General features: G+C 42.6%; 2 protein-coding genes, 3 long non-coding RNA genes and 1 other non-coding gene across 9 annotated transcripts in view; 4 read left to right on the top strand and 2 right to left on the bottom strand.

The window, feature by feature from the left end:
- The window catches only part of LOC134473320 (uncharacterized), a 5691-nt gene extending 4200 nt beyond the window's left edge, over window positions 1–1491 (top strand). For all 4 annotated transcript variants that reach the window (XR_010043535.1, XR_010043536.1, XR_010043534.1 and 1 more), the window contains 2 exons: window positions 1–693; window positions 771–1491. The exon at window positions 1–693 is cut by the window's left edge. This is a non-coding gene — a long non-coding RNA (uncharacterized LOC134473320). The remainder of the gene's footprint in view (window positions 694–770) is intronic.
- Window positions 1492–7336: 5845 nt separating this feature from the next.
- LOC134473386 (U2 spliceosomal RNA) lies at window positions 7337–7527 on the bottom strand. Its single transcript, XR_010043638.1, has one exon. It is a non-coding gene; the product is annotated as a U2 spliceosomal RNA (small nuclear RNA).
- A 2419-nt stretch (window positions 7528–9946) lies between these two features.
- LOC134473319 (igE-binding protein-like) lies at window positions 9947–14526 on the top strand. The gene is made up of 2 exons (XM_063237462.1): window positions 9947–10322; window positions 10503–14526. The coding sequence occupies exon 2, from the start codon at window positions 12261–12263 to the stop codon at window positions 13119–13121; it is 861 nt and encodes a 286-aa protein (XP_063093532.1). The 5' UTR covers window positions 9947–10322; window positions 10503–12260; the 3' UTR covers window positions 13122–14526.
- Window positions 14527–16975: 2449 nt separating this feature from the next.
- On the top strand, window positions 16976–23699 carry LOC134473318 (uncharacterized). The gene is made up of 2 exons (XR_010043531.1): window positions 16976–17330; window positions 22745–23699. It is a non-coding gene; the product is annotated as an uncharacterized LOC134473318 (long non-coding RNA).
- A 10851-nt stretch (window positions 23700–34550) lies between these two features.
- Window positions 34551–40883, bottom strand: LOC106028700 (uncharacterized). The gene is made up of 4 exons (XR_002792390.2): window positions 40691–40883; window positions 37235–37364; window positions 36888–37136; window positions 34551–35778 (listed from the first exon to the last, which is right to left on the bottom strand). It is a non-coding gene; the product is annotated as an uncharacterized LOC106028700 (long non-coding RNA).
- A 336-nt stretch (window positions 40884–41219) lies between these two features.
- On the top strand, window positions 41220–99575 carry Mreg (melanoregulin). The gene is made up of 5 exons (XM_003474208.5): window positions 41220–41399; window positions 60433–60592; window positions 95875–95965; window positions 97234–97397; window positions 98004–99575. Exons 1-5 carry the CDS (start codon window positions 41305–41307, stop codon window positions 98136–98138), a joined length of 645 nt encoding a protein of 214 aa, XP_003474256.1. The 5' UTR covers window positions 41220–41304; the 3' UTR covers window positions 98139–99575.
- The last annotated feature ends 44604 nt before the right edge of the window (window positions 99576–144179 follow it).

Here is a 144179-nt window from a genome sequence, read left to right as displayed (position 1 = left end):
CGCCCTCCGGTCCGGTCCGGTCCGGTCCGGTCCGGTCCGTTCTGGTTTGGTTCAGGACTCTGTGGAGGGGGACACGCACACCCACTCCCACACCCACACCCACACCCACACCCAGCAGCAGCCCCCGGGCGCTTTGGCTTCGCCCCTGGGCTCTGCTCCAGGACTTCAGTTTAGGGTAGGGCTTCTGTTGGCTGGAAAGGCTACCCGTGGCGCCCTTTCGCGTCCCCCCACTCCACGCCTTCGGAGCGGTATGTAGGTCGTCTCTCCGTTGGACTCAGGAACTGGGAGTTGAAAAGCGAACTCGTTTCCGAAGCTGTTTTTCCCAAGCCGCTCCTTGATGTCCCGTCCCCACTCCGGGGCCGCCTCCTGCAAAGCCCTTTCTGCATCCGCCCTCTCCTCTCCTCGGTAGGTAAGGTCCCGCGGGGACCGGGATGTTCTCGGCTGCCTTCTGCGTGGACGGAGTCCACTCGTCCCCCCCCCCTCCCGTCCTCACTGCACAGCAGGCGCTGTGGTAGACGAAAGACCCCCGAATCATGTAAAACCCTGGTGCCTTGTTAAGGAACCGATGCCACCACCAGCACCAGCACCAGCACCAGCACCAGCACCACCACCACCACCACCACCACCACCGTGTTCTCCCGGGGAGGCAGCGGCGGTGGTGCAGGGAGCCTCGCCAAGGCGCTCTAGTCACAGGTGAGGCTTTGGGCACCGCGGATGTTTGTGGTGGTTCGCTGCCTGCCGTTCACCCACTGTTATGGTTTGATAACTAGTGGTCAACTTAACGCCAGCTGGATTACATCAGCATGCATTGAGAGAAGATGCTCCACCTGAGAAGGGTTGCCAGGATAAATAAGTGGAGAAGAGAGGTGTGGAGAGGGATGGAGGCGTTATGGAGGCATTGTTAGTTCTCCTACAAGTTGCTGTCTGAGCTGTTGGTTCTCCTGGAGAAGCTTTGGTTTTCACATGGAGCATTGCTTCCTGGCTCCGGAGGGGAAGACATGTGCTGCCTGGTCTCCAGGATGAACTCGTCACGCTGCTTCCTGGCACGTACCCGACCCCGACTGTGCTTGTCGTCGGAGGAGCGAGCTCGGGGCCTCCGTGTCGCTGAGGACAGCTGTGGTTCCATTCAGGACAGCCCCACTCTTTGTTGTGAGTGTGACTTCTCGGCTCCAGCGTGGAACCCTCATCCCACTAGCACAGCTCCTTCATCCTGCTGGCATAGACTTTCTGGCTTCCACCGCTGACCCTTGGGTCTTCCCGGCACGAATCCGTAAAAGAGACTGGCATGAGTCCTTGTGGGCCCTGGACTTCCAGTTGGACTCGTGGAGGCGTTGTCCTGAGCTCTGGGTTTTTATCTGGACTCATGTGGGACATTGCCGTGGGGTTTAGGCTCTTGACTTATATAATCTATGTCGTTGGTGTTGCGGATAGATTTCCTGCATTCTCCTGTGTTAACTTCCGGTGACCATTATAAAAATATTATAAACTCCATGTCCTGATCTGAATTGTTCTCTGTGTACAACCCCTGACTACAACACCCACCATGAACTGTAGCCACGGAAGGCAGCGATCCTACTGCCACCTCACAGAGGAGAGAGCGGCTTGCAGCCTGCCGTGAAAAGTGCTCTTCCCCGCGCCACCCTCACCACCGCCGCCACCACCACCATCCCCTGACCCCCAGGGTGACCCAGCGGGCAACCGTGACCGGCAGCACATCTGGGGTCCTGTGCCCCGCGCACTGGGGGCCACAGTTCTTGGGCGGGAGCGTGGGGTGGGGGAGCGGGTATTAGAGGACGGAAGACTTGAGAACAACATGGGTGTGGCATACGAGCCCAACAGAGGCATTAAAAATCCTAGCGTGAAGCTGAACACGTCTTTCTCCCGGTCTACTCAGGAAGGGCTCGTCTTAAGCCTGTACCTTGGTGAGGGTCTCCAAGAATTCATTCATTTTCCAGGGGTCACTGGACTCCCAATCTGGGCGGAGCTTCAGAGGCCTGAGCTAAGTAACCCGCAAAGACCTCAGGCCCTTTGGCTTTCAAGAGAAGTAAGTGGTCATCGTCCCAACCACTGAATCTCTTTCTCTAGGCCACACAGAGAGTGACAGTGGGTCGAGGTACTTGGGCACTGCATTTAATTCTGTCCGTCCAGAGACTGGCAGGGCGGCGTGCCAGTCCAGGAACTTCACACCCGTGTGTGTGTGTGTGTGTGTGTGTGTGTGTGTGTGTGTGTGTGAAACCTGATAAGGTCTGGGGGTGGGGTGGGGGATCAGCCCAGCTGGCTGTGGCCATCTGGAATCGTGGCCACCAGGATGCCCCCGAGTTATCCTGGTCTATTGCCCCGTCTCACAGCATAGTTTCCCAACAGAGCACACAGAGACAAAAATCATCAGAGCTTTGCATTCCAGGGAGCCCTGCAACATGCCCCGCCACAAGCAGGTGGAGGAGGAGGGGGAGGAGGAGGAGGAGCAGGAGAGGAGGAGGAGGCGAGGGGGACGCAGAGGGGGACGCAGAGGTGGACGCAGGCTGAGACAGAGTGGGGGAGGGGGAGGTAGGGGGAGGGAGTGACTTCTTTTCCCGGGTCTCCCCACCCAGTCTGTTACCAGTGATGCCAGTGCCCTCCAGTCTGCATAGAAAGCCCCACAGGGCAGTGTTTGGGGGGCTTCCGGCTAGTTGAACACAGGGAGGTTTCAGGCGGCCGCTGCTCCCAAAGCAGGCATTCGAGTCCCGCACCCTTCCCTACACAGCTGACCCGGAGCTTCTCTTCCCCGTATCCTTTGTAATATCCTTAGTAATAAACTGGGTAGGTGTCGGTGAAGTGCTGTCCCCCAGGTAGAGTCAGTGTGCCCGCGGTGGGTGGGAACTGGGGCTTCTAGGGTGGTATTCTAGGGTTGCGCAAGGCGCAACCTGTGACACGCAGCTGGCATCTGCAGCCGGGTCTCGGGTCATCCTTGGGCACTTGGCCTCCCAACATGCGGGATCTCCAGGTCGATGGCGTCGCTACTGAACTCGAGGAGAGCCGCTGGTGTCACCGCAGAACTGACAGCTCGGTGTGTCCGTGCCAGGAGAACCTTGCCTGTGTTCGGGTCCCGGAGCTGATGTGTGTTGTGGGACTACAGAAAGAGGAGGCGCGCTTGGGGGAGAGGTTTGTTTCCATGGACCCAGAGCGTCCATCTAATTCCTCCTAGTGGTGGCAGGACTCGGGCTTCTGGACTTGCTCTTGACATATTCCCCTTAGGGTGGACACCCACCCCCACCCCCACCCCAGCCCCAGCCCCAGCCCCAGCCCCAGCCCCAGCCCCAGCCCCAGCCCCAAGATTCGCTCTCTTCCTGCCTGGGACCAAAGCGGGCCTTCTCTCTTCCCTCAGTCTCACGCGGGTTCTTGAGTATCTGCCCCGAACGCTTTGATGTGTGTGGAAGCGGTCCGGTTTCAGGCCAAGTCTGAGTTCAGGTGTCTCCGCTGCAACTGCTAAGGAGTGTGGAGGACCACCTGGAGGACTCTCCTCGAACAAAGAAGAACACTTATCTCCAGGTGGGCTAAAGCAGGCCAGGCCCTGTCTCCACGGGCTGATAAGGACAGAGCCCACCGAGCCATTACCTTTTTGCCTTCCATGGGCTCTAAGCCATGTAAATGGGGCTGGCCGAGGAGGTGCTGACGCGTGATCTTTGAAGCTCGGTGGCGGTCCCTGTTCCCCTGCCCCGTGACCCCCCAATCCAAACGTGGTTGAGCCGGGCGGGAAGCAGAGCCACCGCTCCAGGGCCGTCAACTGGGTTCCAGCCTCGAGGTGAGAGGCTACGGCTTCCCCGGGCATGAAGCTCTACACTACAGGTCAGAGCTGAAGCATCGCCCTCCGAACATGAAATGCTGCCTCAGTTGCCTTACGCAGATGGGTCTTTCTGCACGTTGGAGGGGTGGTTGCAGGTCTCGTGCGTGGCCCAGCTCACAGTACTCACGGCATTCCCGCCATTGTCGCAGTGGTTCATCCTCTAGCCACTGCCTTCTTCACGAATTAATAAAATCCGGGTTAGGCCCTGGGTCGAGGCCTTTGTTCCCGATGACCCTTCACCCTGGCCGGACTTAGGACCCCTCGGCGCGCCCGCACAGCCACCCCTCCCCGCCCCCGCCCCCGCCCCCAAGTATAAATGTGTCTCGGTGTCTTTAATTCTTGCCATGGGTTGCACCGGAAGTTGGTAGATCGGAAATCAACCTGCTAGAATTCCGATAACGTTTCCATGAGGTTACAAACATCAACTCCCCGCACGCTTGACGAAGAGCCCGGGGAAGGGATGTCTGCAAAGAAGGGTGTTTGTGGAAGCAGACATCAGACAGGAATCAGGTGGAGAGCTCTGAAATTCAGTCTCGGCCCTGCCCTACTGGGCCCCCCCACCAAGCCCCGACCCCATTGCTGCAATGTTAGGTGGGGCTGGGGCATCAGGTTAGGCCTCTGAGCCTCAGAGTCATCACCTGGTTGTTTGTTGGTTTGTGTGGTGTGGGTTCGTTGGTTGTTTCCTTTGCTGTTTTCTCAGTATTAGGATCGAACGCAGGGGCTCAGGCGTGCTCTCAAGCACTCTGCCACCGAGCTGCATTCCCAGCCCGTGTGCGCCTGTCCCCGTGGACGGGACGAGCTCTGCTAGCTCCGCCGTGGACACAGCCGAGCTCACTTTCCTTGACTGCGGCGGCAGGCCTTGGTAGACTTGGTTTCATGGGCCCGCCATTGGCTCTGGACTTTGGGGGGCCAGCAAAGAGAGTTCTCAGAGCTAGGTGCTGGAAGGTCTCCTTCGCTGGAAGGAGGTGGGGCTTCGGGAGTTATGAGAGAGTGGGGTGGGGTGGAGTGGGGTGGGGCGGGGCGGGGCGGAGCGCTCGGGGTGGGGGGGGCGGGAGAGAGCTGGTGCAGGGCTGAAACTCCGCCAGACTGAGAGAGGGTGGCGGCAGCATTATCCTTCCCAGGTCTGGTCCTCGAGAATAAACACACACACACACACACACACCCGGCGACCTGTTATGGCAGGTGCGCTCGAGGACCCACAAGGGGACAGTTCGGCAATGTGGGTCCCTCCCTTCTCTACAAAGGCCCAGCTGTAGGCCACGAGCCGCTTTCCTGAAAGCATAGAGTTCTCTGCTGGAATAGGCAGCGGCCCCAAAGACCCTGTGACTGAAACACCCACTGCAGAGGAAATAACATTGTCAAGAACCAATAGCGGGAGCCCCACAGGCACGTCCCGCATCCTAGCACAGGGAAGGCCATGGGCGGGCGGGCGAGAGGACCGCTGGGGCTTGGAGGCCTGCTTCGGCTAATAGTGAGTGTGAGTCCCCGTCAGGAGGAGGAGGAGGAGGAGGAGGAGGAGGAGGAGGAGGAGGAGGAGGAGGAGGAGGAGGAGGAGGAAGAGGAGGAGGAGGAGGAGGAGGACGACGACGACGACGACGACGACGACGACGACGACGACGACGACGATGGCGGCGACGCCAGGAAGGAACAAGAAACATCAACAGACGGGGTCACAGCATGTGGAAGAGCTTCTGCACAGTAGAAGAGGCGACCAACCGTGAAGAAACTGTCCACGCCATGGGAACACGTTTCCTCCCAATATCCTTCAGGCAGATATCCAGAACAGCGCAGGGGTTCCTTTTAGAGTTCCAGGGCCCAAACTGCAACCTCAAGCCCACTCGTTTCGTTTATCGCCAAGTGGTAACCCTGCCACGTGACTCGAGTGCGGAGGATTCAGTTGAGGAAAACCAACTCAGACGCGAGTGAACATCTTTGGTCTTCAAAGGAAGCCACCACCATATCTCCCTCATACACACACGCACAGGCACACTCGCACGCGCGTGCACGCACACACACACTCACACACACACACACACACACACACACACACACACGATCGGTCTGGCCACCAGCGTGGAAGTATGCATATATCAAGAACTCAAAACATGAGGACTCCCCGCAACAGTAGAAAAGACCCGATCGAAACATGGGGATCCTGAAAATAGTAAGATAGGCACGTGAAGGAGGAGGACAAATGCTGGATCCCTGAAAACGTGTTCAGCAGCTCTGGCCGGCAGAGCAAGAGCAATGAAAAGAGTACCGAGTCCACCTCCCTCCAGAAGGGAGGGCTCCCATCCGGCAATCAAAGCACAGCCAGCCAAGGGCGGAGGGTGAGTCTGCAGGGAGAAGTCTGCGGTTCTTCGTGGGTGGGCGGGAAGAAGCTCGAGTGGTAGGGGCACTACGTAGGGAAATCAGTGTGGGGAGGCCTGGAAAGACCAGGGGCAGAAATTCCGCTCCACCCCAGCTATCTGCTTTCTAGGCTCCTTGCCGAAGGAGCCAAGGACATCTCACGTCACAGGGCCTCCTTTCTCGGGAGGAGCACCTGCCCTTGGCGCTCGGGCGCGCCCCGGGTCTCTCCCTCTGATACAACCTGTCTGTCCCCTCTCTTTCCCCCAAAGAGACAGCACCAGCACGGTACAGTGATACACGTGTACCCGTGTTCACGGCAGCACGATTGGCAAGAGCCGAGTCACGGAAAGAGGCCGCGTGTGCACTGGCCGACGACTGACTGGGTGAGGCAAACGTGGTATGTGTGTGTGCACGATGGCGCCACTACGTTGCCACGCAGGATCAACTCGAGGAGCCATCAGCAGGGGAAACCCGGGGGTGCACGCTGCACCATAACAGCGGCAAGTGCGATCCATCCATCCATCCGACACGCAAGCCCAAAGAGCGCGTGGTTCGTCCGATAGTTGAAATGGAAAACTACAAACCAAAAGAGTTTTTGGAAAGACAGGGCATGCAAAACAGGGCAGGGAGCGAGGTCTTGTGCAAAAGTCAAGGAAGGAGACAGGAGACTGCTAGATTGAGGCAGAGAGGTTCGCGAAGGGCCACGCAGAAAGCGGAAGACGCGTGCTGAGGATGGCTTTGGCTTTTGGAACCGTGCTGTCTCCCGTGCGGTGATGTGGTTTTCCACAGAGACACGCAGCCCCGCACGTCCCGGAGAGGAGAGAAGCAGGCGTGAAAGCAGCAAAAGCACAGGCTAGAAAGCATGGCGAGCGTGCAAGGCGCCGCCCCTGCCCGTGAGGATAAGCGTGCAAGGAGAAAGCAGAGCAAGAGAGAAGCAGAGAAACAGAATAGGCCAAGGCAGACCAGGCACCAGGCGGGCGTGAAGCAGGGCCAAAGAGACAGCCAGCGCGCGACTCAACAGCAACGAGCCAGCTACCAGGCAAGGGCTGGTGAAGCAATGCTGCGCTGATGGCTGCTGATGGCGGTGACAGCAGAGCCGACCCTCGCATACAAAGGCGAGCGGACACAAGGGCTTCCTTTTGCACAGGCGGTCGTTTCCCCGGGGAGGGGTGCACCGTTCCTGGAGGTACTGCAATACCAGGTCGATGCGTGGAGTGGACGAAGCAAGCTCCTATTCCATCTCCCAGCTCCAAAAATCCATTTAATATATTGTCCTCGGATAGAGGACGTATCAGATATTAAACTGATAAGAACAGATACTACACTTGATCTTAGCCAAAAGGCCGAGAAGCGATGCCGCCCGGCTCCCCCGCACTTCTTGCCGTCCTCCCGCGCTCCACATTTCACGCCCGGTGACAAAAACAACCCTCACTCCGCCTCTCTCGGCCTCTTGCTCCTGCACACCCATGCGCACACCGTCCTACTCGTCCTACTCGGGTGCACGCTTCTCATTTCACGCAGTTTTCCGGGCCAGCTTCTCGCCCCTCTTACGCCCTCCCGGCGTCGCCGGCACTCGGTCCCGCCGCTCATCTGCATGACCCGCCCTTCCTTCCCCGAGGAGGCGTCGCTGCGCCCGCCGACCCCGCCCTCCCGACCGGCTCTGCGCCTGACCGGCGGGGGGCGGGGCGCTGGGAGCCGCTTCCTGCTTGCTGTCCCCGCCCAGTCAGGACAGCCGACCAGACGCCGCGAGACGGGAGGAGGCGGGACGTGGCGGGGGGCGGGGGCGGGCAGGGGGGCCCCCGGAGGCGTGCAGAGGGCTCGCCGCGGGAGGGGACGACGTGGGGGGGAGGCTGCGGGGGGGGGGGGGGCGTGGCCAGGCGGCGCCAGCGTGCGGGCCTTCCCGCAGAGAAAGCGGGTGGCGAGACACGTGGCGCCACTAGCGCCGCCAACTGTGTGCTCATCCCGGGCCTCCTTCGTTCCTGGGCCCGGCTGGGGAGCGGGTGAACCGAGCGAGGACGGTCCTCCCCTCCCCGCTCGCGGTGCGCTGACTGACTCAGAGGAGAGAGCCCCTGGGGGTGGGGGTGGGGGTGGGGGTGGGGGTGGGGGGGGCACCGTCTCGACTGCGGGCGTGGAGGCAGAAGATCTGGCTGGATAGAGGCGGCAGGACACCCGGTGGCTGCGGGCGCACGCCCTGGGAAGAAGCCCGAGGTCAAGGCCCCGGGGAAGGGGAAGGCGGGGATGGAGTGTCCCTTGGAGAGGGACACCCTCCGGAGTAGCCCTCCTGCCATCCCTCGGCACTCGGGGGTGGGGGCGGGGGTTCAAGCGGCGGGAGGGTCGGCTCCCAAGTTGGACCCCACTCGGGAAATGGAACGCAAGTTAGGAGACCTTGTCCCACACGAGGATGTTTTTTTTCAGTGTGGCTAACTCAAAAGTGTAAACGTGCCCTTATTGTCCACCCCCCGCTGTGGACCGAAACGCAGAGAGACCAGTCAGTTTTCCAGGGTGACACAGCTAAACTGCATCACGGTCCAGGCCCAGACTTCCACCCAAGCAATCCCTCGAAACCCCCTGGCGTCTCGTGGCTTCAGAGCAGACTGGGGAGCACGGGTCGAGTCGAGTACCAGGAATAAGCGAGAGAGGAGTTAGCATTTTCTTAGGCTTGGAGCACAGTGGCCCTCAGATGGAGTCGGGAAGGCCCCCGACAGCCTGCCCAGTCAAGACCCTCCAGGGACCCCAGGGGGAAACCAAAAATGCGGCAGGTGTCTTTGGGCTGTCTGGGACACACACCGGAGCACTATCCAGACAGGATAGTCGAGGGCGGGCACACGGGCCCTGCAGGGGACACTGCGTGAGCACTGGATAGACCAGATCCTGACAGAAAAGAAAAAGAACCAACACATGGATACATATCCATATCCATCCAGCCAGCCAGCCAGCCAGGCATCCATCCATCCATCCAAATATACATACACTCAGATACACACACACACACACACACACACACACACACACACACACAGCGCTCAGTTCAGCAGCACATATACTAAAATTGGCATGATACAGACATCAGCCAGGCCCCTGCGCAAGTGAAGCGTCCCATAGTTTTAAAAACCAAACCAAAGAACCAACTGAACTATATACAGTCTCCATGTAAGGCGGGGATCGTGTTCTTCTGTGTCTTCCACAAGGGCCCGGGCCCTTCCACAAGCTCCCTCGTGAGTCCCTTCAGAACCCCTAGGCCAAGAGCTCTGGTTAGGTATCCTACTCAGAACACCCTCCCGGCTAGGCTAGTGGAGGCTCCCTTCCCTTTACTGCGTGCACTTTCTTGCCTTTCTCACTGTGGAAGAAACAGGCTCATACCCTGCCTCCTCCTGCGTTGTCCAGTTTCATTCTTTGTCAGCATGGGACAGGGCTCCAGCGCTCCTCTCACTGCAACACCTCTGGAGGGAAAGAGGTCACTTAGGAAGAAGCTACATGGGGAAACGTCAAGCACTCAGGAATGCCTTCAGTGTGCGCCAGAGAGAGCCAGCTCTCATCTGTCACGTCACGTGTACAGTGTTGTGAAGGGCTCCCCTCACCGCAGCCCACCCCCCCTCCCCTCCGCCCACCCTGGGCCTTCCTAATTTCATGGCCGCTTCGCCCCGCTGGCTTTCCCTGCCTACCGGGGAGCGTCTGGCATGGGGATATAGATACGTGGCCACCTCTTCGCACAGGTTCCGGGGTTTGTTTTCCACCTGTTTGGGGTGGGGGTGGGGGTGGGGGTGGGGGTGGGGTGGGGGTGGGGCGAGGGGTTACCAGAAATGGAACTCGGGACCTCACGCTTCTCGGGGAAGGCGCCCCACCACTGAGTTAAATCCCCGGGCCCTGTTTTCCATCGTGATGAGGTTGTTGGATGCTCTCTCCTCAGCGCCAGTGACATACACACTCTGGCACGTACTTTGTGGCGAGTGTGTATGTGCAGAAGAGCTGAGGGGTCAGATGGGACCACGCGTACTGGGTGCTGAGTCCCCTGAGTCCGCGTGCCCTGACCTCCACCTCCACTCCCCCCACCCCCAGCTCTTGATCTCTGCACTGTGTTTACTGGTCCGCCTCCTGCCCATCTGGTTTCCCTGAGCAGGGGCTGTTCTGCAGCGCAGGGCCGAGGGCACCGGTTAGTGGAAAGCAATCTTTGTCCCCCTCTCCCAGGGAACACACATCTTTTCAGGCCGAACTCATCTTTGATCCTCTCTCTGCCTGTGTCTTCTGTCTGTCTGTCCGTCCGTCTGTCTGTATCTGTGTCTGTGTGTCTGTGTGTCTGTGTGTCTCTCTGCCCTTTCCATCCGTCTTGCAGGTGAGCCACACCAAGAGCTGACCTGCTTTCCCTTGTTTTCAAACGCGGTGAAATCACTTCCTGTTTTTCCCTTTTCGGGCTTCTAAGCTTGGCCACAGAAGCCCAACAAATGTGTCCACGTGAGCCCAGAGCAGGGTAATCTGCAGCCGCTCTGGCCCTCATCTGGCATCCAGTCCACCACCTCTGTGTCAGGATCCCTGGAGGGCCACAGGCACCTCTCGTGGCCGAAGGCACAGGCCTCCCAGACCCTCGTTCCCTGACCTCCTGGGCTGTCTCGGACCTCGGGGTGGGCCCCCCTGGGATTGCAGGAGGGATGGAAGGGCCGGAGAGTCACCAGGAGGTGCTGTGCCCGGTTGCTAGTCCTCAGTGGTGGTATGTCTGGCAAAGGCGCAGTTGGGGGCAAGCAGCGGGGTGTGGTTGCCCTCACGGTGCCCTAGGGCAGGGGCCGTGAGGGCCCAAGTGGGGGCCCAGTGTCTTTCGGGTCCCGAGACCCGTCAGCCCGAAGAAACCTCATGCCGCAACGCAAGGCCCGGCCCTGCTCCGCTCCGCTCCGCTCCGCTCTGCGGCAGGCTGCTGGACCCTAGGCCTCGGAGCTGCTCCGTGGCCTCCATACCCTTCTCAGAGCAGGGTGCCATGCCTTCTCCCGTCCCCCCACCCCCGGAGGCCGGAGGCCGGAGGCTTCCCCTGGTGCTCTGCATGGGCTTTGGCCGGGAGAGCTGCTTTGCCAGGTCTCAGGAGGACGGCCTCTTCGTCCTCCCCCGAGGGCTGCCTGGGCTCCAGCGAGTCCTCCCGTGCCTCTCAGTCCTCAGCGTCCCCTCTGTTGAGGTGACCGTGTTCCTGGTCTCCGGCCAGTCCGGACGTTGCTGGGGCCCACCTGGACGCAGCCCCAGCCCCAGCCCCAGCCTATCTACCCTAATCCCCGCCGGCCTCTGGGCCTTTGGCCACTGAGGGCCACTCGCTTTGCCTTGCTGGAGGACCCACTTTCCCTGGCTTCAGCCACTTGTGGTTTTGTGGTCTTTCGGGTGCAGGCGTGTTGGTCGCCCCCTACCTCTGCTGCCTGCTTCTCGCCGCCCCTCTGTTGGGAGCCGCGTCTGTGATAGCTCGCCTTGCGCGGCGGACGTGCGGCCTGTGGTAAAGAGCGGAGCCTGGGGTAGATTACCCCTCCCATCAAATATGTTAGTTTCCTGCTTACCGCGTAAACAACCCGCTCAACAATATAGTCTGCCTGGCAACTGATGATGTTAGCCAATCAGCTTGCCTTGCTTACTTTAACATGATTGGACACTGTACCCGTATATATACCGGTGCCACCCCTGGGCGGAAGAAGAAGCCAGATAGAAGCCCGGAAGTAGAAGCCCAAAAGGAGCCGCGGAGAGCGGACCGGTAGAGGCTTTGGGGCAGACTGAAGCACAAAAGGAGCCGCGGGGAGCGGACCAGAGGAGGCTTCAGCTGGGAGAACCCAGGGCAGGCTGTACGGAGAAGGAAAATAAAAAGAAAAGGTTGTCCACTACCAGACTTTGTCGTGTGTCCTTCCTGCCGGCCGGGAGCGGACATCGACATTTGGAGGCCCGCCCGGGGACTGATCACCCCCGAGACGTGGAAGTGGACAACGCTCCAGTACAGAGCTGCGAGACAGGTGAGTTGGGGATAAGCCTGGGCTCTGGGTGGCGCGCACCTACAGGGCTTTTAGACTCCCCTCAGGCTCACGCGTAAGTGGCGGATTCCTTGGGCCTCACGCGGTGAGTAACATATTAAAAAATGGGAAACATGCTAGGTAGCGGCACTAAGAGCGAGGGTGGTTGTGGAGAAAGCTCTCAAGAGCTTACAAAAGTACGCAGGGTATCTGAGCAGGCCCAGTCAGGGAGCTCCCGAGAGGTGTCTGTCAAGGGGAACAAGGATGCTAAGGAGGAGGACGGGGCTCTAGCCTCGGAGTCGTCTGACTCCGAGGACGAGGGAAAGTTGAATGGCAAGGAGGCCAAAGAGACCAGCTGTCAGGAGCCTAAATCGCTCAATAAGGAGTCGCAGGGTTCTTTTCCAGCGTTGCCCCGCGAATTGCGCTCTGCTCAACCTGGTCTGCGGAGGAGTAGAGAGCTCCTGAGTGCGCCCCGGCGCGAGAGGGAGGCGGTCCCTCGCCACGAGGCGGCCGCCTGGGAGCTCCCTCCCCTTTCGCCAGAACAGGAAGTGATGCACGGGCCCCCATTTTCCGCCCAATCACGGCCGCCGTCTTATGCTCCGCCACCGGCGGGTCGGTATTTTTACAGGCGGCTTTGGCAGGGGGGACGCTTGTCTCATGAGGTACATCCACCTGGGATAGATAGTGGCCCCTACGGGATATTTCCTGTACAAGTAGCTATGGGCCAGGGACGCAATGTATGGGAGCCTTTTGAGATAAAGCAGATTAGAGAACTTAAAAATGCAGTTACAACCTTTGGGCCGACTGCGCCTTACACCATTGCCATGCTGGAGAACCTGTCTTCTGGGCCCCTCACCCCCGCGGACTGGATTCAGCTGGCAAAGGCGTGTCTGCCCTCGGGTAGTTACCTGGATTGGCGAGCCTGGTACACAGAGTTCTCTGCCGAGCAGGCTGAGAAAAACGCTGGTCGAGGAAATGGGGGCTAGGGATTTAGCTCAGTGGCATAAGCGCCTGCCTTGGAAGCAGGCAATCGCCAGTTCGATCCCTGGTACCAATAAAAAAAAAAAAAAAAAAAAAAAAAGATAAAAATAAAAAATAAAAAACAAAAAGGGGGAGTAAGCCAAGGCCTGCCTCCAAAGGCACGATTATCCATGGCACTATTCACACACAATTTTTTAAATTTAAATAATGATAATCGCTCCCCAGCTGTGGAGCACTGCAACCCTTCCCCCAACCATAAAGGGTGGGTGAAGTGGAAAGATGTCCTGACAGGACAATGGATGGGCCCGGATCCAGTGGTCAGCTGGAACCGAGGCGCGGTTTGTGTTTTCCCACAGGAACCGGGACGAGAACCACTGTGGATACCGGAGAGACTGACACGGGCAACAAAGCCCTCGACTGAAGATCAGACCTGCCCTACTGGAGATCCATCACAGACCAACCAATAAGATGAATAGAAATAGCGGTAGCCCGAAATGGACAAGAAGATCCTCAGGCATATGCATGGCTTGCTCAATTGGCCCACGACCGAGTCTAGATATGGCGGGCATCCCTCATTCTCCTCCATAAGGTGACAATACACAGCAGGGTAGGTGAGTCAATGACGGGTAAGAGCGTGCCTCCCCAGCACGACTCGACCTAAGCCAGGCCCTACCCCATCCTGCACGTAAGCCGCTGGACTGTTAGATGCTGCCCAGGTCTAAATTTCTCTCCGAGGGGATTTCTTTACGGAGAGGAAATGAGTGCAAGCTTGTGTGCATCCAGGTTCCGTCCAGTTTGTGCCTGGCCCTAGAAAAAGGACGAGGGCCTCAGGGTCTTGGCAGACCATGGCATGGCCAACCAGGGTCTAAGCCAAGGACCTACGGTGGGCCTACACATAGGGCATAAGCCTCTGCACCCAGTCCAGGAAGGGCTACGATGCGCACATTCATAAAAAATAAAATAGGGGGAGATGTTGGGAGCCGCGTCTGTGATAGCTCGCCTTGCGCGGCGGACGTGCGGCCTGTGGTAAAGAGCGGAGCCTGGGGTAGATTACCCCTCCCATCAAATATGTTAGTTTCCTGCTTACCGCGTAAACAACCCGCTCAACAATATAGTCTGCCTGGCAACTGATGATGTTAGCCAATCAGCTTGCCTTGCTTACTTTAACATGATTGGACACTGTACCCGTATATATACCGGTGCCACCCCTGGGCGGAAGAAGAAGCCAGATAGAAGCCCGGAAGTAGAAGCCCAAAAGGAGCCGCGGAGAGCGGACCGGTAGAGGCTTTGGGGCAGACTGAAGCACAAAAGGAGCCGCGGGGAGCGGACCAGAGGAGGCTTCAGCTGGGAGAACCCAGGGCAGGCTGTACGGAGAAGGAAAATAAAAAGAAAAGGTTGTCCACTACCAGACTTTGTCGTGTGTCCTTCCTGCCGGCCGGGAGCGGACATCGACACCCCTCCACCCAACCCCGTTTCCCACTTGGCCACCGTGGTGCTCCTGCCCGTCTCACACAGAGCCCTTGCCTCCTCCCTCCACGGGGCTCCCCATGCACCCTCAGCCTCCGGAACCTGCTGCCTCCTCCGCTTCTGCTTTCTTCTTGCTCACCCCCAAATGCAGGCCTCCCCAAGCACCAGGCTCCCGTGCCAAGGCACTTGGCACTGGACGCTTGTGGCCACGCGGACGTTGCGCAGACACCGCCACGTAGCTGCGGCTGAGCCCTTCATCCACTTTCACCCTGCAGCCTCCTGCCGCCTCAGCATGCCCTGCGCTTTACATTAGAGACCCTCAGTCCACGTGCGGGAAGCCAGACTCAATGTGGATCTTCTGGGGAAATAACGTTTTTTCTAATCTCATCCCCCTCCTCCAACATGGAGGGCATAATTTCTGTCTCCATTGTCAAACCGGAAAAATGGCCATGTCAGAAAGAAATAAGATTGCTAAAAAGGGAGATGGAAATGGAAATGGAAAGAATGGAGAGACACAGTCAAAGAGGAAAAGCAAAAAATTGTTTTCTGTTTAAAGAGGTGTAAACTATTTGGGGGTGTTGGAAGTACATGATTTTTAGTAAATGTAGTGATATGCGGAAAAAAAAGATATGTTTTACAAGTACAAAACACTTATGATGAATTTTGTGATTTTATATATGTACAATGTACTAATAAAAGGAAAATTTTAAACGTCCATTTGTATAGTATATATACATGTATAAAATGAGGTCCTCTGAAAATATCAAAGTAGTGTGAATAACTTGAATCTGCATTTCAGTTTTGTTTAGGTATCTGAGTGACCAAAATATCTTCTGGGGCAGGATGTGTTCCTTACTGATCTTGTCTGTAGGGAGCCATTGAAGCTGGAGATTGATCACATGTGTGAGGCTAAAGCAAGGCTAGTCCAGGAAAATTAGACCAAAACAAGCTATATAAAGAAGTTGTAACCGCACCAAGAAGGCAAGGGGCCCAGGTCTGCCAAGCAATGGGTTGCTAGTCAGAAGGGCTGAAGTTGACATCATCTTTCCCAGTATATCAATAAAGGTGCTTAGTGGTTGAGCAGTTTCTTTCCTCCCATTAGGAGGATTAGGGCTCCAACCGACCCCAGGTTTGTCTTTTATTTTTCTCATCCTCTCGAGGTCCTTAACCCCAAGAACCTCAGGAGCTTCATTGGATTGTGGCACTTGGCTGTGTCCCAGGGACTAAATTTAGGATGTTTTCTGGTACAGGACTTTTATTTGATAAGAAGGATAGGTAGTGTGCCTCAAAGGGTTTTGGTCCAGACAGGACACTGTAGCTGGTAAAGCCAAGGAGCTCCTATCTCCACCTCCCCTAGGAATCTACCTCTGGTGCCAAACAAAGACCAATGGGCTACCTGTGCATTCCTAATGCCCCCTTAGTTTCCACCCCAAACCGAGGCTACTTATGTACCTCACTCCATGTGTTCTATGGAGGGATCGCCGACCCCGGGGTGGAGAAGCCGCAGGGGTGTCTCTCCCCGCATTCTGGAAATAAAGGTCAGCCACTGCTGGTCCCCCACAGTTCTATCATATGGTTCCCTGACCAGGAACGGCAGATGAGAAACTCCTGGGGCTGGTTCCCAGTTTTGAGTCCCCTGCTGTTCAGGACCAGGACCGGACTGCATCCTGCATTGATTCCTCACTTCTACACTCGGGAGCTATAAGCTTGTCACTGCTGGTTCGAAAACAACACCGACCCAATTTACCACAGGTGAGCAACTCCCAGAGACTGCCACTGGGCCAGGCCCCAGGTGGGTTTTCTCCCCGTTGGCTTGGGTTTGTGATGCTCTCACATCCTTAACACAGCCCAGGGCAGGGGTCTTTCTGGGCAACCTGTGTCCACACTCGAAAACCCTCAGTTTTCTGGACCCCCCCACACTGAGAGACTCTCATGTTCTTCAGAGCTTTTTAAGTTCTCACAGCAGAGCTGTTACTCAACCCACGTAAAGTCCACTCATCATATTGGTGACGGCCAATTATTAAGAGTTTTGGAGCCATGTAATAACCGATCAGTCTGCTGTAAAAAAGTGATGACTTTAAGCTTGGCAGACCATGGTCTGTTGCCTCATCTGGTTCTAACCCCGTGGGCTAGACCCCACACCAGATTTCATCTCGGGACCACTTCCTGTCCCCCCCCTCCAAAAACCATACCTATGTATGGCTTATTGTAGGGAGCTGAGTGACAGCCCATTGCTGTCTCCCTGCCTCTCTCTCCTATGGGCACTGCGTCTGCTTACATTAACAATAATCCTCTCCTGCTTACGTCATGTATCCAGATGTGACGGTGACCCTGTTGTATTCACCCCTTAACCTCTTCCTGTCCCACCTCCCGCCCTTGGCCTATAAAAGATGTGATCATTTCCTGAATAAATGGAAGCTTGATCAGATTATTTCAACTTGCTTTCATCTCTCTTTGTCTCCCCCATGTCTTTTATTTAGTCCCTGTTCCCCCTTCAGGAATTTCCCACGGATTGATCTGCAGGCCGGATCAAGTGGCACCCAACATGGGGCTCCTGGCACAGAGGAGTTAACGAGGGAGCCGTTCGAGAGACAGCCGGCTTAAACTGAAAGTGAAAGCAAATTGAACCAAAGACCGCGGCAACGAGTGAGCAAACTGAATCAAGAATTAAAGCTTAAAGCAACAGGACATTAAATTAAGTACCGAGGCCTGCACAGACAACTACCCAACGTCCTGCCCGAGTCACGGTGAGTGAACGGCGACCCCATTTGCTTTCCCGGACATGGGTCAAGTATTGAGCGAACACGAATTGTTCATGGGAGGCCTTATAAAGGCATTAAAGACAAGAGGGGTAAGGGTTAGAACAAAAGAATTATTTTTTCAGTATTTTCAGAAAAGCAGTATTTTCAATTTATTCATAAGGTTTGCCCTTAGCTCCCCCTAGAGGGTTCTATAGATACCAAGAGGTGGAATAGAGTAAGAGATGCTTTAAAAGATTATTATAGAGTTTTCGGTCCGGAAAAGGTTCCTGTGACCACCTTTACATATTGGAATTTAATCTCTGAGCTGCTTGCCCAGCGGCATGCAGATCCTCAGGTTGAGGAGACAGTTGCACTAGGTGAGGCTGTCCTGCACAACTCCATTAATTCTACCTCAAAACCATCCTCAGAAAAATCTGAAGCCTCTGATTTCTCAGATGCAGAGGATGATGGCCTGTTAGAGGTCCTCCTACATGGTGATCTGCCACCACTTCCTCCTGTTGACATGATCAACAGGTTCCAGGATGGTGGCCCACCACTCCCTGTGCCTCCATGGCCAATTGGGAATTCATATAAGCCTTTATACCCCAGCCTTTCTGATTCTCAGGAGGTCAACTGGGAACAACCAACACAGCAAGCCTCTACATATCACCCTGACCCTGTTGCAGCACCGGTCGCTATTAGGCCATCCCCTGACTATGATGATGCACTCAGCATCTGCTCTCAACCTTCTAGCACATTAGCGGAATTAGAGCAAAGAAAAATGGATCTTTTAAAACAGATACAGCTAGAAAAAGAATGCCAAAATCTTTCAATTTGCTGGCCCTTCGAGCTACACAGTTTCATAGTGTCCCTGAGATGGAGCCTGCCTCCAACACGCCTTGTAGTGCGCTTAAAATGGTGCCTGCCTCTGGCAGCCAGCCTAAAATGGCTTTCCCAGTCACAGAGGCCTTTACTCCCCCACGGGATGTTGAAGAGGGCACTGAACCACAAGCTGTTAGGATACACACACCTCTCACCGTGGCAGCCTTAAAAGAGTTAAAGGCCACAGTCTCTCAATATGGCCCGACTGCTGCCTACACCATTGTGGTTCTAGATTCTTTGACTCAGGGTTGGATTATTCCTAATGAGTGGAAAGAATTAGCAAAAGCCACCCTCTCCGGAGGCAATTATCTATTATGGAGATCTGAATTTTTTGATCAATGCGAGGGCATAGCCAGAGATAACGCCGCATGGCCAAACCCCTGGACCCTCGCTATGCTTACAGGAACAGGAGATTTTGTCACAAAAGAGACCCAAATGCGGTTCGATTTGGGCCTCTTTGCCCAGATTATATGGCAGCCATTAGAGCATGGAAATGGCTCCCCTCAGGAGGCGAGCCTACCTTATCTCTCACCCAAATAAAACAAAAGCCTGAGGAGCCCTTTTTGGACTTTGTCGATCACCTCTTACAGGCAGCAGAGCGTCTTTTCAGCTCCACAGAAACAAACTCTGCCCTAGTTAAACAATTGGCTTATGAAAATGCAACCTCAGATTGTCAGGATGCAATTCGACCACATCACAAGAGGACCTATTGGCTTATATCTGCTTATGTACAGATATTGGGCTGGTTTATCAAGGCCTAGCCATGGCTATGACACAACAAGGTTGCATAGTTACACAACCCTTCTCTCGTTCTAAAAAAGATGCCGCTTGTTTCAAATGTGGCCAAAGTGGCCACACGGCTCATGATTGCAAAGAAAAAAATCAAAATCAGTTCTCTACAAAAAAACTAGGGCTATGTCCTAGATATAAGCGAGAAGACCACTGGGCTAATGAGTGCAGATCCAAAAGAGATGTTCACAGTAACCCTCTTCCCCCGCAGGGAAACGGGTTACGGGGCCAGCCCCAGGCCCCCAATTTCGGACAAACCCCTGGGGCTCCAAGGTTTGTCCCAGCACAAAACAATCCATTTCAGGCCTCTTCAGGGCAACCCCAGGGAGTGCAGGGTTGGACCTCTATTCCACCTCCAACACAGTATTAACCCCTGACATGGGTGTCCAGATCATGCCCTCAGGAATCTATGCCTCCCCGCCCCCTGGGACTTTTGGACTTATTATTAGACGTAGTAGCACTATGCTTAAAGGATTACAAGTTCTGTCCGGGATAGTAGATAGTGATTACACAGGAGAAACAAAAGTCATGGTTTCTCCCCTTGTTGGCGTCATACCAGTTAGGACAGGGCAAAGCCTTGCTCAATTGCTGCTACTGCCGTTGGCTCAAATGTCTAACAAATCCATAACTCCCTATAGGGGGAACTCCTTTCCTGGAGTTTTGAATGTATATTGGGCCCAACGTATCTCCAAAGAAAAGCCCCTCATGACTCTATATTTAGATGGAAAAAGTTTCTCAGGCCTCATTGATACGGGCGCAGATGTTACCATTATCAAAAAGGAGGAGTGGCCTACTGCCTGGCCTTTAGAAACAACCTTAACACACCTCCAAGGAATTGGACACTCAAAAAATCCACAACGCAGTTCCAAACAACTGGTTTGGAGAGATCAAGAAGGTAATCAGGGACACTTACAACCTTATGTCATAGAGAGTCTGCCTCTCAATTTATGGGGAAGAGACCTACTCTCCCAAATGGGATTAATTATGGGAAGCCCTAATAATGTTGTCACAATGCAAATGTTTAATAAGGGCTACCTGCCAAAACAGGGCTTAGGAAAAAATAACATGGGCATTACTGATCCCATCATTCCCACCCCTAACAATGCCAAAGCTGGGTTAGGCCATTTTTCATAGGGGCCATTGACACTCCTTCGATCCATGCTAAACAAATTATGTGGCTATCAGAAGAGCCGGTATGGGTCAATGAGTGGCCCCTTACCTCTGAAAAGCTTGCAGCTGCACAACAACTGGTGCAGGGCCAGTTAGATGCAGGCTACATTGTCCCTAGTAATTCCCCTTGGAACACACCTATCTTTGTTATTCGAAAAAAGTCCGGGAAATGGAGGCTGCTACAAGACCTTAAGGCGATAAATAAGACAATGGTCTTAATGGGGCCCCTACAGCCAGGCCTCCCCTCACCCAGTGCCATTCCCCTGGGATTTTTTAAAATTGTCATAGATCTTAAAGATTGCTTTTTCTCTATTCCTTTACATCCAAATGACCAAAAGTGTTTTGCCTCCAGTCTCCCATCAATTAATTTTAAAGTCCCTATGCAGAGATTTCAATGGCGCATCTTGCCGCAAGGGATGGCTAACTCCCCCACGCTATGCCAGTCTTTTGTAGCCACTGCAATACAGCCAGTCAGAGATCATTGGCCACATATCTATATTATTCATTATATGGACAATATCCTCTTGCCAGGAGATGACCAAAACCAAACCCTAAGGTGCTACCAAGACTTACAGGTTGCCTTACAAGAGGCTGGACTTCAAATAGCCCCTGATAAAGTACAGCTTACTGATCCATATACATACTTGGGTTTTCAATTACGTGGCACTCAAATACTCTCTCCAAGGCCCCAACTGAGGCTTGATGGCCTCAGAACACTTCATGACTTCCAAAAACTATTGGGACACATTAATTGGCTCATACCATTTTTAAAACTAACTAAACATAATTTACAGCCCCTTTATGCACTGCTTCGGGGAGACATAGATCCAACCTCCCCCCGAGAGCTTACACCTGATGCCAGGAGAGCACTCAGTAAAGTAGAAGAGGCTATTGCTCAACAAACTGTTTCCTTTATGGACTGCAATGAGCCTTTACAGTTTCTCATTTTTAATACAAAGCTTTGTCCCACAGCAGTGTTCTGGCAACAAGCTCCCCTCATGTGGGTCCATTTATCAGTCTCCCCAAAAAGAACACTCCTGCCTTATTTCCAGGCTGTCTCAGACCTAATAATTCAGGGTAGAAAGCAAGGAAAATGTTACTTTGGCAAAGAACCAGACATTATCATTCAACCTTTTACAAAAGACCAAATAGATTGGCTACTTCAGACTACGGAAGTGTGGCCTATTGCCTTAGCTTCCTTTTCAGGGACTATTGACAATCATTACCCTCCAAATAAGCTAGTTGACTTTGCCAATCGTCACCCATTTATATTCCCTAAGATCACAGCTTCACAACCCCTTCCAGGCGCCCTGGTGTTATTCACTGATGGCTCATCCTCCGGAAGGGCCGCTTATGTATCCCAAGACAATGTTTCTACCCTCCAGGCAGACACTTCCTCTGCCCAATTAGCAGAGTTACAAGCTATTCTTGCAGCCTTTGCTGACCCTTTAATTTGTATACTGACAGTGCTTACTTTGCTCAGTCTGTTCCATTATTGGAGACTGTTGCTACCATCTGTCATGCTTACCCGGCTGCAAATCTGTTCAAACGATTACAATGCTTCATACGGCTTTGCCTCCGTCATAAGTTCTTTATTGGTCATCTGCGGGCCCATTCCAACCTCCCTGGGCCCCTTGCCTGAGGAAATCATTTGGCTGATGTTGCTGTACGAGCACAGATTTTTATGACTCATGACTCCAAGGTGTCTGAGGCCCAACAGGCCCATCAGCTACACCACCTCAATGCTCACACCCTCCGCCTCCTCTACAAAATTACCCATGAGCAAGCCAGACAAATTGTAAAAAGTTGCCCCTCTTGTGCTACCCACTTACCTGTTCAACACCTAGGAGTCAACCCTAGAGGTTTAATTCCTAACGCCTTATGGCAAATGGATGTTACTCATTTCAATGAGTTCGGCAATCTAAAATATGTACATGTCATTATTGACACGTATAGTGGCTTCATTTTCGCCACTCTCCAGACTGGAGAAGCTGCTAGACACATTATAGCCCATATGCTGTCAGCCTTCTCAGTTCTGGGATGTCCTCAACAGCTCAAGACCGATAATGGCCCTGGCTATACCAGTACCTCCTTTGCTCAATTTTGCAAGCGCCTTAATATCCTCCACACCACAGGTATACCTTATAATCCTCAGGGACAAGGCATTGTTGAACGTGTGCATCGTTCCCTTAAATTCACCATAGATAAAATAAAAAGGGAGACATGGTACCCCACCCAGGGGTCCCCTAGAAATGTCCTTTCACATGCTCTTTTTATTTTAAATTTTCTGACCCTTGATGCTTCAGCCTGCTCCGCAGCATCTTGATTTTGGCATACTCAAACTCAAACATGGTTTGCGTCTGTTTTATGGAGAGACCCACTAACCAATATGTGGAATGGCCCCAACCCAGTCCTTATCTGGGGACTCGGTTCAGAGTGTGTTTACTCTCAACAAGATAGAGAAGCTAGATGGCTACCTGAATGCCTTGTAAAACAAGTAGACAGTTCTTCAAAGACCCCATGCAACTCCCAGGAATAATGTCATTTCCTGAGGCACAATCCCCTGTGTTCTCTTACAGGTGACACAACTCCCTGGAGCCTTATGCTGCCTAGTCAGCCTTCTCCTTGAGCCATACCACACCCATGGTGGATTTTGACCCCTGCCAAACAGACTACAACTGCTGACAGCCATGCACAGAACCCCGTGACTGCGGAAGAGGCTTTTCTCGGTCTGGAGGAACATACACCAGCCAAATAGACTGCATCCAATGTTATGCGAGGCATGCTCCAAGACACAGGAGAATGACTTCATACAGAGACACTGACAAATGGCTGTCAACCCCTTCTCCTCAATATGTAGGGGGGGGAGTTTTTTCCTTACCTAGTACCCCTTTTGGGTCCCCTAGCTGCCCTATTGCTTCTCCTTTCTGTGAGTCCTTGTATTTTTCAGAGGATTATGATGTTCATTAATAACCAGATAGACGCGTTTATGGCAAAGCCCATTTAGGTACACTATCATCAGCTGGAGATGGCAGATCAACAAACCTACCGGGAAGGAATTCCCACGAGTGGCCCATATGACGATGCAGCCTAATTGCCCTGGGGCAATGGATAGGCAGTCAGAGATGGGCAACTAGGACATGCATGTTAATTCCAACAGCCACCTAAGACAGGCACAGGACCAACTGCAGTTCTGCAAGCCCATGATGGGTAAGGCCTGGTTGGGTTCATGCAATGAGGTCCTTGACCTAAGACAGACACTGTCCTACAGGGCCTGCCATACTCTTGATTAAATAATATAAAAAGGGAGGAGATGTAGGGAGCCGAGTGACAGCCCATTGCTGCCTCCCTGCCTCTCTCTCCTATGGGCACTGCGTCTGCCTACATTAACCATAATCCTCTCCTGCTTACATCACGTATCCGGATATGATGATGACCCTGTTGTATTCACCCCTTAACCTCTTCCTGTCCCACCTCCCACCCTTGGCCTATAAAAGATTGATCATTTCCTGAATAAATGGAAGCTTGATCGGATTATTTCAACTTGCTTTCATCTCTCTTTGTCTCCCCCATGTCTTTTATTTAATCCCCATTCCCCCTTCAGGAATTTCCCACGGATTGATCTACAGGCCGGATCAGCTTATCACACTGCAGACAAGCTTACAAAACTATCTTTAAGCCTTTGTTTTGAAAATGTGTGTCCTTTCCCACTCCTCCAGGATCCCTCCCTCTCCCCACACTTAAAGAGATAACAGGGTCTTCCCTTGCAGCCTTTCAGAGCTTTCTCAGTGTCTCCTTTCCTCCCTGCTTCCCCTCCTCCCGCGGAGCTGTCAGCATCCCTTGTTTCCCATGCATGCCAACCCATTCCCCACAGAGATGAGAAATGAGCCCGGACAGTGTTGAGAGATATGCACGGGACTACTTTAAGCTGCTTTGGGCTCTTGTGCCACCTCCCAACTCTGCACGCGGTGTCTCGGCTCTCATGCGGCCAGGTCCACACACGCATTTGGCTTTAATGCCACACCTTAATCTGTGCGCCCTGTGCAGTTACAGCTTCACGTAGTGCCCAGTGGACAGGGGCCCAGCGTGTAAGGTCCCAGCTTCATGCTGTGTCCCAACTCTGCCTCCTAGTGCCATGCTACTGCTGTCCCTCCCCCGTGCACTGTCGTCACCTCCACCTTGCTTGTTTCTGGGGGCAGTCCAGCCCCCCCTGCATGCTGCGTCCTGATGCTCACCCCACCCACTCTGTGTGTTCCACCTATGTGCTGCATGCCAGAGAGATCCTAGCCCCTGCCCCCAAGCGTGGGTGCAGCTCTCTACAGGCGCACTCTGTCTGCCTCAGAGTTCCATCCTGCCTTGGGCACTGCGCGTCTCCCAAGCAGGCATGTTTCCCAGGCAGACTTCTGCCAAACACAAGCACTGCTTTAAACACAGGCACAGATAGGCAGCAGCTCGGCGGCTCCACTCAGACATGCTATTTTTTTACAATTCGGCTCCACTCAGACTATGTTGTCGCTGATCTCCTGTTTAACAACTAAGGTTATAAATTCCTTTTTGCTGAAAACCACTAGCTCTGTTCCAAGACAAGGGTTTTGTTGAAAGTTTTAATGTTGTCTGAGAAGTGAAAAAAAGGTAATTGACTGGTAACTTGAGGGTATATAGTAAGTTGTAATGTGAAAGAAGATAGGAAGTTGTAAAAAAGCTTGAGAAGAAAGAAGATAGGAAAGAAAGGGCAACTTGAGGGTATATTTGTCTTGGTTAATGTAGAAGAAGACTTGAGGTATATAGAAAGTTGTAGAAAGCGCAAGAGGATGTAAGTTTTATTTGCCCTGGTTCATAGTACTGCAAATAACAGGTTTCAAAAGAAGTAAATTTGTTCAAAATTTGACAATATTAAATCAGTTTTGATAGATTTATTCATTTTTTTGTCTTTTTCGTTTTTATCAGTACCAGGGATCGAACTCACGACTGCCTGCTTGCAAGGCAGGTGCTTATGCCACTGAGCTAAATCCCCAGCCCTGATAGATTTATTCATAAGACTGGTAAACCTTTACTGCAAAATGTTTCCATTAAAATGAGATTATACTCCAAAATGGGGAGGGCAGACTAAAGCCTTTTCAGGCAGACTAAAGCCTTTTTTGTTAATTCCATGTGGCACCCTAGAAAAAAGCGGTGTGCCATCCAAATAAAGCCTACTTCTGATCTAAACTCCTGCATACTTACTTAATTCTACTGTAGTCCAAATCCCCCCCAAAAGGCAAAATTTGACCTTCAAACCTTATAGATATCTTAATATGGCTTTTTATGTTTTCAACAACAGAGATAACCATAACACTTATGACACTTGGAGTTCTGAGACAGGTAAACCTACACAAGGTGGAGCTGCCTGGCTGCCCCCCATGGACCACGCTCAAATGCAGCAGAAGACATTGGACAAGAGAGTACCCCATCCTGGTGTTCTTTGAGACCTTACTCCAGGGCTGCTGGGCTGTCCTGGCCACCAGAGAGTGGGTGGGCCATCCTAACTTCTAGCCCTCACAAGAAAAATGCCAGCACTGCCAGATTTGTTGCCGACAGATAAAATTGCTGCAGAAGACTGAGGGGGCTCAGGGCCAACAGCCCTCTTTGTGGGTGTCTGTCTCGGAGTCCAAGTCCCACTAAAACTCTCAGGTAAGACATTCTCTATATTTGTGGACATAGAGGCCATATATACAGAGTTCTTCCTGAGTTTTCAGGCTGCTATATTAAGTCCTCAATCTCTATGACAGGGTATTGATGGTCAACCCATGCCATTTATAAACAGGGGCTATTTCATGCAGGACCCAGTCCTAAATCTTAAAATGCTTTTTATACAGGCTGACTTAGACACACTGAGGCCTCAACAGCTTACGCCTGTTATCGCTAGTAAACCTCTCCTCAGTGATATAAGACCACCTCCTTCCTTTCTTATTCACCAATTTCTCAGGCAACCCTGGTCAAGGCTGACAGATACATTTTGTCTTCTCACTTTGTTTATACTCTTTTCAGGATACATAAAAGCCTTTCCCACAACCAGGGAAACTGCTGATATACTTGCTAAAGTTCTGTTACAGCAAATCATTCCAAGGACTACAACCAGGTTACAGCAACCCATACCTACCTGATATTCTTGGCAACCTCAACAGTGATCGGAGTTGCTAGACTGCCATTCTGGTTTCACATCACTCAGGCTAGATCTAACCATCCTGTTGCCTACTCATCTCTGCCTTACCAAGGCCCCACAGCCACGACTCTCAGGCTGTCATGTTTTGTTATCCGCTTTGGTTCCTAATTTCTTACTTTCTATTAATGATCATTTTTTTTTGTCTTTTTTCATTTTTATCGGTACCAGGGATCGAACTCACGACCGCCTGCTAGCAAGGCAGGTACTTATGCCGCTGAGCTAAATCCCCAGCCCCTAATGATCATTTTTACAGCAGGACTCTTAACAGTATTTCCTACAGACCCCAATGCCTTTGCATACCAGAGACAAACCTTACCTACCTACCGTTTTAACTTTTACCCTTTCAGATGGGGGAGTAATCACCTCTCAAATTCACTCCTTCTAACCCCACATTTATTTTTCAGAATTTTGCCTTACAGTGCAAATGTTTCTACCTCAACATGGTCCTGATATAATAACATGTCTAAATCAAAGACACCTTTCCTTCTACTTCACCTGGGTTCTTAAATATGACAGTGCCATGCCTCCTCACAACATCTTGTCTCTTTGTTTTTCTAGTCTAACATATGTACATTCACCAGTGAAGTTGTCCTGGCTAAAACACCTGACACCAGCTTCTACCTGGGCATCAACTGTTATCCTATTGACTCCCCTAGCCCCCAGTAGAGCGCCCTCTGCCAGCAGGAAGCAGTTAAAGAGAGAAATCTTCACCCCTTTTCATAATAATAATCATAAGACGGCATATGAAAGGGTTTTGGCCCAGACAGGACACTGTAGCCAGTAAAGCCAAGGAGCTCCTATCTCCCCCTCCCCTAGGAATCTACCTCTGGCACCAAACACAGACCAATGGGCTACCTGTACATTCCTAATGCCCCCTTAGGTTCCACCCCAAACCCAGGTTACTTATGTGCCTCACTCCACGTGTTCCACGGAGAGATCACCAACCCCAGGGTGGAGATGCCATGCCCTAGGGGATTGGGGGTGTCTCTCCCCGCATTCTCAAAATAAAGGTCATTTATATTTCATACTTCTTATCTTTTCAGCTGCCACCGGTCCCCCACAGTTCTATCAGTGCCCTCAACTTCTCTCCCCCCAACCCCCACTGTGAGATTTAGGTGTATTTTCTCCCCTTGATTCAAGAATTTGGATTTGAGAACTGCGATTTGGGGATTCTTAGCTGGAGTCCCAGGCAGTTCCTTGGCATTCCTTCCCCACTGCATCCCTCTTCCTGCAAGCTCCATCCTTTGTCTATTCCCTCAGACTTGTACCTCATAAGATGTTGCAGAGACCAGCTTGCTCTTAAACATGTCCTAGAAGGCCTGCATCCCACCCTCTTACTCTGTGCATGCATTGGCATAGCATAAAGCATGTGGTTCATGAAAACACATTACTTGCTGAGGAAATGATGTTCATATTGGGGAAGTGACCTTACCAAGGTGAACTAGTAGTGAGGGATGGAAGCACACTGACTGTCAGCCCAGCGGGTTAACATACCAACCCCGACCCCAGGGCTTCCCCTCCACTGGTTTTATACTGCTTTTGTTTTCCAGGAAGTTCCACCTCCCCCACTGAAGACCTGAGAAGTCAATACTACACAGGGTTTTCTAGATTTCTTGGCCATCCCCTTATCAACAGAATTTCTAAGAGCTCAAGCATCCAGATGGAGGAGACTCTCAGGCTGAGGGTAGCACTCCCCCCCCCCCAGGGAACCCTCTGAGTGCATTCAGTAATCTCTCTTCTTTTCCTTGATGGTATGTGTACCTATGCGCAGAGATATTCATTGCCACTTATCCCCACCTCTGCATTGTAATGTGTACTTCATGAGAGTGGATTCTTAGCCATGTAAATCAGAACCAAGAATGGTGCCCAGCATTTAGTAGGTGCTCTCCATGTGATTTTTCAGCGTGCACAGTCTGCATGTTCTCTGCAGTAAAATTCCCCAGGGCCCCACATCTTGGGCTGTGACTGTGAGAGGACCAGCTGCAGAGCTGAGGGTGCAGGGAGGAATTAATCGCTGATGGTGATCAGTCACCTGGGCATGTAGGGGTGAGGATGGAGTGAGGGAGTTTGCAGAGAAAGGAGGCAGGGACTGGGCTAGCCCACTGCTTTGTGCTATCTGGACAAGTGAAGTCTGTATCTTCACCCCCTCTGCCCCACCTTTTCCTCCCATTTATTCAATCTACACTGTCCCTGGTTAACATCAAAGATAAGAGTGTGGTGTGAGATAGTTTAGCTTCATTTCCTTAATCAGTGAATGACAGTTTCTACCTTGGGTGTGACCCTGGGAGGGACCATACAGAAGACTGTTAAAGAAGTTCAATGATTGCAGAAGAAACAAGACAGGCTGTGAGTGCTGCCATATAGTGGCCCTTGTTAGTTTCAGCCTTGTTCTGGTCCTGCTTAATGATCTTTTAAAATTACACATTCTGGGGTCCCATCTCCAGACTTTACAATTCAGTGGCATCCAGAAATCTGGAATTTCAGGAAGCATTAGGCATTCTAAGGCAGGTATGTAGTACCATCACACTTGGAGACCCTCTGCCTCTGCCAACAGCCTCCTAGGAGAGTTGCTCTGTACTTGGTAATTTCTTCAGTTTGCTTTTGGGAATAGGTATCATTGGATTCATCAATTAGCTATCTGACTTTTTAAGGGAATGTGATGGAATTTTGAAGTTATTTTTTTACAATACCCCTGTAGTCTGTGGTCTGGCTATTCTTTGTGAGGTTCTTTGTGACCTTTCCAGATGGCCGAAGCTCCTTGGACTCTCAGAGATGTCTCTATGCCAGTGCATGCACAGCTGTGAGAGAATGGCATTATAGTTATGGCATTATAGTTAGATACAGAGTCCAGTTTAATATAGCAATATAGTTGTGCCTTATCAATACCATCCTCCTCTTTCTTTTGGTACCAGGGATTGAACTCATGACCTCATGTTTGCCAAGCAGGTACTTACACTGCTGAGCTAAACCCCTGGCCACCATTGCCCTTTTAATGCTTGAGGTTAATTTTCCTTAGGAAACTATTCTTCTCCTGCTATTAGTCTTAGAGACTTACTGTTCCTGTATCTCCAGTTCCTTCCACTCAAGCACTGTAGGAGTATGCAGGAGACTACAGCCTGGTGGGTAGGTGTATTCCATTGCTGTCGGTTGTGACCCAATGTGGCTCCTGAGGTGCCTGGGGTTAAGGACCACAAGATGATGAGAAAAAGAAAGAAGAGATAAAGCTGGGGTGAGGTGGAACCCTTATTCTCCTGATGGGAAGAAAGGTACTGCTCAACCAAATGCAGCATGTTTATATACTGGGAAAGATATGTCAATTTCAGCCCCTTTGTCTAGCAACCCATTGTTTGGATTGTTTAGGAGCTTGGTGTTTTTCTGGGCTGTAGCAACTTCTTCACTAGCACTCTTTGTTTTCTGGTAGGGTTACCTCTGGTTCATGCCCTAGGTCAATTTCCAGCTTCCACAGCTCCCAACATATCCATCTCTTTTTGTTTTGTTGTTGCACAGGATGGTCTGTTGAAGCTAGAGGAGCTGTGTTGAACTCTATAGAAGATCTTATTTTAAGTGCATTTTAAGGCCCTGCATTCTGCATTTGAAACCCTGTGCAGTCCATTAACCTGTAACAGTAGTCAGCTACCCATGTAGCTGGCAATTGTCCAAAGGTATTAGTGATTTGGGTTTCTTTTGTAACATTATTTTAGCATTGTTTTATATACCTTTAGTAGTTATACATTTTCTGCTGGATGTTCAAGACCAAGTTAAGGTGAGACCTGTTTAAAAACAATCAGTTTTTGATATCTATCAAGCTTAGTTAAGTCTCCTCAGGAATACCTTGGAACCAACGATAGCACCTCTTTCCATCAGTGTTAGCTGTTCAGATGAATCACGGTCATTGCCTGACCAAGTTGCTTTCTGTGAAAGCCTGGGAGACTTTTGCTCCTGCTGACTCTCCTTAGGCACACTACACACCGATGATTATTGTCCTCAGTTTGTCTTACAGACTTCTTGATCAGAAGACCAGGGACTCAATATATCAATCAATCAATCGCTCAATATAGAATGATGCATCAGATGTTCTCTAATGCCCTGGGTCCTCATTGACCTTGGAGGGCTGGGGCCAAAATATTGGCTATCCACTTAGCCCATCTGTCTCTCTCATTGTTGGTCTCTAAACCTCAGTTGTTGAACATTCAGAAGAAAAGACTGATAACAGTACAATGTAGTAGAGGCATTATCATCTTATCTAAATATCAAACATCTTACAACCTAAAGTAGAACCATTATTGTTTAATAACCATGGATGTTTTAACATTTGAATACCTGTAGGATATTAACAAACAGTTACATATTTTACATAGAAAATTAAAAATCAAGACAATATACAACATTTTAGCATAAAAACCATGATGACATTTTGTAACACACTTGAACTTTGCATTTTTTATAAAAACATAAGATAGCCCCTTTTGGGCTGAGGGTTTAGCTCAGTGGCATAAGTGCCTGCCTGGCAAGCACAAGGTCGTGAGTTCAATTCCTGGTACCAAAAAAAAAAAAAAAAAAAAAAAAAAAAAAAAAAAAGAAAGAAAAAGATATCTCCTTTCTGGTCAATCACCCCTATCTAATATATAAAAACTTTACTTAACTTGTTGACCTTCAGTGTGATGTACATCTCTTAAGTTTTTGTTACAGGCAGAGGTCTGAATATGAACCAAAATTTGTTACCATCAACAATCCCTGTTTTACATTTTGGAAAACTTGTATATCTGGATACATGAATATACATGAATACACTGTGAGGTTAACAACAATCATTTGTCATAACATATGAAAACCTTTGTATGGGCATTTGAAAATCAAAATCCTTACTGTATTATTTCTTTTGATGATGTCCAATGTGAACATATTACAATAATATTTATATAACTTTAGTTGGGGTGTCTCCTATAAGGCTATGGAAATCATTGGGGCCTCCAATTAATGAACAAGAGCTGGTAAAATGTTACTAGGTGGTCACTTTCTTATTCATCAATTGAAATCCTGTCCAATAATCCCAACCCCAAGGGAATTTTAATTATTTTAATATAATTTTTGATGACTAATTTTGATTTTATTTTAATATAATTTTTAAACAATGAGAGACTCTCAACTCAATAATAAACAACAATACATATTACATTTATACAACTAATTTTAGCATCATTTTGACTAACTGGGAACATGGGTGGAAGCATGCTTTTTAAGTCTATTATCCAAATTAACCTGATTAAATGATCCAAAAATGTAAAGAAAAACAGAAAATTGTTGAATAAAAAAAAACAGCTGTTTAGAGAATGGACAAATGGACAAACAAGGACAGATGATCTGTACAGATTCAAACAGACAATAGAAACAAACATAGAACCTTCTAAATTGCTGGGGGCTATTTCTTTCTTCTCTGTTGAACTACCTTGCTTCTTATACCCCATGTCCTTGGGGTTGAAACATCTGTCACTCTAGCACCCCATACCCTCAGGGCATTTCTCAGGCACTTCTTGCCTCTCGGGCATTCCTATATGGGCACTTGTGCTATTGGCTCCATAAGTGTGAGCGATCATTAGCTCAGTGACTTCCAGCAACAGCTTCACAGACTGGAAAAACAGACAGACTGAGTCACAGGCAGACTGACAAACTTCTTACACAAACAAAGTGCACTCAAATATATGTTAGCCAAATTGAATTATACTAATTTTTTCACAATTGTAGAATTTTAAATTTTAAATAAGACGGGTCATATTTGTTGTAGACCAATTAGCAGAGATCTCTTATCAAAGAATTTGAAAAAGATAAAATCTTATTTATAATTAACATATTTTTATCATGACAACATACACTCCTATCATCTATTTGGACCTTTAAAAATTGTTTTTGGGAGAGGGAGAACATGGCGGACAGACAACAGCCACTACTGAAGGCTCTCTGAAAGGCTCGGCTCAGAGGCCAGGAATGATGCGGACTAAGGAGATACGAACCAGTAGAGATATGCTCTGCTGACTCAGGAACGAACTGGGCTGAGAGAATCCAACTTAGAATACAGTCCTGGCGCTAAAATAGGAACAGAAAAGTCTCGGTGTGGAGGCTCGACCCCGCGCCATTGGAAACCGCGATTTGGGTTTCCCGCCGCCCGGCGGCTGGCTGCCTCCACAGCGGCTCGGCAAGGAGAGACGCGCCGAGCTCTGGGAACGGGAGTCTGCGAACGGAGTCGGAAACAGGATGGACAAGGAGGAAAACTGACTGGTGGCGAGGTGAGCGAGAAACTGACTCCCTACCACAGTTTGACTCCAGCGGAGGTTTTTCTGGGCTCGGGCAGTCCTGTAAGAGCAGGGCGCGGTGGCAACTCCAGCCACACATTCCCCTCTCGGACGGGATTGGTGAAAAGTGCCTGGCCTGAGTGACGCTGCTGGCGGACTCCCTAGGCTGGCCTAACCCAGATCCCAGAGCCTGACGGTGGCCCGGAGGAGCGACCGACTCCTGCGTAGGCTGCCTCCTCCGCAACTCCCTGGTGCGCAGCGGTGGGCGGGAACAACTAGCCAGCGCAATTTGATCAGGCTGTGGCTGACAGGCAGAGAAGCCAGGCCTCCTATGTAAGATTGCATTTTATAAGGAACAGAAAATATAGGGAAGGGAAGCAACAAAAAAGGCTCCTCGGCCCCCAATCCTGAGAATCAGGCAATAGTGGACACCGCACCAATATACATTAAGCGCCATATAGAGAGCCTCATAGACCAATTCAGGAATGAAGTTATCAATGACCTGAAGCTAGAAGTATGCAGAATAGTTAGAGAAATGCTAAGCACCACCCAGGAAAAAGCAGATGGTGGAATGGAAGAACAGAAAAAGAGGGGAGAATTGCTTGATGGAGAAAACAGAGAAAGCATTGAGTATGTGAAGCAGGTTCAAAGGGACTATCAAGAAATTAAGAAGTCTATCCAAGACTGGCATAACAGCTTGAAAGAAACTAAGGACAGACTATCTGAATTGGAGGGCAGACTTGAAACATGGGAGAATGAAATGAAAAACTTCTTAAAAATAACAAAGAAACACACAGCAATAATACAAAGACAAGAAGATGATAAGAGGAGCCATAACTTAAGGATTAAGAACATAAAAGAAGGAGTAGGGACACAAACAAGTGAACTACAAAAGCTACTCACAGAAATAATCCAGGAGAATTTTCCTAATTTAGCAAAAGGTAAAGATACTCAGATGTATGAGGCATACAGGACCCCAGCTACCTACAACCCTAACAGAGAAACACCCAGGCATATAATAATAAAAATTCCAGAAATTCAATACAAGAACAGAATATTAAAAGCTGTAAGAGACAAGAAACAGATCACTTACAAGGGAATACCCATCAGAATTACAGCAGATTTCTCTTCACAAACCATCAAATCACGAAGAGCGTGGGGAGAAATAATTCAAGCTTTGAAAGATAATAATCTCCAGCCAAGATTGAGATATCCTGCACAACTGTCCCTGGAAATTGATGGAAAAACGAGGTGCTTCCAGGATAAAGAGGAACTGGGGGAATTTGCAACCACCAATTCAACCCTACAGAAAGTATTGCAGGATATTCTAAAAAAAGAAAAATACAAAGAACCCAGAAATAGTGGCGGGGAGGCCACAACGAATGGAGCAGAGAACAAAATGAAGAAGACAAACTGACAGCTACTGACAGAAAAAGAGCTCAACAGAAATGAGACAGAGAAGATTGGATGATAAGAACAGCTTTTTTTGGAGAAAATGACATCTTAATAGGTAATGCTGATTTAGTACCATCTTGTTTTGAAGTCTCATCTAGCTTTTGTTCTTCTGTCTCTAATGGTCTAAATAGGTTGTATCTTATTGGATTTTGTTATGTCTGATAGTATAAGCAAAAACCTTTTAAAGACAAGGAGATTATACAGAGACCATTGTTCATTTTCTGTTAGTCGATTCTAAATACTCTATAATGCTGTCATTCTCTTAAATGGTTTTACATTGTTTTGATATACTTAATGCTACAGTATATGAAGTTGTACTCAAGGACTTCAGGGAGGGAGTCAATATGGTAACTATTTTTGGGTCAGGATTATCTGGTGGTGAAACACTATTCTGCTTAAATGGTTATGTTTTGATCTGCCCTGTTTTGCTGTTATGCCCTCTTTTTTCTCAATCTCCACTCCATTATTTACTTTTTTATTTTTATCCATTTAATTAAAGGGAAAAATATAGCAGGATATAATATAGTAACCCACTTTGACTTTCTATTATCTCGATTTGAAGCCCTGTGTTACTCTCACCATCTTGTTTTTGACTGAGGTTCCTCTATTCTGTTTTGCTGGATAGTATCAGGTTCGAAAGTTTAGGCATCAGCTGAGAAGATAATGAGATTCATTATAACGCCCATTCTCGTTGACTTTTATCTACTTTTGAAGACCTACAATATCTCCAATGTTTTGGTTTTGTCGGTTTTATTCTTTACGGTTTTGTTCAATTGTATTACAACTAATGATATAGGCAATTCTATTAGAAATAGCGGGAGGCATTATGGTAACCATTGTTGATCACCTTGTATTATGTTTTTATATTATCTATTATGTCCACCCTTTTGACTTGACCGATTCTGTTCTGTTATGTCACATTTGGTTTTACTCTCTTCCAAAAAAGCAATAAGAACCGTGGGAGCAATGAAACCCAAAATGTGTAATAGTCACTGTACAAAAGAGAGGAAAAGAAAGTGCTCTAAACTATATAACTGCATGTATATTTAAATGTATAAGATAGAAAATGATATCACAGAGTTTTATTGGATCATTGAACAGAACTGTTTGCAGTATCATTGTTGGAATGCCCACTCTACAAGCTTTAATTTTGTGACTGGAACAATTATTTCTAAGATGGCAATATGTAATCCATTAACTAGTGATTTCCTACTGCGCATTTTTTTCTTCTGTAAATCTGTATAACTTGTACCCCTTCACTGTTTTTTTTTCTTTCTTTTCTTTTCTCCTTAAATAAAAAAAAAAACAAACTGAAGAATGAGCAAAAACTATGATTATTGTTTTTCTTAGAGTATATATTTGAGAGGAGTAGGGGAGTGAAAGTCACCAGCAGGCAGCACTGAATAAAAATGGTGTGAAAATGTAGAAGCTATTTTGCATCGTGGAAACCACAGAGTGATGGATGTTGAGACGGCAGATATTGTCTGTTTCTCTTCAGAGTGGAGAAGTCAAGCAGAAAAGGAAATAAAAGTCTCACCTGGATAAATCTAATGGTGCGGTATTGTTTGTGGCCCAGAAGCAAGTGCAGCTTTTTCATGACTAGCTTCCTACCAGTCACAACGATTCTCTTCCTGCCTGTTTACTTCAGTGGAGCTGTGAGAGGTACATTCTGAAAGCAACAGAAACCGACTGTGGTTAACTTAAAGAAAAAAGAAAAAAGGTAAGTGACTCACAGTAATCCTGTAACCCACAGAATGAGGGAGAACTAGAGAACTAGAACCTCTTGACCTTGGGAGACATGGGAGCAGGAAAGCTCCAGGCAGTGACTTCATCAAGGTGCTCAAAATAACTCATCCCCAAAATAACTCATGTGTCAATTGCAATCGTTTTTTATCTTTAGATCCTTGTCATCAAGATGCAAAATGGTGGACAGAGTGTTTAATTGGCCCTATTGGTCAGTGTCTGACCCTTAGAGGCAGGCTGGGGGTGATGGATGTGATTATCTTCCTTGTTAGGCTCAACTCATGGCTTTGGGGGGTGTTCTTCAAAGGGAAACAAAAATGCTGCCAGAAGGAGGAGTGAGAGACATTGTAGAAACAGAAATAAGAGATCCTATGAGGACCTTGGGTGGCTTCTGCTTTGGGGACATCATCATGCCACTCTCCAGTGTGACTCTACAGCTATGAGGCATGTTGATTCTCCATTGTGGGTGGCTTGCGGTGAGTGACAGTGCGGAAGTTGGTTCAGATCTTTGTTTTCTTTGAGGAAAACAGTATTTTTTAGCTTTTCTCTACTGGACTTGGACAGATCCTAAAGAAATTTAACATAATTTCTAAACAAACACTAAATAGCTCTTTTTTGTTTCTTATACTTATCAAACTCATTTCTGGGCTAGGGATTTAGCTCAGTGGTGTAAACACCTGCCTGGCATGAGTTCGATCCCGGTACCACACACACACACACACACACACACACACACACACACACACACACAACCCCCCCCCCAAAAAAAAAAAGAAAGAAAGAAAAGAAAACCCATTTCTTATGTGTTTTAGGTGTCACTGTACAGCATGTCTTTCTGTTTATTGAGTCTTTACTATGGGTGCTGGGGACACTGCAAAGAAGACAAAGTCTCTGCTTTCATGAATGGGACCCACATTCTGTTCTATCCCCAGTACCTGTCTCAATATATAATTGTTGAGCGAGTAATTATGTGACACCAGCTTGTAATGGGAGGAAAAGAAATGTCCCCATCACTATAGGGGCATGTATTTATACCTTTTAGGAACTTAATGTCGTATGACAACCCGTCCTAGCAAACCACTGTTCAGGATTGTCTTGAGGTTAGGTGTTCTCTGGCCTGAAGCAGCTTCTTCACATGGCTTGTCTTTGTTCTTGGGACGGGCATGCTTCAGTCTTGCATGTGTGGTCAATTTCCAGCTTCAACAGCTCTCAGCAGTGGTGGTGTTCCAAGGTACACTAGTTATTTTCAAAGTAAGACTGTAGTTTTTCTTGGCCTGGAGAAATCTAAAAATAGAGGTCAATCTATTTCCTAGTTCTGTCTTGAAAACAAGCAGTTGAGGAGTCAATGAGTCACCAGTTGCCCCAGAGGACTGCCGCCTCACCTGACATCAAGTACCCAGGGGCTTCTGAAAAATGTCAGATGCTGCTGTGTGCGGTTGCTGGTGCTGGTGTCAACTGAGGCAGCAGAAGCATTCCAGTACCATTCTAAAAATGGAGAAGTTCACTGCTTTCCTGTGAAATAGAAAATAGGGGAGCTAAAATATGATCTCAGCTACCTAGGAAACTGAAGCTAGAGGATCTGGTATCCTTATCAAAGGCGGGCTTTATAAAAACAGGAAGATAAGGAAGGGATTCAACAACTGGGAAGAACAACAATATGAAAAACTCTGATAAGACAGTCCTTTGAAAATTAATAGTATAATACTTACATCAGTTGAAAAGAATGAGATGGTATTATGTGTACTAACAAGAATTTGTTCAGTAATACATTATTAAGTGGAATAAGCTTGAATAATTTTTATTAAAAAAACTCGCTAGTAATAATAACCCATGCAGAGATGCTATATCACAGGGCCATATATGTATACATGTCCCGAAAAAGGTTTGTACCAACCTGGAGCAAATGATTATCCTGGGAGCGTAGAAAATAAATCAGGACTGTACAGAGGGATCAAAGAGAACTTGACCTGTAGTATTTCAGGTTTTTTTGGGGGGGGGAAGGGAAGGATTTCATTTATAGATTTTTTTTGTACCAAGAACCAAACTTAGGACCTTGTGCTTGCCAGGCAGGTGCTGTACCACTGAGCTATAACCCCAGCAATATCTCACCTATAAAATTCATCTTAAACTCAAACTAATGTAGAAAGAAACAGTAATTGTTAATGTAAGATACACTACACAGGATCCTTAGGCATTAATCTCTGAATCAGATTTTCTTTCTTTCTCTCTTTCTTGCTGTTTTGCTTTCTTCCTCTCTTTCTCTCTTACATTGCTGTTGTTTTTGAGACAAGGTCTTGCTCTGCAGTCCAGACGGGCTTTGAACTGCAGGTGATCCTCCTGCCTCACTCTGCCAAGTGCTGGGATTATAGGCATGCACCTTATCTGGCTGGATCAGTTTTATTAAACAGACATGGTTCTGTGGCTTTCTGTAAATATCTTGTTAAAACAGAACACATAGAAGATGCCCACAGGTTACAAAGGTGCAAGTGTGGGAGGAAATGCTGTCCTATGCAAGCTAAGCACAGACTCCCCCAGCAGGCCTATATTATTTGGATTTGATAAATATTGTTGGGTTCTGATATTTCTGAGGCTTTGTGGTTTTTAAATGATTTCATTTGAGTCTCAGAACTGTGTCTGGAAGGAACAAATCTGTCCTTTCCACTTCCAGATTAGAAAGCTCCATTTCAGAAAAACTGACATCTCTGAAGCAAAGTTAGTAAAGAGGAAAAGCATCGTATTTCCCAGGAGCTGAATGCTTTTCTAATTTCTCCATTCTCAACAGATCTAACTCTAGACGTTAACAGTAGTTGTCAGACCTTAGATTTCATCTTTTTCCTAGCTGAGCTCACAGTTTGGCAGCATCTTTCACCCACTGTCTACTTGAACTAAGTAGTGTCACTCAAAATCTAATTTCAGAACATAGTTGTTTCTATTAAGGGATTTTCTGGCCACTAGGAAGTTTGCTTTTGACAACACTCAGCTTCCAATCCAGCACCAGTTCTGAGGGGTAAGAGACGGTTTTGGATTTGGTACCACAGTCCGCTGTCTGGTGACAGCTGGTATCCTTTCTTGTTAATATTTAGTGATGGGATCAAGATCCTGTCTCTCTAAGTAAGAGACCAAAGAGCTCTGATATTATTTTTTCTTGTCCTTTAGCGGCTTGTAAATGAAAATGCACTTGGTAAGTCCCTTAGCTTCATACAGTTATCAGAGTAAGACAGACCTATGGTGTAGTAACTTTTAAAAATAACAAGTCTCCCATTAGCTCGGAGGCTTCTAAAAATAAACTCTCATCTTTCTGCCTCACTCCTTCAAACCTGCTCCTCCCACACTCCTTTTCAGTCAACTGTAGCCTTCACAGTTTATAAACTCCAAACCTTAAAGTCACTCGTATTATTTTTGCACACTTTACTTGCAATCTTTTAGCAAATCTTGTTAGCTTGATGTTCAGATTTCATCCAGAGTTCAACCATTGCTTACTGGGGCAACTGTAATGATTGTGTTGTAAGCCACTCTGTGTGTCATTGAGATTATTAGCACAGCCTGCATTGGCACCTGCCTACTACACATCTTGGCACCCAGTTTCTTCTTAAGACAGCAGGAAAAGGAACCTATTTCTAAGTCAGTCCATGTCACTCATTCGAAAACCTCCAAAGGTTTGAGCAGCTGACAAGGAGCAAACTCCAGTCTTTTTGATGCCCTACAAGATCCCCTCTTCCACCATCTCCTGCTAGTATCTCTGAAACCCCGTGTCTCCAGGGTCTCTGGATCTATATTCTTTCTCAGAAACCTTGTAGTTTATTCTGTCTCCTCTCGATTGTAACCCATTGCCTTCACTCTGCCTAAAGGTACTTTTTTTTGAGTCATGAGTAGTGCGCTCATCATCAAGTCTTTGCTGAAATGTCCAGGCTCAGAGAGGCCTTCTCTGACCACCTCATTTAAAACTGTGTACTCCCTCTTCAACACACATGCATGTGCACATGCCCTCCTTGGCATTTTTATCGCTCTTGTCTTAGTTTTTTCCATAGTATATGTCATTTTCTGAATACTAAATAATTTACTTATTTATCTACCTCCCCTTCTAGAATGTTTACTTCTTCAGAGCAATGGTTGTTTGTTTCCTTTATTGTTATATTCCTGCCTTCAAAATATGCCTGGGACATAACAGATACTCAATAAACATTTTTTGGCTAAATCAAATTGGCAAAGGCAAAATACTAAGTTGCACTTTGCATTAATGGGTGGAGTTTAGGGCAACGTTTTTGTATTTCAGAGTGTACATTGGGATTATTAATTGGAGAGCAATTTGAGAAGATTAATCAATATTAAAAGGGCCTTTTACTCTGCACATCAATGTCCAAACATTTATTCAATAGATACTCTTACAGATGTGCCTACCTACACTGGTTCAAGAATATTTCCTAAATCCTTACCTTAATAACAAAAGGCTGGAAATAATTTGAATGCCCATCAGTAAGGGTCTGATTAAATAATACTTGGGTATCCATAAGAACTCATAGTATGGGGCTGTTAAAAGTGTAGAAATGTGCACTGATCCTGTGGTTCCCAGGATTTAGTGAACAAAACAAGCCAGAGGCAGAAACGTGTAGAGCGTGCTGCGGTCTGGGTAAAAAAGGAGGAAGCTATGTGTTAAATATACTGTATGTACAATGCGTACCAGCGTAGAAAACGCCCTTATGCCTAACCCCATCAATACATGCACATAGCACAAACAGCTCTGGAAACTCACACATTGTTGCCATTTTGAGGTGGCTATTTCAGGACTGGCTGTTTGAAAAATATTTTTCTTTTCGAATCCTATATTATGTACATTTTACCTCAAAAGACATGCTGTCTGTGATGCATCAATCCATAATCTTGTCCTAATTTGTACTCAGCGTGGAGCTGGCAGGTCAAAAATATGTCTAAACTCTGCTTTGAAGGCGGAAGGATGAGTGGGTGGCGAAGAAGATCGTCTACTTCCTCCTGCGGTGAAGCCAATAAAAAGTATGCACAGATTCAGCCGGCCTCGTGCTCCGGGCTCCGGGCTTCCCCTCGCCGCCCACCTCCAGACCCCGCGGCCGCCAGGGGCTGACCTCGGATTTCGCGCTGCGCCTGGAGTCCCAGTTTTCTCCTTAGAGGGCAGCAGCGGAGCGTCTTGGGGCGCATGCGCTCCTGTCTGCGCCCCGGGGAATTAAAAGAAAGGGAGAAAAGAAGCTCCCCACAAACACACGCTCCAAACAAAATCTGAGTGGCGGGGAGGCGCGCGGCCTGCACCTCTGGGCCGTGGAGCGCCTCCGCCTGGTCCGCCTCCCTGGCCTCGGCGTGATGCGCACGGACTGGCCCGACCCGCAGTGGCCGCAACTGTCCCCGCACCTGGACGCCGGGGTGGCCGCGTCCCAGGCGCGATCGCGCGCTCAGACTCCCGCGCCCACGGGGACCCGCGCTCTCCATGGGGCTGAGGGCCTGGCTGCGGACCGCCTGCTGCTTCTGCCACTGCCGGTGCCTGGAGGAGCCCTCGCTGCCCGAGAAGGAGCCCTTGGTCAGGTGGGTGCGCCGCGATCTGGGGTCACTTGGCCGCAGCCAGGCACCGCGGTTGTGGATCCCTCCGTGCCCCTCTGCACTGGGACGGTGGGCTTGCCGTAAAGGTCACACTGAGATGGGCTCAGAGCCTTGGTCCTTTGCCAGGTGTCTTGGGAAAGATTTTTGTAGACTTACAGGTTCTTTGGGTAAGATTGTTTCGCCTGAAAGTACAAATCCTTGGAGACAGCTGAGACTCAGGTAGATGCCTGTGTAAAGTGCCAAGAAATCGGGGACAGTGCTTGGACAGGGATGATCGAGAGAGACGTTTCCCTCGGGGTTTCATAGAACAAGTGCGACTGGGTATTCGGGAGGTTTATTACAGCGAAGTTGGCAACTATGGGTATCTGTGACGCTCAGCAGAATAGTTGGATGCTTGCTCATTCAATTTTATTACCAAAAGAAAACAATTTCAGGACTTCAGCTCGAGGAAATCTTTTTCATGAGGAAATGCATACTGTGTCAGGGACAGCTCATTCAGTAGGATGTTGATTCATTAAGGTTAAACTATGAAATGTGACAAGATGTAATGCTTATTAGCTACATGCTTTGTGAACAAATCTTACAGTATAGTTTGTTTAGGCCTGTGATTTTTAAGCAGTGATTTTTATACCTCGACTTCCCTGAAATTAAGACTCCACTAGATCATTTCTTGGAGGTAGATAACAGAGGTAGAAACAGAATATTTAAAATGAAATTAGGAGAGTTGACAAGGTGAAATTTGAGATTTGGGTAAGTAAATACTAAAGCCAGAGTTTCTTTCTGATGAAATGTTCAGCTAATGTAGTAACACTTTCACAACTTTTTTTACTCTATCAGGTCCACACACTTCCCCTGATTTTAGAGATCTTACATAACTCCTTCCTGCCTGTCCACTCGTATTTTCCAATACGTTAAGCAGCCTGCTCCTTGCACTGGAGGGACAATCCACTCTTCAGCCGCTCCAAGCTCGCCTCCAGAAGTGACCTTTTGCCTTACTGCCTTTTCCTAATCTTTCAAGGTCTTCTCAGGCAGTCTTCTTTGAATACATTGCCCTTTGTTCCTCTTGCTCTCTGTGGTTTAGGACTTAGAATTGATTATCTCTTCTGTTTATTCTTTAGTGGGCACACAGGAATGTCATGTGTAATATATATACATATGATACACCATTTTTTACTGCTTTTTTCTGATAGTGCTTACTTAGATTTCAAGATTACTGTGGGTAGGGAGAACATAAGTCATCTACCCTTAGCTTAAAAGGTGGTGAGTAAGAATCTAGAACTTCATGCTTTGAGTTATAGACTCAACTTGCAAGCTTTAGTTACCTTGACATTCATTCAGCCTTTCTCTTGGTCTCCTCCTCAGAGCCTTGGGTACTTCTAGTGTTCTGTCCAGGATTGTTATTTCAGTTAACAATTGTGGCTCTTTTACAGTCTAGACCCTCTTGTATCTTGGCTATATCCAGTAGATGCAAATCAGTGAGTTGTGCAAGTGATTTTAAGGCGACAGGGCCGGTTGGAGCAGCATAGCATAGTATAATGAATCAGATTGCCTTGTTTGCATCACCTAACTGGGCGAGTAGCATAAATTATTAAACTTATTTGTGCTTTAATTTCCTCACCTGTAAAATGGAGATGATAATAGTATATATCTCAAAGGACTGCAGTGAGAAATGAAAGGAGATAATGTGTGTCAAGTGCTGAATGTAGTGTCTGGCACATTATAAACAATAAATTTTAGTTATTATTAATTATCATTGTTATTCTTCTGAGCATGTGAATATGAGTGAACTGGCCTCATGTGGGTTAGTGCCCATATGGCACCATTTCAGTATACCTATTTCATAAGAGCAGCTTATTAATGGGCAGGTGGAACAATGCTATTGTGTGTGTGTGTGTGATACCACTAATCTATTTTCTGGCACTCTAGAGTTTTCTATTCTGAACATTTGGTATAAATGGAATCACACAATATGTGGCCTTTGATGTCTGGTTTCTTACACTTAGTGTAATATTCTCAAAAAATCATGCTGTAGCACATATCAGCATGTCACTTGTTCATGGCTGAATGATATTCTGTTGTATATCACATTTTATATATTTGTTTATTTTCTGATGGATATTTTGGTTATTTCACTTCTTGGCCATTCTGAATAATGCTGCTGTGAATGTGTCTACATGTTTCTGTGTGGCCTGATCTGGTTTCCCATGGATAAAGCCCTGGGAGTAGAATTGATGGGCCATATTAATGCCAGTAGGTTTAACTTCTGAGGATTTTCCATTTAGTTTCTCTCTTAGTTTCCCAAAGAGACTGGTTTTGAAATAGCCATATGGTGAATTCAGATGGTCTGAGTTATTTTATCGAGCGCTTCATTCTTTGTGTCTTTTTCCCCCACATCTAAAAAATATTTTGTGCGGACATTTTTTTCTTTTCTTCTTCTTCATCTTCATCTTTTTGAGACAGGGTCTCATTGTGCAGTTCAGGTTGGCCTTGAGGTCATTTTGTAGCCCAGCCTGGTCTTGAACTTGCAAGGATCCTCCTGCCTCAGCCTCTCGATTGCTGGGAATACAGGCATGTGCTATCATGCCTGGTGGTCAGGCATCTTTTTTTTTTTTGGTACTGAGGATCAAACTCATGACCTTGTGCTTACCAGGCAAGCACTTGAGCTGCTGAGCTAAATCCTCACCCCTCTTTTTTGTTTTCTTAACGTATGCTTTGCTGTCTACAAGAATGGTTTTCAAGTTTTATTATATTCCCAAAGGCCTAGAAGAGGTGGTGTCAGGGGAAACAATACTTATCATCTATGTGTAGTCACCTCCAGTCCTTTCTTAAACATGAGGGACTCTGTTAAATTGTGAAAAGCAATGCTTGATCTTAGCTTGTTCCCCGGTCTGACAGTACAACTTACATTTTTTTGGTTTTTTTTTTGTCTTTTTCGTTTTTATCGGTACCAGGGATCGAACTCACGACTGTCTGCTTGCAAGGCAAGGTGCTTATGCCGCTGAGCTAAATCCCCAGCCCCACAACTTACATTTTTGACCTGGGTCCTTTTGTTTTTTTCTGGAACCTTGAACCTTTAGGGGAAAGCTTGTACCCTCTGTGTTGTACATCTGTGCTTCCTTCACCCGCTAGTTTGTTTTCCTTTTCCCTTTTTTTAAGAAATATTCTAAAGAGTCCTTGACTAACAATTCGTTTTAATGTCACCATGGCCTTCAAAGAACATTCTCTGCTGTCCTTTGTATTTTATATATATATACTTGAGACAGGGTCTCACTCTAAAATTCAGACTGGCCTTGACCTCATTTTGTAGTCCAGGCTGGTCTTGAACTCGCAACAATTCTTCTGCCTCAGCCTCTAGACTGCTGGGAAAACAGGCATGTGACCTCAAACGTGCCGGGCAGGCGCTTACACCTCTGAGCTAAACCCCCAGATGTTGTCCTTTGTATTGCACAAATGTCTTTAAAGATTTGTCAACTGCATCCTCCATCTCCTTCTACACTACTATTAATTTTTTCTGTAATCACCCGGTCAGCTTGCTACAACTGCAGCTTTGGGGACCCATCCCAAAGGTCTAGGGTAGAGCCTGGGAATCTGCATTTTAATAAAAATTCCAGTTGGCTTGGCCGTTAAGTGGTCTGGTGGCTGCTCTTGAAGGGCACAGCTGTAGAAGCTTATACTTGAGATGGGATTGAGGGATTAGCTGGCCTTCATGGGCAAGCTCATTTAGGTAGTTTCTGTCATTTACTAAATCCTGAAATCTGATTTCTCCTCCTGTATGATTCCAGGAAAATTGCTCCGAGAGGAAGAAATTGGGTGTTGTTTTCTCAGTGTACATGAAGTGTACTGTGCTGACCATTTATCACTTCTTTTACATCACTTCTTCCTTGGGGTCTTCTGTGTTTGCGTTCTCTGTCTCTTTGCCTGTGATCGGTCTCATCAAACTGTGATATCTTTGCCCATGCCATCATTGTTAGTGGAAGCACATTTTACAAAACTCTCCTCAGAGCTGAGAGTTGTAATCCTAGTTACTCAGAAAGCTGAGGCAGGCTGATTCCCAGGTTCAAGGCCAGACTGGGCAATCTAGTGGGACCTCTGTCTCAAACAAAACAAAACAAAACAAAACAAAACAAAACAAAACAAAACAACAAAACAAAACTGAGGATGTAGCTCAATGATTCTCTAGGTTCAATCCCTAGTATCACAAAAACAGCCAATTTTCTCCCTAAAAAGTTACAGTGTAGGGCAGGGGATTTAACTCAGTGGCACAAGTACCTGCCTGGCAGATGTGAGGTTGTGAGTTTGATCCCCAGTGTCTCTTTTCCTGGTTTTTACTCTTTGGGCTCCTTCTCCCTTCTGCCTCATATCACAGTTATGAGGTAGGTGCTGCAACAGTGGCAAGATCAGACCTCTTTGCTGGGATCGGAGAGGCTGAATTTCCTCACCTTCACATCCCCTCTAACATCCAGACCATGTGCCCCGCGAGCAAGAACAGAATACTTTCTGATGAATAATAATTACCATAAAAACTGTCACTTATTTATTCTTACTATGTGTGTATATTGAAAATTATTTAAAGCCAAATACTATGACAAATATAAGAGAAACTCACAAGCCTGGCAACCACCTTAAAAAGAAAATATTAATGACAGAGTTGGAATTTCCCACATATTCCCCAGTGCTATCCTCGTCCTACCCCCAAAGGGAAATTTTAACGTCCATCTGTTCATCATTCTTAAACTTTATATGCGTGCTGCATACTGCATGCAGGTTCTTGCACAAGTGTCCTCCCTCGCTCCCTCCTTCCCACTCTTCTGCCCGCTCCTTCTCCTTTCTTCCTTTTTTTGTAGTGCTTGGAATTGAACCTACCATGCTTTGCTTGTGCTAGTCAAGTGCTCTAACACTAAGCTACACTCCGAGTCTTTTAATTTTTGATTTTTGAGACCGTCTCTAAATGTTGCTCAGGTTGGCCATGAATTTGCAATTCTCCTGCTTCAGTCTTCCCAGTAGCTGGGATTACAAGCGTGTACCAACACATCTGGCTCAAAATTTCTTTACATATGTACATTGTAGTTTACTTCCCACAATGACCAAATTAGACAGGAGTTAGTTTTTTTCATTTATGGATGAGTAACCTAGGATTTAGAGAATGTACTTATTTATATTGGTACATTTTAGATGTATACAGTGATAACATTCATCATATGGAATTTGCACCTGTACACAATATATCTTTTTTTTTCCCTTTGGTTTTCTTTTTGAGACAGGGTTTCATTATTTGCCCAGGCTGGCCTTGAACTCACCGTGATCTTCCTGCCTCTGCCTCTGCCTCCTGAGTGCTGGGATTACAGATGTGCGCCACCACGCCCAGCCAGTACCCATGCGCAATATATCTTGCTTCTTTTTTTGCTGTTCTTGTCCCTGCCCTTCAACTCTTCTTCCCTTTTTATTTACAAGTCATGTTTTCACTTTTTCTTCTGTTCTTTTTTCATGTCCCTTTTTTCCTTTCTCTGTCTCCCCTTCCTTGTTTCCCTTCTCATTTGAACATTTTCTTCCTATTTCTCAGTATCTTTTTTTCTTTCTTTCTTTCTTTTTCTTTTTGCAGGGCTGGGGATTGAACCTAGGGTCTTGCACACAGGCAAGTGCTTTACCACAGAGCTACATCTCTAGTCCTTTTTTTTTTTTGACTTTTCTGAGATATGGTCTTGTTTTGTAGTCCAGGCTGGCCTTGAATTTGCAGCAGTCCTCCTGCCTCAGCCTCTCGAGTTCTGGGATTACAGGTGTGCACCAGCATGCCTAACCAAGAGGGTGGGCTTAAAGGGTGTGTTGAATCATGTGTCATTACCAGTGAAGTAACATGAAATTTTATCAGGTTCGTTGGAGTGTTGTGATCATGCTGCTTCAGAGTCCAGCTTTTAAATTAGTATCACGGGAGATGAAATTTGAATCTGTGGTTATGATCCCTAGACCAGAGTTTAGAGTTTTCAGTGGAAATCTCCCAGTTCTTCTCCTATGAAACAAGTGTGTGAGTCACAATTTGACATTGAGGTGATATTGTTTTTTGACTTGATGGAATTGTGTGAGCTGAGTTTGTACTCAGGAACACTATAGTAGACTCTGCATATTATAAGAGCTTCTTAGTGAGCTTAAGAAATGATGTGTATAAGAAATGGTCAGAGAAATGGGTCAATGTTGTCATCCTCTGCCATGTTAGTTGCTTCCAGTGTGGCAACTTCTATCAAATAAAAATTTTACAGTGTGTCCTCATCTACCATGTTCACGGGAACTGGCACTGTGTGACCTCTGGCTGTCCCCAATGTCATGATGGCCATGAAATGTAAGTGTTTTGAATTGGTTTCAGACACAAGGCAGCCGTGATGGCACAACTGAAGACCCTCATGGAAGTGGACTCCCAGACTGCTTCAGAGAGTAGCAAAAATCAATGTGTTCAATGTGAGAAGAATTATTTTGAGAGAGATTAATGGCAGTGTGTCTTTCGTTATAGTGCGTTTTAAATATTTAAATCTAAATATTCACTAGTAGTTATTGATCATACTTTTAGACATAGTCTCACTATGTTGCCCATGCTGATCTTGAATTTGCAAGCCTCCTGTCTCAGCCATTCACAAAGCTGGGGTTATAGGCATGTGTCACCATGCCCGATGTGAACCATTTTTTGTTGATGCCACCTTTTGCGGGGCGGGGGGTGGAGGTGGGGGGAAGGTCCTGTCGTACCATGGCTAGTGTCGCTATAGCTTTAGTCTTTGTCTCTGTCTTCTGTGTGTTTCTTGTCTTTTGAGTTTCAAATCTCTCTTTCTCCTTATGAAGTCATCAATGATTGGAATTAGTATCTACCTAAAATCCAGGATGATCTCATCCCAAGGCCCTTCATTTAATTACATATGCAGAGCTTCACTTGCTAACTAAGGCCACATTCATAGGTACCAGGGATTAGCAGTTGGGTATCTGTTTCGGGTACACTATTCAAACCAGTACAGAATCCTTTTGGAGGAGCTCAAAGCACTAGTCTTTATTGCGCTTTTGTAGCATGGGTTTCTTCCATCATTGATAAAAGCGTGCCCTATAAAAATCTACCTGAGCATGAGTTGTGACCTGGATTCCCAGTTGCATTTACCTGTAAGCAGAGAGAAGGCTAAGTCCTCTGACACCATAGAACCTACTGCCACATAGCATCTAGGACAGACATCAGAGGGCTGCAGGAGGTTGAAATGGAGCATATGGGAGCTGGCTGCAGTGTAAATGTCATGTACTGCCAAGTTACTTTGAGCCTTTTAGTATGTCAGTACCACACTTATAAGGACATTCTAAATAGTGAAATCACCAATGAGAAGTATAAAAATATAAAATATACCACTAACTATACCACAAAAAAGATTTGGTTATAGTATGAGAGCTGAAACAGGAAGGCAGAGTATTGCCTGTCCAACTGAAGATGGGAATATTTACCTTGGTTTATTACTGCCCAGAACATGTCCACCAGGGTCCTTGAAACTGTTGCTAGCATTGATTTTAGGTTTACAGGTGAATTTTAGTGAGTAGTGGAATCTGCAAAGATGAGGATGGACTGTCATGATATCTGTGATTTCTACCTCATAGTTGAAGAAATTGAGGCACAGAGAGCTTCAGTAGCTGGTTCAAAGGCATATCTGGCTTAGCTGGGATTCATGTCCTGTTACATTTCAATGCCATAGAAAGAGCAGAGCCCTTCCAAAATGCAGGGAGGTGTGCCACTAGCTGCTTATGTGGTAGGTGCTAGAAAATATATGGTTGGAATATCACGTTCCCTGAATTGTGCTTGTTAGGGGGTCCAGAAGCATGGGGCCCATTTTCCTCTACTGAGGCTAGATATCAGGTGTCAGTAGGAAGGAAGGGAGGGGTAAGGGAGGTCTCAAGACATTTGAAAGGGAATTTTAGAAGTACAGTCATCTCTCATGTGGAGGTTTTCATTTTACTATGTGCTCTCATATGCCTTTTGAGCTGACCAGATCATCTTCTACTCTTAGAAGGGCTTTCAAAAAGTGTTGGCAAATGTACTAGTGTCAGCAAGATCTCTTCAGTCAGGGTCCAGATGGGCTGATTTCTTTACCTCACAACATGTTGCCAGATTGCTGGAGCCTGGCCTCTCAGCAGATTGTGAAAAGTTGACACATTTCATCCCTGGCTTCCTGCAGCAACCTGCAGTTTACAACCGGTAGCCCTGGGGCCAGGTAATGATTCACAGGAGGTGCCTACAAAGGCTTGAAGAACCCTACTGCAGAACCTGTGCCTGCTCTAAGAATCCCACGCCAAAGTTGGCACTTTAACTTTCTTGAGAGACAAAGGAGATCTCGGGCTGTTCCTGGAGCAGGGCCTCAGGCTCAGTAAATAGGAGGTTGACCCTTTATAGGAAGTCAGCTGCTCACAGTTCACGAGGATGACTTTTAAAGGTATTATTTCCTGTCAACACATAGCATCCCTCTTCTGCTTTTTGTAACTTGTATTCGTCAGTCTTACTGACATTGGAAGTTCCCCAGAAGATGAATTTCTTTTTCTTACACATCATGTGATCCAGGTTTCCTAGAATTTTTAGATACTTTTTAAAATTTGTATTAGTTATACACAATGATACGTTTCATTTTCGTATGTTTGTACATAAATATCTTGAAGTGATTTATGCTTTGTTTAAAAAGTACATTCTGCTTAGCCAAGAAAGGTGGTACATGCTATAATCTCAGCTGTTGGGGAGGCTGAGGCAGAAGGGTTCTAAATTTAACACCAGCCTGGGCAACTTAGGGAGACCATATCTTAAAATAAAAAAATCAAAAGAACTGGGTTATTGTTCATTGGTAGACTGCTCCTGGGTTCAAATCCCCAGTACCAAAACACTATTACCATCACCATCACCACCACCAACATATATACACATTTACAGAAGCAAAAAAGTACATTCTGCTTAAAATAGTATATTTTATTGGAGAGTGAAATCCTTTTTAATTTGACTTATATTTGTGTCATTTATTTACTATGCACTCTATTCTTTTGTGCCTGTTTAATACATACATACATACATATATGTGTATATATATATACATATATACATATATGTGTATATATATATATACATATATACATATATGTGTATATATATATATATATACATATATGTTTTTTTTTTTGCATCAGGGGTTGAACTCATGACCTTGTACTTGCCAGGCAAACACTTATGCTGCTGAACTAAATCCCTGGTTTTTATTTTAAAATAAAACCCAGCAAAACAAAACAGAATGAAGCCAGTCAAAACAAACCAGTGTAAATGACACAGGACTTCAAAGCAATAGGAAATCAACCATGGTTACCATAATGCTTCTTGCTGTCTTCAGAATAGCTGCAGATACCTTCAGACATAGTAAAAATCAAGCAAAACAGGACAGAATAGAATCAATCAAAATAAAACAATGAATGCAATATAGGACTTCAAAACAAGATAATAGTAAATCCAAAATGGTTTACATAATATATCTTGTTAAATCAAGGGGCTGGCATGTGGCTCCCTCCATAGTGGCCTGCTCATGGCACCAGTTTGCAGGAAGGGCTTGCTTCTTGGTGACTTCTTGTTCACGTCTGACATATTTTTTAATGAGACAGTGTATATTCAAAGATGGTATGTGTTTTGTATTGTTTGATTTGTCCCGAATTACCTCAGCTTTTTAAATTTAATTTTAAAATTTAATTTAATTTAAAAAATTCAAGTTTATTGGTACATTTTAGGTATACATAATGATTACCTTTTTAAATTTTTGAAGACTTGTGTCTGTGATATAAAAAAAACCACACAAGAGTCTGTGCAGCGTGAGCAGTCGTTACAGAGTGTGCGCTCCACGGCCATCACCCAGGCAAGAGACACTGTTGGCAGTCCTGCATTGCTGCTTCGATATCATCTAGACTTTTATGAGAGTAATTTCCTCATTTTCTTTACAGCTTTATCAGCTCCATATGCACCTTAAAGATGTGCTCTAGTTTTACCTGCTTTTAAACTTTACAGAACTGAGGGATGGGTGTAGCTCAGTGGTAGAGTGCGTGTCCACCCTGTGCAATCTCTGAGTTCAATCCCCATTGTCACAAAACAGCACCCCCCAGTTCTTTACAGAAATGGGTGACCCATGAGGGTTCCGGTACACCTCACTTTGCTTGCTCATTTGTGAGATTTATCCATGTCATGGTAGCTTACTTTTATTTCTTACTGCTTTGTAGTGTATTCCGTTATGTGCACTTACTCTTTTTAGTTAGTTAATTTGTTTGCTTTTTTGAGACAGGGTCTTGCTCTGTAGCTCAAGGTAGCCTTGAACTTGCTATGTAGCCAAGGCTGGCCTTGAACTTGTGGTGATCCTCGTGTCTCAGCCTCCAAAGTGCTGGGATTACAGGCATGCACCACTCTGCACAGCCGTGTGGACCTATTCTTCTCATCAGCTTCAGGGTAGTTTCCAGTTTGGGGCTATCAAGCATGCGTTTAGATTTTACAGTTAACACAGAAGATGAAATTATTCATCCTTCAGCCATACTGGCCTCCCTCTGGTTCTTTACATATCACAAGCATACTCGTATCTCAGGGACTTGGTATTTTTTACCCTTACTACTTCTGTATGTTTTCTCTAGTTACCTGCATGGATACCTCCTTTGTTTTATTCAGATCTCTGCTCAACGCCATTTTATCAGGAAGTTCTTCCTTGACCACGTCTTTACAACAGTGCCCATCCCCTCTGGCTGAACTACATTGTGGTGTATTGCTTCATAGTCCAGCCATCATCTGACATAAACATATGTGCTTATCATCTGCCTCTTCCCACAAGACCATAGGCCTGACCTCCCTGATTGAAACAGCTAAACAATGCTAAGAGTGTCTGCGAGCCAAAAGACACACATTCCAACCCCATCCCTGCTGGTAGAGTTCCATGAACTTGGGATATTTGAGTTTATTCATTCATCAGATATGTATTGAGCTTCTACTAGGTGCCAGCACTTGAGAAACATCACCATGGAGAAAATACAGACAGATCTGTGTCCTCATGGGGATTTTATTCCAGTAGTGATAGAGAAAGGATACAAAGAACAGTAAACAGAATAAATGAATTAGGGAATAAATAAGCGTGCAGGAAAGAAAAGAGGCAAGGGGGGGCATGTTTGCAGTTTTAAATTGATCTGTTGGGGCAGGCCTTGTGGAGAAGGTGGTTTGCAGAAGATGGGGGAGGAAGGCAGGGGGCTATCCGGAGGAAAACAGTAAAGGCAGATGGATCAGCCAAGGTAAGGGCCCTGAGGTAGGAGTGTGACTGATGAGTTCAGAGAAAACCAAAGAGGCCGGAGTGGTTGGTGATGTTTCAGCCTATGGACCACCGTCGGACTTCGGCTTGGACTCTAAGCTAAAGGAGATTTCTGAAGGGTTTTGAGCAGAGCGCTGACATAATGTTATTTACATACTTACAGAGTCATGTTGACTGTTAGGAACAGAGTTTGTGTGAGGCAATGGTAGGACCTCAGTGAAAAAACTGCTGTGGGAAGTCTTATGCAAGATGTAAGAAGCCTTGGCTGAGGGCGTAGTGGTAGACATCTTCTGCAGGTAGAGCAGTAAGATTTTGTGAGGGGTCACAGGGCTGTGGAGGGTGAGAAGGCTGGATGACTTTGAGGGTCGTGGCTTGAGCAAGGGGAAGGATGGAGCTACCATCTCCAGAGTGAGGAGCCGAGCCTACTGGTGCTGCCTGCTGCCCAACCTTGATAGCAGGATTCGTACGCATGGAACACAATCTTGAAAGCAAGGTGCATGGATCCAAGACACACTATAAAGGGCTATGCCACAGCTGTGAGAATGGAAAGCCTACGAGGAAGGAGCACTTAGGGAGGAGCCATGAAACGTGCTGGGCGAGGTGGGTGGGGGGGAGATGGTTTAGTACTGAGAAAGCTGCAGAATGCATGGAATAAGGGTTAAACTTGGGGTGAAAGACCCATTTAAACATTGGATCAAGTGGGTAAAAAAGGAGCCAGTATGTCTACCTGCAAGCAGTAAAGTAAGAACAAAAGAATGAACTAAGGAAGGAAGGAGAGGGAGAAAGAGAGAAGACGAAGAAGGAGAAAAAGAAGAAAAAGAGGAGGAGGAGGAGGAGGAAGAGAAACAAGATGGAGGGGAAGGGAGAAGGAGGAGAGGAGGACAGGGTGGAGGGGGAAGAAAAGCCTTGCAGATGCACTTGCTCTTCCCTGGGCACAGAAGGAAGCACACAAGAGGTCAAAAGCCAGGGGCCTCTAGACTGTCACTTGCTCACAGGGATCAGAGGAGGAGGCCTGGAGTAGCAGATGTGAGCCTCTTCTGGGCGCTGGAGTTTGCGTCTTGTGACTGTTTTCAGCACTCAGGCTTCTGTCTGTGATCAGTGACACGCTGCCCTTGGGAAGAGCAGTCAGGTCACTGGAGTTGCTGTCCAGCAGCCAGCCTGTATGTGTAGTATTTTGTGTAGTCTTCCAAAAATCTCTTACACACAGATTTTTGTGCAGTAGAATAATCCCGGCAGTAGAGTAGAAGCAGAGAGGAATCCTGGCTTTCCTGGCAAACACCTTTCCGGCAGAGTAGCACTTTGCAGCCTGATCCCCTGTTGAGAGTTTAGCACTTATTAAGTTCACCTCTCCCTTTTGCCACAGACCCTGGTGAAAGAAGACTCCAGATCTTTGGGTCTTATGCCCCCAGGTGGGATTAGGGTGAAATCTGAGACTCCTTTTCCTGCCTTCTGGGAGTGAAAGTGGCCTCTTCTTTTAATATCAGCAGCCTCTCAAATGGGCCAAGTTAATAAAATATTGATCATCAGCAGATGGTGGCCAGGGGCAAAGCAACTGCTCTCACTTTCCCCAAGACCCTTTAGAAATCATTATGTGGAGGAGAGAGAGAAATGAGCTCATGCCTAGCAGCACTTCCTTCTTGCTTCTGTCCTCTCAGAGCTTCTGGGGCCCAGACTTCAGGTGCTTTGCACTGAGTTCTGTTTACATACACCTAGAGCTCTTCTAGCTCTCAGATTCACAGAGGCTCCTGAGCTGCTGCTGCTCTGCCTGTCTGCCCTGATCTCTCTGCCCCGTGTTCCACAGATTAGAACAGAATGGTTTGATGCCTTAACTGGGTGGCAGTGAAGCAGTAAAAGCAGCACCTGGCACAACTGAACATGCTGATCCAAGAGCCAGTTCTGATGCTGCCAAGGGAGCTTGTAGCCCTGCTTCATTTTTATCTTGACCCCTCTTTTGAAAGAAACTATTGTGTACGTAGAGATAGAACCTCACCTTCCCTAGGCCCCCAGGAACCTGCTTCTTGTTACTGGATAAGGAGAACGTGTTGGAATTGATATAGGGGGATGAAACTCTCAGCCTTCTATATGTCTGGTATGAGTTTGTGTTTTCTAAAATTGGAGAATGAATTTTAGGAATAACAGAGGTTAAGAGCAGAATATATTTATTGAGAGAAAAAAGCTTCTGTCTGAGGGGCAGAAAGGGTCCTGAGTGGGTTGCCAAAGACTGATTTATTTTGGGGACTTTTATAGAGTAAAATCATGAGGTGAGATGGCTCCAAGGTGGGGAAAAATGGGAACTTTCAAGGTGGGCATAAAGTGGGACAGACTGTGGCCAGCCAATAAGGTTAATTGCTCAACTAAAATTGATTAAATCAGGGACAAATGGGGAAGCCAGTCACATGGTAAGCAGTCCATGCTTAACAGTAGTGACTCTTCCTGTTGGGGGTTGGAATGGTGCCTTCTGACTTCCTCAGGGTGATAGAGAACTATTTGGATTGTCAATCCTTAGGATGTGGGTGTATTTGCTTTGTCTTTTGTCTTGAGATCTGGCCCACAGCAGGAGGTGCCTGTCTCCTCAGAGGTCACAAGTTATCTAAACTTCTGTACTTGCTCCTTTGAGGGCTCAGCCCTGTTTGAGTGCCTTTAATATTTTTAACTAACTCAGCTGGCTGTAACAGAATGAGGTCTCCATGGAGGAGGCCATGCAAGGAGCCACTCAGGAGGGCAGCTGGAGTTCTCTCCTTAACCCCACTGGAGAGGCCCTGTGTTTCCTGGGCAGCAGCTGCTGCTTCTTATCCGGCTTGCTTTGTCTCCTGAATATTGGTAACTAGGCAGGGTTAGAGGCTCCTCAGGAGACTTCAGGGGACATTGTTTCTAATTAGGGCTGGGTTGGATGTGCAGAGGATTCAGGAAGTGCGTTTTGGAACAGAAGCTCTTCTACACAATCTGGGTGTTAACCTTCCTTGTCCCCGTAGTCTGAGAATAAGAATGAATGGCTAGTGTTAGACAATGGCTACACACACACACACACACACACACACACACACACACGCGCGCGCGCGCGCGCGCGCGCGCGCGCGCGCGCGCCCGCACTAGGGTTAGGGTTGAGAGAGAGAGAGAGAGAATGAGGCATACATCGAAACAGGAAAAGAAATTGTGGCTTAGTAAAGCAAAAGTGGGGTAGACCGTATGCATGGTTGAATGTTGTTTTTACGGATTATTCAGACAGATGTAACCCAATTTCTAAACTCCCCTCTGTGGAAGGTTTTAAAAAAGTGGTCACAGTGAGTGATGCCTGGTTGGAATCAAGGCTCAGTTTGTTCCACTCAACAGATACTTTTAAAGCAATCACTCTGTGCTGGACAGTGCTAGGTGACATGGGGGCATAGAAGGATTACTGGATGCAATCCTGGATCTTGAGGAACCAATCCCCTTGTTGGGAGATAAAGACTGAAATGAATTTGGGGAAAATCCGTGGCTGGTGTCTGCAGAGTACAAGGGTTTTATTGCCCTCCATGTGTTTTCTGTTCTGTGGTGGTTTCCCCTGCAGAAGCTGTGTGCCGGGTCTGTGTGACTTTAGGACCATGCCCCTGGGGAGAAGCTCAAGACTGGGAACTCTGGCACATATGGGTGTTATTTGAGCTTCTCTGTTTGGGAGTGCACCCCAGCATGTGGATGTCCAGTCATGTGACTCACAGCTGCTCAGGGATACCCTAAAGGGCCTCATCCTGGAAGGACTGTCAGCTTCTCCCAGGAGAAGTCAGGCAACTTTGTATTCCTGACCTGATCTACAAAGTGGGATGCAGCCTGTCACCCTTCCTACCCAGACGGCTGTACATGAGGGCTGGAATATGGAGCCTTTGGCACCGAGGCTGAATCTTTAATACAGTGGTGGCTTATCATCAGCCACAAGAGCCAGGTAGGCAGAAAGGAGGTCAGTGCCTTCTGTGTATGACGCCTCTCCTGTCTACCTGTTCTTTTGAACCCCTCTTTGCCCTTCTTTGTCTGTCTTCTTTGGCTTCCCCATTCTCTCCATTGACTCATTCTTCACTCCTACTGCTTCTCTGATCCCACAGCTTCCATGGTGACGTGGTGTACATGTGCGTTTGTCCTATCTTATGGCTTGAATATAAAATGTCCCCTACAGCCCCATGCATTTGGATTATGATATTATTTGGGGCTGGGGAGTTAGCTCAGCAGCATAAGTGCCTGCCTGGCAAGCGCGAGGTTGTGAGTTTGATCCCCAGTACCAGAAAAAAGCAAAAAAAAAAGCAAAGAAAAAAAGGATTATGAGGTGGGGCCTGATCAGAAGAGGCAGATAGTTGAGGGTGTGACCCAGAAAGGGGTGCATCTCCTTCCCAGGCTTCTCCTTTCTCTCTCTGCTTCCTGGTGTACCCCGTGATGTGAGCAGTGTTCCTCAGCTAGATCCTCCAACATGTGTTTCTGCCTTGGAGCCAGCTGACAAAAGTCTGTAACTATGTACCAAAACAAACCCCTCCTCCTTTCTGTCATGGATATTGGATATTGTGTCCCACAATGAGAAAGTGACTAAGACATTCTACATCTAGAAGTCTGGTCTACCCTTGATTCTAAACCCAGATCCTTGACACCTCCCTGAGTGTCCTGTGGCTCACCAGCTTCACTGGCTTACACCCAGAGTACCAGCTAAAGGTGTCATCCTCACACAGTGGTCACTGTGACAGCATTTGTGTGGCTCCTCATGGGCAGCCAGTGTCCTCGTCAGGTGATAAATAACCTGTCCTCTCATTTCCTGTCCGACTGGTGTTTTCCTGGCTATTCATTTTCATCTCAACCATTATTTCAAAACATTTAAAATTACATATGTATTTGTCTAGCAACAGAACACCATCTTTATGTTGCCTAAAAGAGTTTTCTTTGTAATTTACAGAAGAAGATTTGAATAGAATGACTGCTCTAGTGATTGGTTTGCACAGTTCACATTGTCTTCAGTCGGAGTTCAGATTACTTTTTTATCTTCATGTTTCTAGATTCCCTGCCTCTGTGCACCACTGTAGTGGGCATACTGGAGCGCTTCTAATGCTCCAGCGGGGTACATGAAGGCTCTGCAGGCTGCTCCTGCTCCAGCCCTGCCTTCTGCTGGCCTGACCTCCAACCGTATTCAGAGTCCAACAAGCTCACTAAAGCCTGTATGTATAGAGCACTGGGCATTATCTGTCATTCCTTTCACTGGCTCATCGTCTGTAAGAAGACACAAGATGTGAGGGCTCTCTCTGTTTTAGAACAAAGTGGCTCTGAGAACAGTGTGGGTCTTTCTCTCCCCATAGTGTAGATAAGTCTGTCCAGTCTCAGACTCTGAGCCACATGTACAGCTAAAGGGATCTTAGGAAGACTGTTCAGCACCCAGCTCTGAATCCTGTGCTGGTTAGGTGGCTGACCTCCTGCTGGCCTTGGGTCCAACATCCTGTCCCCACCTCTGCACAGTCTTTCCACGTAGGCCCTGAGTGTTTTTTCCAAGTCAAAGGCCTTGATTGGCAGCCTAGTCTGCACTCCATCACTCCAGGCCTGGAGCCTCTGCTTGCTGGGTAGTTCCTGTGTTGAACTCCAATCTGATGACTGGTACTTGGGAGAGTTCCTTGGTGCTGACTTAGGAGTACATCACATGGATGGACATCTAGATGTTTACCTTTGCCTGTCTGTCAGTTACTCTTTTTTTAAAAATTTTATTTTAAAGATAATAAAACCCAACAAAACAAAACAAAACAAAACAAAACAGAGAAAAGCCAATCAAAACAAAGCAGTGAAAGTGGTACAGAACTTCAGAGCAGGAAATAGGAAATCAACAGTGCCTACCATAGTATATCTTATTATCATCACAGTAGTTGTGCATTCCATCAGACATACTAAAGTCAAATAAAACAAAACACAGTAAAACAAAACAAAATAAAACCAATCAAAACAAAACATTGAATGAAGCAAAACAGTAAATTGGAACAAAACAAAATAGTGAGAATAGTATTGGATTTCAAAAACAAGACAGAAGGAAATCCCCCATATTTTCTATATTGCATACTGTTACCCTTCTAATAGATGCTCAGACTGTTGGCCCCAGGCCTGAAAAGTTAATCAAACAGTACAAGCATTTAGTTGGTTTGGTACCTCAGTTGCTATCAACTCAGCTTGTGCTCCACACCAGCTGGTGCTTACGGTGTGTGTGTGTGTTCTCAGCCTATGCTCCAGTTAGCTCACAGGAGGGGCGATCTGGCTTCTCTCTTCCTGGCTGTCAGTCTGGATGTCTTCTGTCTGTCTTCATTTGTCCTTCCTTCATGTCACAACCTGCAGATATATTTGCCAGTCCATTGCCCTGGGGGGATCTTAGCTCTGCTTCAGAGAATGGCATCACTCAGCACTGTGGTCCTGAAGAGCGCACTGTCCTCTGGTTTCACACTATGTGGTTCTCATGCTAATTCTGATCCTTGTCATCTCTCACCTGATTTACTGCAGTTGCATCTTCAGGATTCTCCTCAGTCCTCATCTGACGTCTCTCAAGCAGTCCTCATATTTTTCCTGGAAAGAAAACGTGTTTAAGTAGCATCACAATCCTGCTTAAATCTTTCAGATTTGTCTTGCTTTTAGGAATAAAGACCACAATGGAAGAATGTTAGAAATAGGCCCTACAAACCTTACACTAATTCCTAGCATCCTCTTATTCTCTGACCAAGGCCCCCTTTCTTCCAGTGCACCCACTCTGTTTTCTCCCACCTGTTTGAACAAGTCACCTCCTTTCTTGCAGCTCTGTTTTCACCTGTCATCTTGCAGCCCAGGCATGCCTGTCTGTGCCTACCTCCACTGGGCTTTTTTGTTAGCATCTTTCGTTGCTCTTGCGTTCCCTGACACCTTCTTTCTAGGGCTTAGCACAGGTTTAAATTACAGTCATGCGATCTTTCATTACTGTGTTTCCCGTACTTTGCTCCAGTGATGAACCATGTCTGTTTTGCTCCCAGTTTTATGGAGCCCCATGATTAGCATGTAGTCAGTGCTTCATATATATTATTAGACAAAGTGAGTAACCTCAGTGTGATCTGTTCTGTCTCACAGAAGTTAACCAAGGTTATGTACAGGCATGTCCGAGATGGGATACTCTATCACTAATCTTTGCTCTAAATCCAAACACAGGAACCACTTTATCCAGAAAAAATCATGAAACAAATGTACAAAATGAAGAAACTGAAATTCTTGGTCTATATCTCACATTTTTTGGAAAGTATTTGGTATTCACGTTTATTGCTTGATTTTCTTGGTGTAAGCATTTTCATAGATATTGTATATTATTATACTCTTAAGTTTACTGCATTTCTTTGAACTCAGAGCCAGCAAAATTTACATTTCTTCCTGTTAATTGCTTGCTTCTTTTAATCACACATGAGTTCTATTTCACATGGGATTCCTTTTTGACCTTAACTGCTGGGATACTTGGTGCAGAATTTCATGTTTAACTGTGGTGAATACCTCTGCCCAGGTCTCCAGTTGTATTTATTTTTCGCTCTCTTTAAATTATTTTTTGTTTTTAATTGTTGTATTGTTATACATAATCACTAAAGGCAATGTAGACTTTTTTTGTTATAAAACATATATTACATTATCTATTTTTATCTGTCTGTCTGTCTATATCTATCTACCTACCTACCTATGGCAAAACCCTTATTCTTTTTTTTTTTTTTTTTGTACCATAGAAGTAATAGTCCATATTCTTCATTTGGAGCAACTCTGGTGAGGGATGATGAAAAGAATTTGTGGAGTCTACCTCACGATGTGTCCCACACAGAGGCAGATGATGACAGAATTTTGTACAATTTGATAATCGTTCGTAATCAGCAGGCCAAAGACTCAGAGGTAAGTACTTTCTGATATCTTACAGATGATACTAGACAGCAAAATATAGCAGTTACAAGAAGACCAGCTTGAAATAAAGAATGAATTGTTCAATGGATTTTTTGTTGTTGTTTTAAAAAAAATTACTTTTTTGGGGCACACTTGTGATATACACAATGATCACATTCATTGTGTAGAATTTGTACCTGTACTTGATATATCTCGAATCTTCTTTTTCCCCCATTCTGTTGTTGTTTTTTTTTGGGAGTGGATCTCCCTGTGTTGCTTAGGCTGTCAAAAATTCCTGGGGTCAAGACATCCACTTAGGCTTCTAAATATCCAGGACTTCAGATATGTACCACAGTACCTGGCTTATAATTGAGATACTAGAGCTGAAGGGCAGGGATAGCAGACATTATCACTAGTTGCTAATTATTGCTCGTGTTGATAGACCTGTTTGATACTGCAGATAAGATTCATTTCTAATTATTACCTTTCTGGTACAAATTATACGCAAGGCAGTGCTGGTGAAGAATGAGAAGATAGATGATCTTAAGTAGTCCGTCTCTAATCTTTCCAGCCCTTTAACAAGCCTCAGTTAAATGGTTCACCCTGAAATTTGAAGGGTACTTTGAATTTTTACTAATTCTGAATTAATGGGGCCTGAATTAATGTTATTTTTCCTGCTCAAACTTCTTAAATTATGCACATTGTTTGAACAGTAATAAATATGCCATAAGTGGGGTGGTTTTTGTAATAAGGTTTAAAACCACACTCAATGGCTGTAAATTCAAAGAACTTGTAAGTTAAAACAGCAACAAGGATTCTGCTTTTTTTCAAAATTAGTATTAGAAGAAAGACCAAAAAGAACCATAATTAATATTAGAGTTGGCAGTAGTGGCACACATCTGTAATCCCAGCACTCAGGATGCTGATGCAGGAGAATTACTGCAAGTTTGAAGCCAGCTTGAACTACATAGTGAGTTCAGGGACAGTCTGAACTACACAGTGAGAGCCCATCTCAAAAAACCCAAAAAAAAAAAATAGTATTAGGGTACTGTACAGAATATTATATAAAATCCTTTTCCAATTAATGCTATCTGCATGTAACTCAAGCAGCAGAGTGCCTGCCTGGCAAGAATGAGGTCCTGAGTTTGGTTCCCAGTACAAAAACAAAAAATAAAACGAACAAACAACCCAATCTGTGTTGTTAGCTCTAAGTAGATATCTGTATTAATAAACACTACCTGCTTCTTTGTGTCTTGCAGAAGTTGAGAAAAGTAGCTCTGCAGAAATGCCCTAGAGTGTGTAGTGGGGGTGGGAGCTGGAGGTGTTATTTATTCCTTATCGAGATTTCTCTATTTTTGCTAATCAACTGCTATTTTACCAAAAACGGCATTTTGTCAAAAGGCAATAACAAAAGTGCCATGTGTTTTGGTCCTGTGACTCTGGTGTGGCTTGGATACTTTTGGGGGTTCGAGGTGTAATGGGAGAAACCTGACAGTTGCCTGGCTATGGAGGCTGGGGGAAGGGAGTGTTGGAATATCCTATGGTGGCTGTTGACAACTGAGCATCCCACAGGTGGCCGAACACCACGCAGTCTCTAACTTCCCAGTTTCCCAGAAACTTCCCCTCTTTGGCTGGTAGTGTTGACAGCGGGTCACAAGGGCTGCTGCCACCACAAATAGCACTGTCTGTCCTTTCTGAACTATGAAGGGATGTGTGGCGTTGTTCCTCTTTAAAGGGGAGGAAGAGTAAATCCTTACACCACTGTATTGGGTTGACCAGTTAGGGGTTTGCTGGTAACAATGGAACCAGTGCTTCTCTTTCCTTCCTCCTCTTCTCTGATCCTGCCCAAACAGCAACAGCACAAGGGATGTATGTGTACAGGTAATTTACCCCTTACCATCACCACCACCACCACACACAGGTGGAGCAGGTTATAAAGGGTGTTTGGAGCCCCGCCTGACTGCTGACTCTGGAAGAGCGCCAGTTTCTATTTTGTTTCCCCTTGTTTTTAAAGACAAATAGAGAGGCAACGTGAGAGCTCTTGGTGAGCATAGCTTCCTAAGTGGCCGCTGTGTGTTTTCTGTGCTGGCCATGGGTCTGGGGTGAAGAGCCATCCAAGAGACTTTTTCTTCTTGCCAAAGAAGTGAAGTCAAGCTTGACTCTGGAGAGACTCTGTTAACCAAGAACTTAGACAGCCCGAGACATGACATGAAGGTGTGATAATGATTCATGAAATGATTTGAAATATTCCTGTTCATAGTGCTTCCTTTGAAAAAGCATAAAAGTGATGTGATTAATAAAAAGATGCTTATATTGTCTTCCAAAATTATGAAATTCAGGCATATATTAGTATATATGTATTCATATTCTTCATATATCTCACATATTGTTCTATACCTTTTTTTCCCCCGCTTAATACATTTTCACCTCAGTGTGCTCAGATTTACAATATTGCTTCTGGGCACTCTGGTAGTTTCTTCCATGGATTTGCCATCATTTACTGAACCAGTCTCCACTGATACTCAGTTTTTTTGCTACTAGAAGCCGTTCTGCGGGGCTGTCCATATGCTTGTGTGATTTCCATATATTTTCTTGGGAGAAAGTTGCTGGGTCACAGTATGTACATTTAAAATGTTGGAATTGTGATACTGCTTCCTTCTTGGAGGAAACTAGGAGAACACTTCATGGTGTGGAACAGTGGTTGCAATCGTAGTTTCTTGCAGGGACGAGGTATCAGTATCAGTGAATGAGGTGGGCACTTTGCTCCCCCCCAGCATAGTGAATGGTGCTAACACCTTGGCTCATACTGTTTATGGGGAGTGGTTGCTAAGCTTCAGGTAGCTGCTAGATCAGTTGAGGACGTGCATCTGCAAAGGCTGAAAATTTTGATTCTTTAAAGAGAACCTGAGAAATCCAAATTTTTCATACAAAAGGGTCAGACTTAAAAATAACTCAAATTAAATATGTAAGGAAAAATATGCTAATGGACTCCTGATACATAAGGATGGTACAGTGAATAATTCTACCACTTATTGTTATTTTATCAGCATGGCTGAAAAATGAACTTAACATTGAATTAGAAGATGAAGATAGAAAGCTGGTGGGGATGTTTATGTTTGAACAAGTTTTAAGTCTGCTACACAGGATAACATTGATACATATTTTAATAAAACAGAGGGTTTTAGCTTTGAAAGAAAATCAGATTCAACCTACTAAGGAGCAAGGAACCCTACCAAGTTTTGCATGTTACAATTTAGAAGCTTAAGCAAGGTAGACAGAACAATTTTTTTTCTTCTTGACTAGGAACAACACAAAATCATAGAACTGTCCATTCTTAGAATCCTTTGAATAATGAAAAATAATTTCAAAGCAGTCTGTGTTCTACATACATCCTCCATCGAATCTGAAGTGGGTAGAAGAAGCAATACAAATCACTAAGATTAAATTCACAGTGTTTCAAACTGAAAAACGGTGAGGAAAGAAGATATATAGAGAAACAAATAATGAAGAATAGGCATGAACTTAAAGTAAGGTGCAGTGCCAAAAAGTATAAAAGTAGCATTATTTAAACTTTATGACCTTCAAGCTGATGGAAAACAGGCTCTCAGCAGAAGAAATGATGCACTGGCAGCTCTTGAAGTAGTGGAAAATTGGCTTTTGAATTATATCATATTTTGCTTTTGAATAATGGTAAACAACTTGGAAATCATGCCTCTGATTGATTTTCCTCATGTTCTTTCTCATTAAACTGGTTGCACTTTACATAACACATTCGTTTCTAAGGAGCTTAGTAACCCCTAATGTTGATACCCCTAACGTATTTATTGTAGAATCGTGAGTATACTGAGTATTCTTTCCTCTATGGTATGAATAATAATAAAAATAATGCCAGGCGTCCCCCCCCATTTACATATATATCAGTGATGCCCTGCCTTCTTAGCATAACTCAGAGATGCTGTAGATATCATTACTATTTCCAGTTTAAGCAACTTATCCAAGCCCACACAGCTCTTAGGTTGGAAGTTGGGGTCTAAATTTGAGCTTTGTGACATAATGTATAATGAGTCTCGTGGTGGGAATTGTGAGAGAGGAATAGGTACTCTCATTAAATATAGATTTTAAAACACGTGTGAAGTCTGCTCAAAGCCTATGCCTGTGACTTGCTGAAGCCAGTGAGTATGAAGGGCATTTTCATGTGAAGGAGAGGAGAACCTTGTTTGGTTAGAGGCTGGAGTCTGTCTTCGAGAAGTGGTTCTGGGTGTACATTTCCCACATTATGCTTATCTATGGTGATTGAAGTTGGTTAAAAATCATTTACTGAGCTTCTGTTTGGTAAGATCATGGAGTCTGATTCTTTTTATTTCCATCCTTCTTCACTTTATTTAGTGTGTACTCTGACTTGTGCTATTTGGTGCCCCTTCTGTTGGTTTAGTAACAGTTCTCACAAGAGTTTGAACATTATTTTCACTCTAAAAAAGCATGTACTCGTGTTTTTTGGATATGTGTAATACTGTGGATTGAACCCAGATCACTGAACCTTCCCCCAGGCCAGCTTTGCTATTTGTAAGAAAATACAAGTTTAATATCAGGTAATTCTCATAAACATCTTTAAGCACTGTTTTGTTTAAAAAATAGGTGATGTTCATTATACATGAAAGGTGATAGAAATTCTGTGCTTATCTTTTAAAGGTTTTAAGTATCTGCTCAAAAAAGTCTGTGGTTCTCACAAGTGGTACCTGCCTTCTCATCACTGAATGATGCAATATTTACACATCAGCAGAGCCACATGATAGCCAGATGCTTGTGTTTCTAGAGTGACTGCCTGGAAACCACACTCTGTTGAATCCTGAGGGAGTGGCTGAATATGACTTTTTTTTTTTTTAATTACAAAAGCAAAAGCATAGCATGCTGCTTGCTGGTTTACAAGGTGTTTGCTCGTCTGGTGGTCCCAGAGTGTTGCCAGCCTTTGTAAAAAGGTCCAGCAGCATGTTTCCTATAGGACCAGGCCTTCCCAGAGGCTGTTTTCTAAAATCAACTTGTCATATCCCAAATCAAAAAGAAGTGGCCAAGCAGAGTGGATTGGAATATGTGGTGGGAGCATGTGAGCTGATCATGAACCAGCCACATAACTCTGAGGCCCCCAGACATGCAGGTATTTCAGTTTGGCTGCATTACTGAAGAGGTCGCCAGAATTGAAAAGAACCTCTCTTTCAGAGACATCTGATTTCTCTAAGAATGGGTGAACGTTTGCTGGTGTCAGAGATAGGACTATAAGGTATATCAACCACGGAGGCGCAAAATAACTGGAAAATTGAAGAGTTATCTAGATAATCCTGAGTTCTTCCAAAGGCTTCTTTTTTGGAAGTTCAAATTATCCGGGTTATTGAATGACTCTATTCCTTATTTTACTTTGCTGGTGATCATTTGGATTTAAAGAGTTTTTGAGGGTGGGGGAGTAAAAAGGCTATACAATTTGCGGATCCATAGTGCTTGTCCTCTATATTCTAGGTAGCAGTAGTTATTAGGTATTATACTGTAAGCTAAGTAGCATCTGCATGCTTGCCTGAAGAGCACTGAGCCCTCCTGGGAGCTGTAGGAGAGGCATCACAGCAGGTATGATTAGAGACTGCATCTTCTATATAGGAGGTAGGGGGAATGAGAGAAGAACTGGGATCTCAGTACAGATTTGTATGACCCAGAAGGCTGCATGTTTAAAAACACTCCTTTTGACTCTTTAGTGAGTTTAGAAAGTTTCCAGGTTACTTTCTTGGTCAGAGTTACAAAATGAATATTGACTTTCTGCTTCAAAAAGCCACTCAGGTCTGTGTGTTTATTGACCATGACTTACCCTGTACCCACTAGATCACTTCACATACCATTTTTGGCCAACTTCAGTGTTTGTTTAGCTGTACGGGGCTCTGCATGTAAGGTACCTGGTGCTGTGGCACTTTTCTGGATAGTGAAACCCATTGATTTGTACCACAATACAGTCTTTTTATACGTTGGTGATGTTTCCCTTCTATCCTTTGTTCACCAGTGGCTCATCACTATAAAAATGTATCTAGCCATTTATGGAGATTAGTATTAGAATAACCAATATTTTATATTAAGTGGATAGCAGAGTTCTGACAAATTTGATGTGGGGCAGGGAACATTATTAAGCACTTACAAGGAAACGTAGTAGTAAAGACCATGGGTTTCAGAATCAGACAGATTTGAGGATGAGTTAAATCTTTGGCTTATTCTAGCTGAGTAACACTGAAGCATTGTTTAAACTTAGGATGAATATACTATTTGTTGTCTAGTTCGAAGACATAGTTGTAAGTTTTAACTAAGAGGAAAGGAGGATACTAGTATCAAGTATGCCAGTCCAAAAATACAGTTGGGGATATCTTAGACAAAGTGGGATATGTAACCCCTCTTTTCATATTTTTATTATTGTGGTTAACTATACATAGCACTTACTATTTTAACTGTTTTTGAATGTATAGTTTAGTGGCATTAAGTACGTTCATATTGTGGACCAACTATCACCACTATCAGTCTCCAGAACTTAATCTTTTCCTACTAAATGTCCATATCCATTAATCAATAACTCCTGGCTTAGTATATGTGCGGCTCAAGTGAGCACAAGTAATAACTCCTGATTCCCTCCTCTCTGTAGCCCCTGACAACTGCTTTCCTATTTCCTGTCTTTATGAACTCGACAGCTTTATGTAAGTGGGATCATATAGTATTTACCCTTTTGTAATTAGCTCTTTTTCAGGTAGCATGAAGTCTTCAAAGGTTGTCCATGTTGTAAACACACATCAGTATTTTCTTCCTTTTAAAAGCTGAGTAGTCCACTGTGCGTACATACTATGTTTGGTTTATTCATTCGTTTATGGGTGGGCACGCTGGTTGCTTCTACCTTCTGGCTTTTTGTGAGTAATGCTTCAGTAAGCATGGGTATACATATGTCTGTTGGAGTTCTTACTTTCAGTTCTCTGGGAACTTAAACCTAGAGGGGGAAATCACGTGGTAATTCTGTGTTTAATTTTTGGAAGGACCATCACACTGTTTTTTGTAGCAGCTGTACTGTTTTGCATTCCCACCGGCTGTGTGCAAAAGCTCCAGTTTCTCTACATGCTCACCAACAGTTGTTATTTCAATCACCTTTCTTAACTTCCATATTAACCACAGTAAAGCAGCAGATGGCTCCAAATGGGTCAGTTTTCACATCTGTGTTGGATAGATGCTGTTGAAGCTGTGGGCCACTCATAACCATTCCATGTTGGCCTGAAAGATGAAAAACCCAAAAGAGGCCAATTTCTGGCAGAATTTCCTTCATCCGCTTTGCCATAGAAAGGAAATGGAAATGGGCATTTATACTGCGATGCGATGACCAGACCCTTTTCTTCTGCTGTCCTAGCGATTCTGTTGTCACCGGTCTCCTCCTCCTGGAGTCCAGCAAGATGTGTGAAGCCAGTGGATAGGGAACTTGTGAGTAGCGATAGGTCAGTGGACAGAATAAGTTGGGCACCCCCAGAAGAGTGCAGTGCCCATGGGGAAAGGCGGGGAGCCAGTCAACTCTGTCCATTTCCAGTGCTTCACTGTTGCTACATTTCTGTGTTATTGGGTTTGGGATGGTTGAAATGTAACTCCGTTAGTCTTTTTTTTTTTTTTCCCAACTTGCATAAACCAGCTGGGCCTGAGAAGGAACTAAAACCATAAAGTTGCCTCAAAAGTTATTTTTAAAATTACAGCTAGGTATTTATAAATTTGAGGAATTAATACCAAGATAAACTCCCAGTAATCTACTCAGTGTTGGTGTTGGTGTCCCCTAGGACACTGGAGGCCATCAGCAGTGAGCACCTGTCATACAGTCCAGGTACCTCCTGCAGGCACAACCTGCCACTGTGTATGTCAAAAAGGTACCAGTACAATTAATTTAAAAAGTTGGAGTAAAATTCCAATCCTTTTTATTTTTAAAAATTATTTTCATATTTTTTGTCTATGTAAATTTTGGTTAAGCTTGTCAATTTCTACAAAATTCCTGGAGGGAGTTTGGTTGGAATTTTGCTGTAGCTTAGAGTTTAGGGAAGGACCACATCATCAAAATGTTGAGTTTCCTACTCCATGAACCTAGTATAACTCTTTGCTTATTAGGGTCACCTTTGGTCTTAGACATGTTTGTTAAATGTATCTTAAAATATTTCACTTTGTGCAGTGGATTTGTCTCAGCAGTATAAGTGCCTATCTGGCAAGTGCTTGGTCATGAGTTCAATCCCTGGTAGCAAAAACAAAAACAAATAAACAAACAAAAGATAATGTATAAAAAATGTAAATACGTTTAGCCGAGTATGGTGGCTCACGCCTGTAATCCCAGCACTAGGGAGGTTGAGGCAGGAGGATTGTTGCGAGTTCGAGACCAGCCTGGACTACAAAGTGAGCTCAAGGCCAGTCTGAACTGCATTGTGAGACCCTGTCTCAAAAAAGACAAAAAAAATTTTTTTTCATTTTTTTTCCCACTTCTCTGGATGTTATAATACAATCAGTTCTTTATGTTATCTTTTATCCTGTGACCTGGAAAAATTACTTATTTGTTTGGAAGTCATGTTTTTAAAAGAATTTTAAGATTTTAAAATGTTGTTATCTGTGCTTAAATACAGTTTTGTTTTGTTTTTTGGTACCAGGGATTGCTTGCACTCACCAGGCAGGCACTTATGCCACTGAGTTAAATCCCCAGCCCCTTAAATACAGTTTTACTTGCCGTCTAAAACAAACAAAAATACGTAGTGCTCAAATTCTTATGATGTGTCTCTTAATTTGTTCATTTTGTTAAAAATGATGTGTCACATGTTGAATTGGTCAGGTTTTATTTGGAGTTAGAGTGTTGTAGTTCTTCATACATTCAAAAGATGAATATTTTTTGGGTTTTGTATTAACAAGTTAGGAAAATCTTTTGTTTTCCTAGATCTTCTTCCTTTCAGCTCAATTTGTGAACTAGCTGGTTGGCTTTGCCAGAAGTTAAAATGTTTGCTTTCATCCCAGTGTGGACTCATTAATGGTTTTGCAAGCATTTTTAGCTCAGTGTGATAGATGAATCAGTGAGGAAGTCTGGTTAGTTGTTTATGCCAAGCTCCGAGGCTTGCAGTCCCATGGATGGTGTTACCTCTGCCTGAGATATGGGGATTAGCTTTGTAGGTCTCTGAATTTGATTTTTCAGGACTAGAGCTATTTGAGTTTAGTGAATGTATTAGGGTTTTCTGGAGAAACAGAGTAAACAGGATGTACAGGTAGATAGATAGATGAGTAGACTGATTTACATACTGTAGATATATAGATAGAGGTTGACTTTAAGGAATTGGCTCATGTGATTGTAGAGGCTTGGCAAATTAAAACTCTGATGGGGAATGCTGTCAGGCTGAGGACTTTAGAGAAGAGTTCCAAGTGGAGTCCAAAGGTAGAGAGCTGGCAGAATTCCTTGTTGTTTTTTGTTCTAATTAGGGCCTTCAACTGATTGGATGAGGCCCGTGTAATTCCTGGAAGAGTCTCTGCTTTATGCAGAGTCCTGTGATTTAACCTGATGTGGCAGTGCACTTCTATAATCCCAGCTATATCAGAGGTGGAGGCAGAAGGATTGCAAATTGAAGGCTGACCTGGGCAATTCAGTGAGATACTGTCTTAAAATAAAAAATGGGGCTGAGGATGTAGTTCAGTGGTAGTGCGTTTGCCTAGCCTGTACAAGGTCTTGGGTTCCATCTCAGTATTTGAAGAAAAATCTTTCCATTTATATATGAATTCATCTAAAAGGTACCATCACAAAAAGCATTTCAAATAATATTTGACCAAATGTATGAACACTGTAGCCTAGTCAAGTTGACACATAAAATTAACCATCATAGTGAGTTTTACTAACACTGTCCAAATTCTCAAGAGACTGCCATATAAACCCACATAAACTTGGTGAGGTATAAACCTTACAGACCAGTGCAGCCTCTACCTTGTAATACAATCTACAAGGAGAACCAGTGACCATACAAGAAGGCAGCTTTTTAAAAATGATTCTGACTGCAAGAACAATGTGTTGGGCTGGGGATATAGCTCAGTGGCACAGCACCTGCCTGGTAAGTGTGAGGTCCTGAGTTTAATTGCTGGTGAAAAAAAAAAAGAGTGAGAGAGAGAACAATGTGTGTGCATCCACTAACTATATTCTATATCCTTCCCTAAGTAATTTCTGTATACTGCACAAACTACCCTTGTCCTTACGATGGTGCTTGGGGCTCCTATTTCCAGAATAAAGTTGTTTGTATTATTTGGTGAAGACTTCCTGTCCCTTTATGGTGGTAGATGGAGATGTTGGAACATCCTGTTCTGATGAACAGTAGCCTATGGCATTGTGTACAGGAGGAATTTGGGATGGTAGACAGCAGAATGTGGAATCAAGTGAAATCTAGAGTCCTATAATATTGGATGAATTTGGGGCTGAGACTTAGGGAGGTTTTTCAAGTAAAGGCTCAGCTTGGCAGTGCCAATAGATAGAGATGAGAGACAAGAAGCATGGGACAGAAAAAAGGGCAGCAATTTCAGAAATGGAAGTTTACTGAAACACACAAATTAATGAAAATGGAACTTAATGTACTCCAAAGGCATAGGAAGGAAATGGTGTCCTACTATCCTAGTTTTTCTGTCATAAGTCCTCTTAACTATCTTCTCAATCAAGTAACTAGGTCATTTTTTGTTGCCCACAGATAATTATATTTTTTTCAGTGGAAGGGTTAGTCATTATCTTTATTCATTACATAATATGTTGTAAGGCTGACCGAGGACACAGAAACCTGTGAGGTTAGTAAACTTGGTGGCAGCCTTCAGAAAAGATGTACATTTTTCTCTTGGCTGAGCCTGCTAGCAGTGGCTATCCCATAATAGTGTTTCTTGTGGTCAAAATAGCTTCTTTGCTTTCAACATCAGTCATTGAGGTGGTGCTCATCAATTTGAGGCTTTTTAAAAAATTTTTATTTAAAGAAAGACAAAACAAAATGGAAAACGGGTAGAAATAATACATACTTTCAAAGAAAAAAATAAACAGTAATAAATCACTTGTTGATTTTACATATTGTCCTCTTACAAATAGTTGTTTAAGATACAAAAGTGGAACATATATATGGGAATTCAAACAGCGAGACTGTAAATAGTTCTGTTCAGCTATCTAATAAAAACTTAGTAGTATGGTTATCAATCCTATACTCTTAAACATACATGCATTTATCCATATCTTCATTTATGCTGAGATTAAACAAACCAAAGCAGACTAAAATCACTCTGAACAAAGAATTATAATAGTATTGTGGATTTCCTATCATTACACTTGGGAGTCAGCACTGGGTGCTGTAGTGCCTTTTTTTCCCTTCAAAGTATTTGTTCATTTCATCATGTGTCGTAAGATCAGTTCTCATAAATTGTTTATAGGTTTTACACAAGCATGAGTCTTAACATGTATTTCTATCCTTTCTATATTAGAGGGAGAAACGGAACAAAGCAGGACAGAACAAAACATATTCCTATAGACACATAAACTAAAAGACATATAAAACTGCTGTACAAGGAGTTCTATCATGTTACTGTGTTGTCTCTTGTTATCATCAGTAGAATTGGCTATATCAATTTGAGGCTTTTTGTAAGGTGAAGTAGCCTAAACATTGAATTCAAATTAAGTCACCTCATCTGGAAGTTTTGTTGTTATCAGTGCATCCTATGGATAGTCTCATACTGTTAAACAATATATATATATATATATATATATAATTTTCGCAGTGTTGTTTTGAAAAGTAAAAATCTGGAAATATCCTTGTCCAGTGAATGTACTGTTAAATATATCATAAATAGCTATTACAATAAATTAGTTTGACAAGTAACAAGGTAGGATTTATAGGTACTGACTTGGAAAGATAGTTATGATCTATTGCTAGGTGTAGATGTATAGTATTATTCTATTTGTGTAAAAGCATATAGATCTCATATACATATAAGTTTTATAGAGAGTTGCCTATGAACTTACTAGAAGTGGTTAGAGGGAGGAAGACTTTTGCATGCCCTTTACTTTGCAGTTTTCTGTACTATTTGAACACATTCAGATGTATTATTTTGCATACATATGCTTTATATAAAATTGTTTCCATTATTTCACAAGTATTTTGTAGTGGCTTTCTCTTTAGGTGTTTCTAAAATCTTTTGCTCTATTTTATTGTGAGTATGCTGGAAAAAAGGATGAGAGTGGGGAAGTGTGTGTGTGTGTGTGTGTGTGTAGAAGGAGCTGGCTCAGGCTCTGAGGAATCCCTCAAAATACGCTGACACAGAGAGAGCTCACGCTTTATAGCTGTGAGTCAGCATTTGTTTTTCAGTGTTGTAAGATTCTTCCTATACGTCAGGCTCTTACCTGAAGCTCTCTTTGCTGCCGACAGAGCTTTATTTGTTGTCTCTTTCCGCACTCTGCCCTTGCAGCCATTTCCTGATCTGCCCTTTCTCATGGTCTTGATCCTCTTAGAAAAACAAAAATGGCTCTAAATTGCGTAGAGTCCTCAAGAGCCTTTGATGCTGACCCGTGAGCATGGTTCACTGTGGGATGGCAGGTTGGTTTTGAGGAGTATTCTCTAACAATAAGGGGGTTGGCTTGCTTTTTGTTTTTGGTTGAGGATGTGAGGGAAATAGGAGCACCTGCTTGTTTCTGATGGGGGCCTCGGTCTGCTGCTTCTCAGACTTGAATTGATCTGGAAGGAAACTGTATTTTTCTGGACATGAAACAACCCCTTCTTGAGGTTCCAGATACCTGAGATTCCATAGTTGTTATACATGATTGAGCTGCTTACACCACAGAGCGGAGCTGTGCCATTTTATGGCTGTGCAGTCTAGAAGGCAGGCTGCATAGCTAATGAATACCAGCTGGCACACCCCTCGAAGTAATTACTTTGTTTAATTATGAATTCACACCAAGCCCCTTAACCCTTTTGCTGTTGTCATAAATTGGACAATTTTCTGTGGACCTGAACCAAAACTAACTTAGTTGCTTCTTTTCTAAATAATATCTTTTGCTGTAGGAAGTGTGCACCGGGCCACAGATTGACAGTCTTGGCTGTGCAATCACGTTTTTGAACTAAGAACTGGAAGATTCAGGTGCCCTTGAGCTGATCAGCCTTTCATAGCACAACCAAAATTTATTTATTTTTTCCAATAGTAGTAACTGAACCTGGGATCTCCACATTCATTTACATCCCCTGCAATTTTTAAATATTTTTATTTTGAGACAGGGTTACACTAAATAGCCTAGGTGGGATTTGAACTTAGAATTCTCCTGCATCAACCTCCCACTCTGCTGGGATTACAGGTGTGCAACCCCATACCTACCAACAACCCAAACATTTTGTTCAGTTGTAAAATGGAATATCTTTCAATCTATTCTCTCTGTTTTTTTTTTGTTTTTTTTTTTTTTTTTGCCAGCATCATTTGGGCTTACCAGAAAGTTTTGAAAACAGGAAGAAGTGATAGAGATACAAATCCACTGCAGTTTGGTTTGTGGGTAAGCCCAGACTGGGCTTCAGGGATGTGTATAAATATATATTTTTGTACCAGGGATCAAACTCACAACCTCGTGCTTAGCAGGCAGGTGCTTGTGCTGCTGAGCTAAGCCCCCAGCTCCCGGGATGTGATATTTTATCTATTTGTTCTGGTCTCTTTCCCAGCCATCACTTAAAATTTGGGAGGATTTTGATGAGAGCTAAGAGTTGGAACAGCAACAGCTTGTCAACAGGAAGAGACTGCTAGATGATGAGATGGTCAAGGTGTCTGCTCTTTCAATCTAACCTTGGCTCATTTGCAGAATTAAATTTAAAAATGGTTTTTGTCATTTTATGGTGCATACACTATTATCTGTCTAAAGTGGGCAAGGTTTCAGTATTTTTTCTAGTACGGAAGGCATTATTTCTTCACTTGTTCAGTCAGAAGTTTGGAGGGGATAGATAGTGTGTTAGAATGAAGCAGACTCTTTGGAGTAGAATGAGCTACCCAGAGTTGTATTTGTGACCAGCAAGATGGGGACCCTTGCATAGGTGGCCACTCCCTATGCTGCTCCAAGCCCCATTCCTAGCTTTGGAGGCCCTTTCCACATCACCAGTGCTCTTGTCACATTACCCTCTAGTTACTTATTTTTTGTTGACTTGTTACCAATCTTGCCTTTTTCCAAAGCACACTAACCCTACTTTTTTTTTCTCCATCCTTCCACCCAGTTAAATGTTCATTTACTCTGTGTAGTTTCAGCTCAGCTGGGAGTTTAAAAAAGTTTTAAGAGATGACCAGAGGAATTCAGTGAGGGATATGATGGCTGATTAGTTAACTTGCTTTGCAGCTATTAAAAAGGAAACTGAACCCATATTCATGATAATTGGTGAAATATAAGGGAGAGAGAAGGGTTCTCTGAGCAGTGGCCAGCATGGCTTCCTTGCTGGGCTTCCATCCTTGGATAAGTGTTGCAGGTTTTGGTCTTTCCTGAACAAGGATTGGAGCAATCTCATCAGCTTGGAAATACTTCCAAACATTTGGGATGCAGGGATCTCAGAATGGAGACAGGATCCTGAGAATTGAGGCCAAGGCACTGAATAAGGTAGATTGTTTCTTGTCCCAAGTGATCTTGTGGCACTGGCCGAAGAGCTGAATTGTTTTGAAGGGTGAACCCCAGCATCAGATACATCTTGTGTGACAATAGGAAAATGTGGACCCCTAGTCGGGAATGTCCAGGACGTCTGTCCCATCCAGTGACTAGGTAAGAGGACATTTGAGAAATGATGCCCCTTCTCAGGGGCATATCCTTGGCTAATGTTGAAACACTGGCTGTCCTTCATTCCATTCACTCTGCCTGCTCCTCTGCCCTAGTTTCAAAAGGTCTTTCCTTGTTCTCGAGTTTCTACTGCTTCCAATTCCTTTTGACTCTTCTTCTAGTTATAAAAGTGAAACCTGGTCATCAGGAGGGATTGGCTTAGGTTCATATGTATCCAGGCTTTTGACTGCAGAGTCCAAAAACAGCATTTCACTGACTTCTCAGTTCTTATGCTTAGTTTTTTTTTTTTTTTTTTTTTTTAAGTGCTGAGGTTCAACTCCAGAGTTTTGTGCATGGAATACGTCTTAATAAAATATTATTAATAAAACACTAATGTCTTGGTATTTATATTAGTATTTATCTCATGCCTGATTGCAGTGATGTTTGGGGTCTATAGAAAGTGGAAGAACCACATCCTGAAACATTTCAACATGGACAACAATTGACATTATTGCTTTTTAATTAGTTGTGGCAGTTGGTAAATTGGTTGGGAAATACTCATTTTATTTAGAATTGTTAAAGTGAGAAAAATTATACTTCATGAATGAATTTATTTAGCTCATTTTTGCGAGTTTATTCATTTGCTATGGCTGCTGTAGCAAATTGCCAGGCACCAGTTGGCTTTAATAACAGATGTATATTCTACAGTTCTGCAGGCCAGGAGCCAGAGATCAAGGGTTGGTTTGAAGGAAGGACTTGTTTGCGGGCTCTCTCTTAGGCTTGCAGATAGTCATCTCCCTTCACGTCACCTTGTCTTCATGTCATCTTCCTTCTTTGTGTCCAGACTTCCCCTTCTTACGAGGACAGCAGACAGATTGGATTGTGGCTCACCTTAATGACATCATTCATTCGATTACTTCTGTAAAGACACTGTTTCCAAATAAGGTCACATTCTGTGGGTTAAGATTTCAACATATGAATGCTTAGGGAGCACTATTCAACTTAGAGTAGTAGGCATGCCATTGATTAATACAAAACAGCTATTTCTTTTCATAGTGAGACATAGTGTGGGTATAGCACTAAACACAGCGTCTGCCCAGGCAGCAAACATTCTACTGAGGGGAGACTGGCAGTAAATACACAGTAAATATAATGTAATGTCTGGTGGTTACAAGCACTTCGAAAAAATTCAGGGGGCGTAAAGTTGCCCTAGGCTGGAGTGGAGACTTGAATGAGGCCAAGGAGTGAGCCTTGCGAGGGGCATTCTGGGGAGAAGGAATAGCGATACAAAGGCTCTGGAACAAGGATAAGTCCAGTGTGTGCCAGGCAGGCACGGCTGCAGCAGAGAGAGCAAAGGGAAGAGCAGTTCCGGAGACAGCAGAGACCAGTGTGGGAGGGCTCGTCGGTCACGGTGAGGATTTTTAACTTTGTCCTTGGCAGGATGAGGAATACTTTTGAACTAAACAAGTAGAAATGCTTATTTGTCCCTTTGCCAGGTTTTTTGTTTTCCTTTGGGCCATAACACACTCATTCTGGGAAGTCCACATTTCTTGGGAGCCCTGAGCAAGCTTAGACTTAGCCACACCTTGTAGCTCTTACATCCCATCCCTGTTGGAAGACAGTCTTTCATAGGTCTGTCAGATCACACATCCTATGAGCAGAGGCACTGTCTGCCCCTTTTTCCATCTGGACTTTCTTTTAAAGAATATATATAGGGGCCAGAGGTTTAGCTCAGGGGCTTAAGTGCCTGCTTGGCAAACGTGGGGTCATGAGTTTGATCCCCGGCACCAAAAAATAAATAAGTAAAATGAAAAAAAAAATAAAGGATATTTATAATATCCAGTCTTGGGAGGTGGAGAGAGTCTTTCTGGTTGCAAAGAGCAGACAGGCTTATTACCCATTATAAAAGACTCTGGTCAGCGTTTCTGTCCTGTAAAATGGCCTACTGCGTATACAGGCATCTTTCTCTTCACATCACTATGTGGAAACCGAGGATTAGCGGAATGGCATAAAAATGCTGATCCAGGACACTTGTATTTTTCATCCATGAAACTGGCAGGAGGACTTGTTAGCTTTAAAGAGGAGTAAAATCTCAGATGCTTCACAATTCTTCACAGCTTTAAACTCGCTTCTGTATTAGCAGTGTAAGTGAGGTCATGATCATGGGTCATTATTTTGGAATATGTCAGTGTTTTTCAGCCTTTTTCCTGTTCTCTCTAGAACTTTTTTCCCAAAATGAAATCTACTGGAAAACTTAGTTACTTTTTACTTGTCATGGAGACAAAATACCTGATGACCAAAGTTGGGAAAGGAAAGGTTTGTTTCTTATAGTTTTTGGAGGTTTCAGTCCATACTCAGTTGGCTCCAAGGCAGGGTGGCATGGTGGGGCGTAGTTCATGACAGCTACAAACAGCAAGCTGAAACTGGCACCTTCTTCCTGCCATTACATTGTATCCTGGCCCCACCCCTAGGCACTTACACCCCCAATCCAAGTGCTAGACAATGAACCAATCACAACTGCACAGTGCAAATGTATCAGGCCTGGGAGCCACAGACATAAACCATGACAGAAACTGAAGTCAAGCCAGTCTGGTTGAAATAAGGTAGCAGCCTAGATTTCTCCATGTTAGGCAGATCCTTAGGCATCTTTAGGGTAGTCAACCAACATGATTTCAAAAACAGTGTTTAACTATTAAAAACCCATTTAAAGTTCAGTTCTGACATCTGGGAAACAAACACATTAGGATCTCAGCAAAGATTTTATTTTAGCAAAAAAAAAAAAAAAGGTTATTAATAGGTCAGCACAAATTAGTTCATACCCTTGGAGCAGATGTGTGCTCTGGACCTGGAGTGGAATTTAGGGGCATTTTTGAGAGGAAAACAGATGTATTTGACTCTTCCATGTTACATTTTCAATCACATTCAGAACAAACTATGGTTCCATTCAGTTTGTCACCTAGTTTTGTAAGTGTAGTTTTACTAGGGCATAGTCATTATTTGTTTACATGTTAGTTATGGTTGCTTTTTGTGCTGTAATGACAGAGTTGAGTAGCTGTGATAAAGGCCTAAAAGGTGTATCACTTGGTGTTTTACACAAGAAGTCTGCTGATCTTTACTTGAGGCTACCTAAGATTTGTCTTTGTTTGGTGTGTGGTGGACTTGGCCCAATTATTGTGTGAATTTAATTTTTTATAGAAAAAGGATACATAACAATCTTTTTTGAGGAGGGCGTCCTATACCCACCCACCAAAATGCAATATAGAAAAAGAGATTGCTTTTAGAAATAGAGTTTGTAGCTTTATCATTTGTGAGTCTGAAAAATTTTTCATTTACTGAATTCTTTTTTCCTTCCTTCCTTCCTTCCTTCCTTCCTTCCTTCCTTCCTTCCTTCCTTCCTTTCCTCCTTCCTTCCTTTCTTCCTTCTTTTTGGTACTATGGATTGAACTCACAACCTCAAGCTTGTGGGGCGGGAACTTATGCCACTGAGCTAAACCCCATTCCCAATTTTTCTTCTTTAGAAAAAACAACTATACAATGATTTATTCTGTGAGATTAGTCTAAACAATTTTAAAAAGTCTTATAATTGTCAAATATGTTACAACATATCCTGTCTTGAATTACTGCCATCCCATTGTTTTCCTTCCACATTCTGGGATTTTAAATCCACAGGAATTGTTCTAAGGTTTTCTTTGAATAAATGCTTTGAAGCCTGCCATGTTGCTAAGGAAGAAAGCAGAGGGCAGACAGGTAGAGGCCTTGGAAACTGAGAATGGTTGTTGGATTCAGGATCCACAGGCAACTTTTTGATTGGCTTGCCAAGGAGTCACTCATGTGTCTATAATAACCAGGAAAGAGTGGCAAGAAATGTCAACCAGTGTGGTAACAAGGGAATTTCTAGGTAATCCTAGGAATGTTTCAGTTTGAGTATTTATTTTGCCTTGAGTCTTGTGACATTATATCATGCTATAAGCTTTTAAGAGTAAATCTCAGATACTTGAGGTTATATGCAAATACAGTAGCATTTTATACTAGTGACTTGAGTATCTTTACATTTCCATTATTAGCAAATACCAAGCACAGAACTTGTGCAAATTTCCCATATACTTTCAGTCATCTCTAGAGTTACTCATAATACCTAGTGCAATGTAAATGCTATAAAAACAGTGGTTGTACTGTACTCTCTTGGGAATAATGACAATAAATAGTTTCAAAAAAATATTTGCAAACTATCCTTAGTCACATCCTTGCATGTGGAGCCCACAGGTATGGAGGGCTGACTGCAAAAATAAATAGTTCAAATTAATATATTTTATTTAACCCATTATATCCAAAATATTATTTCAACATATCATCAGTATAATAGCTATTAGTGTAGGACTTCACATTCTTTTTATTTACCTTAAAAAACCCATGGTGTGTTTTACATTGATAGCACATTTTAATTCAGACTAGTCCCAATTTAGGAGTTCAGTAGCTGTGAGTGACCAATAGCTACTCTGTTCTGCACGGTGCAAGTAAAGCCCCATGTGGCTGGTGTGCGGCGACACAGGTCTAGATGCTGAGGGACATCCAGATATTTAATGGGTCTTCTGGACTCTGCATTCATAGAGTTCATTAACAGACTTAAACTTGAGCCAGTTCTTTGAAGAAGCAGGCTTCCTTGACGACACATTCGTTTTTGTTTTTTGGTACTGAGGACTGAACTCAGGACCTGCCAAACCAGGCGCTTGAGCCACTGATCTAAATCCCCCGCCCTTGATGATTCATATGGTAATTGTTTGAATTAGCTATTGCTATCTCAGCAGACTTAAAAAAATTATGCTTATTAGTGCATGTTTGCTATGTATAATACTTACATTCATTGTGAGGAGCTGACGCATGTACCTTACACATCTCAATTTTTACTGTCTCTTACCCGCTCTTTCCTCTCATCTGCCTGCGTTTTTGGTTCTTTTTCCACTTTGTAGAGAATCTGGACCTTATTTAATATTGCACCTTATTTAATATTGTCTATCTTTCATTTTGCTTTTTAAATGATTTGTACTTAATAATATATTATTTCTCTTATGAGAAACTGTACAATATTTGTGCTTTTGTGTCTGCTTTATTTCATTTAATTTTAAGGTCTCAAGGTAACTCTATAAATGACTTTTTCTTTATGACTGAGTTATGTATATAAATGTTTCACATCTTCTTTGCCCATTCATCTGCTGATGGATGTCGGCTGCTTCCAAGGTTTAGCAGTTATATTGAGAAGATACCTAGAAGGGGAACCATTGCACTGAATTCAATTTCTATTTTAGTTTTTGGGAAATCTCTATAGTGTCTGCATTAATTTACACTTCCACTGACCATATGGAATGTTTCTTTTTCCTCTGCAGCTTCACCAGCATTTATTATTTTATTAACAATATATTTATATGTATATTTATATAAATATATTTATTATTTTATTTATATTTGTTATTTTATTAACAATATATATATTTATTTATATAAATATATTTATATATTTATATATATTTATTAGCCATTAGAATGTAAATCCTCAGTTCCTCACTATGAGCAGGAATTGAGTCCTATTATCCTTTTCTTTTGGTAACAGTAACTAATTGTCTTTTTTCTCTGCAGCAACCAGAGCCCCAGAACTCTCAATTAGTTCTGAATAGTTGGTTTGGGATCATAGCGTCATGTGGAAAATGCCATGCCCAAGTCCCTCCCACTGGTGGCATCAGCCAAATCACATTCTGAGGTTTTCCCTTTTAACTCTAAATGCTCTAGAACCCCGACCACATTAGAAAAAAATGATCTACCATCTCATAGCTGAGTAGTCATTTTCTATGGCTTTGCTGGCACCTGTTAGCCAGCAGGAGCTGTGAACTATCCTTTGGTTTAATCTGGTTAAAACCAGATAGAGAATTAGGTCAGAGACCTCAAGCTGCAAAGTGGTCTGTTTCCAAACTCCAGCAGAGCTGTGGAATAAAAATAAGCAAGGACTGTGGGAAAGGTATTACACAGCATTTGTATTTGACCTCTTCTAGGTCAAAACACTAGTCAGGTTCTGAAACTAGACAGGCATTGCAGTAGTGCTGCAGTGTAGGGATGTGACGTTCTAAGATACTCCAAGCAGTAACTCCAGGATGACAGTATTTGGAACTGAGGTTCTGCCTGGCATGTAGAGATGAACGGCTTAACAGTTTCCAACTTCAAAGAATCAGAGGATCTGGGGTGAGGATTCAGGGCTTAGAGATCAGAGCAGCAGCCCAGGCCCAGGGGTCTCATAAATTCCACTAAGAACCAGTTTCTTTTTGGCTTCAGAGAAAAGAAGGAATTAGGCCTGGGAAGTCAGTAAGAAGGATTACTGATCCAGGCCCATTTTGCTAGCCACACAGTATGCTAATGACTGAATGGATGAGTTTTACAAAAGAGTAAGGGTTTATTCATGAGCCAGCCACTCTGTGGAGTCAAGAGAGCAAACTTCAAAGCTGCTCTGCAAGGATAGTTAGGGTTTTTTTTTTTTTTTTTTTTTTTGCCTTTTTTTTGAGACAGGGACTTGCTATGCAGTTTAGGCTGGCCTTGAGATCTCTTCGTAGCCCAGACTGGTCTCAGACTTGCAGTGATCATCCTACCTCAGCCTCCTGAACGCTAGGATTACAGCCATGCAACATCACACCTGGCCAGGTCTAGGGGTTTTTATGGGATAAAGAAGCAGGTGATCTGAGGTATGGGGAAAGGTGATTGGAGATGAGGAAAAATGAAGAAATTAGTGGACTGCATATGCCTATCAGACTTCATGGCTCTCATGGTTAGGAAATGGCAATGTTAATATGCTCTGGGATGGAATTTTGAGCCTGTGACTTTGAAAGGTCACCCATTGGACATACATACAGACCTCAGTGAAGGGTTGGTAGGTTCAACCACCTCTAACTGAGTCACCTCTAAGCTCCTGAAAAACATTGATCATGACCTATATGGCAGGTGTCATCTATAGCAAAGCTAATGGGAGAATATTGCTTAGTTACTTGGCCTTTAAATTAATGGTAAAATGTAGTAAGTAAAAGCAACTAAGGCCAGAGGGTATATTCCAGCTTTTCTTTGGTTTCAAGACCTGTAATTCTATCATCCAGAAACTGGTTCTTATCTCACTGAAGGTGGGTCATGAAGACACTACTCACTTCAGAATTTGACTTACACAACTCAAAAGCCTTATTTCCATCAGGTGTGGTCACCAGCAGATAGACCTTCCCTTTCTACAGTGAGTATTCCAGAAGATGAGATATCCAGGTTGGAGCAGTGAAGTCAGACATTGCTGGGGGCTGGTATGGGGCCAAATCCTGGAGCCCCCACAGACTGAAAAGCCAGGTCCCTCAGTGCTGACCCCTCCTGGCCTTCTCCAATCCCCGTCACTCCTCAGACTTTCATCAAGTGTGATATTTATCCTATGATACACTGGGTTCCTCCGCTCTTATCATTTGAGCCAGTGCCATTTAGACCCAAGTGGGGGCAGATGGCTAATGAGTGGACCGACTGTCTAGGAACAGTGAAATACAATCTTATCTTTCAGGATTGTATGTCTGATGGATGGAGGAACAGACTTTTATAGTAGTGCTGAAAGGTGATGCTTCTCCTGGGCAGATGGCCTTGACATCATCCAGACCTAGGTGTGTTTAAAGGAAATTCTGAGCTTCCTTTGAATAATTGACTCTCATCTCTCTTTTCTGCTGAGTCTCCGCACACTATCCTTGCACTAGGTTACAAGGTATCTGGTTGCACTGACCTTATTCTGTTGCCAGGGAGTGAGGGGGCAGCCAGAGAATAGAGAAGGAATGCTTCTCTGTCTCCTGGCCCTGAGTGGCCACACCACAGGCCATTTTTGGAATGGCAGTCCTGTATACTATGTTTCATTTGTCTCTTTGGGTCCACATTTCCACATTAGTGACAGGGAAGGTCAGCATAGTGGGCTAAGTTTGGACCTAACTGAGTGACAACTTCCAGTATTGTGAGGAACATAAGTTTTGGAGTCAAATAGATTTAAATTTAAATTTTAAGTTCTCCATTTAATAGGTGTAAGATGTCAGCTGAGTTATTGAGCCTTATAGAGTCTCAATAGGTTTCTAGAAAGAAATCCATATATTTATCTCTTCAGATTTTATGATGAACATCATGCTGCTTATAGGGAGCCTGGGATAGGGCCCACTGCACAATGCATCTTTGATATTATTATTGCTGAAAAAAAGAAACATGTCTAAAAAGTACTTTTCAAACATCAAATGCCTGGTCAGGTACAGAGTGGAAGAGGTTAACAGATCATTTGACATTTATTTCACCTTTCTTGAATTTACTGTTTTCCAAACACATGGAAATAAAAAAAAAATCTCATTATATAAACGTGTCTTGTTCAAAATAGTCAAGGAATAGCCCACATGACTTTTCCTAATAAGATTTAGTGCTGTTTTGTAGATTCAAAATAGGCACTCAATCACCAACAGAATTTGACCTTCATATTTACCTTCATGGACAACTGAATTCAGCAAACTATGTAGAGGACTTACTGTGTTCAAAGGACTGTGTAGGACATGGATGGATCCAGGTTGTGTGTTTAAGCTACACTCCAATAGTCAAGGAGATATTACAGATATCTGTGTAGTATATCCAGACAGTAAGTCTACAACAGTGTTGTTCATAAAGGGGCTAAAGACATTCAAAGGGAAAAACAATTGATTACCAGTTGAAAGAGGTGGTATTATTTGAACTGTGCTTTGGAAGGTGAATAGGATTTAGATGCAGAGGGACGAGGTCATGAAAACCTTCGGTCAATTATGTTTTGGAATAACATCTATATTCAGACTGAAATGGATTAAAATAAATATACTTTTATTCTTCTGAAAAAAATTACATTTAGTCAAAAGCCTGGAGGTCTAGGATGCACTGAGGAACAGAATGAGAGTCCCAAATGTTGGGTGTACTATGTAGGGGAGTGCTATCAGCAGGAATAAGATTGGAGAGGGTACAGAGATCCAGTAAGCAGTGGAGAATCACTGAAGGTTTCAGGAAGGGAAATGATCTACTCTCACTCACCTAGTTGGGAGGAGATAGCAGAATTTAGCTTCTGAAAGCAAAAATGGCCAGTTTTTGTCGTTATTCAGGCCACTAAGACTTAGGTAGTGGGGGTAGAAAAGAGAGGGATCTTGTGTCAGAGGAAGAATCAAACAAATTTACGTGACATTTGGATTTGGAAGGTGGGATTAAAGGGCATTAACTGTATTACCTTTCTGTTTCTCTGACAAAATATCTCAGAAAAACAATTTAAGGAGATTTGTTTTGGTTCACGGTTTCAGTCTATGATCTTCTGGCTTTATTACTTGGGGCCTGAAGTGAGGCAGAATGACATGGAAGCTGGAACATGTAGAGGAGTAGGCTGATCATCCATGGTGCCCAGGAAGCAGAGAGAGGAAGGGAGGGAAGGGAAAGTGTAGGTACAGATGTTCCCTTCAAGGTCGAGTTTCCTACTTTCCCTAAACTGGGCCCCAATACCTGCAGTTTCCACCATCTCCCTATAGTGCATTCAACTATGAATGCATCAACGGATTAGCCCATTGAAGAGATCAGAGCCCTGTGGCTCCAGTCCTTCCAGAAAGCTCTACATCTGAACACTGATGCACTGGGGATAAGGTTTTTTCCGCATGAACCTTTGGGGGGCATTTTATATCCAACCCATATCACTAACCAAGGTGAGGATATAAGAGGAAGGTGTTGGCTTGGAGGAGAATGGTGGAGCAGTCTGACTAGGTTCATTCCATGTCAGCAGCCTGATCACAGGCTGATGTCCTGCACAAAGGTCAAAATTTATAAATTGTTTAGTTCTACAGTATTTCATTTACTATTTTTAGATCATAGTTGACAATGGGTAACTGAAATTGTGGGAAATGAAACTGGAGATAAGGACAGCTAATGTATAAATGCTCCTTGCTTCTCCCATTCCCCACTGAAGTCTAGAGAGGTACGATGAGAAGAGAACAGCTATCAGGATAAAATACTTTAAAGACAGCGAATGTGTCTGGGGAAGAACCATGAGAGTCACTAGATCAGGTCACTCGCGGGATGGAGAGGGTGTGGTAAGTGCTGTAACACTTGCCCTGGGGGGGGGGCAGATCCCGACGAAGGGTGACTGCCAGGGAATGGGATGAAGCGATGAAGAGAGGAGGAGGCAGGGAGAGCCAGCAGCAGGTGCAGGCTGCGTTTTGAAGCCACATAGCAGCCTAGGCAGGAGCAGAAATGGAAGTTGAGGGTATCAAGGCATTAAGGGAAGGGCACCTTGGCTGCCTGCACCAGTGAAACTAGCTGGGCTATTACGAAAAGTGAACTGTAGTTTTCTGCAAACTCTTTTTCTCTTAGATTAGCATGAGGTCACATTGTTCAAAGATGCCAGCTGACTAAGTCTGAGAGAAGGCAGCCTGTCATGTGAGAGAGAGAGAGAAACTGTGGTTTGGTCACGAGGAGCTCTGAGGAAGACTAGGCTGGTGCTGAGCCAGTCCTTGTAAGCCTGTAATCTCTCAAGCATGGAGGTGTGCACAGAAGGGTGCAGGCTCTCTAAGGAGTTTTCTAAAGAAATGCTTCCTTGTGAGGTGAGAGGGATGGCAGAGCAGGTACCCCCGGTGGGTAAGTGTTTCCGAGGGTTCTGTCCTAAAGCGTCAGGCATAGTTTCAGAAACAGCGCTTCCTTTTGCAAACAAGCATAGCTCACTCCAAAATTCTTGTCTCTTTGTCCCTAGAAATGCAGATCTTTGGAGTTCCTGCTACCTTTACCACCCTCTGTATCTCCGAGGAAACTGGCTTAATTTGGTCTCACTCAGCCAGACAGGAAGTGGAGACAGACAGAGGGAGGTGTGTGGGATGAAGGGATGAGAAAGTAGGTGGGGCTTGAGGTCCATCCTACCATGTTTTCTGAGTACTGAAGTCCCCAGATCTGGACTGAAGTCCCCAGAAGAAATCAGGGAAGAGCTGGGCCCCAGAGAATCCACTTTTAAGAAGAAAACTCCCCTAGCTGTGGTTGCATTTTTGACTAGAGTGTGGGAAACCTCACCTCTCAAAAAGTTCGGTTTTTCTTCCAGAAATTGTGTTTGGTTTGTTCAAAAAAGGAAAGGAAAGACTCAAATCCACGCAATTAGGAATGAAAGAAGAGACCAACTCCAAGCCACAGCAGCTGTGCCTTAGGAGGAACAAACCACAGGCCTTCTTGGTTATATGTTTTAAATTGTGATTTTTCTTATTCTATGAATTAATAATCATTCCTAATTTCACGATCTTTAGGTTTACCATATTACTAACCAAAATTGATGACTTACCTCTGAAACTGAGCCTGGGGTACATTCTGGGGACCTTTCTCTAGACTGATGACAGTGGTTCTGAGTACTCTTGGTGGTTACAAAGGGACTCTAACTAGCATTATCCAGCTCAGAGTTTTCTGTGACAGGTGAACATGAAAGGATTTCGTAGATGCTTGCTAAAATTCAGATACCTATCACTTTATTACATGTTCTTCTCCTATTTATCTGATGTTATATAGTACCTACAAGACGAAAGAAAACTGCACTGGAGAAGCAGTCAGTGAATTTCTCCATCTTTTAGAGAATTCCTTTTCATTTTAAGTAGTAAGTCACGGAAGATATTGTTTGGTACAAACTGAAAGGAAACAGAACAGTTATCATTCTAAGAATTCATTTTACCAGGAAAGTATCCTGAAAGTGAAAATATTGAGTCCTGCACAATGTGTAGCTCCCTGATTTAGATGTATTTGTTTTAATCACAGGTGGATGATATCTTCTTTCTATGTTGGTGGTATTTTGAGTTGAAGTGGAAATTCTCAAAGTTGAATATGGTGTTTATTACCTGTGAAACTTTATACTTGTTGCTGAGGACTTTGGAAAGATGATTAGCAAGCATAAAGTCTCAAGGAATTTTCTAGTTTTGAGGTACATTTAGAAACATTTGACACTTGAGAGGCATCTATTTTCTATAAAACAGATATGTTTATGATGATATAGTAATTACATTTCTGCCTGTATCTGATGTTTAAGTTAAAGAAGGAGCCTAAACCTTACATTCGGATAAAAATGATAGTTAAGGTACATTCTTCAGTGAAAAATATAGGCTGTACTTTGCTGGACAGAATTCAGGGGAAGACCAAAATTCAGGGTGTAGTATAGTACTATATGGTGGAGGAAAATGGATATAGGACAAACTGATAATTATTTATTGATGATTATATATTTATTGATATAACCAGCCCCTGCTAGTTGGGTGACAGAGCTTAGTATTTTTTGAATTATTGGTTTATGAAAGTGTTGTTTAACATAAATAATAAATTTATAAAATCAAGGATATTTAGCTTGGGGAAACAACAATACATAGTCATTATTTTATTTTAAGGTGGATGGGCTTTGGAAATCAATATCCTTGTGTTTGAATTCTGCTTGACTGCTATGGAGGCTGGGCATGGAGGCAAGTTACATAAGTTCATAAAAGTATCCTATATAAAACTAGAGAAAGACCTTCCTGGCTTCTGGGCTGAGTTTTTGTATAGATCACACATAACAAGGACCATTTCTTAAAGTTTAGTTGGTAATGTTTGCTTCCAGGAATGAATATAAAAGTATTGCTTCCTTTTCAGTTTCACTGAAGAGTTTGGGAATTAGAGGCATTATGTTACCTCTAAATTTCTTTTACAGTTCAGCAGTGACCCCATTAGGACCTGAGATTTTCTTTGTGGGTAGGTTTTTTTTTTTTTTTTAAGTTTTATTTTGAAAGTAGTAAAAATGCAACAGCACAAGACAGAAACAAAGCCAGTCAAGACAATGCAGTGAAATTGGTACAGGATTTCACAGTAGGATACTGGGATCGTAGTAATAGGTACCATGGTATATCTTTTTAACTTCACAATATTGCCCAGTCAATTAGGTATAGCAAAATCAAACCAAAAATAGAACATTATAAAACCAATTGAGAATACTGAATAGAGCAAAAGAAACATAAAAAACAGTGAAAATAACTTTTGCCTTTAAACAGAAGATAGAAGGAAATCCCCCATATTTGCTGTACTGCATATGGTTATCCTCCCAAGAGATGCTGAGACATCTATCCCCAGTAGCTATGGGGTGGCGGGGGAAGGGTGCTTGATTTTCAGCCCGCTGGCAGTAGTGGTTCTCTTCCTAGTTCACACCACAGGCTCTTACCAAGAGGGTGGGTGAATAAGCTGCTTGAATCCCACCATGGCCACATCTCAGGAGCGCTGGTTCTTCTGGCCCTCGTAGGGGCGCTTACCAAAAGGGGGTGAGTAAGCTGGCTGAGTTCCTCCATGGCCGGATCTCGGGAGGTCTGCTTCTCCTCCTGGCCCTCACGGCAGGCTCTTACCTGTGGGTAGGTTTTTGATTACATCTTCAATTTCATTGATGATACTGAGTTATTTAGAATTTTTATATCTACTTGACTCAGGTTTGGTAATTCATATGTATTCAGGGACTTGTCCATTTCTTCTCTGTTTTTCATTTTTGAAGTAGGTATTAATGATCTTAATTTTTGCAGGGTCTGTTGTGATTTTACTTTAATTCCTATTTGCGTGGATTTGAGTCTTCCCTTTTTTGGATGTTTGGCTAAGGGTTTGTCAATTTTAGTCTTTCAAAGAATGATTCTTAGATTCATTAATTCTTTGTATTGCTTTTTTTGGTCTCGATTGCATTAATTTCTGCTCTGATCTTTTATAATTTCCTCCCTTGTAAGAACTTTTGTCTTGGCTTGCTCTTCTTTTTCTAGAAGGTTGAAGTGTATCATTAGGTTGTTAATTTGAACTTGCTATGTTTTTCTGATATGGAAATTCACTTCCATAGATTTCCCTCTTAGGATTGCTTTCTTTGTATCCCATAAGTTCCCATATGTTGTAGAGGTATTAGCATTTAATTATAGAAACGTTCTAATTTCTTTTTAAATTTCATTTATGACTCAATAGTTATTCAAAGGGTGTTATTTAGTTTCCATGTGTTTATGAAGTTTCTGTGATTTCTTTTGCCATTGATTTACAGTTTCATTGCACTATTGTCTGATAATGTGCATGGGATAATGTAAATTCCTTTATATTACTTAAGCATGTCCTATGGGCTAGTATCATCTATTTTAGAGAATGTTGTATGTGCAGCTGAGAATGCATATTCTAATATTGTGGGGTAGAACACTCTGTAGACCTCCATTAAGTCCATCTGTTCAAAAGTTTGGTTTGATATTTGTTTATTTGTTTATTTTTCTTCCAGTTGATCTATTTTTGATAATGGGGTATTGAGGTCCTCCATTACAACTGTGTTAGTGCTTATTTAGTTTTTTAGGTCTGTTAATATTTGTTTTATTAGGTTCATGTGCTGATATTTGGTGCATATATATTTTTAATTGTTACTACTTCTTGGATTGTTCCCTTTATGAGGATGTAGTGAACATCTTTGTTTCTCTTAATCAGTCTTGACTTGAAATTCACTTTGTACATAAATAGAATAGCTACTACTGCTTTTTTTCTGGGTTCCTGTCACATGAAGTATTGTTTTGCATCCTTTTGATTTTCAGCCCATGAATTTCTTTTTTAATTAAATGAGTTTCTTTATGTAGCATATTGTTGAATCGTGGCTTCTTCATCCATTCTGTCAGTCTGTTTCTTTTGATTGGTGAATCAAGAACATTAACATTTATGGTTATAATTGATATGTATTGTCTTATCTTGTCATATTATTTTCCTGTTGTTGGTTCTCTTTTTTTGACCTCCTGCCAACTTGAACTTAGCTCTAACTTGAATTTATCCTGATACTGGGAGCCACCAGATGGAGCCAACCTGCAACTGCTCTGAATTCTGAGCTCAGTTGGCCCTTCCCCAACATAGTGACTGGCCAATTGCCCACTCCATGGTATGTCTGAACCCATGTAACTTACCAGCCACTGCAGTCCTCTGTGTCTACCATTTTTTTCCACTGATGTGTTTCTCCATGGATGTCTCTAGGGTTGCTAGTAGTCACCATGCATCTGCAGGTTTGAGCCACCCTTCCCGTGCAGTGAGCCGAGACTCAGGGAGAAAACTCCGCTTGCTACCTCCTCTTCTGAGTTGAAGTTCCTCTCTTCACTCTCCTGGTGGGTGTTAGTCTTGCTTCAGATCCTTATTGGGTTGTGGGGACACAATTCCCCCTTCCCCTCCTCACATGGCTATATTACAGCATTTGTACACCAAATCTTGGAGAGGCTGTTCCTGTAGTGTTAAACACTCTGCTATCCTCCTGAAAGTTACATTATCTTTAATAAATCTATCTCTTTTGAAATTGTTCCTAAGTTTAAAATGACTTAAAGTGTGTATAACTTATTGTTAAATACATATTTTGAAATGTAGAAATAATCTTTTAAAATTATTTTTATTATTAAATAAAATTGTATATATTTATTATGTACAATGTGATATGCATATATGAAATATGAACAATGAAATATGTATATATCTTAGAATGACTCAATCATGCTAGTTAATGTATGTGTTGTTTCATGTTTGTGATTATGTCATTTTCCCAGAATTTAATTAAAATAATTTACTTTACAATTCCACAATTATATAAGTAATATCACAATATACATAATGATCTCAATACTACTTTAAACATTTTTCAGGTTTTTAAGGTTATGAATTAGCTTTGCTTTGAACAAATGCTATGGATAGGAGTTACCAAACAGACTACCAAACAGGCTAAGTGAACTTTAATTGTAATTTGATTACTAATCTTTGCAAATAAAGAGAGCTTTTACTAAAAATGTGTTTCCAAGGGTTTTCTAACAAAGAAGGAAAGTCTATTGTACTTATTGAATTAGCTAATCACATTTGTACAGGTTTTTAAGGCACTTCACAATTCCTTAAATACTTCCATGCTAGTTTGATAACATGGTCGATTATATCATTCCAAGTTCATATGGTAAAACATTCAAAGAGTGCACACATTGAAAATGCCTTTTCCAGTGCTAGTCATATTGTAGATACTTGCAGTTATTAATCTGTAAAGTACTCGGTGAGCTACTTGACAAAGCAGGGCTAGAACATCTGTAATCTCATTCAGAGAGCCATCACCTTCCTCATCAATCCCTCTCTCCAGCTTGGGTGAATAAGGTGAAATCTGGATATTCATGACATTTGTAAAGTCAGTAACCCAGAAGTCAGAAATCCAGGGATCACATGTGGGTTTCATGGTCTACACTGCCACTCTACCTCCCTAATGCTGTGTCTCTAACACTCTGCCTGGCAGCAGCCACTCTCAGGAGCATCCCCTCCTTCCATGGCCCTTTTCTGAACAGAGCCCTGCACTGTACTCCCGGAATACTCACTAGTCTGCCTATTCCCTGTGTCTGGAGTTGAAGACCAGCTGTCCTCTCTCATGTCCTTATTGCCCGATGCTGGCAGTCTCTGGTATGAGTCAAATGTTCAATAAATATTTTCTGAATAAATTAATGAACCAGCTAAACTCCAAATGATGTAAACCTGAGCATTTCCTTATTTACCATTACATTTAATACCATAAAATGAGGAAGAAAGCTGGTAATCTCAGCCTATTTCTAACAATGCAATACTGCTCATGCTCCTATTTGTGTATGTGGCACTACCATTCCCATGGGCACTGCCCGGGGTCAGCTGTCAGAACCTGTGCTGCCTTCATCCTCTGACTGCAGATCAGCTTCTGATTGTGTCAGCATGAGGTCGTGAGTTCGATCCATGGTACCAAAAAAAAAAAATCTTCTTTGGGGTCATATGTTTAAGAGGAATTACAGTTCTCCACTTGCCATTTATTTTTTCAAATACCAATTCTGAGTTAAAATGCTACTGAAGCTTCTACTGGTTTTAGTGCTTTACATGTTGTATAAAACTTCCAGATTTAAACTTTTATGTGGTTATTGTGGATTATTCTGTCAAAATAAGATGGTAATAATATGTGTATGAAATGCATAGTTTCATTCTACTAATCTTAACAAGTACCTATTATGTGCAGATTGTCCTCAAGTCACAGTAAGGGAGGTAGGAATCCAAAGATGTCTCGGGTATAGATCCATCCTTAGCAGAGTTTAAAATCTCGTATTGATTCTTACTTATATGTTGTTTCTCCATAGACACATAGGCACTGAAACTGAAAGCATTTGTAAAGTATTCAGTGTTGATGTTTAGAAACAGCCAAATCATTGCTAGGTGGACAGCTGGAAGGGAAAATCTAAAGCCTGGATGACCGTTATGCATGGTTTTCTGAAATAGTAGAGATTTGCCTACATTTGGGGCAGATCTGAGGCATCAGCTTTAGGAGCTAAGAAAATTAATAGAGACCTTTATTGTAAGTTAACAAAACACCCATTGGTTTGTCACATAAAAGCACACAAGCATCACTTGTCTGTGGATTGATTGTGTGAGTCTTTAATCATGTGTGATTTAGGTGCTGAATACTTTTCATTAAGTCCAGAAAAGAGGGTCAGTTTTATTGAGGCTCTGGCTAATACTATTCAACTTTCTTATCTGAAAGTATAACAATATAGAACAAACTAGGACACAAGAACAAAGGAGAAAAGCTAGTAATAGGCCAAAATGATGGTGATTCTCAAATGCTGAGTAACCCGTGTGTATTTCTTATGAAACAACTCTAAATTTTCAGGTTAAAATGGAAACTGATCAGTTATAAAATTCAATGGCCAGAGAACTGAAATAATTCTTAAAAAAGTAAAATCCCATTTGATATTAAGAGCAGAGAAAACTCTCTCTAGATATTCTCCCAGTGAGATTTTGCATAAGTTAATGTGTAATGTTCTCCATTTTCATAGTAGACATAATTTTGAATCTTGTGTCTACACTGACTTGGCAGAATGTCTACCAGTCTCCATTTGAAGGGTTTGTATTACTCAGCCTCAAACAAGCCAGTGGGCTGTAAGTAGTAGTACATATTGAAACGAGGTAACCAAGACCCCGTGAAGCTACGAACTTCCTCACAGTCAGGCTGTTAATAAACGGTGGAACTGGAATCAAAACCTGGATGGTCTGATTCAGCACCTGTGGTCTTTTTTAATAGATTGCATTATCAATTAAATATATTAAAAACCCATTCAATATACAATACTCAGGTCTCCTCCGGTTATTAATCTGTGGGGAATGGAATGCCAAAGATGGGGTCAGGGTTGCATATTTTAGTTGACCTTGCTCTCTTTCAGACGTTATCTCCGACTCTAGACCCTGCACATTTGTTTACATGCATGTGTGCACATACCTTTGGTACAAAAGCAAAACAAAACAAAAACAAATGAACATTCCAAAAAGGACTAGGAAATCTATGGCTTCCTGACTTTGAGGAGGGAATGGCAAGTCCACGCCCTTTTTATGGCATATAGATATAAGATCCAAAATAGAGCAGTAACAAAATAGATTTTATTTTGCTATTTTTTTTTTTTTGTCTTTTTCATTTTTATCGGTACTGGGGATCGAACTCACGACTCTCTGCTTGCAAGGCAGGTACTTATGCCGCTGAGCTAAATCCTCAGCCCCTATTTTGCTATTTTTTAAAAAGTGGTATCTAGAAACATGTGAATGGTGACTAAATTTATTTTTCTTCACCAGTCATGAAAGTTGATTGACAATCAGCAAGGCAAGCCTTAAAAGGAATTTACTAGGGAAATGATCATCGAAACGTTTTTAGAAGAGTCAAAACTTATAGTTTGAGTTTTAAATGGAGCATTTAGAATGATCTTTTAAGCTCAGCATTAGGATAGATGTGTGGTTAATATCTTTGCTAAGAAAACTTAAAAGGCATAATCTATAAAATGACTGTTCTATATACATACATCTCCTTAACAACACATTTCTGTGGCATTTTAAAGGAATACTTAGTCTAGCTCAGTGAAGATGCTAGTGCTCCAAAAAGATTCAATTTCTATATCGGGACCAACTTAATGGCTTACTACACAGACTTATAAAGTGCTTCTCAGAATGATAATCTGTTAATGACTAGCTCAGTTCTTGAAAGATTCGTCCTGTCAAGAGAATGCAAATAAAAGAGTGGTGCTGAGTTACGGTACACAAAGTACTGGCTAGGGATCAAGACCTTTGCAGTTCCCAGGTCTGTGCTGTCTGATAAACACCTGCTGTGTCCCTTTTCTCATGCTCTTGGAGTGAAACTGATTCCTCACCAACTCTGATACCTGCCAGCTGGATGATACTGGATTAGTCAGTTAAACACTTCAAGCCTTTGGTTTTTTAAATTTATTTTTAATTTTTTGTTTTTATTTTTTTCACCTATAAATTGGCTTACCTATAAATTATGCATTCACTGTGTATAAGCATCATGCTTTTGTATACTTTCAATCTTCACTAAGAATCTTTCTCTTTTTCTTTCTCTCTCTCTCTCCTTCCTTCCTTCCCTCCTTCCTTCCTTCCCTCCTTTCTTCCTTCCTCCCTTCCTTCCTTTCCAGAGTAGCCTAGGCTGGCCTTCAACTCATGATCTCCTGAGATTATAGGCATGTGTGACCACTCCTCTATCAGTTCTGACCTAGATCCCCGATCTTCCAAACAAATGTATGGCAGAGGTTAAATAAAAAGAGACAAATTATATGAGTTTTAGGGCTCCAGGAGGGTCAAAACCTTTTAGTTGAGCTTGTGACTCCGCAGGCTATGACAAAACATTCTCTGGATTAGCCTACTTTTATTAGAACTAAGACAAAAGACGTAGAAACTGAGAAAGCACAGGAAATGAGCAGGACCTTGGGGGTCACTTCAAGAACTTCTCCAAGTAGTAGGTTAAGCCAATTTAGGAGAACTATCTTATCTCCAAGAAACATTTATGGTAGGCTTGAGACTGCAGGAGTGAGATTCCTGCAGCTGCAGTCTCTATATACTTAGTGTTGGAGCCAAGGTATCTTCAGCTGTGGCCTTATCTTGCCCTTTGAGGTATCTCTGGTCTCACAGGCCACTATGGGCCTCAGCCAGGACTAGTGATTCATAGAGGTTCACTTACTATGAATCAGCTCCTATCGCCAGGCAAGGAGCAGAGGCCTGGAAGAGACTCACAGATAAACATAGAAAGCCAATTAGTAAAATCTAAATCCTGCTCAGAGCTGCTGGGTAGTGGTCCCCAGCATACTCCTGGTCTATAATGATCTTAAATAGAATATTCACCATTGTTACCCCGGAGGTCACTGTAACAGTTGAGCTTACTGCAGATGAGAGACTAGGAAATATGAACCGTGCGAGTGAGATATTTATGTAAAGTACAAGATACCTGGTGCAAAGCAGATTCTCCAGAAGGGTGGCTGATGCTGTTCCTGTCAAATCTGTCTCACTGATCTGCTTCTCTTGTTTTAGGCATGTTTTGAAGATTAATGAGAAGAGAACCACATGGTTAAGCAACATGAGGTTCAGGAATATGATAGAGGTTTAAATTAAAGAGTATAAATAAAACTGAATTTTTATTTTCTTACAGGAGTGGCAGAAACTCAACTATGATATCTATACCCTGCGGCAGATTAGAAGGGAAGTGAGAAACAGATGGAAACGCATTTTAGAAGATTTGGGTAAGTCTGAAAGAGTTTGTGAAGTAGTAAAAATAACTAGTTGTGGTTATTACTTTTCACTTTCTCCACCATGTTTTTTATAAAAAAGAATGTCAGCAATTGGCTAATTAAGGCTACCATGTAATTATTTTCTCAATCTTGCTTTATATATTCATACTATATTCAACGTCTGATATTTCTGTTGCCACCAACCTGTGTCTTGAGAGGACCCACTCCATGTCATTCCTTGTGCCAGTCTGTCTATCCTAGGACAGGTAGCCCTGGGTCGTGTAGTCAGGTGGAAGGTGCTGCTTACTGTTTTGCCACTGTACATGGATTATATTAGATTGGGGTGGTTGGGAGAAATATTTGTGACAGTCATCAAGGCAGTACAAAATTTCAGAAGTAAAAGGAAGAATTTTTTGTTTGTTTGATTACTCTGGGAAATCTCTGGTATTTATTTATTTAGTACCAGGGATCAAACTCACAACCTCATGCTTGCCTGGCTGGTGTTTATGCCACTGAGCTATATCCCCAGCCCAAGAAGAAATGTTTTAAGATTGGGAAGATCACCTGTGACAGTAAGGTAGATTTTGGGTAATATTTTTTCTTCTTTCTGCCAGAGTTGTGATGTAATCAGCAAGGCCTCTCAACATAACTTTGTTTTAATACTTAAAGAACAAATTTATCAATTTTGAAAACGTTGATCCTTCTGCTTTGAATGTGATGACCCAGCACCATAACTTTTCAAAGGTGGGGTCCCAAGTTGCTAACCTCTGTTCTCTAACTGGGGTGCAGTGAAATGAGACGAACTTTTGCCCTCTTAGCTCATTCCAATTTTGCTGTTAGTCTCCTTTTTACAAGGTAAGTTACCTAGGCAGGTTTATGTCTTTTCTCCTTTGGCTAAATAATTTTCACCAGCCAGCCCTATTGTCCAGAGGAGTCTTTGTAGGTTGGGGATCAGGTAGGAATTCTAGGGACAGGAAGAGGGTTTCAGACTAAATGAAGGGCAGCTGACAGGCAGTGGCTGGGTATGTGAGGTGTAACTCAGAGAAAACTCTTTAACAAGGAAGTCCATGAGAAAGAACATTAAAACAGTTTTAATTCAAGACATTTCTGGGCACACTGTACTGGGATGTAGCGTGTGGAAGACTGTCACTGGCTTCAGTTCTGGTGTTTGTGCAGATTCTGCATTTGGGCTCCCTTTTTGTCTGTGGCAGGGCCTGGGATTATAGGACAGTCAGTTTCTTAGTGACTATTTTAATGAAGGGCAAATTTTTCTACCTTAGGTTTTCAAAAGGAAGTTGATTCTTTGTTGTCAGTGACTAAACTTAGCACCATGAGTGATTCTAAAAATACGAGGAAAGCCCGAGAGATGTTGTTGAAACTGGCTGAAGAGACCAGCATTTTTCCAACCAGTTGGGAGTTGTCTGAGAGATATCTATTTGTCGTGGTAAGTGGATACCTTTCTTTATTGGCTCTGGTTTTGCTCCAGATTCTCACCTTTCCTATTATTCCTTACACCCCATTCCAACACCAAAGGACAAGGTGTCAGATGGTACTGCCATTATACACAGTGGGTTCTCACTGGCCAGCAACCACAGAAGCACCTGAAAAGCTTTGAAAACCCAGATTTCTTTTTTATTTTAATTTTAAAATTTTTTATTTTTTTGCTTAAAAAAATTTTTTTTTAAACCCAAATTTCTTGATCACACCTAAAGCCTTCGCAGTTTGGGTTGTGGCTTAAGCATTTGTGTTTCTCAGCTGGTTCTGTTGTGCAGTTGGGATTTTGAACCATTTGTAGGTTAATAAACAAAAAAATATTGTTTATTTCAATTCAGATTGAAAAATAATTTGAAAAGACTCTAGGACAGGAAGAGTATTTTTAAATAAAATAAGTAAAGAGTTAAGGTGTGTCTCTGAATTTTTAGAAAAGTTTAAAAAGTCTTTTACTTGCTTGCCATTTCTAAGATGGGTTATGTTTCTGTTAGATTGATACTCCTTTCCTTTTGACTTGGTGTCTAATTTGGCAATCTCTGTCTGTCTTTCTCTTTTGCAGGATCGACTCATTGCTCTGGATGCTGCAGAAGAATTCTTTAAGATTGCTAGTCAAACTTATCCCAAGAAGCCTGGGGTCCCATGCCTGGCCAATGATCAGAAAAAACAACCCTACCTTCCATTTCCAAGTCCCTAAAGGACAAGCTCAAAAGCAGAATGAAAATTCTTCCACTGGGACTCAATAGCGAACCAACATCGGACGACTACACATAGAACAAAGTGGGCAAATAGAGGGCTTGCTAAGGGAGAAATGGTTCTGAGTCCTACAGAGATGTAAGGTCTTCCTGAGGACCTTATTCTAAGAAATATTCCTGTTGCATTGAAACACCTGAAGCTCTTGCATTTAGAAGAATGTTAAAGAGTTGGTTAGTGGGATAGTTCATTGTGAGTGATCAGATTCCAACAGTCCATTGCCATAAATTTGGTTTTGAATGTACTATAAGTTCTAATCATTAATCATCTTGGGGAAGTGGTGTCATCTAAGTAATAAAACAATATGGTTAATAGAGCTATCCTTGAGCCCCATGATGGATTACCAATTTAACAATAATTATAAAATATAATACTGGGAAAAATGCTCCAAATAGTGTTAGACATTATATAACTTCTGTTTGATCAGGAAAATCTGGTAGAGCATAGGCTATCAGAGGCATCATTCTGAGTATGTGATGATTGTCCAGAACTGAGATGAATCAGATAATAGAAATGTCTAGAAGTGTTGCTCAGAAGTGAGTTCCAGATAGAACTCCCTGCAGCTACACGAGAAAGGTCTGTCCTACTTGTGGTACATACCTCACAAGCCCCCCATGTTGTTAATAGCCTGTTACCTCAGTTTTGCTTACTCATTTTTAGTCCAGAAGCCCTTGGCGTTTTACCTGGGGTGGCACCTGTAAATGGAAATGTCTGACTTCCACCTCCATGTCTTTATTCTGTTTCTGGCTTTTGAGCTGAGTCCCTGCGAACTTCCCTTGCAGACGTGGCAGTGCATAGGCAGTGAGGCACTGAAGGTCATTGCTGGAGCTTCTTCCACTTGGAAGATGATTTTCAAAATGGAGCAGTTTGGCCCGTGCAGCTCGCTGTTCATGTACTGAGAAATTCACCTTCAAAAATGACGTGTCACTTAAGTAAGGAGCTTTCCAAGAGATTGGGCTCACTTTATTAAAAAGACTTTAAGGACTTGTAGGATATATCAGTAAATTTCTAAGAAAAATGGCATATTTTTATTTTTTACGGATTTTTGCACTTCTGACTTCAAGTTAAAACTAATTTGTATTGGTTCATCCAGGGGATTGTAACTTGAAAATTTTCATATCCTATTAGCTTTTATAGCAGTGTAGGCAATGTTCTTAGGAGATCCATGTTGTCCATTTGTGAATGCATTGCAGGCCAATTTAACTGATATGTTTCAGGAACATTCTTCCTGGTTTAGTAAGCTAAAAGTTTTATTTTTTATACTTAGTGCTTAATCCCTGTCTCATGTTGTTTAAAATTATCCTAAAGATGTTTTCCCTCTCTCCTGTAGACATTTAGAAGACAACGTATAGTGAAACAATAAAAAACTTAAAATATTGAACTGTTTTAATTTCTATAATTAAATATAATTTCTGATTGTCTTTCTGCCTTTATTGATATCAAAATGGATGAGATTATTTTGATCAATGGATATAAATTGTTACTATAGTTTTTAGTTTTGGTAATGAACAAGTACAAGTGGTAAAATTGTCTTTTGGTTATTAAAACACATCAAATTATCCAGGAAAAAATTTTCCAAGGAATTAAAAGCTTTCCATATGTACTTTTAAATCATGTGTGTTATGTTTCTGACAAATAAGAAGGAATAGGTACTTTTGCATTAACCCTTTAAGTTAAAAGTCAGAGAAGTTGAGAGACAGATAGGTTTAAGGACATCTTGTCATCCCTAATCCAGTCAAGGGATGGATTTTGCTTAAGTGAGTGGAGGTCACAATGTAGGGGAAGGCTCAGAAGTTCCTGAGCACATTTTGAAAGTCAGGGGCTATAGATATAGGAGGCTAGAAGGGTTTTCTACTTTTTAATCATTTCCTTATTGACTGTTTTTAGTAGATCTCAAAAATTCATCTGTGCGTGCAGGGTGATTTCAAGTAGATGAATGAAAAAATTTTTTTGTGGTTAACACCATTTAGAGTTTTTTTAGTGTGTAACGGGGATGTTCCTATGACTAGCAGATCAAACGTCTGATTTTATGTTCCTTAAATATTATTGCACAGAACAATAAAGTATTTGTGTTTTCTTAAATGTAGGGACTCCCAAGGAGGCATGTTCACAAAGAAATGAGGATGTGTTGGCAAGGGGCACCAGTGTCATTGAGATGTCTAGGCCAAATGCTGTCATAGAAGTGGACTCGGCAGCAGAAGTGTGGAGGAACAGTGCTCTGTGACCCTGTGCCACTGTCAGAGAAAAGTGAGCACAGTTAGCAGTGAGTGACCTGTCAAGAGCTTTCACGATAGTTAATGGGACACAGTAAATTAATAGTAAACAGTATGAGTATGGATCAAGCTGTGACACTGAATGATCTCAAGGAGGGTGATCAGGAGATAGTGCACAGCTACCTTAGTACAAGGTTATGAATTCTTGCTGTGCTTTTAGACCTTCATTAATTTTTCAAAACAGAAACTATTGACTAAATGCCCAGTCCCCAAGAAGAACTAGTGATACATCACAAGTGTGTCTACCAGCAACTCCTGTATGATTGTTTACTAGGCTTATTGTACACCGTGGAAGGAAAGTACACCATTACCATGCGACACAAGGTCCAAGTTGATGCTGACATTCTGGAACCAGAGTATTCTTGCAGTCTGCCTTTTATTTTATTTTATTTAAAGAGAAAGAAACAAAAAAATACATGGAGATAAAAAGGGTAGAAATAATACAGAATTACAGAAAAATAAACGGTAAGAAATCACCAGTTGAAAAGTTACATATTGTCATCAAAAAATAGTTGCTCAGGTTACAAAATTAAAGTATGTAAAGTGACATTCAAATAGTGACACTGCCAACAGTTCTGCTCAATGATCTATCAAAACTTTAGTAATATGGTTATCAGTCCTACACACTTGTTTTTTTATCTTAAAGAGGGTAAGATTAAACATATCAAAACAGAACAAAACAGTTCAAAAAGAAACAGTTTAAAGAAATACAGATTTCAAAGCAAGTCCACTGGGGATCTTCACTGTTTGTCTAATTGTCTCTAGTTCCTTCCCAATAGTTGTCCCCATCTTCACGCACATCAAATACATACTGTATATTATTCAACTAATCAAATCATTACAGGATGATGAAGGCTTTTTAGGTCTTCAAGATCTGACATTGGGGAAGATAATAACTATCATCGCGTCTCTCATTCTCTTTGTAGTAGCTGTCCTTATCTTTACATATGCTGAAATTGAACTTAAGACTAGACTAACATCACTCTGATCAGTGCATAATAGTATTGCTAGATTTATATCATAATGCTACAGAATTAGCAGCAGTCTGCCTTTTAGAGTGGGAGCATATGTGATCCAGATAATAGATGGCGTTCTTCCCAAGATCACCAAATTCATGGATCTTTCAGTAGGCATCCCCCTACTGCCAGAATAAATTATTGGACTGAACGTGCTTGGCTGTTGGCAGAAACACTATTCTTTTTCTTGACTTTGTGGGTTTAAAAATTATCTCAGTGGAAAAGCCAAGTAGAGACCCCTGAAAGTTCTCCACACCCTGGCCAAGATAGTAAACTAAAACCACCCTTCTATCCCAGGGAGACTCCAGACACTACTGTTAACTGAAGTCCATACTAACACACATAGTTACTGAGATACACTTAGTAGTTACCTGACTTTTTGTTGTTCCGAGATCTCGTCTAGGACACTGTACTGTTTTTGGCTGTCACTAGGAATCCTCCTAGTTTGATAGCTTCTTAGGCCTTCCCTGCCTTCAGTGATTTTCATTTGGAGGAGCACTTGTTGGGAATCCAGGGGAGAGGGACCCGGAGACCAGCTGCACCAGTAGCACTGTAGATTGCCCTATTAACCATCTTGCGGTTTTCCGCAAAGAAAGAAATGCTTCAGAATTGTGGAGGAGACCCCCCTAGGCCTGACCAGAAAAGGGAGCGGCTCTGAACAGCGCACAGGGAGGCCTGGAGCAGAGGAGGCAGGGATGCGGGTGCTGCCTAGGTCTACCCTCCCCTGCGCTGCCAGGCTCATTCTCTTGGCTGCCAGCAGGGGCAGTTTGGGGTTTGACCTCTCTGGTGAGTTCCTCTCTGGGAATTGCCACCAACTGGTGATAGCTGTTTGCCTAAACCTACTGCTCCCCACTGTGGGAGGGGTCCATGTCTTGACTAATTGATAGATGTACATTAAGGGTTAGCGTAGCTTAGTGCTCCCAGTTAGAGTAGCTTAGGCCTTGGCTGTGCTAAATCTCGGTAAGACCCTCCTCCATCCTGCTTTCCCTCACTCCTCCAGAGTTACTTGGTAATGAACATCTTGCATGACAATCTCCCATGTCCTCAGGGAATCTCTCCCCAAAGGAACCCGTTGTGACTATGTCTGGCTCACAATTCGCAAGTGTGCAGTCATCATTTTCACATTCAGAGCAATTTTATGTTTGTTTTAGTGTAATTGGTACAGATTTAGTATGATTAATCTTTTGAAATGCTGTTATTTCACTGGAGTCATTTCAAGTGTGTTTATCTTTTATTTTAGTTATTTTTGAACATTTTAATTTTAGATATTTATTTAACGGAGTAAAATGGCTAAGGCAGTAAGCACAAGCTTCCCTGGGCGTCAGCTGTTTAAAGGCAGTAACTTTGGAGATGGACTGAATAGGCAGCAACAGAAACTCATTTATTTGATTACTTTCCAGTGATCAGAGAGGGATCATGGCACAAACCTGTGTTCCTTGTCATTGAATTAATGTAGATATTCATTTCCTCGGGTACTTTTCTAATATTACTAAACAAGGGAATGTATTAGTTTAATCAAATTGCACTTCGAGGAGGAGACTTTCATAATTTTCAGATGATCACTGCACACAGCATGAAAATGGCCAGCCCCTTGGAAGTTTCTACAGCATCATTAACTTGCAGAATATTTTTTTTCATCTGTCTTGATACACTACAAATGGACACTTGAGTTCTCAATTTTCAAGTAATGTAACAAGGATTTTTTTTTTTTTGTCTTTTTCTTTTTTATCGGTCCTGGGGATCGAATTCATGACTGCCTGCTTGCAAGGCAGGCGCTTATGCCGCTGAGCTAAACCCCCAGCCCCCTGTAACAAGGATTTAAGAGCACCCAGTTGTGGAGAACTGAGCCTTAGATTGGGTGTCATACTTTGATTATTTAGTAGCTAAATGAGATTTTCTTTTATCACTTCTCATCTAAGTAGTGAATAAATTTAGGAGAGAATGCTATTATAAATACAAAAGTAAATTTATAATCTTTAAAACAGCTAGAGAAAGAATACATTTTACATTTTCAGAAATCAACAACTGTAGTCTTTAGGCAGCAGTGTAAACAGTTTTGAGAATTAGTAGTGCGGAACATGTGTAGGTGTAAATGAACTTTATCAGGTATTCTAGAAATATGCAGTTAGCATTTGAAGCATCCTAATCAGGAATCCACTTTCAAAAGATGGTCATGTAATCATTTCAATTAACTGTATCAAAATTTACATCAGGAAGTTCATTAAGTTGCATCAAGTATGCTAGGAATCAATTTTTGAAATGAGTAGTAGTCAAGTGACTTACTAGAAAGACTGTCTGGTCTTCATCACTCAGGAGAAGGTGTTAAGTATGTGTTGAACCCAGTGGTACTTAGTGCCTACATCCCCACATATTTTTTCTCCACTTCACAGAGCTCCTCTTATACTGTCAGATCTTATTACCAGAATTGGTGTGTCTTCTAAACTTTTATTTTTATATTATGGGCCCAAGAAATTATCTGGGGTTACAGGAAGTGACTGTGAAATTTCTCATTAATCAGCATCACATGTCTAGAAGACCGTGGGCTTAACCTTGCATTCACTGGCCCATACTATCTGGTGGCAAGTTTATGGTGGAGGACATGGATGGCTTTCGTTTCCTCTTCAAGTTGCAGTACATCACTGATATCTTAATAAATGCTTAAAAATTTGCTGAGAGGACACACATTTGCTGAAGATAAATTTCTAACCCATTTTTAAAATAGGCAAGGAATTCAGAAAAATTTAAGACCTATAATTCTAGAATTCTAATGCAATCATTAGAGTAGTTTAGATTTCATTCTTTATTATGGGCATATTTGAAATTTGTACATATAATTTTATGGCCTGATTGAAAAATTTAGGTCAGAGATTATATTTCAAATTCTATCAAAGCCCATTAAATAGGGATTATGGCTCCCGAGGGCTTGTGTACGTCTTGCCTTAATGGGAAGGCTTACTGCTCAGTGGCAAATGAGCGGTGACAGGCAAAAAAAAAGACTTGTCTTTGCCAGTTTTCTGCTTTTTTGAGCAGAGCCAAACAAACATGATATTTGTGTAAGTTTTTTCAGTTTTCAAGTGTTTGCCACTAAACTAAAAATTAAAAAACATTGTGTAAACCAAAAATCTATACACCAGGCAGCAGTTTAAGAAAATTTCACAGGCCTCAAATATTTTGTAACTAAGTAGCTTCTGATAACACCATTTTCTTACAAAGGTACATATTTAATTGAGCAGGCATACAAATTTTATAATGTTTTTTTTGTTTTCATTTTTTTAGTACGGGGGATTGAACTCTTGCTTGCCAGGCAGGTGCTTGTTCAGTTGAACTAAATCCCTGGCCAAATTTTTAATCTACTTTTTGACATTAGGTGTCATTTCCAATTTTTCTCTGTAGTGAACATTTTCATTCATTATTGCTTTGTCTTGTGTTTTTAGTGGGATTGTGGAACCAAAAGGAAAGAGTATTTCAATCTTTATTTATTTTTATTTTTGGAAGTTACAGGGATTGAGCCTAGGGACTTGATACTGAGCTACCTCCCCAGGCCTTTTAAAGTTTTTTTTTTTTTTTAATATTGAAACATATAGCGTATAGTTGTGTTGCTAAAATACCCAGATTGAGCTCAAACTTTTCTCTCTTCTGCCTCAGCCTCCTAGATGTTAAATAATTTTTATGTTCATCATCAATTATTCCCCCAAAAGCTTGCAGCAATTTATGCTATCACCTAGCAGTGAGGCACGAGAATATAATTTCACATTTTTCTCATCTTGAGAAAATACATTAGTTTAAAAATGGGCAAGGAAAAAAATGTTTACTCCTTCTTGATGTAGTTTTTGGTTTAATTTGCATCTCTTGCTTCTTAGGTTGAATATTATTCCTTATGCTTGTTTACTAGTTTTATTTCCTCTGTGGTTTGTCTATGTTTCTTTTGACCCTTGTCTACAGGGTGTACCCCTACTTTGAAATTTCATTAATGTCAACCTATGCAGCCGTCAGGCATAAATAAAAGTCAACACCTGCTTCATCATCACAACATCTGTTTTATGGAGATTTTCTTTTCTCTACTACTTGTGAACTTTTGGGTCTTTGACTGTCATACATGGTAGCACTCAGAGACAAAAGAAGACCCAACATCATCTTTAAATAACCCTTGGTGCTAAGTTTTTTAAATTCATGTGGAATATAATTTTCAGTGGTGACGACTGCTTAAGCTTTGCATTTACATTTCATGATGTTACTGAATTATTATTTATGAATCATTTTTGAGTATACAAATCTTAACACCGTGATACTGGGTGCAGCACTAATTACAGGATTTGAGGTTCCACAGTCAAAATCCCAGAGCTCAGATAGGTTTTACGAATCATCTAATCCAGACCACTCATTTCACTAATGTGAATATTGAGTTCAGATTACCTCTCCAAAGCCACTTAACTAATACGGAATTGCACCATGGTCTGCTAGCTATGAGACTAGAGTCTTTGATCTCTAGTTTTATTCTCTTTCCCTTTCACCATTTTTTTTCCCCTGATGCTGCTTGGCATTGTTACCTTTTGCAATATAATTTGATCCTGACATATCATAATTCAAGTAATGAATGGCTGTATTTCTGTTACATTCATGTCAGAAATCCATTACAGGAAAATAGTGGTCCCTGGGTAAATTTCAGAAGCTTTCAGAAAGAGTTTAAAAGGATGAGACAAGGCTGGAGAAATTTTGTTTGGTGACTGTTCTTGAAACTTTATGGTAACCTCTAAGCTGACCTATTTTGAGAAATATAGTTAGATGTACAAGAAGAAGGTTGAAAGAGATTTAATTTAACTCCCATTTTTCTCTTTGCTGAATAGGCCGCTGGAAGAGGCAGTAAATCTTTACAAGACAGCAGCAGCACCATGGACATTACCAGGTCTTTAGCGAGCTCTGTTGATCTTGGTTAGAACAGAGACTGGGAATTTAAAGAATGAAGCAGAGTGGTTGAGACCATAGTCTCTGGAGCTAGTCTGCTGGGCTCTAAAATGAGTTTAGTTGTATAAAATTAGGGAATTTACACAACCTTTTGAACTTTGATTTCAGTTGTAAAATAGGGGATTGTCTAATTCACTAGGGTTTCACAAAAATTATGAAGTTAATTTATATAAGATGGTGATCGTCAATGTAGAAGGGTGAATTTTGCCTCCCAGGGGATATTTGGTCTTGTCTAGGGATTTTTTAAATTGTCGTAACAATTGTGGAAGCAATGGATATCCAGTGGGTTAAGGTCTGGGATGCTGCTAAATACCCTGTACTGCAAAAGATCAGCTCCCTACAACAAAAATTGTTCAGCCCAAGTTGCTGAAGTTTAGAACTCCTAAAATGAAGACTTGAGAAGTCTGTCTATAGGAATTACTCAGTATTAAGTACCATTAATAGACTTTAAGGATGACAATGTTCTAAGTGGGCTTCATTTTATTCTCTAGTAAACTATATAAATAAGATTTCAGTTTTAGGAGAAACTTCTTGTTTTGTTATTATTTTTTAAGAAGATCTGTTATTTTCATAATTATGGAAATGAGTAATTTACAACTATAACTATGCTGATCTTTTCATTTGGGAAGTGTGTAAGATGCACAGTTTCATGTCTTAGTGAATGAATGGGTGAATAGTTTTAGAGAAAACATCAAGATACAAAGTTAGAAATCAGATTGTTAGGAGGAACTTTACCTTGGCAAACTGGCCTTGTGATAATAGGCCTTCAGAAATTCTGTTGTCATTGTCACTAATTACTTATACCTATGGGTAAACAGGTATACAGGGTATACAGGGTAAACAGGTGGGCTATTCTTAGGAGTAACTAGGGGGTCCAGTGTCTCCCGGACTCATGGCAAAGGGAGTGTCTTAAAGTCTTTGACAGCATACTCATCCAAAAATGCTCCATCCATAAACAGGCATTTCAGGCAACTGAGTTAAACAGAAATATAGGCAGTCAGGCAGGGCTGGGCCCTCAGAAGGAGCCAGTACAGAAGACCAGATATCTTGTGATTGTGGGGCAGACAGACACCACTGTTGTAGGCCAGACATCAAGATAAAAGATCAAACAAATACACTCTAGTCCTAAGGATAAACATCAGGGCTTGATATTCTAAGTAGGTCTCCAGTCATCCTGAGGAAGCCAGGAGTCACTAACCCTACTCCGTACCAAAGAAATCTGCTCTATATGCATGCCTGCTTGCTATATAGCTTGGTTCCCCATTTGTCCCTGATTTAACCAATTTTACTGGAGCATTAAACTTTTAAAAAAATTTTTATTTAAAGAAAGACTAAACAAAACAGAAAATAGGTAGAATAATACATATGTTCAGAGAAAAAAAACAGTAAGAAATCACTAGTTGATGTTTACATATTGTCGTTTTACAAATAGTTTTTCAAGATACAAAAGTGAAACATATCAAGTGGGAATTCAAACAGTGAGACTGCAAACAGTTCTGTTCAACTGTCCAACAAAAACTTAGTAACACGGTTGTCAATTCTACACAGTTAAACATACATGCAGTTATTCATATCTTCATTTATGTTTAGATTAAACAAACTAAAGCAGGTTAAAATCATTCTGAACAAAGAATAATAGTATTGCTAGATTTCACATCATGATCAGCACTGGGTACTGTAGTGTCTTTTTAAAAATTTAATTTAAAGAAAGACTAAACAAAACAGAAAATGGGTAGAAATAATACATAATTTCAAAGAAAAAAATAAACAGTAAAAATCACTAGTTGATGATTATAGATTGTCTTCTTACAAATAGTTATTCAAGATACTAAAGTGGAACATATGAAGTAGGGATTCAAACAGTGAGACTGCAACCAGTTTGGTTCAACTACCCAACAAAAACTTAGAAATATGGTTATCAACCCTATACACTTAAACATACATGCAGTTATCTATATCTTCAATTATGTTGAGATTGAACAAACCCAAGCAAGCTAATATCACTCTGAACAAAGAATAATACTATTGCTGGGTTTTGCATTATGACACTCCAGCATCAGCACTGGGTACTTTAGTGTCTCTCTTTTTTTTTTTTTTTTGTCTTTGTATTTTTTATCGGTACCGGGGATCGAACTCACAACTGCCTGCTTGCAAGGCAGGTGCTTATGCCGCTGAGCTAAATCCCCAGCACTTTAGTGTCTCTTTTTCTTCAAAGTATCTGTTTATTTCATCATGTGTTATGAGATCAGTTCTTATAAACTGTTTATAGATTCTATACATGCATGAGTCTTAACATGTATTTCTATCCTTTCTGTATTACAGGGAGAAACAAAACAAAGCAAGACAAAACAAAACATATTCCTATAAACACACATGTAATGAAAAAAACATATAAGATCATCATACAAAGAGTTCTGCCATGGTTCCTGTGTTGTCTCTTGTTATCTTCAAAAGAATTGGCTATGTCATCAGACATAGTATAATTGGATATATCAGTACGTAACAGTATTAATAAAAACACAACTTTGTATATGATACAGAACTTCAAAAGCAGGCAGTTATCAAACCAGAATGTGTACTGTAGAGTCTTGTCATCTTCAGTGTAGTTGCCTATATCAGTTTTGAATAAAATCTGTCAATACCAAACAGCAATCAAACAAACCAGATTTAACTAAGATCAGTCATGATAAAACAGTATAAGTCATACAGGGCTCCAGATTAAGATAACAGGAAGTTAAAGATGATTACTGTGCTATATCCTGATGTTTTTGAGATAGCTGTCTGTGCCCTCAAATTTAACGCAAGTAGACAAACTGGGACAGAATAAAATCTATCAGTACAAAAAGAAAAAAATAGAATAAAATCTATCTAAGTAGAGTGGTGGGAGTAATGTGGGTTTTAAATCCTGATATACTATTAACAATATCTTCTGCCATCTTTTTTAAGACTCTCCCTCCCCTTTCACTTCCCCAGGGTACAGCATGCATTTTTGGGTCTGACCAGGACGCTTGGTTTTAAATTGGGGGAGGGTCAACCTGCTATTTACCTAAGTGTTTCCGAACCTTCTCTGTCCTGGACTTGATCTCTAATTGTACTCCTTGACCATTTAAAGCCTGTCTTTCCAACCTATCCACAAATACTAGTCTAGCTGCCCTATGAATCTCTGGTTCTGTCACATTGTTTTCTCACATTTGATTTTCAGTCCATGTACTCTTTTTCATGTTAATTATATTTCCTATAAATAGCATCTCAGCAGACCCTGCCTCCTGATCTACTCCATGTGTGGTTCTTTTTTTAAATGTAGTGTATCAAGGCCATCTACATTAGAGATTATAACCAACCTTCTCTGCCTCATTTCTGTTATGCTCTTTTTTACCATCAGTTGTCTGTTTATCTTCTTCATTTTGTTTTCTGCTCCATTCATTGAGGCCTCTCTGCCACTGTTCCTGGAATCCTAGTACTTTTCTCTCTCTCTAGAATACCCTGAAGACAGCTAGGGTTGGATTGGTGGTTGCAAATTTCCCAAATTCCTCTTTGTCTTGGAAGCATCTTGTTTCTCCATTAATTTCTAGAGACACTTTAGCAGGGTATATCAATCTGGGAGGGGATGGAGGTTATTGTCTTTCAGGGATATTGGAATATTTCACTCCAGGCTCTTCTTGACTTGATGGTTTGTGTCAAGAAGTCTGCCGTGATTCTGATGGGCCTTCCTTTATAGGTTATCTGTTTCTTGTCTCTAACAGCTTTTAATATTCTGTTCTTATATTGAATTTCTGGGATCTTGATTATTATATGTCTGGGTGTAGCTCTGTTTTGGTTGTAGGTGGCTGGAGTTCTGTATGGCTCATATATCAGAATATCATTTCCTTTTCCTATGTTTGCGAAGTTTTCCTTATTTCTGTGAATAACCTTTGTAGTTCCTTTGTTTGTATGCCAGCTTCTTCACTCACATTCTTTATTCTCAAGTTATAGATCTTCTTGTAGTCGTCTAGCCTTTGTATTGTTACTGCTTATTTCCTTGTTATTTTTAAAATGTTTTCCCTTTCATACTCCCACATTGCAAAATTGTCCTCCAGTTTGGATAATCTATTCTTAGTTTCTTTTAAGCAGATTTACCATCTTTCCATAGAGTTTTTAATTTCCTGGTGATCTCTTTGAATCTACTTCATGTATTCTATATTGTTTTTATATTCTTCACCAAATGGTTCTCTCCTGTGTTTGAGTTCCTCCTTTTTTTCCGTCTGTGTCTGCTTAAGGTGTGCTTAGTATCTCTTTTATTAATCTTCTTATATCTTGCTTTACTTGGCTAAATATTTCACTTTTGAACTCGTCTATGAGGTCCCGAATACCTCTCTTTGTGTCCACTGGTGCTGTGTCTGATACTGCATGTTTGCTGCTCTCATTTTCCTTTGTATTTACCTGTCCTGGGTCAACCTGTCTCAGGGTTGGGACCTGGGGACTTTTTGTTGTTGCTTCCTCTTCCCATCTTTTTTGCTTCTTCCAGGAGGCCCCAGTTTTTTTCTTTATTGGTTACAATTTTTAAGCACGCTGGCTAGATGACCCTTCCCACTGCCATATGCTAGTGAGTTGCAGACAGGGACAGCATATGCTGGCCCCTCCCCTCCGGATCAGTCAAACTGCTGTGGCCTGCACTGTGTTACTTTGTGCTGCCTCCCCTCCTGGTCAGTCAAACTTCTGAGGCTTCACTGGGTTAGTGTGCGCCACCACCATAAGGACTTGATTTCAGATAACCTATAGGGTCTCAGCCAGGTCACATGAGCCAGACCTAGCTCACTCCACCAATGCTGTTTGGGAAGGGAACAACTGACTGAAGTCACTGGTGCCTCTTCTACTTGCCAGTCCTGCCCGGTCCCAGAATGTAGTCCACCAGAGCACCCCTTTCTGTAGAATAGCTCCACTCCCATCACTCACCACAGGTCAATGCAGGAACCCCGCCAACTCAGCTCTAAGTTTGGCTTGCTGGCCCCTGATCTCAGTGTAACTGCGCCTCTAGTGAGTTGAAGCAGTGGGACCTCGGATGGCTCGGCAAGTTGCAGCGGGACCGCGGACAGCTTGGCAAGTCACCCGCTGGGGTGGGAACACTGAACTTTTAGCTGTTCCAATAATAGCACTGGGACTGTATGTTTGGTTGGTTCTTCTCACCTTTATTTCTTCTTGGGATGAGAGAATTCATATTCCTCTGTTTGGGGCTCCCCACTCTCTATTATGTTGAATTCTGAGTTGACTATCTCAGGGAGCCTCAGTAGCCAGTTGTTATCTATCTGCCATCTTTGCTCCTCCCCCCTACCTGAGCATTAATCTTATTGGTTGGCCATAGTTCTGCCCTACTTCATGTTCACTTTGTGAGTTTCCATATTTTCCCCATCTTGGACCCACCTCACTTTGGGATTTTGCTCTATAAAAGCCCTAGAAAAGACGGTCCTCAGCAACCTACTTGGGACCCCTTCTGTCTCTCTGACAGAAGCTTTCTTTCTCTTAATAAATACATTTTGCTTTTAACCTCTATTGTTCCTAAAATTCATTCTCTGATTTTAGAGAACACAAACCGTACTGGACATCTAGTAGGTTGGGAGTTTCTTTCCCTCATATCATTTTCTTAGGAAGGACTAGAGAGATCTAATACCTCTTACAATAATGGGGGAGTGTGTTAAAGGCTTTGATAGCATACTCATCCAAAAGTGTTCATCAGCCAGGGAGTTAGCTTAATGGCATAAGTGCTTGCCTGGCAAGTGCCAAGGTTGTGAGTTTGATCCTCAGTACCCCAAAATGCCCCATCAGTGAAGAGGTAAAGATGAAGGTGGGAAGAGACTTTCGGGAGAACATGGCGGACAGATAGCAGCAGCTATGGAAGCTCTCTGAAAGAACCAGCTTGGAATTCAGGAATGGTGCGGAGTAAGGAGTCGTGAACAGGTGGAGATATGCTCTGCTGACCCAAGAACGAACTGGGCTGAGAGAAACCAACTTGGAGTGCAATCCTGGTGCTATAACAGGAATAGAAAAGCCTCAGTGTGGAAGCTGGAGCCCACGGCATTGGAAGCCACGATTTGGGTTTCCTGCTGCGCGGTGGCCGCGTCTACATCGGCTTGGCAGGGAGAGAGACGTGCGGAAGCTCTGAGAACGGGAATTGGTGAACGGAGTTGAAAACAGGACGGGTGGGGAGCTGTGCATTGACTTGTGGTGAGGTGAGTGAGAGAAACTGACACTCTTCTCACGGTTTGGGAGACTCCAACAGAGGACATTCTGGGACTGGGCAGACTTGCGGGAGCAGGGTGCTGCGGCGACTTCAGCCACGTATCCCCCTCTCAAGCGGGATTGGTGAGAAGTGTGTAGCCCATGTGACGCTGCTGGCTGAGACCCAGTGGACTAGCACAACCCAGATCCCAGAGCCTGAGGGTGACCTGGAGGGGTGGGCCCCGCATAGGCTGCCTGATCTGCAACTTCCTGGTGTGCTGCGGTGGGCGGGAACACCTGGCCGGCACAATTCAATCAGACTGTGGCTGACAGGAAAGGAAGCTGGGCCTCCTATATACGCTTGCATATATAAGGAACAAAGAATATGGGAAGAGGGAGCAACAAGAAAGGCCCTTCGGCCCCCAATCCTGAGAAACAGGCAATAGCGGACACCGCACCAATAGACATAAAGTGCCATCTAGAGAGCCTCATAGATCAGTTCAGGAATGAAGTTATTAATGACCTGAAGCTAGAAATAAGCAGAATAGTTAGAGAAATGCTAAGCACCACCCAAGAAAAAACAGATGGTGGAATGGAAGATCAGAAAAAGAGGGGAGAATTGTTTGATGGAGAAAATAGAGAAAGCATAGAATACGTGAAGCAGGTTCAAAGAGACTACCAGGAAACTAAAAACTCTATCAAAAACTGGCATAACAGCTTGAGAGAAACTAAGGACAGACTATCTGAACTGGAGGGCAGATTTGTAATATGGGAGAATGAAATGAAAAACTTCTTAAAAGTAACAAAGAAACAAACAGCAATAATACAAAGACTAGAAGATGATAAGAGGATCCATAACTTAAGAATTAAGAACATAAAAGAAGAAGTAGGGACACAAACAAATGAACTACACAGGCTACTCACAGAAATAATCCAGGAGAATTTTTCTAATTTAGCAAAAGGTAAAGATACTCAGATGTATGAAGCATACAGGACCCCAGCCACCTACAACCTAAACAGAGCAACACCCAGGCATATAATAATTAAAATTCCAGAAATCCAATACAAGAACAGAATACTAAAAGCCGTAGACAAGAGACAAGAAACAGATCACTTACAAGGGAACACCCATCAGAATTACAGCAGATTTCTCTGCACAAACCATCAAATCACGAAGAGCGTGGGGGGAAATAATTCAAGCTTTGAAAGATAATAATCTCCAGCCAAGATTGATATATCCTGCACAACTATCCCTGGAAATTGATGGAAAAACAAGGTGCTTCCAGGATAAAGAGGAACTAGGGGAATATGCAACCACCAATTCAACTCTACAGAGAATACTACAGGATATTCTAAAAAAGAAAAATACAAAGAATCCAGAAATAGTGGCAGAGAGGCCACAATGAACGGAGCAGAAAACAAAATGAAGAAGACAAACTGACAACTAGTGACAGAAAAAGAGCTCAACAGAAATGAGGCAGAGAAGATTGGATGATAGGAACAGCTATTTTGGAGAAAATGATGTTTTAATAGGTAATACTGATTTAGTATCATCTTGTTTTGAAGTCTCATCAAGCTTTTGTTCTTCTGTCTCCATTGGTCTAAACAGGTTGTATCTTATTGGATTTTATTATGTATGATAGTAAAAGCAAAAACTTTTAAAGACAAGGAGATTATACAGAAACCATTGTTCGTTTTCTGTTGGTTGATTCTAAATACCCTGTAATGCTGTCATTCTCTTAAATGGTTTTACATTGTTTTGATATATTTGATGCTACAGTATACTAAGTTGTACTCAAAGATTTCAAGGAAAGAGACAATATGGTAACTACTTTTATGTCAGGATTATCTGGTGGTGAAACACTATTCTGCTTAAATGGTTATGTTTTGATCTGCACTGTTTTGCTGTTATGCCCTCTTTTATCTCAATCTCCACTTCATTATTTACTTTTTTATTTTTATCCTTTTAATTAAGGGAAAAATAAATAAAAAATAGCAGGATATATTATAGTAACCCACTTTGACTTTCCATTATCTTGATTTAAAGCCCTGTATTTACTCTCACTATCTTGTTTTTGACTGATGTCCCCCTATTCTGTTTTGCTTGATAGTACCAGGTTCGAAAGTTTAAGCAACAGCTGTGAAGATAGTGAGATTCATTATAATGCCCATTCTCGTTGACTATTATCTACTTTATATATATCTACTATATAGTCTCGTTGACTATTATCTACTTTATATATACCTACTATAATGTCTCCAATGTTTTGATTTTGTCGGTTTTGTTCTTTACTGTTTTGTTCAATTTTATTATAACTGATAATATAGGCAATTCTATTAGAGATAGCGGGAGGCATTATGGTAACCATTGTTGATCACCTTGTATTATGTGTTTACATTATCTATTATGTCCACCCTTTTGATTTTATTGACTGTGTTCTGTTATGTCACATTTGGTTCTACTCCCTTCCAAAAAAGTAATAAGAATTGTGGGAGCAACAAAACCCAAAACGGGTAATTGTCATTGTACAAAAGAGAGGAAAAGTGCTCTTAACGATATAACTGCATGTATATATAAGTGTATAAGATAGATAATGATATTACTGAGTTTTGTTGGATCATTGAACAGGACTGTTTGCAGTCTCACTGTTGGAATGTCTACTTTACAAGCTTTAATTTTGTGACTTGAACAATTATTTCTAAGATGACAATATATAATCCATTAACTAGTGATTTCCTACTGTTTATTTTTTTCTGTAAATCTGTATAACTTGTACCCTTTCTCTGCTTTTTTTTTCTCCTTAAATAAAATTAAAAAAAAAGATGAAGGTGGCACCTCTAGGGGTATGGAAGACAAGAGAGGCATGATTTTCTAACTGGAAAGATGCTGCCAAGCCTCCTAATGTCCATAGCTTTCTGTTACCTGCATTCCATGTGTATCCACTTTGTCCTTTCCCCAGGTCTGTAGGTACCTTTCTGTCAATTGTCACCTAAAGAAAAATGGTGCAAATTAAAAAGCTTGTGTTGCAACTTTGCAGAAAAGCCTCAGGATGTAGGGGTGGTTTTGGGTGGGGTGAGGGTGAGTGGAAGGGGAGGAAAAGAGAGGTTTCTTTTAAATAGCTCTACCTTATCTATATTTATCTATTCTTTGTAACACTGTCATTCTGGTAAAATTTCATATCTTCCCTAAAGAATTCCACTGCTGCAGGAAAGTAAAAATTACTGTCATGCATTGATCCAAAAATCACCTTCATTTGTAGACTGCAGTATAGAGAATTGTTCATTTAGTTATCTTACAGGTGAGGTGCTAGGTAGGAGAAGGGTGAGATGGAGTTGAATAATCAGCCATACTAGTGGGAATTTAAGTCCTAGCGAACTAAGACTTTGGACCAAGAATGAACTTCCTGAGGCAACATGGGACGCGTTCCCCCCTCTCCTAAAGAGAGACAACCCTCCCCTACTAAGCTCTGAGCTCTAGGGAAATTATAGTGCAGAACAACTAGTTTCTTTCTATAATCCCGGTCTACTGTAAACACAACATGAAAGAACCCGGTTAGAGAGCCTGAGCTCCAATCAGGTGACCGCATGCATGTATGCATGCATGCATGTATGAATGAATTATGCATGTATGAATGCATGCATGAATGTATGTACAACTCCACAGAGCCACCTGTGACAGATGTCCGCTAACTTACTAGATTTCTGTTGCCCTGCTTAGCTATAGGTGACTAGATTGAAGGACCTTGCCTGCAACCCACTCGGGATCCCTCTTGGAAATTCAGGAGCGGTGTTTTGTCTTCTTTATGTCCAATAAAATCTCTCCTAACTTCCTCCCTTGGCTTGCGACTTCATTCTTCCGCGTTCATTTGCAGGACCAGGAGCCCGGCACACACTGCAACAGCTGTAAACAGGGGCTTGGCATTCACTATTCCTTTAGTGAAGGGTGTGGGGGAAAAGAAGTGAACTTGGATACAGAATTATTACCAAAGTTTATTACCATCGAACCAGTTCGCTCCTCCAGATGGTGGTTACAACAGTAGCAGGAGCCTCTTGTCCTGTGTGGACTCACGGTTGTCCTGGAGCTTGGATAGGAGAGGAAGCTAGGAAGGGAATGGACACTGTGAACCAAGACCCCCCGGTGTTGTTTTCAGCATCCTTTTCCTGTGAACATCTGTAGAGGCAGCAGCAGAACGCAGGATACAGATTCTGCTAGTTCCACGGAGGAGCTGCAGGATTCCTATTGAGCACTAGATGGCGCTGTTGACCCGCTCCTCAGCAGTCAGCTCCGCGATTCCCCCTTGTTGCCGCCAGTACAAACCAGTTTTAAAAGCCTGCTATTACAAAGTTATACTTTTCTCTCCCTTAATGATTGATTTAAAGGATTTTAAATTTTTTGATGAATTTCAAAGGTTATCTTTTTCTGGAGAACATTTGACAACTGGCAGAAATGGAAAGATGAAAGGACGGAATGTTTCCTACGGGAGAAAGACTAACTCAGGTAAGTTTTTAAAATAAGATCATTTCACCTCGAGAAAAAAATGTTCAAGTGACTCAGGCATTCTTGCTTCTCTATTTCAATGGCACATCTGATTGTTTATTTGCAGAGTATAATAGATGATATGCATAATGGCTGGCTTTATTGGATCACAGGTTATTGGTGTCACTGCTAGCTTTTCTATTTTTAAAAAATTCATTTTTACTTTGGCAACATGTTACATGAAAGTCGAAGACTAGTTAAGTGAACTCTATGTATCCATATATATATATATTTTGTACTGGGGATCAACTTCACAACCTTCTACTTGCCAGGCAGGTGCGTATACGCTGAGCTATACCCCTAGAGCCTTGGCATCCATCATTTAAAAAAATATAAAGTTTTACAATCATCTGCTTACTCTTCCCATCAAGCGGGTTTACACATCTCCATTCTAAAATAGTAAAGTTGAGAATCAGAGAGTAAACAGCTGCCCAAATTGATACAGTTAATTGTGTGGTCTGCTTCTAAGTGTGCTTCTATGGTGCTACTCTTCAATTTGACTTTTGCTAAATTTGTATGCATATCTGAAAACATATTCTCTTTTGAAGGTGAGCCTTACATATGCATTTTCCTAAGCTTTTGAAATGTATTTGCAGGAATTTTTCTAAAGAAAGAACAATTTATTGTTATATTGGGTTATAACTAGATTTATAGTAGCTGCATATAATGTGAAAGAGTATATGTAAGCTTTTTCTTTTTGTGTGAAGGAATATGAAGCCACCAGAATACATCTGAGTTTCCTTGAAAGCTATAAACTGGCACACAAATATATGTCCTCCTCCTTGTGTTTCCAACCTGGAAATGCTTCAGAAGAATTTCTCTGGCAGGGCAAGAGGGCTGTTCAGGGGAAACGCCTTTGCCTAGCATGTCCAAAGCCCGGGGTTCAAATTTTCCTGGACATCTCAGGGAATAAGCCGAACCTGACCTTGTGGGTGCGCGCACGTGTGTGTATGTGTATATGTGTGTGCGTGTGTGCTTGTGTGTGTGTGTGTATTATTGGAGATGAAGTCAGGGCCCTTATGCTGAAATATATTCCCAGCCTTTAAATTTTTTTTTTTTTAAATTTTGAAACAGGATCTCACTCATATGCTAAATCGCCCCGGTGGGTTTTAACTTGCAATTCTCCTTCTCAGCCTCCCAGAGTAGTTAACTAGCACCTGAATGTTTTAAAACAAAGCTATGCTAGCCCTGTTCTGTTTGATTAGTTGTATTCTACCTTCAAATATATGTTTATCCTCTTCCCCCTTGTTATGGATTAAAAACGGGTGGTCAGCTTAACACCAGCTGAATTAAATCAGCATGGTGCTGAGCATGGATGTTCCATCTGAGAAACGTTGCAAGCATAAATGGAGATGTGAAGATGAGAGAGGCACGTAGGTTTCTCTAAATGTTGCTGTTTTGAGCCATTAGTTCTGGAGGAGCTTGACATGACTAGCTCCCCTAGTATGAGTTCAACCATTGTCATCGGAGGAGCTCGGAACCTTGTTGGTGAGAGTGGCTGTGATTCACTTTGGGGGAGGTCTGGTCTTACATTGAGCATCATTTCCTGGCTCTGGAAGGGAAGATGTGTGCTGTTTAGTCTCCAGGGGAAACTGGTCTTGCTGGCTTTCTGGCATGTACTCAACTGTTCTTATCATCGGAGGACCTCTGTGTTGCTGAGGATGGCTGTAGTACTTTTCAGGGGAGCCCTGGTTCTTATTTTGAGCATGACTTCTTGGCTCCAGTGTAGAACACTCAACCTACCAGCACAGTTCCTTCACCTCACTGGCACAGACTTTCTAGCTTCTGTCATTGAACTTTAGGCCTTTCCAGTGTGGATCCATAAAAGAGACTGGCATGAGTCCTTCTCGTGGGTGCTAGACTTCCAGTTGGACTCATGAGAGGCATTGTCATGGTCTTCAGGTTTTCATCTGGGCTCATGCAGGATATTGCTGTAGGATCCAGGCCCTCAGAGAAATAGTGAGTCTTTAGTGTTATGGACAGATTTCCTGTACTTTCTGTGTTAACTCTGGGTGACCATCATAAAATAATATTATAAATTTTGTGTCCTGATTCTAATTGTTCTCTGCCCAACCCCTGACTACAAAACTCTTGATTCTCCTGTTCCAAGTCCAGGCAATCCTACCCCTGCCTCTTTGGTGACATGAAATGTTTGAAAGTTGCTCTCTCTACATAGAATGCAGTCTTGGATGTCAGTTTTACAAAATTTGTCAGGTTCTTTTAGCTTTTCATTGTGGTTTTTGCAAAGCAGGCCTTAAAGAGTTGAGCAATTAGGACAAGTGTCAGAACCCTGATGATCTGTCAGTGGGTACTAAAGGAGACCCCTCTCTCCAAAGTCAGTCACTAAAGGTTTTTAGAAATGTAAAAGACTGTAAATAAAATCTGAGATCTTTTGTTCCATTTTGGTCCTCAAAAATCTCCTGATCCTTCCAGGACAAATATGACTCAGACTTGGAGACATTTCTCTCTCTGGATCCCATAGCAGAATCATCAGAGCATTCATTATATTGAATTGAAATATATGTTAACTTTCCTGTGTCTCCCTAACCCCACTTTATGCAAGGTGACCTCCTCTACTGGAGCACTAATGTGCCTGTGACCTGATCTTTTTCTAAGCCTGGCATACTCAGAGTTTTCACCGCAACTCCATGTCAGGATGTGTTTGAAACTGCAAAGCTACAGACCTCTGGGTCTCCTTTCGCGCCCTCAGAATCAAAACCTCAAGACAGCACGGTTTAGCAGGGGGCTGGGATGACAGACAGAGTCAGACTGTTACTAAGCCAAATCTTCAGGACATCTGCCCAACCTTTTCATTCCTCTTCATTCATTCCCTGAAATTCACTTAATCAAAGTGTCATTAATTTTTCTCATGACCCAAAACTATTGATTCTATCATACTCCTACTTTTTTTTTCTGCAAAAGGAATATTCATGGAATATTCTGGAATATTCATGAATTGATAGCCTCCCTGGATCATGGCTGTGGAAAAGTGATTCAAGACTTTGAGAAAACTACCCAACTTTTGGATGGAGAACCATTTCTAGAAGAAAAATGTCTCTTTGATTCCTATTATCTACTCACAAACAGAACAAATTTAAAATCATCTCTTTGGAATTTCTGTCTGAAGGAAACAGAAGTTGAATTCAAAATGAGATACTAAGTGGGGAAATAAATTGTATTATTCCTTATAGTATGCATTTAAGTACTAGAAAGTGCTCCTGATAGTCTGATAGTCTGCTCATTTTTTTTGTGCTATTGTTATTGTGTTAGTTGAGTGAAATACCAATAATCCTAAGGTCCTTCTCAGATTCACTGAGATGCTATAATCTTTTTCTCATGATTATGGGTTTTCTTATCAAGGAAGTTTTCAGAAATCCAACTCTTTTTCAGTCTGCTCTGCTGGCTCCATCTCTAACCAATCTCAAAACACAGAATCTCTATGGACTTCCATTCATTCTGTCATTAAAAATGCATGTTCATAGTAGGTGTTTGAATAAGAGAGAAACTATTAGTTTCGAATGGCTGAAACTAGCAAGACAAGAGTAGACAAACATGATAGCTATAAATTACACCAATTGCTGTGAAAATGAGCCTGAGATGATGTGGAGCTGGCTGCCACCAGGGATGTCTACAAGAGAGGAAGGACATTGGGGCTGAGACCTAAGGAGTGAGTGACAATCAGTCTTGCAAAGATTTGAAGGAATGGTCCAGTTTGGAGGAACAGGAAGGGCAAGGGGCAGGAGGAGGGAGAGGATCTGTCCTAATTTAGGGCCAGAAGGCAGAGTAGGCTCACAACCGTGTGCCTGAGGCCGTGACAAAGGGAGGACTCTTGTCCCTCCCTGAAGAGGCAGTTATTGCAGGGGTGGCTGCCAGGGAGTGTGACAGCTGATTTGTGTTTTAGAACAGCAACTCCTGCGGTTTGCGGGAAGGGATCGGAAGGTGGCAGCCATGGAAACCAGATGGGTTAGGAGTCAGAGGGGATGGTGCTGTGCATTAGGACGCGGGCAGAGGGGCAGAGCCTGAGACACAGGTTGGAGATGTGATGCGAAAGAATTGGTGATGGATCGGGATTTATGGGGCAGAGAGGTAGAAGAAAAGGAGAAATCAAGGGTCATTTACAGATTTCTAGCTGTGGAAGACTGTGGTGTCCTTTGCTGAGATCAGGATGCTGGAGAAGGGGTACAGGGAGCTGGATAAGTTTGGAGGGAACACAAGAGCCTCCGCACCCATAATTAAAATTCCATTCTGTTTCTAAGCATATATGGAATATTTGGGGGTCGGTAACAACTTTGTTGGGCTATCATTCAGTGGTTTTTAGTATATCCAGAGAGTTGTACAACTACCACCACAGTTAGTTTTAGAATAGTTTCCTCCAAAGAAACTCTGTACTCTTTCCCTACCCTAAGCACTTGGCCATCAGTAATACAGTTTCTATTCACATAGATGTTTGGCTGTGAACAACTTATGTACATGAAGCCAAAATATGTGGCTTTTTGGGTCTGACCTCTTTCATTTGTACAGTGTCCTTGAGGCCATTCACATTGTAGCATGTATCATTATTTCACTGTTCTATAAAATAGCATCCATTGTGTGGGTATACACTGTTAATTTGCACCTCAGCTCATAGGCATTTAGGTTTGTCTTAGTCTGCTTGGACTATAAGAACAGAGCCATAGCCTGAGTGGCTTAAACAATGGATCTTTATTTAACATCATTCCGGAGGGTAGAAATCCAAGATCAAGGAATTGGCTGTTTCTTTTTTTGGTGAGGGCTCTCTTATAGCTGATAATCTTCATGATATATCCTTATATGGCAGAAAAGAAAGAGGAAGGAGAGAGGGAAAGAGGGAGGAGATAAAGAAGAGAGGTAGAGTAGGGAATGCAAGGAGAGAGAGGGAGACAGAGAGACAGACAGACAGACAGACAGACAGAGAAGAGAATAAACCTTTTCGGGTCTTTTCCTGTAAGGATGCCTTCATCCCAATCTCAAGGGCTCCGCCCTCATGACCTTGTCACTGCCCAGGGCCACGCATTTAAATAAGAATTTACAGTTTCAGTTTGTGAATTTTTGAGACACACATTCAGTCTACAAGTTTGTTGCTTCTACTTTTAGCCATTATGAATAGTAATAATGCCGTGGACACTGTGTCCAGATTTTTGTGTGGCTATCCAAGAGTTTGTGTAAGTCTGGGAAAGCTGCAGTGTTTATAAGATGTGTCATGAAGCTCATGCGTTGTCCAGTTTCCATGCTGTTTTATTACAGTGGCCGTCTTCTGCCCTCTGCTATTGTTTAAGGCACTCTACTCTGATGTAAGCAGAATGACCTCAGGTGTCCCCTTCAGATCTCTTTCTAATCCGTATCCAGACTGCTAAGTATTTTGGGAGAAAATGCCTCCCAGTCGATCCATTGGTGGGTGTGCCTTATTGGAACCAGGTCACATTTTTTTCTTTTTATTATTAATTTTATTTCATTTTTTATTTTTATTTTGAAGAGAATAAAACCAAATGAGACAAAACAGAACAGAGTCAATCAAAACAAAAAGATGAACATGCTACATGACTTAAAAACAAAATATGAGGAGATCAACAATGGCTACCATAATGCCTCTTGTTATCTTCAAAAGAATTGTCCATATCATCAGGCATAATAAAATCAAACAAAATATTACAGAATAAAACTAATAAAAAATGACATTATGTAATCCATTAACTAGTGATTTCCTACTGTTTATTTTTTTTCTGAAATTCTGTATAAGTTGTACCCTTTTTCTGCTTTTTTTTCTTTTTCTCCTTAAATAAAATAAAAAAAAAGTAATAAAAACAAAACAGTGGAAACATTATAAGACTTCAAAAGAAGATAATAGTAAAACCACAATGGGTATCATCATGCATCTTATTGTCTTCAAAGTAGTTTCCTATACCCTCAGACATGATACTATCAAACAAAACAGAATAGAATAAAATCAGTCAAAACAAAACAATGCAAACAATACAAGGCTCCACATCAAGCTAATAGGAAATCAAAAATGGTTACTGTAATATATTTTGTTATTTTGAAATAGCTATCTATGCCATCAGATATGATATGATTACACAAACTAAAACAGAATAAAACCAAACTAAACAGGACAATGAAAACAATGGGTTTTAAATCAAGAAAATAGATTAAAAATGGCCCCTGCCTTCCCTTTTTACATAATCTCTCCCCTTTCACATTCACAGGATGTACTGTACATTTTGTATCCCACTAACTCCTTCAGTTTTTATACTAGGGAGGCAGCCCGTTATTCACCTAAGTGACTCTGAATCTTTTTACTCCCGAGCATGATCTCAAGTTGTATCCATTTACCTACAAGAGCCTCAAGGTTTTCTTTCTTTACAGTTGAGTAGTTTTCCATTGTATAAAAGTGTTATGGCTTTCTAACCAATCTGCAGCTGACGGGCAAGCTACGGACACTTTTTTCTGGTTCCCTGTCACATTGAGCACTGTTTTCTCATCTTTGACTTTCATAAACCTCATTTCAGGTTAAATGTGTTTATTGTATAAAGCATATTGATGGACCCTGTCTCCTGATCCACTCTGCCTGTGTTTCTTTTTACTGGTGAATTGAGGCCATCTATTTTAGTGATTATGGTCCACCTTCTCTGCCTCATCTCTGCCACTGGTTGCCTACTTTCCCCTTCATTCCACTGTCTGCCACACTCAGGGAGCCCCCTCTGCCGCTGTTCCTGAAACATGGTCTTTTTTTTTTCCTCTCTAGAATGTCCTTCAGTCTTTTTTGTAGGGCTGGTTTGGTGGTCATGAATTCCTTTAGTTGTTCTTTGTCATGGAAGAATTTTGTTTCTCCATTAATTTTGAAAGATAGTTTTGCAGTGTACATCAATCTCGGTTGGAGGTTATTTTCTTTCAGGACTTGGAATACTTCACTCCAAGCTCTTCTTGATTTGATGGTTTGTGTCAAGAAGTTTGTCGTGATTCTGGTGAGTTTTCTTTTATAGGTGATGTTTCTTTTCTCTGACAGCTTTTAATATTCTGTTCTGGTGTTGAATTTCTGGGTTCTTATTATTATATGTCTGGGAGTAGATTTATTTTGATTATAGCTGGCTGGAGTTCTATATGCCTCACTTATTGGAATATCATTTCCTTTTCCTATGCTTGGGAAGTTTTCTGTAATTATTTCTGTAAATAGCCATTGAATTTCATTTGTGTTGACCCCTGCTTTTTCACTCATATTTATTATTATTAAATTATGCCTCTTGTGTCATCTTGTAGCCTTTGAATTGTTACTTTCTGATTTCTTGTTTTTTAAAGAGATCTTTCCTTTCATGATCTCAAGCTGCAAACCTGTCTTTATGGTTTGATAGTCTATCTTTAGTTTCTTTCAAGCAGTTTTGCCAGCTTTCAGTGGAGTTTTTAATTTCCTGGTATTCTCTTGGAATCTGTTTCATATATTCTAAGTCTTTTTTAATATTCTTCTTTCAAGGTTTCCTTCATTTTACTCTGCTCCTCTATTCTTCCATCTATGTCTTCTTTAGAGGTGCTTAGCAATTCTTTTATTATGTTTCTATTTCTTCTTTTACCCAAGTTAGTATTTCTATCCCAATTTCTTTTATAGCCTCATGAAGTTGTTTCTTTACTTCAGAACCTTCAGGTGTGCAGCTCCCATCTCTTCTGTGTTTGCGTCTCCTGGACCAGAACTGCTTGGGTTGGAGGCCAGAGACTGCTTTTGCTTCTTCCTCTTGTCATGTTCCTGGTTTCTTCTGGACAAGTGGGGAATGGGGTCCCTGGCACTTCCTGTGTTGGTTACAATTTCTCTGAAGTGAGACCATTTGATTTTTCTAGCCAGCACTGGCTAGGGATATCTGATGGTGACCACTGGGGCACGGTGTAGAGCTGTCCACTGCTTTTCCCAGCCTGCTTTGGCTCACTGGTGGCTAGTGGAGTGCAAGCAGGGACAGGCAGGCTGCCACCTCCCTCTCCGGCTGGCTGACAGCAGGGACCCCTCACCACAGAGAGTATGCACAGAGGGCAGAGCAGGTTGGGGATAAGGAACCCTCAGTGATGGCTGTTGGAATGTGCACAGAGGTAGCACTTAGTCCAAGGAATGTCCACCTGTCTGCTCCAAGCTGGGAGTGGCCAAAGGAAGCTGGTTGCAGTTCTGGTTCTGGGTTTATCTTGCTTGACTCCAAAATGACTCCTGGCCAGTGCTCCTTTCCCACGGGAAGACTGAGTCCTCTACACTCACCGCCAGCCAGGGTAGTTCTTCAGTCTACTGCTCCTCTCTGCCACCGCGTCTCTTTGCAGAGGGCTTTGGCTCAGACCACAAGTGTTACAGATCCTGGATTGTTTTGGGTTTTAGAATAGCTTTACACATGTAATGAAATATTTTGGGGATGGAAACCAAGTCCAAATATGAAATTCATTTATGTTTTATATACATATATCATCTGAAGGTAATTTCATACAGTACTTTAGTCATATGTGTTTGGATTATCAGGTATGGAGATTTTGGTAGTACATGTCAACACTCAAGAAGTTAGAAAGTTTTGACCATTTGGGAATTTTGGATCTGGGATGCTTTACCTCTACTAATGAGTAGACAAGTCAGTTTACTGTCTCCATCAGTAACCCATGGCTAGTACTACATACCTCATAGATCATTGTAAAGACTGAATGAGACAAGAACTATAAGGAGCCCCTAAAACATATCAATAAATTGATAGCTATGCCTGCTGCTTTGTTTTTTCAAATCATTTTATTTCAAAGAGTAAAAGAAAAGAGAAAAAAATAAAATGAAATTTCAGAACACTTCAGCCAGGGGCTGCCCCTTTGTTACATGTTTATTTGTTTGTTTTTACAATAGGGGCCTCACTACGTTAACCCAGACTGGTCTTGGACGTGTGAGTTCAACAGGCCTCCTCCCCTCAGCCTCCTGTGTAGCTGGGGCCACGAGCTTGCACACCACACCTGGCTCATCCCTGAGTTTAAAGACTCTACTGTGAACTGCCATTCAGATTCCAAGCATACAGTAGAGAACAGAATAGTTAGTCCTTGCTCTGGTGCAGTCTGTACCATCATTACTACTGCAAACCTAGTGTTTTACTATAAATGAAGGAGAGAGGAGAACTCAGCTTGTCGCAAGTGACATCCAAGAAGGGAGTCTGATCATATTTTTACTTTACTTGGACAAGGAAACTCACAACCTTTAACCCCCTTTCCCTCCTCCAAAGAACTTGAGCTGTTAGATCAGAGTTGTTGACCCCCACTTCCTCACCCCACTTTTCCCACAGTCCTGGCTCATTCTGGAGGAATGTTACTGCTCAGCCAGGCTGACAAATCTTGCCTTCTCTCTGTGTGCCATTGCAAACAGAATTGCCTATACACTAGAAAATTATTATTGGTGTTCTATTCTGTTTACCAGTGTGGTGGTGGATATGATTTGTGCTTTAGTATTTTTTTCAAAGTCCATTTACTTTGTAAGTAAGTGTGGTTCTAAACTACTTAGGGAGATTCCCAAATGACAGATGCTAAGGCATGAGCTAATGCGGAAGGTGACCGGCAGATGGCAGCAGAGACACACTGATGCAGCCCTCACCCAGCGTCCAATAAGGGCTCCTCCTACCTAGTCCTTAGAAACTGACTTGTTGCTGTCCATGGCTTTTTAAAATTTTTATTTTTTCCATGTAAGCATCACAGATAGGTGTAGCAACATGTCTGCTTCCTTTGCTTTCAACCGGGCATTTGAAGGCATTGTTTGGGGAAAATGAACAAGATAGCTCATGGATGGTGTCTTCTATCCTCTTACAATAGCTCCATCGATTACTGGTGATTTACCTCCTGGTAGTAGATTGAAAGTGACTAACCAGAAGTAGCTGATGGTTCCTACCTTGCTGAGGATTCTGTAACGATACAGAATCTGTATCGTTAAATTTAGGGGCACACTAAAAATTTCCTATTTGAAACCTCAGCAAGTACAGAAAATGATTTGCAAGAAGAGGATAAATGTGCGAGAGGCTTTTATTTGATTACAGATATTAAGATCCTCATCTAGGATTCTTCTTCTTATCTCTGCAAGGGTTATTGGAGTAGAGCCTTGTTGCTCAGGCAGGAAAGAAAACTGTTTACAGACTCTGCAGTGTTTTCCAGGGTCTTTGAGAAAATGTTTACGGTGTGTGATCCACTTACTGCCACTTGGTGCCCTGTGTGGATTTTCTAGACAGTTTGATGGGCAAGAAGAAAATCTGCAGACACTCTGAAATCCACAACATGGCATATTTTCCAGTTTGGCTCTGATGCAACCCAAAAGGAGGTTTCAAAAACAGAACAGGAACATGCCCTGTGATGATGAAGGGCAGCGTCTCGGGTGGAAGAGGGTACAGAGGTGGGCACATGTGTTGGCCCCAGTCAGTAACCGAGTCTTCCTGCACATGCATTTGCATGCAAGACCAGCTTAAGAACTTGCAGGGGCCTGGCCAAAAGAAAAACATCTTGTTCAAAAGCATTGAGAATTTCAAGATGGTGGCAGTAGAGGATCGTGTCAAGGGTAGGGACTGTTCTGAGTGTGGTCCCCTGAGCCAGGGGCAGGTTTCGTGTTCACAAAGCTCATGAAGCCAGTGTGTGTGTGTGTGTGTGTGTGTGTGTGTGTGTGTAGATTTCTCACAATTCTACTTTCACTGCATATCTTTGTAAGGCAGGTCTTCTCAGCCTTAGCACTGTTGACCTGGGCATTTAGGATGTTAAGCATCTTTTTCTTGCTAGGTACCAGTAGCACCCCGCAACACTCCACCCAGCCAAAATATTTTGACACTGCCATATACGTTTTAGTGGGGCAGAATCACCCAGGTTGAGTGTAACTGCTTTAAGGTTAAGTTTTACAATACTCTCTCAGAGAGCTTAATGGCTTATTGTTCTTTCCTTTTTTGTGACCCAAGCATGAAGGAGACTGTACAGACCTGTGTCCAGCAGGTACAGAATGTCAAACACCCGCACCAGGCAGAGCCACTGGAGGCTCAAGCTTGGGTTTAAGTCACACCCTGGTTCTGCATGTACATGGCTGTCCTGGCTGCCTGAAGCGAATACATACTTCATAGAGAGTCTGTTCTCTGAGCCCTGAAAATGTATCCTTTAATCTTCTACTCAGAAAACCCCTTGCCTCTGGAAGGAGACACCAAAGGCCTTCCAGTGACAGGCAGGGAGCAGGCTGTTTGGATTGCTAATTTGTTTTCACTCCTTAGTCTGCTTTTCCTTCACAGCCATGTTCCTCTGCAGACCTTGAGCATGAATAATTCCGCATAGCCTGAGGGGAGAAGCAGGAGGCCTGCTTGTAGGGTTGTTTGTACTGTAATGAAATAGAAAGTTTAAAAGCTTAGGGAAGCCTGCACAGTTGAAAAGGGAGGGAAGTCTAGCATGCACTTTAAAAATTACTCCTAAAACATGACAAACTCTAGCTGCCTCTTGGAGGTCAGGGAAATGAATTGCCCATTTCATTTCACTCTACAGAGGTCCCCCTAAGTGCAATATCCCCCCAAATGTTGAATCTGAGTGCAGAGTTTTTCCAATGACTAAATGCGTATGGAGATGTTTTCTTATCTCTGTTGTTGTGAATTTGCAATTTGAAAGTCAAAGCAAGCATATGGCATTTTCTGTGTTGTGTGTAGGAACCTGGTAACTAGCCATTTGAGAAATCTGACTTTTACTGTTTTGATACATTCTAGTCTGGAGATGGTGGGTTTATTCAAACTTAGTAACAAAGCCATCAAGGGCCCTGTGCTTGATCCTGTACTGGGCATTTAGTTGTGCTAACTCAGCTAGACATCTCCTTTGCGACATTTGTTCTGAAAATATTTGGCTTTATTAAGTGTTGCATGATTACACTGAATTATAACTAATCATTTATGTGAAGGCAATCTTGTCAAAATTGTGAGATCTATGAATTCCCAGCAAACGAAACAATGTCTACAAAATATTAAAGTCTCAACTCATGAAACAAACTGGTTTCTAGCTATAAATGAGATGAAATGAAAGAGTAGATGGGATAGAAACCATTCTCATTAATGGAAAGACAAATTAGCATCGTGACGTTTTAAGAAGAGAAGAAGGGTAACATCACGTGGCAGGCGAGAGTTTAGCCTCTTTCCTTGAGAGGACCCTTGACTGCAGTTTGGAAAAACACCCTGGGGTTGGTCTAGGGGGTCACTGATGCTAGAGACAGAAAGGTTTGTTTTTCCTGTAGTTGTTAAGCAGAAAGGGAGCTGAGGAACCAGAATACTGTTTTTCTTTTTTCCCTCCTTTCAGACGGAACTGACTGTCCGAAAATCTGTAGTAAATGTAAGTGGCTAGAAAGACAGAAATTTTGGGGGTGGGGTGGGAAGAGAACAGGGACAGAGGTCAGAAGGACAGGGCTCCTTGATGCCACCTGGGGTAGGTAGATTCCATGCACCCCTCGATGAGGAAAGGAAGGAACGATTTCATACTATCTTCTGGATTTCTGGTGTTAAGGGCTAATTTAAAAAGTAAAATATAATCGTGAATCTTAGATGTAAAATAAACACATTATAGATTTTATTTAAATCATTAATAAGGGAATTGTAGGATGTTAAGGCTGGTTTAAAGCATAATTTGAAGGACCAACAAGTAACACTGCAATACATTCACAAATAGATGCAAAATTGGCTTGTCCCTCCACTGGGGCTTCAGAGGACAAAATTCACTTTCAGACTATGGACAAGAATCCTTTAAATTACTACTAGGTTTCTGGAGTTTAGAGAGTTGTGTAATAGCTCAAAGCGATGAAAGTACAGAGGCTTCATTGGATCAAATGATCTGGAAGAGGGCAGGAGTTTAGCTCAGTGGCACAGATGCCTGCCTGGCAAGTGCAAAGTTGTGAGTTTCATCCCCAGTACCAAAAAACCAAACAACAACAAATTACCTAGAAAAATACGGTGGTATAATGCCTAGTTTTCCATTGGAGATTCCTAATGTTTTTGTCCATTACAGTCTTTTAGAATATTTTTATTTCAAAAGTAAAGCAGATAGGTCTACATATGTTTGGCTACTAGTAATACTTTTTTTTTTTTTTTCTTTTTTTAAGGTAGTGAACTGTACTTACAGAGAAAGAAAATGAAGTTTCCTTTTCAAAAACCATCCACAAGGCTAGGCACACCTATAATCCCAGCACCCTGGGAAGCTGAGGCAAGTTTGATCCTTTAGTTGGGTGACTTAGTGAGACTTTATCACAGAATAACAGACAATAAAAAAGGCTGGGGTATAGTTCAGTGTGAAGGCCCTGGGTTCAACCTCCAGGACTGCAAGCAGCAGCAGCAATAACAACAGTGAACAAAATTTTTAAAAAAGATTCCACAGGCCAGGATGAGATGTCTGTGGGCGGCATTCAGGCTGAGGAGGAAGGTAGAGAAGGAGGCAGTTGTGTGGCGTAGTGGATGCTGGAGACACCTGTGTGATAGAGGAAGTCAGTTTCATCTTGGTGAGGCTCTGCCTCATCTTGAGCTACATCCTGCTGGTATATGAAACTCTTGGGAATTTATGACTTTGAAGTTTTTCACAACTTTTGAGTGCTCATGGGCAGTGGCTCTTGCTAGATATTAGGGCAAGAAGTGGTATCATCATAGTAGTCATTAATGTGGTTTTGAGGGTGAGAAGAACTTGGGTAAGGGAGAGGGATAAAGAACTTTGTAAGTAAGAGGAACACAATGGTGGAGGTGTCAGAAACTTGTAGAAAGACCATAACTACTTTCTTTCATTAAAATTATTAATTATGAGACCATTACACTAAATGACCCCAATATAAGCAAATCAAATTTCAACTCCGCAAACAATGATCATATTCCAGCAAAATAGAATTGAAGCTTAAGCAATAAGAACCACCAACTGGTTTCTCTCTAGGAACCCTGTTGTGCAGGCTGCCACTGGAACAGTCCAGAAGAGCACACGGCTTCACTTTAGCCCATCAAGTATTTTCTTTTCCTTGCTTCTGAGCTCACCGTATGAAAACGGCCTCTCCTGCTCCCATAGAGCCACGACCACCTGCCATCTGGAGCTGCCCAGTTTGTGAATTGTTCTCTACTCAGATGAACTCTTTAATTTTTCAAGTGATTAATTTTACCTTTTAACACTTTCATCAGAGCATTCTCGCTAGGGCGGAAACATGCATTTTAAAATTTCATTCTTTTCTATTGATCTCATAGCATAGATCAAAGAGGCCATTTGAAGTTAAATGGTAAAACTAGGAAAGAAATCTTATTTGGAAGATGGAGACGTAGATATTTAGTGAAAGAAAACAATGTACCTGAAGTACACGTTGGGATTATTGATTCAAAATCACGGGGTCAAAACAAAGTCCAGGCTGAAGCTGAAAAGGAACCCTTGAAAATTTACTTTTTATAATGTGCTGTTTAGTACAAGCAAAAGCTTTGAACCGTAAGGCTCTACCTACTTACTCCCCTTCCCGCCACTGTCTTTCACAGGCAGAGAGACATTGGTGAAGAGCTTTTTATACTCTCCTTGCATTTGAATTTTTGAGAATCTATTATAATTATAGTAGTAGATCTTAGCTCCATAGATTTTGAACAGTTTGGTATGAAGACAATGGGGGAAGGAGATACAAACCTTTTAAAATCATTAAAACTTTTAACGTGCGATGTGTTGCTAAATTACATTTGGGCATTAGAGATAATTCAAAAGCCAGACATAATTTGTGAATGTAACCAATTTTCCTAATTTTGATAATTCAAAATAGCTAGAGAATTTAAGGATGGTTTGGGATCTTCTTACTGTTAATTCAGAAAGTGAACTGTAGATTTGATCTCCTTTTTGAATAAGCATAGAGACAAAATATGTTTGTGAAGCTTGAAGAGCATTTGAGATTTTTTTCTTGTGGGAATAGTTAGTACAACAACAAAGCTAAGCCAGGACAGACAATTACTTATTACACTGTATTTATATCAGAGTCAGTGTCTCAGAAAGAAGTTGGCCCAGAGTCACTAATTTAAAATATGTCGTTGGTGAATTAATGGCACATAACACCCCAAATTCTCAACTCAATTAAATGAATAACTCAGTCAAGGCCTATGGTACATACAAATGTCTAGTTTAGGTCTCCCAAGTTACTGAGAGACTGATTACTGAATCAAGGAAAAAGGGCAGGATTTGACACATGGAGTGATTTATAAGTCCTGGTTCTATGGGAAAAAAATCAGGCTAAAGTCAATTTAGGTTTTCCTTGCTTTCTTTCAAACTGCATGAGGGTGGCAGTGGTATAGGTGGTGTGTAAGGATATAAATTCACATCGTGTGCTTTGGAGTATTTCTCCTCCCATAGGTGAATCTCTACACTTCATGAAAAGATTGAGGAGACAAATGAAGACAGTAGTTATTAATGTGGCCTCCCTTTCTTAACCAGTGCCAAAGTTGGAGAGGAGATGGGAGAGCAGATTACTAGAAATATCTTAGCATTCTTAACATTGTTTGGCACCTAGAGAAAGCTAGAGTTAGAGTTTTTAAGAATTATTCATTCAGGGGTTTCAGGAGGTTGCACAGAAAGACCAGTGAGAAAAAGAGGCCCAGAGAAGTGTCTTAGTCTTTGGGGTCCCTCATTCACAGGATACCTGACTGTGGTCTCTCTGTCTTCGAATTCGCTGCTGCTTGTAAAAGAGATCAAGGTCTAAAGTGTTCCCAGTTGAGGTAGAAAAATGTCCACTTTTGCTTGGACTCAAAGAACTGTAAGCCTGGACTATCCCTTGATGGTTGTTTCAGGAGCCCCAAAGTATCAGTCTGCTGCTGTTATTTTTATTATTAAAAATTTATTTCCAGTTGACAACAGTGCCTGCTGTTAAACTACCTTCTTGATGACAGTTGTAACGGGGACTAGAGCTGCCTGTGGTCCCAGAATGATGGCTATCGTCTGTCTTCTGGGTGCTTCCTAGGCACCAGGGAGCACAGGCCTTGGGAGTTTCCCATCTTGCCTGGAATCTGAGGCTGAGTGTTGAGAGGATGTGGGTCAAGGAGCTCTGAAGGGAGGATGGCAAAGATATTCTGAACAGGAAGAAACAGAAGTGCTAGACTTGCTGCAGGGCCATAAACCTGGAATAGAGAGTGAGGGGAAAGCTGAAATGACTGAGTAATACTGACAATGTCACTGATATCAAGATGCTTCTTCTGCCCACGTACAGCGCAGAGCACACTGTGGCTGGTGGTCATTGCCCATATTCTAAGATTCAGACCCTCCAGGACCAGGGAGATAATTTCGGGGAGCAGTGAGATTATTCCTTATAATTTTACACAGGTTTAATTAATGACCACAGTATGAGCTCAGAGGTGTGAATGTGAGCTAATAAGACTAGCCCTTAGGTGTGGATTAAGTAATTTGTGCCTTCTTTATGGTAACACTTCTTTTAAAAATCTGGTAACATTGAAACCTTAAATCAGTAAGAAGCTAGAGAATAACCTCTTTCATCCTAGATTAGTAGCTGGAATGCTCAATTCAGAATTGGCTCATACATAAATATCAAACCTCACAGCAGCTGTTTAAAATGGGGAAAAAGGTACACAACCTCAATCATACTTAAATAAATTATTTTGGACAACAAGGATTTTAAAAATAATTTCTTTAATGGGTTCAGGATACGTTACCTCAAAATAAATTGAACAGACCATAATGTATCACCTCCCAATATGCCTCTTTTTTTATTTAAAGAGAAAGAAAAAAAACAGAAAAAAAATACAGGATTTCAGAAAAATAACAGTAAGAAATCACCAGTCGATAAGTTACATATCATCATCTTAGAAATAGTTGCTTGAAAGTTGGGATTGGAAATCCCATTTATTCCAGCTATTCCACTTCTAGGCATATTCCCAGAAGAACTGAAAGCATCATACCACAGTGATTTATGTGCACCTATGTTTATAGCAGCACAATTTGTAATCGCCAGATCTTGGAAACAACCCAAGTGTCCATCAACTGAGGAATGGATAAAAAAGTTGTGGTATTTCTATACAATGGAATATTATTCAGCTATAAAGAAGGATCACATTGAGATATTTATCAATAAATGGGCGCAGCTTGAGACCATACTCATAAGTGAAATAAATCAATCTCGCATGTATGAATACCGAATAGTTTCCCTAATGTAAGTAATGATTCAAATATATGAAAATATGTGGCAATCATGATTCCCCATTATGTGGCCTTGAAGCCTTATAAAATTTTCACTTATTAATTAGAAAGGCTTTATTCCGGGCTTCTTGATATGGAAATATTTGAAGCTATAATATATGAAGTTTTATCCAAATATCTCAAGGAAAAAGACAGACACTATGGTAACTATTATTCTTTAAAAAAATTATTTAGTTATTTCTTATGTTTATTTTAATTAAGGGAAAAATTTAAAAAATTAGGATATATAATAGTAACTCTTTTCGATTTCCTATTAACTTGTTTTGAAGTCCTGTAATGCTCCCACGATCTTGTTTTGACTGATTAGACTCTGTTCCATTCTGTGGGATAGTATCAGGTCCGAGGGTATAGGCAACTACTTTGAAGGCAGTAAGATTCACTAAGATGCCCATTCTGGTTTGACTATTGTCTCCTTTGGAAGTCCTGTATTGTTTACAATGTCTAAGTTTTATTGGTCTTGTTCTCTACTGTTTTGTCCAACTTTATAATATCTAATGAGATAGACAAATCTTTTTAAGGAAACAAGAGACAACGTTGATAACTATTGTTAATAACCATATACTCTGTTCTACATCATGTGCTAAGTCTATCCTTGGTTTTCACTGACAGCTTTGTTCTGCCATATTTGACTTTATTCTCCCCCCCCCAAAAGTAATAAGAACTAAGGAGTAATAAAATCTAAAATGTGTAAATTTTGTTGTAAAAAGAGAGGAAGGGGAAAAAAGAGCTCTAACGGATATAACAGCAAGTGTGTATAGGGATGTTGAATAGCTGACTATATTAATGTTTTTGGATCATTGAACACAGCTGTTTGTAGTCTCTCTGTTTGAATGTCTACTTTGTATTCTTTGATACTGTGATTTGAGCAACTATTTCCAAGATGATAATATGTAATCTATTAACAGGTGATTTCTTACTGTTATGCTTTTTTTTGTAGTTCTGTATTATATGTAACCTTACACTGCTTTGTTTTGTTTTGTGTTTTTCTCTTTTTCCTCTTAAATTAAAAAAAAAAAAAAGAAATAGTTGCTTGAGTTACCAAATTAAAGCATACAAAATGATATTCAAATAATGACACTGCAAACAGTTCTGCTCAACGATCCAACAAGAACTTAGTAATATGGTTATCAGTCTTACACACTTGTCTTTTATCTTAAAGAGGGTAAAATTAAACATAACAAAACAGTTTATAAGGAAACAATTCAAAGAAACACAAATTTCAAAGCATATCCACTGGAGATCTTCACTGTCTGTCTTATTTTCTCTAGTTTTATTCCAAATAGTTGTCCCCATCTTCACACATATTGAATATATACTGAATATTATAGAACTAATCAAATCATTACAGGATGATGAAGACTTTTTAGGTTTTCCAGACCTGATGTGGGGAGGTCAATAATGACTACCATAATGTTTCTCAGTCTCTTCATAGTAGCTGTCTTTATCTTTGCATATGCTGAAATTGAACATAAGAGACTAATATCACTAGACTAATATCACTCTGAACAGTGAATGAAAGTATTGCTAGATATTATATCATAATGCTACAGAATTAGCACTGGGTTTCTTAGTGTCTCTTCTTCAGAGTATCTGTTCCTTACATCGTGTATTATATAATCCGTTCCCGTAAATAGTTTAGAAATTCTTGCCATGTGCGAATCTTTACATGTATATCTATCCTTTCTGTATTATAGGGAAAAACAGATCAAAACACGACAATAAAATAAATTCCCAGAAAAACATGAAATGAAAAAGACATATAGGACCACAATATTAGGTGATCTACAGTAGTTACTGTGCTTTCTCTTGTTATTTTCAATAGAATTGTCCACATCATCAGGCATAATATAATTGAAAATAACATTACATAGCTTTTTAATAAAGATACAACTTTGAAGACATTGTAGGACTTGAAAGCGGTTAATAATCAAAACTAGTATGGATATCTTTTACATCTTGTCATCTTCAGAGTAGTTGCCTCTACTCTTAGACTTGATACTATCAAGCATACCAAATTTGAATAAAATCAGTTGAGGCTAAGCAGCAGTCTAATAAACCAACTTCAAATAAGATCAATCAAGGTAGGACAATGTAAGTAATACAGGGTTTCAGTGTAAGTTAATAGGAAATTAAGGATAGTTACCGTGGTATAACCTGATATTTTTGGGTTAGCTGTGCCCTCAAATCTAATATGAGTAGACAGACCAGAACAAAATATAATCAAACTAAACAGAGCGATAAGACTACTGTGACTTTTAAATCCTGGTACCCTATTAACAATGTTCTCTGCCTTCCTTTTTTAGACAATTCTTCCTTTTGCCCTTTCTCAGGGTGCTTTGCATATTTTGCTCTTTTAGTTTTTAGGTTAGGGGGCCAACCTGTTATCTATCTGAGTGTTGCTAAACCTTTTTACCCCTGAGCTTGATCTTGAGCTGTACTCCTTTACTTACTAAAGTCACAAGGTTTTCTTTCCTTCCAGCCGTGTAATTCTACACTGCGCAAAAGTGTCATACCTTTCCAATCTATCTGCGGCTGCTGGACGAGTTGTCCCTATTTCTTTCTGATTTCCTGTAACATATAGCATTGTTTTCTCAGTTTATTATTGACTCTCAGTTTATTAACCCTCTTTCAGGTTGAGTGTATCTCCTATTCAGAGCATCTCGATGGATCCTGCCTCCTAATCTACTCTGCCTGTGTTTCTTTTTTTGTTAGTGTATCAGGGCTATCTATATTAAAGATTATACCTTACCATCTCTGCCTCATTTCTGCTATTTTATTCTTCTGCTATTATTTGTCCACTTTACTCCTTCATTGTCTGCCCTGTTTATTGAGGCCTCTCTGTCACTGTTGCTGGAATCCTGGCAGTTTTTCCTCTTTCTCTCTGGAATGTTCTTTAGTATTTTTGTAGGGTTAGGTTGGTGGCCATGAACTCCCACAGTTCCTCCTTGTCTTGGAAATATCTTGTTTCTCTATTAATTTTGAGAGAGAGTTTTTCTGGGTACATCAGTCTTGGTTGGAGGCTATTTTCTTTCAGGGCTTGGACTATTTCCCCCCAGGCTCATCTTGATTTGAGAGTTTGTATTGATAAGTCTGTTGTTATTTTGATAATTTTTTCATTGTAGGTAATCTGCTTCTATTCTCTGGCTGCTTTTAATATTCTGTTCTTGTGATGGATTTCTGGAATCTTCATTATTATATGTCTGGGTGTAGATCTGTTTTGGCTGTAGGTGGCTGGAGTTCTGTATACATCATTTATCTGGATATCATTTCTTTTTCCTATGCTTGGGAAGTTTTCCTTAATTATATCTGTGAATAGTCTTTGTAGTTCATTTGTAGTTACTCCTGCTTCTTCGCTCACATTTTTTATTCTTAAGTTATAAATCCTCTTATCATCTTTTAACCTTTGAATTGTTTCTTCCTGGTTCCTTGTTATTTTTAAGAGATCTTTTCTTTCACGATCATACCATAAATCTCTCTTCAAGTTTCAAAAGGCTAACTTTAGTTTCTGTCAAGGCATTTTGCTAGCTTTCAATGGAGTTTTTAGTTTCCTGGTAATCTCTTTGGATCTGTCTCATATATTCTAGATTTTGTTTATATTCTTCATCAAAGGTTTCTCTTCCTTTTCTGAATTCCTCCATTCTTCCATCTGTGTTCTCTCAGGGGTGGCTTATCATTTCTTTAATTAATCTTTTTATATCTTGCCTCACTTGGATCAGAAATACAGTTTTAAATTCATCTATGAGGTCGTGAAGGCATTTCTTTATTTCCACTGATGCTGTATCTAATATTGCATGATTACTGCACTGCTTCTCTTCTGTATTTACTTCCCCTGGGCTTATTTTTCCAGGGTCAGCAGCTGGAGGTTTTTTTTTTTTTTATTTCTGTCTCTTGTCATGTTTCTGGTTTCTTTTAGACAGGTGTGTCCAGGGGGGTCTCTGGCCCTCTCTGTATTGCTTAGGGTCTTTCTGAAGCATGTTGACTGGGGTTTTGCTGCCTTCCCCAATTTGCTGTTATGTGAGGTATCTTAAACTCCCTCCCAGGGGCTCAGGATGGTGTGGGGACACTCACCCCAAGCCGCCCAGTCCAGAGTTCAGGGTGCAGGCAGGTAGGCCCAATTCCCCAAAGCTGATTGAGCATGGCAGGAAACTGGAAAGTTCTGGTTCTGTATTTTTGATTATTGTCTGAAGAGGTGTCTTCAGAAGCAGATTCTCTGGGCTCTGTTTGTGGTGGTGGTTCTGTGGGGCTCTGGCCATGAGGGCCTGGCAGTGGCGAAGAAATTCTCGCCCGCCTGGAGACCTCGGGGTGCTCTGGCAGCAGGGGCCTGCTCAGTGCTGGCATCGCCGTGGGCTCGGGTCCTCACACGAGTGGTGAGGGCAAAGGCAGCAATGTGTCCCAGCAGGTCCAGTCCCACATCTGTGATGCCGCAATACACCCAGGATGCAGCCCAGATCTGGGGAGGCTGCGGAGGTGGCGGGTGGGCACCGAGTTGCTCTGCTCCCCTAGCCTCCAGCAGGCCCATGGCAACAGAGTCGGAAGTGGTAGCTGGAGCGCAGTGGCACGGGGATGGCCTGTCTCGCTGGTGGCCCAGAGGTGCTCAGGGTTGCACAGTGGTGTGGCCGCCTGGGACTATGTTTGATTGGTTTTTCTCACCTTAGTTTCTTCTTGGGACGAGAGAATTCTGTTTGGGGCTCCCCACACTGTATTATGTTGAATTCTAAGTTGACTATCTTAGGGAGCCTCTGTAGCCAGCTGTTATCTATCTGCCATCTTTGCTCTGCACCCCCAACATGCCTCTTTGGATTAAGGATGATTTTGTGTTGGTTATCTTGGGAAACTGGACATGAGACACACCTTGAAAATAAACTAGTTGTCCTTTAATAAGGGAAATTTACACCTCTAAAGGAAATCCCCATTTGTATTCTGTTCTGTATCAGGAAGAGAGCTGTGCAAGTCACTAGCGATTTATTGGTGGAGAAAACATCGAGCTCAATGTGCATAACAGACCTTGCCCTTGTTCTGTCCTTTCCTACATCCTTCTTGATCTTTCCTGACACCCATTCTTTGGATGGGGGATAGTGGTGTATGAGCCTAAAGTCTAAGGCAGCTTTTTAAATCCAATCTGAGATTTTCTCTTTGCAAATTCCCCAAGCATCTCCTGTGGACACAGGAGGGGTATACCTTGTTGAATGCCTGTTTGCTTTTCACTTGTTGCTGGCCCTTTTACTACAGGGAGTGCCAGCTATGAACTGGGAGGATGGTTCAGAAAGCTACTTTTCTTCCCATATGTTTGCTCAGGACGAAACTTTAAGTTAGCACATAAGTATGTGAAGGTGAGAAGAGGGAAAACAGGGTAAGTTCAGAAAATGTGGCTGTCTTGTTAGGCAGCTGAGTGTCTCAAGTGATAAGATTTATCTCTGGCATAGGCTGTATTATAAGTAGAAATTTTCTTTATAAATGTAAATTTATTTCCAAGAAGGGACATTTATACTTTATTTTTAGGCAGATAAAGGGGAGGTGAAAAGCTTTCTCTGCACTTGTTGGGTCTCAGTTGCTTTTAGCTAAAAATAATCCATGTGTCAAAATGGCATATTTGAGATCCCCGTACACTTCACACTCATACCAGCAATGAATGAATGTTGTTTTTCATACATTCCCATCAACATAGTTAACCCAGGTTTTGACAGAGCTAAAAACAATTTCTGCTTTCCATGTTTCTTCTATTTACCAAGAATGGGCTTTTATGTAATGTCAGACAATTTTCAAAAAGCAGGTTGTTGTTACGTAGACAACATGATTCTTCCTGCTCCTGTTTGCCAAGTTACGGGAACTTCAGAGGATGAGCGCAGTTGAATTCATTTGATACGAATGGTTTGAATTCAATTTTGTATTTGATTGTATCAGTATCCTGACCTCACTACAGAAAATGAGAGGATACTGTTCTCATTCCAAGTAGCTCAAATTGTTTTGTAACTAAAATGAAGGCAAAGGGCCTGGGGAAATGTTTAGTAAGGTGCTTGAAAATATTTGTGAATAACAAGGTGCTTCTGCATATGTATCTCCTTTACTACATGCAATGCATGAATGTCATCCCATACTTGTTTGCCTGTGGTCCAGATGTAATCAGAACATGATAAAAATAAAGGAAAAGACCAGAAGTGAAGGGAAGCATAAAGATGGCTGGAATGTGGCTCAGTGGAGTGCTTGCCTAGCATGTGTAAAGCCCTGAGTTAGATCCTAGTACTGAAAAAACATTCCTAAATTGAAGATGGTTAGTCTTGGTGGTTAGTCTTAAGAGGGTAGAACAGATCTGAATTGAGCATATTAGGCATATCAGGCATTTTCCTGATGCTTGGACAAAATAACTGACACCTGCAATTAAAAGAAGGCGAGGTTTATTTTGGCTCATAGGTTTAGTGGGTTTAGTCCTTGGTTGACTGATTACAAACACGGTGTGTTAGAAGGGCATGGTGGAAGAAAGCAGTCAAAAAATAGAGAGCGAAGAGAAGTAGGTGACAAGAGTATACCCTTCCAGGTCATGTCCTCAGTGACCAGCCCTCTCTGACCAGGACCTAACTCCTAATGACTCATTCAATTATGAATTCATTAGTGGATGAATCCATTGACGAATTTTGTGCCCACCTCTGAATATGTGAGATTTTTGGGAGACATTTTAAATCTAACAGTTAGTTGTAACAGTTGACCTTCCAGGAATTTGTGATAGAAAAGAAGAAGGAATTTAGTGGAAAGGAGAAAATACAAGATGTGGAGAAGAAATGTTCACAGAGGATCCTGGAGAGGCTGGCTCCCGGGCAGTGCTTCAGAGGAGAGGAGGGTGGATGAGAAACAATTTCAACTGAGAGAAGCAGTTCATTTAATAGTGAGAGCACAGGCTGAGGGGAAGCCCAGGTAAACTTTAGATCAACACCACAGCATCCGTGACCTCCACATCTCTGGGTTTTCTTGTTTATAAATGGGGATATTCTGGTTGTCTTACAGCTTGGGTGTACACGTGGAAGTGTCTAGCACATGGCTCAAGACAGTCATTCATAGTAAGATTCACATAGTAAGCTGAATCTAAAGCCCAAAGACTTGTGGCTTGGGCGGAAGTTGGTCCCATCAGCTTGAGAACAAAGCACGATAATGTTGAGAGATGTGAAGAGGGACAGAAAACTTTTAAAGCTTGTCTTTAAAACATAGTTTTAAAACTACATCCCTGGAACAGAGAGATCATTGAAGAGAAAATTCCAAGAAGCTAAATGACTATAGTTACTTCTAGACAGCTAGGATCATTTATTATTATTAGTAGTAGTACTGGGGATCAAATTCATAACCTTGTATTTGCCAGGCAGGTGCTCAGTCCACTAAACTAAATCCCCAGCTCAATTATTATTATTTTTAAACTGCTCAGTGCCAGTTTGATGGGCACTGGAAGTGGTTTAGAGAAATTACTCACAAGCCAGCTGCAAGCACAGAGGCACATAACATAGACCCTGTGCGCAAATCCTCTTTTCAGGAAAGAGTGTAAAGGTGCACCCTTGGTCCATTTGCCATTTGTACAGCTGTCCTCTGGGTGGTGGCACAGCACAAAAGCCCCTGTGTTATTAAGTACAAAAGCCTTCAATGGCAGTACCTGGAGTCCCAGGTATTAGTGCAGCTGCCACGTGTTGTGAATCTTTTCTTTAATAAGATTTGGTCCCCAAGTTACAACCTTTATTGTTTTAGGAAGAGAATTGGTTTCTTTTTACATTAGGAGAAATTTGGCTGACAGAGGAGTAGAGATGAGCCATAGAGTATTAAAAGCTATCTCCTCTGTAACAGGAGGTGGTTCTCTCTCTCTCTTTCTCTCTCTCTCTCTCTCACCTCGTCTCTTCTCTCAAAATGATGAGTGATAGAATGAAATAATCTCTCTCTCTCTCTTACTTTTTTTGGTGGCACAGAGGGCTTTAAAAAATTTTTTATTTTGGGACAAGGTCTCATTACATTGCTAAGGCTGGGATTGATGCATTCTCCCAGGGGAAAATGACTCCAAAGAAATTCTTTAATACTGAACACTTGGGATCATATTGGAGATCCCAAAAAGTTATCTGTGATACAAGGGTACGCTCATTATTTATTGGTTACTGTTCCTGCAAGGTTGTTACAACACCCCACCAGCATTATATTACCTTTTCTCAATTTTATATTGATAATGAAGAGGAATAGAAATGAGTTGAGATCAAATACTTGCTGACATTCATGGGCTTGATCTAGTAGACATGTTACTCCTCGGATGAGGGATAAAGACATTTTTAATGTATAGAAACTCTTAAAGAGGAAAAACCAAGAATTTGTCCTCAAGGTTTACAGATGTCCCTTGGTGTTTTGGGGATTGGTTTAAGACCCCTGTGGATATAAAAAAGTCTGTGGATAACTAAATCTTTTCTATAAAATGGGACAGCATTTTGCATATAACATACACATATCCTCCAGTGTACTTTTTTTTGGTACCAGGAGCCGAACTCACAGCTTTGCACTTACTAGGCTGGCACTGTGCCACTGAGCTACATCCCTGGCCCTCTCCAGTGTACTTGAAATAGCTTCTAGATTACTTATATTTAATCCAATGTAGATGCTATGTATGTAGTTGTTATATACTCTATTATAGGGGAGTAGTGACAAGGAAAAACTTCACAGCTTTGGTACAAGTGCAATTTCTTTTCTAAATATTTTTGATCTGCAGTTGACTGGATCCCTGAACTCAAAACCAGTGGATATGAAAAGCTGACTGTACATTCGTATCCATCTTTCCAGATGGCCACAGCTTTAATCCGGCTGAAAATTTGAGAAAGCAACCTTTGGCCCTGGCTGCTACCTTAAAAAAAAGTCGTGGCCATGGATGGAGGGTAATGAAGCCCAGCTGTAGTGGCTTCCTCATCCTCACCACTTGCTCTAGCATGGGAAACAGAGCTATAAACCCAAGTCCCTCTTGAGGCACAGAGGAAGAAACTGTCTGGGTCCTCATTTGACACCTGGACCTCACCATGGTGCAAAGTGAAACTCATCAACTCAGGGGGCCCAAAGAGAAGCAGATGTTTAGCACAACTAAGTGTAAAGTGTGAGGGAAACGGCTTTATGGGGCTTTGGCTGAGACGCTCATATTTGAATGTTATACACAGGCAGTCATCAGGTAGTGGAATAGTATAAACAGACCTTACTGCATGAAGGAATTTATTTTGGATTGGTGGCAGCGGCAAAACCTCTAGTACAAAGGAACATAAAGATCTACATTTTATTTGAGAGATTTTCAGCCAGCGAGGGCTGCTTGTAATGAAAACTAGGGGCTCTGCTCCCTGAATTTCAGGCAATTGTTAATCACCTGAGTAGACGATGTTGACCAGTGACAGTAGCACTTCCCAAAGCGCTTTCAGTGTTATGATTCCCTTAGTTTCTCCAACAGCCTTTGAAAGAAGCAGAGATTATCATCTCCAGTCAATGTGTGGGGAAACTGAGGTCTACGCTGGTCAAAGCACTTGCTTGAGGCCGCACAGCCAATAAATTGTGGAAAAGGAATTGGCAGTAAGTCTGCTTTTTCTAAGTCCAGAACTCTGTTCACTTGGCTGATGCTTCTCAAAATGTACAATATGCTACCAGTGGAACATGAAATAATTTTAGGTGGTGTATAAATGAAGATAAAAACAACTTAATTTTTTATTTTCATCTAATTTAGAGGGGAACAGGCAGAATAGCATAGTGCAGTGATGGCCCAAAGTGCAACCCAAAATCCATTGATTTATTGCAAAGTGCCAACACTGCAACTAAACCTGAATACTGAAGTT

The sequence above is a fragment of the Cavia porcellus genome, unplaced genomic scaffold, assembly GCF_034190915.1.
Source record: "Cavia porcellus strain 051 isolate PalLab524CR breed Dunkin Hartley unplaced genomic scaffold, mCavPor4.1 scaffold_26, whole genome shotgun sequence".
Classification (NCBI taxonomy): Eukaryota; Metazoa; Chordata; class Mammalia; order Rodentia; family Caviidae; genus Cavia; species Cavia porcellus.
This window is presented reverse-complemented; position numbering and strand designations above follow the sequence as displayed.

Excerpts from the sequence above, each read along its gene's own strand:
- LOC134473319 (XM_063237462.1), top strand. The coding sequence starts at position 12,261 with ATGGGAAACATGCTAGGTAGCGGCACTAAGAGCGAGGGTGGTTGTGGA.
- Mreg (XM_003474208.5), top strand. The coding sequence starts at position 41,305 with ATGGGGCTGAGGGCCTGGCTGCGGACCGCCTGCTGCTTCTGCCACTGC. Across the intron at positions 41,400-60,432 it reads GAGAAGGAGCCCTTGGTCAG|AAGTAATAGTCCATATTCTT; the intron begins GTGGGTGCGCCG and ends TTTGTACCATAG. Across the intron at positions 95,966-97,233 it reads ACGCATTTTAGAAGATTTGG|GTTTTCAAAAGGAAGTTGAT; the intron begins GTAAGTCTGAAA and ends TTTCTACCTTAG.